Source organism: Piliocolobus tephrosceles, chromosome 12 (assembly GCF_002776525.5).
Source record: "Piliocolobus tephrosceles isolate RC106 chromosome 12, ASM277652v3, whole genome shotgun sequence".
NCBI lineage: Eukaryota > Metazoa > Chordata > Mammalia > Primates > Cercopithecidae > Piliocolobus > Piliocolobus tephrosceles.
The window spans coordinates 42,811,205-42,955,383 of NC_045445.1; the positions used below are offsets into that span (position 1 = coordinate 42,811,205).

The 144,179-nt window shown below is 38.7% G+C and overlaps 1 protein-coding gene across 1 annotated transcript; it reads right to left on the reverse strand.

The window, feature by feature from the left end:
* Positions 1 to 6,989: 6,989 nt before the first annotated feature.
* On the reverse strand, positions 6,990 to 111,525 carry PAK3 (p21 (RAC1) activated kinase 3). Its single transcript, XM_023203103.1, has 15 exons — positions 111,304 to 111,525; positions 104,568 to 104,769; positions 85,247 to 85,347; positions 79,565 to 79,718; positions 74,982 to 75,019; positions 65,893 to 66,024; positions 65,209 to 65,374; positions 55,791 to 55,854; positions 36,107 to 36,155; positions 35,671 to 35,783; positions 33,850 to 33,967; positions 32,336 to 32,435; positions 31,640 to 31,836; positions 11,347 to 11,484; positions 6,990 to 7,589 (listed from the first exon to the last, which is right to left on the reverse strand). The coding sequence occupies exons 2-15, from the start codon at positions 104,740 to 104,742 to the stop codon at positions 7,500 to 7,502; spliced, it is 1,635 nt and encodes a 544-aa protein (XP_023058871.1). The 5' UTR covers positions 104,743 to 104,769; positions 111,304 to 111,525; the 3' UTR covers positions 6,990 to 7,499.
* Between the last annotated feature and the right edge of the window lie 32,654 nt (positions 111,526 to 144,179).

The following is a 144,179-nucleotide window of genomic DNA, read 5'->3' on the forward strand; positions in this document are numbered from 1 at the left end:
TTACTGTCATTTAGTCACATTTACAGGTGATTTTTTGAATAAAAGTTACCTTTAATAGAAATATCTACAGTGTCTGATATGTAGCAGGAGCTCAATAAATGATTTTCAAATGTATGAGCAAATTAGTGAATGAAGGTTTTCAGTAATTTTGGTTGAAGTGCCTCCTATGACATCTGGACTTTGGTATCAGATATAAGACAAAACTAAACAGTGTGCAGATGGTTTTGCATGTTCAGGATTTTCCAAGCAGAAAGATGATCAAAAACAAAGTAGTTACTACATGTGATTTCTTTTGGTGGTTCTCCTTCATCTACATTTGTGATCTGCAAGGCTTTTGACCTGCATTGAGTATACACATGCGCCTCTCTGAGCTACTCCATGTAAACATCAGATGGAGACTCTGGGTCTGAGTTATTTAGTAGCAGAATTTGCAGAGCGTTTCCTCTATTGCTCACAAGGCTGGGCATTTCTGTAACTCCAGACCTGTGAGACAGTGATACCCTCTAACCTGTGAAGTAGGTAAAATGGTCAATGCCAAGGGGTGGATGGGAAGGTGACAGAAGCAATAGCTCATTGATGTTTGTCATTTTTATTTGCAATACTTTAGGTCCAAGTTTCAAACTGCAATATTTTTACACTCAAGACACAGTCATGCACAATCCATATTTCAATTTTCTATTGCTTCAACCACAATTTAAAACAACAATATTGAAAACAAAAACCCTTAAAAAGATTGGATGCTGAGGTCAGAAGGATGGAACCATACCATCAGCAGATCGACAAAAGAAATAACTTACTTAAAAATCAATCAAACAAAAAGACCATAAATACCTTTAATCCAAAGTTACAGAAGAATTTCACTACACATGGTTTACAGATAACACATTTTGACAAAAGTAATGCTCAGCCAATTGAGATACAATTCTGATAAACAATGAAAATGTGGATCCTTCTCAACTTGTTTTGTGTAGATGTTATGAGTATCAGCCCAGTAGATATCACTACCCTGTGATCTGGTTCCTCTTGGCTGATGTACTGAGATTAAAAACTCAATGCATTAGTAGTTACAGGATTCTGTGAAGATCTTATCATCAATAACGAATATAGTATTTGCAGGTCCATAAAGCACACCACACACAAGCACACACATTGAACTCGAATTTTGCACTCAGGGCTGGTTGGCACTCTGCTGTAGGCAGGGAATTGGGACCGTCCACTAACTAACTCCCAGTTTACCCTCTTTCCAGCAGTGTACTCATCATACAACTGGCCAATCACTGTGGGAGTTGTCATCAGAAATGCTATCTTTGGTTCCCAACAAATGAATTTGTCAACACTTCTGAATGCTAATAGCATGTAATTACTTTTTCATTTCTCTCTGCAACTTGTTAAATGTTTAGGTTCACTCTTAATAGTCTCAGCCATTAAAATGCATGGGCTCTGCTATCTTGTGCCACTTGAGAATTGAACTCTAGAAAGCCTAGCACTACTTCACAGGAAAGGAGAAGCCCAAGCACAGTTATATTCTAGCAAGTGTGACAGTGTGTTTCTGTTTTAGCAGCAAATACTGGTCACAGCTTAAGGAAAACCAGACTTTACATACAGACTGTATGGAAAATGAAAACTGGGAACAGTCAACAGAAAATGGACATTAGAACAAAAACAAAATGAAACAACTGTAAATGAATTGGAAGACTGCCACAAGTTTTATCAACATCCCCTATTATTATGAACTTCATTTGCTTGATTTTTTTTGTTGTTGTTGTTGAGACAGAGTTTCACTCTTGTTGCCCAGGCTGGAGTGCAATGGCATGATCTCAGCTCACTGCAACCTCCACCTCCCAGGTTCAAGCAATTCTCCCACCTCAGCCTCCCGAGTAGCTGAGATAACAGGCACCCGCCACCACACCCAGCTAATTTTGTATTTTTAGTAGAGATGGGGTGTCTCTATGTTGGTCAAGTTGGTCTCGAACTCCTGGCCTCAGATAATCCACCTGCCTTGGCCTCCCAAAATGCTGGGATTACAGGCATGAGCCACCACACCCAGCCCATTTGCTTGAATTTTAAAAATCATCTTACATACTTCTTTTATCTAACTGCAACATAAGAGACTCAGGCTTAAACATGTGATATTTGCCATCACTATAGCAGGCTGAATTTTCAAGGCAACCTATAATGCCGTAGAATGTTAGACTTTTGGAAAGACCCTAAGGATTATCTAGTCCAATACACTTATTTTACAGATAAGGAAACAGCCATGGAGAGGTTAAGTGACTTGTCGAAGGTCACATGGCAATTTAGTAATAAAGCTCATATTAGACTCCAGGGCTCCTTCTTCCTAGGCTAGTATTTATCCCACTACATATGACTCTTGGGTACTAAATCTGTTGAACATTGTGCCTGCCTTACTGCTGGTATTATGGGATAGCATTTGCCTGATGGCAGCTTCTAAAGGAGACTCTGATGGCACTAAGCAGTTTCTAAAAGTTTATCTTGCAAGTTCAACCCAATTAAGTGGCAGTACATGCTACAAGTTGTATAGAATACTTGTACACACAGGTGTACACATGGAGGTGATATCTCAGTTCCCGCACTTGCAGATTCAGTTAGACACTGTTTACTATTAAACACATTCCCAATGCATGTTGGGGTATATTCATTTGGTCACTTAAAGGAGTGTGGATCAGAAAAGGAATGAAAAAATTAAAAGCTAACCAACAGAAAGACTATATCAAAAACAAATCTTTTATGAAAAATTCTTTCATAGGAGAAATATTTCCATTATTTCCAAGTTCCCATTTATTTCCTTCCCAGTCCACATGCAAATATATGTTCAGAATTGTATGCTGAGTTCACTTCAAATCCCAGGCCCATCAAACTGTCAGTTTACAAATGCTGAATTTCAGTCCTCTTGTTCAGAGCTCAGAGACTGGGAGATACTTGCACTACTGGTCATACCTTTGTTTAACTGAATATTAACTGCAAGTAGCTTAGATAAAGACCAAGAGATTCAACCGGGGATGGCAGGGTTAAGACTCCCCTAAGTATTTTTGTATTGAGAATGACCAGTAAAAAGCCAATGAGTTCTCTAGGTATAGGGTCTGCTTTCAGTGAAACTAAGCAACATACCTGAGGCGACTACCTCATTATCAAAGTTCTCACCTAAAATGTCTTTGATGAGTTAGAAGGAAATTCTTCTCCTTTGGTTAGATGGTCTCCCTTACTCTTTAAAAATCACAACTACTGCATACAACCTATAAATAGGTAGAAAAAAGCACATGGAGACCATCCCAAGTCAAAATTAACAGAACTGTAACTGAATGCCAACAGGCAGACAGTCCCAATATTTTAATTTGAAATATTTAAACAAATTAAATATTTGTTTAATGATTTCAAAGTCGGTTTTTAATTACAAGTCATAACTTCTAATGAAATTAGTGGGACTTGCCCTATTGGTTATTAAAAGAAGAACCCTACCTGAATGATATACAGTAATATCCTGTTGGACAAGAACATGGTGGGAGCTGGAGATTTTATCCTTCTATTCCTCCAAAATTCAACCTGAGAGTCTGTTAAAACGTTCCAGAAAGGTAGTATCTGCAAAAGATGTTATCAAGGGGGCTAATATAATGGTCACCCCTCCAATCTAAAGCAACCACAAAACAGACACCCGAATGCCATACCAAAGCACAGGGCAGACAGCCTGTTTTAAAGCAGAAGAGTGTGTTTGGAGTTCTAATAGTGACATCTCCCTAGCTTTAACTTATAGATAATAGTCTCCTAAGAAAGCATGTGCCATACCCGAGCGTATGCCAACCTCAGCACCCAGGCAAGTATAAAGCCTATGGAATAATTGTAACTAGCAAATATCTGTGCCCTGCATGCTCTGGGCTCTGGCCAGAAGGCATCTGCTTCTGGCATCTTTTCTATGTGTCTATAGTTTCCCTTCTGCTGTTTATTTATTATAAAGCAATATTATAACAATATCAAATAAAATTTTAGAAAGAAAAAAAATTCACATAATTCCACCACCCTAATACAACTGATTTCAATTATCTGTGTTCCCAGTCTTTGCCCATATGCATTTCTTTTTATGCAGTCGTAATCCCTGTTTATGTTATTTAAAAGTGATATTATAGAATCTCTCAGAACTGGCAGCCTCATTAGAAATAAACAACCCATTGAGCAAAGGAATATAATTATTTACATGATCTTTGAGCTGAGAAATATCATTTATAGACAAACATCTCAAACTATCAAAACAGTTACACAGACAACAGGAAGCAATTTCATATTTCTTTTTCTTTTAGCAATGGAATGTGCTTCACCGGGGAGGGACAGATGTAAGGATCAGGTGGTTAAACTCAAACATTGGGGTGCACTTCACAAGCCTGAAAGAAATCTGAATAACATAAAGAATAAATACTTGAGTTAAATCTTCTTACATGGCTTGGCCATCCAGTAGCCAAAATGGAACATGGACGCACAAATATTTACAATGACACACACACGAGATCAGCAAGAACGAAGTCGTTACCCAGCATGGTGACTGATCTGAGGGATTGTGTCATCTGAAAATCCTCATGGGATTATGACAACGCACTGGATCCTTGCTAACAACATTAACGTTCTTTTCTTTTTTAAATAAATAATCTCTACTGTGCTTCTCACCCTTCCCTGACTTTCCCACTGCCCTATTCCTATCTCAGGATATTTTGGAATCAACATTGAAGGATGTGCCCTCGTTATTTCAGGGCACACTACCAACATTAAAGATTTGGATAGACTCACCTGTGTCAAGATGAGCTAAAAACAATCCAGGGAAAGAGAATAAACTGTTAACAATCTGGAGTTCAAGTTGCTCGATTGTACCAAATGTGAATCCTTCAGCATCATTGTGGCACGAGAAACAGCTTCTTTCTAATACTCATTAGAAATATACATAACTCTCCAATACAGGGAAGGGGCTTTAGAAGCTGTTCTCATTTGAAAATTTACATAAATACAAATTTATAAAAGTAATGCCTCCTGGGATATATTATTATCAAATTTTGGTACAAAGTGGTAGTAAAGAAGTACCTGGCTCCTCGTTGTTAATATGCTGAACTGAAAGCGTAAGAGAGAAGCCATTTCTCTGCCTACAGTGATCTGAAGGGTCACTGCTCCAAGGTCTCCAAAATAACAAAAAAGGCCTTCTCAACATGTAAGGGATGCTAACTGATGAATAGGGCTTCCTAACCAGGTTTTGGGCTCTCTCCACTGGCAGGACACAGTCACCAATGTACCAATGTACTGATTTTTATTTGCATCCCAGGATTTCATTGAATTTCCTGGCACTATGAATGAAATTTTTTTTAAGTACTTATTTTTAAATGAAATCAAAATTAAGGCCTCTCTCCCTCTCATTAGAGCAGTGTGGCATTAAAATTACAAGCCCAGATTTCTTTTTGCAAAGTATAACATAGTATGCTTCAAATTAATATTACCACTTTATTTTCTTTTCACAATTATTGTTTTATCCCACTGTGGTCTTTTTCAAGGGGAGGAGGTCAAGCCTCTCCCAAATTTTACAGTCAAAGAAAACAATAGGGAAAACAGGAAATACAACAGTGGGGTCATCTCCTAAACATAAACACATATACTATATAGTTTGCTGAAACTCGAAAGAAAGTGCTTTCATTTTAAGATGTGGATACATGGATAGTTAGATGGATGGATGTACCTTGGCAAAGAAGGAGAGAGGTCTATGTAACTGATCTCTTTCCCCTTCTTGCTGAATGTACATAGGTTCTGTTTAGATTCTTTGTATACTACAAATTAAGAAGCCTTCTATAACACAAATTGTTAGTTTTTCAAAGGCTTAGAGAAACAACTTTCTGTAATTTACAAAATTGTCAGTACACTCAAAAGAGAGGCATATCCTTTTCTACACAGACACCCTCCAGATAGATATTTTTCTACTCTCAGAAGATTCAGAAAGTGCCAACTGTTGAATTTTTAATAAATAGATATATGGTGAAATAATAGTCAAATTTTGTTATTTTCCCCAAGCCCTATATAAGGAATTCTGTTGGACTAACATTTCTTGGGATATGATTGTAAGTTAAAATTATTTTCTACTGGAGAGAATTTCAAGACCTTTATGACTATGCTTTTGATATTCAAAAGCCCAAAGGACTAAGTATGAACACACCATATTCTGAAACAGAAATAGGTGATACATAGGGAAAATGGGAACAAGTACTTAGAGCCAAATATTGATTGGGATGTAGCCTTCACTGACCTCCCACTTCTTGCAGATTTGACTGTTCACTATATCAGCTTTCTCCAGATCTTTAAAAAACTTTTTTAAACATTATAAATTGTCAAAATAAGTAATTTGTATCATAAGTAAATGATGGTTAATGAATCCATTTTCTCCTGGTATGCCTATTTTACAGTGCATATGTTTCATAAGCACAAGAGAGGATTAATTTAGGTATCATTATCTTTGTTTACTTAATATCAGACAAGGATGTCAGTATTCTACATTTATCTGGTTTTGGCTCTCAGAGAAAGTCCCATCTTTGTTTAAATGTGGTTTCTCCTATGAGGATTTCCTAGGTTCAGAACCAGAACTCACCTAGCAGGATGTCACAGTTTCAATGTGTCCTCTTTCAGGTATTAAGGAGATTAACAACCTGGTTTATTCAACTATCTTTTAAGCATCATTGTGAAAATGTGACAGGATTTCACCGTTTGAGCTTTATTTAGATATACACTTTTTTAAAAGCCCTTCCTGAACACACATATTCCTCTCCACTTTTGGAAAATGTCTTAAAAGAAAATTTTTCCAATACAAATGCAGAAAAATAGGTACACAAACCAAGCCACCACTATAGAAGAAGAATAAAAAATTGCAACTCTATTAGGGCATGGACTTCCACATGTTCACACAGTACTTGCTCTGGTATTTTTTTTTGTTTGTTTATTTTTGTTTTTGTTTTTTTGCCTTGCTTTTTTTGCTTTCTTTTTTTTTAGAAAAACATTTTGACATCTTTTTTTTTTTTTTTTTTTTCTGGACATCTAATGACAATGCAAGTGAAAAACATCACATTGGGTAAGGAGTTTTGAAGGAGGTTTGAATGCAAGAGGGACTACTCTCTAACTTAAAAACAAACACAACACTATGAAGAGGGAGTGTGCATCTTTGAGAAACCTTTTTCTTCAAAGTGACTGCACAAAATGAGGGGATTCACTACTGGCTCTTTCGCTTCACGGTGGAAGTGACCACTTTATGGTCACTTCAACATTGCTGCCCTGTTTGGGCTGCGATTCAGGCTTACAAATAAATTACATAATCTGAGGGAGTAGGAAAAAGGCTTATAAGAAGTTTCTATTCATTTGAAAGGTAAAGAACCCCCACCCCATTTGACTGTCTTTTCTTCCATCTTTCCTGCAGCAGAGTTTTATTTCAGTCTTACTCATGAGGGAGATGGTGAGGTGTAAGGCTTGCAGTCTTAGCGGCTGCTGTTCTTAATCGCTTCCTTTGCAGCGATAATCAGAGGAGTCAGGCTGGAGAGAGGCTTGGCTAATTTTAAAAATGGGTGCTGTAAAAGGAAGGAAAAAGAGGAATTATTGGAATTCTTTCCTCCAACAAGTACACTACTTTACATTTTCAAGCAGCCCTTTTTAATTAAGATATATTTTGAACACCCAATTAAATATCATTTAATTAAAAACAGTGCCAGCTTTTGTCCTTCAGATGCTTTTGTACTTCAATGTCATGAAATCCTCTGGAAGCTGACTGGCAGAGTGAGAAACTCTGAGGGATCTTGTAAAATCTCACTGTGTTTGCAACAGTCTGACTCTCTGATTTTCCTAAACTGATAAATTTATCTAGAGAAGCTGTCATGCTTGGAAAAAGTGTATTTAGTTAACTACTAAAGAACTTTATACAGAAATCAATGGCTTACTAACTGCTAAACTCAACAGCCGTGCCTCTACCATTTCTTTTTCGGCCCCTCTGCAGTACTTAATAAAAGTGAATATTCCTTCCTTCTTTGAATTTTTATTTTTTATTTTTTATTTTTTGCCTTAGAAGCCTGTGACATCCTACCATATTTGGTCTCTTCCATGCGCATGTGCACTGAATATTCCAACTCCATTTTCTTCCCCGGTTTCACTTCCTCCTCCTACCTCCCACTCATGAGAACTTGGCTGCCATCATCTTCTTTTTTTTAATTTAATTTCTTACAGATCTCATTCTCTTTCATGGTTTCAACCCACCATCAGCTTTATGCAGATGACTCCTAAATTCATAGTGTGTGACCTGATCTCTTTCCTGAACTCTGGTCCTAGTTTTCCTGCTGGATATTTCCTATGGGATGTTCTTCCGTCACCTTAAATTCAACATTTAAAAAGTTATGTTGCAGTCTCACAAGCAGGGCAATCTTGTGTAATGTAAGCTATAGGGGCTTTGGATTCAGAGCATTTAGGTTAAATCCTCATCTCTGTTTATTAAAATGGTTAAATGAGGTAAGTGGCAGTCCCTTGTAAGTTACATAGGGTCAAGAAATGTTAGCTATTATACTGTCTTCCATCACTTGCCTTCTTGCTGAATGCTACCATTGACTTGACAGCCTGAAGTCACTTTTGTCTTCCTCTTATGTTCTAAATGCAATAAGCTACCGGGTACTCTCTTCTCAACGTCTCTTACATTTATCTCTTGCTTAATATTATTATTATTATTATTGAGATGGAGTCTCGCTCTGTTGCCCAGGGTGGAGTGCAGTGGCACGGTCTCAGCTCACTGTAACCTCCGCCTCCCAGGTTCAAGTGATTCTCCTGCCTCAGCCTCCTGAGTAGCTAGGATCACAGGCGCATGCCACCACACCTGACTAATTTTTGTATTTTTAGTAGAAACAGTGTTTCACCATGTTGACCAGGCTGGTCTCGAACTCCTGACCTCAAGTGATCCACCTGCCTCGGCCTTCCAAAGTGTTAGGATTATAGACATGAGCAATCATGTCTGGCCATCTCTTGCTTTTTCTAATTCAGTCCTAATCATCTTAATCCCAAACCGTAACTCCTCTTTGGTCTCCCTGTCTCCATTTTTTTCCTGTTGCTAATTCTTACCACATACTACCAGATTAATCTTCCTAAACAAAGTTGTCATCATGCTGTCCCTCAGATATCTTCGGTGTTTCCCCACTGCCTACAGCCCTAACTCTTAAGCCTGGTGTTCAAGGCCCACCACAGGATTATCTCTTGCAGCTTCTTTACTTGAACTCTTTATTTCAGCCACACTTTCTAGGTTCTGTTCCTATAGACCTTGCCCATATGTCTTTGGTTAAACCCTAACACTTCCTTCCATTTGAAATCCCTTCCCTTATTTTCTTCAACTTATCTAAAACTGATCACTTCTTTAAGGCCCAGCAGACCTCTTTCCTGTTTGCAGACATTTTCTGATCACCCCTAGCTTACGGAAGTATTTCTCTAATCAACCATGTCATTTACTATTTCAACAGTTCTTTGGGTTGAATGAGTCTCTAAACAGCTTTGCATTATATTTTCGTGTACCCAAGAAGGTTGTGAACGTCTTAAATGGAGGAATCATGCCTTTTAATAGGTTTGTATACTGCACTTATGCTTTACAAACGGAAGTTGCTCAATAAATATCAATTGATGGACAGAGAATTGTCTTAGGTCATACAGAAAGAGACACAAATATTCAAGACCTGTGTCTTTTCTCCAGCCTTCCAGTGGGGTGAATGTCATGCATCTCTCCCCTTTCTAATCTTGGAAATGGCAATAATAGGCCAGAGTCAGAGAATGGAGTTGCATGGACTCAAAGAGAAATACGGGCTGTTGCTTACATGTATAAAATGAAAAGACGCAATAAACTATTCAATTTAGACTCAAAATACAGTTTTGTATCAGTTATCTGACTGGTTCATATAAAAGAATTGTTGGGGAATGAATTAACTAGATAATTGATTTAAGGATCTATTTAGCTGGATAGTCACATTTATCTGGATAGCCAATTGAAGATAACTTACATCTTCAATTATCTTTACAAGAAAACATAAGAGGAATGTGTATCAGAATGTGCATGTGGAGTGGTGGGAGGGCTAAAAAGATATAAAAGTGATATACTCAAAAGTTGAGTTTCATCTGTAATTTGAGGCTGGATTAATTAGAGGGTTAACAAAGGGCCATTGCAGATTTGACATTTTAGGGCCTTATGATAACCTGTGAAATGCTTGCAGGTAGCAGAAAAGAAAAGATGTAGTCTCTTCAGTTTCTCCAAAAAGGTCTATTCCAGGCATGATCTGAGTTAGGGTGGGATATTTTTTTGTCTGGGCGTGGCTCTGTCTCTGGAGGGAGTTCAGAAACAACAGGAACCGGTTTTTCTTTCAGGGGGTAGGCTAGAACAGACAATCTGTGGTTAACGTGCTGTATAACCAAGTGTTGCACCTTCTGTTTAATTGGCTTATGTGTTCAAAATCACAAAGAAAAATAGCAGTCATTGTTCTTAGATGTTAAATGTCTTCATACATGTCCCTGAGAAACACTCCCCAGCAGTGAAGCTATGTGTATCATCCTGGGCACGGACTGCTTTATCAAATAAAGACATATTTTTATCTAAATTGGTTTGTGCGTGATGTATAGTAGAAAGTCAGACAATTCAGGGCTCATATCCCAGCTCTGCCATTCAAGAGCTGTGAGCCTCAACTTTTACATCTATAAAATGGGATAATAATGCCTACCCTATAGAGTCGTTATAAAAATGAAATAATTTATTGAAAGAATTTGGTACATAGTAAGTATTATTTCTCATCATATATACTAATCCCTGAGAGCCATGAAAAGGACAAATGGTTACAGAGGCACTCACCACTGGATGGTACTCACCCAGGCAAGCAGGTGCCTGCCAATTGGCATCACAAGCAAAGGGGCTTTGACCAGTAAAGCATTAGAGTAGCAAATGCCATGGAAATAATTGCATAGTTATGTAGAGAATTACCTCCGGCCAAGAGCACCTGCATACAACATCCAGGGGCACAAGTAAAGTTTAGAACAAAACACCAACACCAGAGGGTCACATTGCTTTTTTTTCCTTGCAAAATAAGACTCCAGGAAGAACAAAAGAGATTACAGATTACACTGCCAACTTCTCAGAAGAAAGGCAACATGTCAATCAATCATGTATTAGATGCATGCCTATAGTTATGTGCCTGTGGTCTAAAATAAAATGGTAATAGCCTAACTCTAGACATCTCTTGACAGAGCTCTCTGTCACACATTGAGATGGAAAAGCTGAGTATAATGCCTCTCTTTGTAATTGTCCTATTTTATTTTCACCTGCAAAAGCTCCTTGGCAGATCCTCGCCTATCGACATCCATCTCAAGACAGCGATTTAAAAAGTCACGGAATACAGCCGACAGTCTCTCAGGATTCTGGAGCTCTGGGGTTCCATTAGTGGCTATCAGATACAATGCCTGTAGAAAAAAATAGAAAAATACATTCGGCACATACATATTAAAATCATGGGTTGGCACAGAAGGCAAAAATCCAGTTTCTTCTGGTTTACATTCTGGGTCTTAATAATTCCACTTTAGATAATGACACATATCTTTCAAAGCTTCTATAACATTTAGAAATGATTAATGTTGGCAGTAACTGAGGTGACAGTAAAGTGTCCTACCTCCAAAAACTTAAAAATAAGGTTATATTGTTGTCCTCCGAGAATTAAGCCAGTAAAAATCCACATATAATGAATATGTGATTAAGTACCTAGAAAATTAAACCAAAGGATTGCCTGTAAATCTATTTATCTAAAGACTTGGGGAATACACATACATCCATTCATTTTGACCTGAGTATAACTTTGGGGAAGTGCAATGGAAAGGTAATTGTGATTTACTAAGTGCTTATCTTGCTTGAAGAATGTTTGTGAATAGATGTGGAATGAAGAGAGTACATTACAGAATTAGGGAAGTACAAGGAACCAGAAGATGCCAGTGTCTGGATGAGAGAGGCAAGCTGTGGGGCCCAAGAACTCAAATACTTTTACCCTGTAGCAGCTGTATCCTTATTGATTTTAATTAGATTTCTCATGAAGGTACACCTACAATGAGAGGAAATATGAGAAAAATTGACAATAGTAGTCTTGACACCTGACAATTATCATGGTAAAATAAGTTGCTAATAATTGTATATTTCTCTGAGAGCTTTGTAGTATAAGGCCACCACTAAGAGACGTCAAGTCATGATGTCCTGAGAGAATCAAGGTCTCTAGTCTTCCAATCAGAGAGCTGAACTCAGGACTATGATTAATTCACAAAAGTAAACCCATATATATATATATATATATTTTTTTGAGACGGAGTCTTGCTCTGTTGCCCAGGCTGGAGTGCAGTGGCATGATTTCAGTTCACTGCAACCTCCACCTCCTGGGTTCAAGTGATTCTCCCACCTCAGCCTCTGCAGTAGCTGGGATTACAGTCATGCGTCACCATGTTAGTAGAGATGGGGGTTTCAGCATGTTGGCCAGGCTGGTCTTGAACTCCTGAACTTAAATAATCCACCCACCTTGGTCTCCCAAAGTGCTGGGATTACAGGTGCGAGCCACTGTGCCCAGCTGAAGGTTCTTGATACAAGAAAGCTGGCCATTACTATCGCCTCCTCTCAGCAAACAATTCAAGAGCATTTAGTATGTACCAGATAGTTTATTAGACACTGGAGAGCTAAGGATGAATAAGACAGTGATCTTGCTTTGAAGAATCATGCAATTTAGTGAGGGAGAGAGACATATATAGAGAGCTACTGTACAGCGGACCAAGAGCTAATTGAGGAAACTAGAAAGCACTAAGTAAATACAAGGATGAAGTAGTTCACACCAGAGCTCAGAGAAAGTGTCACGAAAGAGGCTGACATTTTAAAAGGATATTGAAGAATAAGTAGGAGTTTGCCTGCAGGTACTGCCAGGGTTTTACCAGCCCACGCAACAAACCCCCTAACTCTTATGAAGACATGTTCCCTCCTGAACTTTCCTGGCTTTTGCAGCAAATTATCATCCCCTTTCTCCTTTCTCTACTCTAGCTTCTGTTATTATTATTATAGGTATTTCTATAAAAGTCCTTTTGCAGGCCAGTTTTCATCAGCTCTTGAAGACATCTCTCCTTTTTAGTAACTCCCACAGATGTACTTTAGAAAGGGTCAGGAACAACCATTTAATCTAGTGGCTGTCAACTTTACAGCATGCATCAGAATCATCCAGAGGGTTTGTTAAAACACAGGTTTCTGAGCCACCCCAAGAGTTTCAGTAAATATGGGCAGGGGCCCAAGAATTTGCATTCGTATTAGTGTCCTGTTGATGTTGAAGCTGCTGGTTCCAGGACAACACTTTAAGAACAACTGGTTTAATCCACCCAAGTAATTAAGCAATGGGCTAAACTAGAGGGTCCCAGACTTGTCTGCACATTAGAATCACTTGGGGAGAGTTAGAAAATCTCCATGCTCAGTTCTCACTCCCAGAAAAATTAAGTAAAAACCTCTGGGAACAGAACCTAGGCGCCAAAATGTTTAAGCTCTCCAGGTGATTCCAATTTACAGCCAACAATGAGAATCCCTGGCTGAGAACCTGGAGCCCACTTCACACATAATAACTTAGAATCTCCGCATCATATGTACACCAAACATAAGAGCCACAGAATTCCATAGAAGATCGTCTTGCATAGCAATGTGTGAGAACTACAATGCCATATGCTTCTCTACAGTGCATGGAAACTTTTGGCTTTTCCTCCCAGTACTAAAAAACCCACATGTGAATACATCCCTCACCCCTAAGAAATGTACATCTTCCTTTCCCCCAACTCTCATCCCTTTGTAATTTTCAATACCTCCATTGATGAACAGGAAATGCAGGTGAGAGCTATTAGGACTCCCATGCCAAAATACAAGTCAGTGACAAATCCAGTTCTGACTAAAAGGAGATGGGATGCTTTCAGAACATCACTGATTGGGCTAAAATCGAATAGTGCACAATCATAGCAGATATAGTCAATTAAGCTCAAACTGTTTTTGTTCTTGGATAATTAGTGCTTGAAGCACCTGTCCTCCCAAACATCTTTATTCCTTTATTAAAAGAAAATCAGTTGCTACAAATTGCATTCCCTGCCTCCTCCTAAAACTCTTTTATTTCAGCTGGCTACAACTTTCCCAAAGTCACTGTTCTTGCTTTTTTTCTTGCTCTGTAGCCAAGCCCAGACCTAAACAAGCACATCTCTTTCTTCCTTTCCCAGATTTATTTTCACTCTCTGTAGATCTGTATTCATGCTATACTGTCTCATTTTCTCACTTTACTTTCACCATTCTTAGCTTAATACATTCTATTCCACATAATTTTCTTCCTTAAAAGTACATACACATCTTCTCTACCTGAGTCCTTCTCATCTCTCTTCAATCTATGCATAATTACCTAAGGAAATACTTGGCCCTTTTTCCATTCCATTTATGAATCCAAAAAAACGACCTTAATCATAGTTGTTAGACCTGAGTAGTGTTAGTGAAATAGTACATCAAGGGAGAAGAAAGCCCTGTAATTTGAAGGAAAATCTGAAGTAATGAAGAGCCAGTGCTACGAACCTCTACAGTACTTCAAAGAACCGTTATGTCCTCCTCAGAACTTCGACAAAAAGGTCTGGCTGTAGTTTTTGTTAGGGGGTGGGTCTGATAGGGGGTGGGTTTGTTAGGGGGTGGGTAGGAGGTTTTGATTGGTGGTCTAACAGCAGACTCCTGCCCTGGTTGATTAGTGTTGATCTGCTTATACTCCCTCATCCCTAAACAAGGTATCAAATGCAAGGCTGCCTTTTGCTCAGCACTATATCATAAATATTTTTTGATGTTTTAAAAATTCCTCATAAATATCATTTTAAGAGCTGCATAATAGTTCATCATGTCAATGCACCATAATTACTATTGGTGAACTGATTTAAAAATGCACGCAGTAGGGGCCGGGCACGGTGGCTCAAGCCTGTAATCCCAGCACTTTGGGAGGCCGAGATGGGCGGATCACGAGGTCAGGAGATCGAGACCATCCTGGCTAACACAGTGAAACCCCGTCTCTACTAAAATACAAAAAGCTAGCCGGACGAGGTGGCAGGCGCCTGTAGTCCCAGCTACTCGGGAGGCTGAGGCAGGGGAATGGCGTGAACCCGGGAGGCGGAGTTTGCAGTGAGCTGAGATCCGGCCACTGCACTCCAGCCTGGGCGACAGAGCGAGACTCCGTCTCAAAAAAAAAAAAAAAAAAAAAAAAAAAATGCATGCAGTAAGAAAAAGGCTGAAATGCACCAATTTGTGAACACTGGTCCTCTCTGGATGGTAGGATTGTTGGTGACTTAATTTTTGAAATACATTTTTTAATTTTCCAAATTTTCTACAATGAACACAGTTGCTTTTATTATTTTAAAAACTCCAAAACATTATTTAGAAATACAGTTAAAAAGCTGCAGTGTCCAATTTACACAAAAATCCCCATCTATTTCTCTTTGTCTTCCTAGGATTAAACCTGCTTTTCATCAAGCCCTACCCTTTGAGGGAAACAAAAACCCAGACTATTTCTTTTGCAACTATTGTTTTCATTTTAATTGCAACAATATTATTTCAAACTAATTTCCATTGCAAAAATCCACACTTTCAGTTACATATGGGCTAAACTGGCTTTTGTGGACTGCCCTGGGAACTTAATCACCATGTATAATGCCACTTCTATGGGAAAATGCACTCCAAGGTCCAAATAATTAACTTAAAAATGTGCTTTTGGAACACATCCTGTGAGTAAGCTGAGGACTCTCTTAGTAAAAAAAAGAAAATTGCTCTCCACTACCCTGCTAATGAGAGACAAATACAGTTGTAGCCAACACAACAATGACAACAAAAAGGGTTTTACTAGCAAAGTCAAGTATTAGATGGAGAAAGATTAAGGACAATTGTTCTAGGCATGAGTGATAACATGTTGGTTTTATCTGAGCTAATGAAAACTCAAAGAAAATAAAGTGGTTATCAGAAATTAGACTAGAGATTTCCCATATACTAGTTGGTTGCTTCTAATGTTAAGTAAGAAACCATATAATCATCTTTCCCCGCTTCTTCCTCACCCAGCAATCTTCCCCTCTCCCCACCCTTACTATAAATAGTCCACCAGGTTCTGTTATTGCAACCTTTAGAAATGTCTTTCATACCCATCCACTTCTCTCTATCCCTATTGTCTTTGCTTAAAGTCAAGCTTCTTTCAGATGGGGGTTATGATAACCTCCTAACCGTTTTTCCATTATTCAAGCCTTTTTATTCTTCCGTCCATCCTCCTTAACAATCTTATCTCATCACAGGTCTCCTCATGTCATTCACTTCCTGCTTTAAAATATTTTGTCACTCCCCATGGTCCACAGATGTGGTTTTCAAACTGTGCTCCCCAAAATTCCTAAGAGCAGTTAAGAGGGAAAAGAAGAGGGAGAAAGAGAGGAGGAGAGATTCTAAGACTCTCCCCAACATACATTTTCTTTTTCCTTTTCCTTTTTTTTTTTTTTTTTTGACAGAGTCTTGCTCTGTTGCCAGGCTGGAGTGTAGTGGTACGATCATGGCTCACTGCAATCTCCACCTCCTGAGTTCAAGCGATTCTCCTGCCTCAGCCTCCCGAGTAGCTGGGATTACAGGTGCCCACCACCACACCCAGCTAATTTTTGTATTTTTAGTAGAGATGTATTTTTAGTATTTTGTATAAATACAAAAAAAATTTTGTATTTTTAGTTTCACCTTGTTGGCCAGGATGGTCTTGATCTCCTGACTTTGTGATCCACCTGCCTTGGCATCCCAAAGTGCAGGTCATAAGCCACTGCTTCCAGCCCACAAACCCTTTTCAATCAGAAAATTTTTGTGTTTTTCTCCATTTATTTGTGCTTCCAAGCAAGGATTCACTGGAATCAGAGGATCATTATTGTTGTTTGAAAAACACCGATTCACAGGACATAATAAAAATTCCTTAGGCTGTCCTGTATGATTTGCCCCCTGCCCACCTTTCCAGTTCCAGTTTCCATCTGTACTCTTCTCACCCTAGGGTGCTTCTCCCAACTCCTCTCCTGCCCCGCCACACACATACACACTGGCTGAAGCTCACATGCTACTCACACCAATTTGTTCACCATTCCCTGAAAAGGAAATGCCTTTCATTGCTGCCTAAAATGCTATCCTCATTTCCCTTAAGTACCTGATAAACTTGCTTTTCAAGCACTGGTTAAAATGCCATCTCTTCTTTAAAGTCTTCTCCATCTCTCCCAGGTAGGTAAACATGGTGACCAACCACTCTGGTTTTCTGGGGACTATCCTGGGTTTTGGTATTTGAGGTTTTGTGTCCCTCAATCTCAAGCAAACCAGGATAGTTCCATGGTCACCCGGCAGATGGAGTTAGCCATTTCCTTCTTTGAACTCTAATAGCACACGTTTATATGTCTATTTTTACATTGTATTATGTATGAGCACTTGTTATTTGTTTACAGGTCTGTCTTCCTTCCTAGATTGTGAGCCCATGGAAGGTAGGAGCTGTGTTATAACCAACCATGGATTTTGTGACAACTTGCTCAAAATACGTGCTCAATAAATGTTTTTGTTGCTGAACGAAATAGCCAAAATGTATAAATTTAACTGAGCTGAGACTATAACAGACTTATATACATAAATATTAAAGCTCAGAACCTAAAAGTGACCTATTAAAGTCTAAGAAGATATGCAGAAAATGAAAAATGGCACCTTTTCTGAGCTGAACGTGCCTGGCATATAATAACTTCTGATGACCCCACTGTTCAGTGTGGGAGAAGGAAGACAGCTGTATGAATAGCATATGTAAGGGGATGTCATCATCAAAGGGAGGGAAAACTGGAAAAAGATGACTAAAACATGGCCAATGCAGAAAGACCTATAGAGAAAGGGAAGAAAACAAATGTTCTCTGGAACTTGAAACATAGTTCAGAAACTTATTTTCTCTGACTGTTCTTGAACAGAAAAGGTACTATTGATTAATCTGTTAGATCATTTAACAAGATCTGTTTTCTTCCTGAGGTGAGGCAATATAGGCCCCATAACCTACGGACCTTATTTATAATGTTAGAAATACAACCTTTGGCCAGAAAAATGGTGGATTTCTTCCTTGTGATATACATATTACCTAGAAGTTTCCGATGTTCTCTAATTCTTCATAATAACTCTAAATATCTTGGTAATAACACACAAACATCAAAGTTTTCACTGACACTGATGTGCAACTGAATTTACCTAAGTACTAAGAGAAAACTTTAAGTTTAAGTGATAATTCAGTTTACTATATTAACAGTTTCCTCAATTAAAAAAGATCAAAGCAGTCATCATAGAAGTTACCACATTTCTCCAAAGAAGTCCCCACACAATCCATATGTACTCAATAAACTGTTATTAAGGCAGTTTTGCAACAGGACTAACCACTTAATTAAAAAGCTTTAGTTTGTGACTTCATTATAACAGTTTATAAAGTTTAAGTTAAGAAATTAGAAAACAAACCAGGGGACTATGAAAACATGTTAGCAACCATGAGGAGCCCCAGTACCAATATAAAGACTCACTTTACAAAGAGGATAGGGTTCTGTACAAACATTTCTTTGTAGGCTGATTATTTGAGACGCAAAACACATTTTACCATGGAAATCATATTATGTATGGTGAGAGGGCTCCAGTCCAGCTCTAAAAGTCGACTTAACATACAATGCAACTGAACTATAAGAGTAAGAGGGCTATTCATTGATATCTTGATATCTGTATAAATATTATATCCATGGGAAGTATTAATAGATAACTTTTACTGAATGATTATTATTAGCTTGTGCAATTCACAAATAAACCCTGAAGTTTATTTTAGACTGTTTATAATAAATTCTATTTTGATCTCCAATTGAGAAGAAACTGAGGCTTGTGGAGATAAGAAGAAGAACTTGCCCAATGTCACAAAACTAGTATTTGAATCCAGGGAGTATGAATCCAGAGTTCATGCTCTTGACCACTGCACAATACCACGTCTCACTGTTCCCAGTCTCTGGGATGGGAGTGCTCCTAGAAAAAGCAGACAAGGGCTCTTCAAGGAGTGAAGCACACTGTGTATAAACTACTGGTTTAATTGATCCACCTCTGCCTCTACAGAAGAAATGGGTCCTTTTGAGGTCAATCATTCTCTACCTGTTTGGAAATGGGGAACAAAGGGCAGGTACCCACTCAGAGAGGTAGAGGGGCTTCATACAGTATTGTATATTGCCCACTGTCTGGTATACACACACACACACACACACACACACACACACACACACACACAAGTCATACCTCGGTATCTACGGGGGATTGGTTCCAGGAACCCCTTTAGATACCAACATCTATGGATGCTCAAATTCCTCATATAAAACCTAGGCACAGCCTCCCCTATACTTTAAATCATCTCTGGATTGTTTATGATACCTAATACAATGTAAATGCCACGTAAATACAGTCACGTATTGCTTAACAATGGGGAATACATTCTGAGAAATGCATCATTAGGCAATTTCGTCGTTTTGTGAACATCATAGAGTGTACTTACACAAACCTAGATTGAATAGCCTACTACACACCTAGGCTATATGGTACAACCTATTGCTCCTAGGTTGTACATCTGTACAGCATGTGATTGTACTGAATACTGTAGGTGACTAGTGCAGTGTGTTTGAGTAAGTCTTTGTGTATCGAAAAATACAAAAGGTACAGTAAAAATATGTTATAAAAGATAAAAATTGGTACACCTGTGTAGGGCACTCACTATGAATGGAACTTCCAGGACTAGAAGTTGCTCAGGGTGAGTCACTGAGTGACTAGTGAGTGAATGTGAAAGCCTAGGACATTACTATACACGGCTATAGGCTTTATAAATACTGTACACTTAGGCTATACTAAATTTATTTAAAATTTTTTTCTTTGATAATAAATTAACTTTAGCTTGCTGTAACTTTTTAAATTTATAAACTTATTTTTTCAACTTTTTGACTCCTTCGTAACAGTTTAAAACACATTGTACAGCTGTACAAAAATATTTTCTTTTAAATATCCTTATCCTATAAACTCTAAACATTTCCTATCTTAAAAATGTTTTCCTTTTTTCATTTTAAACTTTTTTGTTAAAAACTAAAACACAAACAGGCTGGGCATGGTGGTTCATGCCTGTCATCCCAGCACTTTGGGAGCTGAGGTGGGCGGATCACCTGAGGTCAGGAGTTCGAGACCAGCCTGGGCAACACTGTGAAACCTCGTCTTTACTATAAATACAAAAATTAGCTGAGTGTGGTGGCAGGCACCTGCAATCTCAGCTACTCGGGAGTCTGGGACATGAGAATCGCTTGAACCCGGGGGGCAGAGGTTGCAGTGAGCCGAGATGGCACAACTGCACTCCAGCCTGGGCAACAAAGTGAGACTCTGTCTCAAAACAAAACCTCCCCAAAAACTAAGAAACAAAGACACATTAGCCTAGGCCGAGACAGGGTCAGGATTATCAATACCACTGTTGTCCCCTCTCCATATCTTGTCCAAGTGGAATGGCTTTAGGGGCAATAACTTGCATGGAGCTGTCACCTCCTAGGATAACAATACCTTGCTTGCAAATTACCTCCTGAAGGACCTGCCTGAGGCTCTTCTTGAGGAGTAGGTTTGTTTATACCCTCATCACTACAAACACGTGAGTAATGCATTGAATTAGGACATTATGACATCACTAGATGACAGAAATTTTTCAGCTCCATTATAATCTTATGGGACCACCACTGTATATTCAGTCCATCATTAACCAAAACATTGTTAGCAGCCCATGACTGTAGTCATCATACTGCATTGTTTTGGGAATAACTACAAGAAAAAGTCTGTACATGTTTAGTACAATGAAACCATCATTTTAAAAAATACTTTTGATTTGTGGTTGGTTGAATCCATGGATTTCACACCCGTGGATCAGAGGGTCAACTGTGTGTGTGTATATATATATATATGTGTGTGTGTATGTGTATATGTATATGTGTATATATACACACATATATGTATACACACACAATATATATGTGTGTGTATGTGTATATATATGTGTATATATACACACACATATGTATATATACATGCATATATATGTAAATATGATATGTATATATACACACACATATATGTGTATATATATACACACACATATATGTATACATATATCTGTCTATCTATATTGAAGGTTATTATGCAGCTGGTTGTTGCCTGCAACTGACTCCTAATCTGATTTTTCTGTCATTTTAGAATTTCCAACTAACTTTGAGTGTTTTATGAGTGATATTTGCCAACAAGTGACTTAACACCTTATGACTTAGTTTACTCGTGACCTGGGATTTCAGTTTAAAAGCCAGAGGATATTGCTGCCTCTGATGTGTTTATGGATATCATGAAAGTGTCTGCCATGTCTTTCTTAGAAGAGAGTAATGGGGGCCAAATATGCAAAAAGAAATCATCACATTATAGTGAACATTGTATTCCATACTTGGGCTTACTCAACCCAACATTTCAGTGTGATAGCTGAATGAGCAATCTGGTCTAATTTAACTTCCTGCTTGTCTTACATAGAAGTTCTCATTGGTCACCAAATTATGAGGGACATTTGTTGTTGTTGTTTTGTTGTTTAATCCTTAAAAGGCTATTTAAAATGAACCGATTACAGATCTATCCCCTTATAGGTTTACAGTAAAAGATAATTAGGTAGGGCTGACTCACTGGGTGTTAGCCTAGCCTAAATGTGCTCCTTTGAAGCACAAAGGACTGACCAATGCCGTAAAATAAATTACAGGTAACTCCGACAATATGTGTGCTCATTCTCAGAACTAATAATGCTTGCTAAGAATTGCAGAGGAGGCTACTTGTGCTTATGAAGCAACCTTGGGCACTCAAAGCAGTACCCAAGGTTTGGAACTATAGGGCATTTGGAAGTAGGGATGTGGGTAGGTACAGAGCTAGGAAAGGAAGAAAAGCAAAATGGTGCAAAAGGTAGAGGCAAGAAACTGTGAGAAGCAGAGGAAGCAAAATGAAAAATGAGGGCAAAAACAGGGGCCAAAAGACAATGGGAGGAGAATATTGCTGGTGGAATGAGGACAAAGAGAAATGAAGATAGATAAGGGCTAGAAAATCTGGGAGACCAAGGGGACCTGAATCCTAGGTCCCATTCTGTGACTGCTCCATTGCTCCTGGTCCTTTTCCCATAAAAATTCTCAAAATAATGTGTATACTTGGTATGTCAACTTCCTCACCTCCCATTTTCTCTTTAACACACAACAAATTTCTAGTCCTAAGGTAATATTTAACATTCTACTTTTGTTCATATTTCATTTCAGAATATTAGTGCAAGAAGGGACTAGCACTCTAATTCTTTTGGGCTTTTCCAAATTACCATATTAGGATTAAAACAGGCTGACTGTGATATGATCTGTGAAACATGCATTACTACTCACATAAACTGATTTCAACTTCTATTTTTATATGCAGTTAATCAGCTGAACAGGTCCGTACATAATAATATACAATTCTTTTAATAATACTCCAGAGTGAGGAACCTTGTGTCCCTGCAATAGCTTTATTACTGTAGTGTTCTTCACTGGCTTCTTCCCAAGATTATTATCAGAATGAGGTTACCAAGTCTCATATAGAGTATGTTTCACATCATGATCAAGTGTCTTTGCTTGGTTGGAAAAGGAGGATTTTTCCATTCTGTGGGATACAGATTTAGTCCAGAGATGATGAAATAAATGTCTCCAAGCTGCTTTCTGAATACCACTCTTCTGAAAGTACTCATAGAGACTCATAGAGACAACACACAAACCATGGACCTTTTGGCAGAGTTGGGGAAGGCTGTAGCCTATGTACAGCTAAAGGACACAGAATCAGAGTAAGGGACTCATGAGTTTTTAGTCTTATTTAAGTAAATCTCATGTGATGGCGCAAGGCAGAAAAGTAATTAAAAACGAACTATTCTGGTGGAACCAAGAGCCCTACCCTGGTGACCTCCCTCTTGGCTCCTTCAATACCCGCAAGGAACTCTATGGTATTCTAGGGCATTGTGGAGCCTACTGGTAAACAATAATCTAGTGAAATTCCATTCTTTTGAAGCAACAAGGAAATGTAGGCTCAGCAAGAAGAAACCTGTACAAAGTTATGGAGTTCCTGACTGACAGACTTCAGAATACAATTCATTCTTTAACTTGCATAATGTAAAGAGTTGGTAGAGGCACTAGAAAGTTCCTTGTCTAGATCTCTCACAGTCACTGGCCCCTCTTAGATTTCAAAAAAAAAAAAAGTGCTGATGAACTTTGCCATCTGAGCATGAGGGTAATTCTTTACAAAAAAACAAAGCGAAGGAAAGAAGAAAAGAAAAATAAAGCAAAAGAAAGGAAAGAAAAGAGTTATAACAGAAAGGTCAGTTTGATTATTGGGATAATGTTAGAACTCTGGCTCTCCCAGCTACAATGCTTACGCTGCCTTAATTGATTTAACTTCTCTGCAGAACGTTTTATCTAAGACACCTCAGAGTACTTACTGTTTTATTAGAATGCAAAGGGTTTTCTACAATGATGTTGCAACCTGGTTGGAAAAGGTATCAATCAAAATGGCAATAAAGGTCAGAAATAATCTTAATTATTAAGAAAACTCCAACTTTCTTGGTAAAGTAATTCCTCATTGGCAAAAACACAGATTTCAAAAGCCATAGGATAAAACATGTGCATGGGCGTTTCAGTGTGCAAATGTCTATCATTACACTCCATGATTTGTCTCTTTAGCATTAACTTTGATCTGGAGGGACTTAGCTACTTAGTTATACGTATGGTACCTATTAGGGCAGTCAGCATATGCATCCTTGTTTTACTCCCAAGCCATGCTACAAGGATTCTGAGAAATTATAACATAATAGTAGCATAAACTTTCTTTCTCTAATTTTCTCTTGGTGGATTTTAGTTTGCTATGGAATCAGTTTCTCCTTTGGCTGTTTTCTGGGTCATAATTCACCAGTTTGAGCTTTCTGCTTCTGAGTTACATTCTAAATGAGACTTGCAGCTTTCCTATGGCTAAGTCCCATTTTCCTACACTGAATTCCTGACAACCAATGATTCTTAAGAGCTGTCTATCTTTTGACAGGCAATATTTTTTTTCTGATTAAAAAGAAACCCTGTTATTCTTCTGTAATTATTTTAGTTGTAGTGATCCCAACTTCCCCCTCCTTTTAGGCATAGATTTACACTCAAAATAGGAGGAGTGTCAACAAACCATCAATAAACCTTGTTGTTCCATCATGGCTTATGGAAAATGAAGGGAATGCTCCCAGCTCTTCCTGAAATACATTCAAAACAATATTGACTGAGTGCTAGCAAAGTATGCTTGCTTCTCTGGCACTCAGGAAGTTTATGTCTGACTTTAATTCCAAATGAGCACGCGCCATCAAACCCAGACATTCCGATCCACAGCAAAGTCCCAGTGCTTGGAGGGATCTAGAAACAGTTTAGCCTTTAGTTGCTTTTCAATTACTAGAGATTCTCTTATTCTGCTTAACTCTCTTCTCTAGCCATACAAGCCAACTATAATTTCCTTGTTCCTACAAGTAGAAATAAGAACAACTAACATTTCTGTAGTGCTTTAAGTGCAGGAAAAGGAAGTGGGAAGCCTACTAGTGTAGATAAGAGGTCTGAATTTAGATTTCTGTCCTCCTTTCTCCCTTGCCATATTGATAATGCACTCCTAATCATGAGTAGTCAGACTGATGGGTTTATTATGCACCAATATATGCTAGCTACTCAGTCAGCAGCTAGACCATTTTAATGATGAACTCCATTTTCAAAAGAAACAAAATTGCAAAAGAAAATAGCATATCATGGAGGCATATGCTGAACTAATGTCATTTCTTTTTGGATAGTGCTACTGGACTGGTAAATCAGAGAATGGCATAAAGCACATCAGGATTTCAATTAGGCTTTTATAGTATTACTCATAAATGTTTAGACAAAATGGATAAATATGAGTAGAATGATAGTGTTATTTTTTGGTTGGACAACCATGTTCAAAGAGGGGTGATGACGAATTGTTGTCCAGGTTTGACAGTGTTCTATAAAGGGCTTGCCACATTGATATTTGACCTTTTCCTGACTGCCATTTTTCCCTAAAGATGGGGTCCTAGAATCAATGATTTTTAAATCTCCACAGATAACTCCAATGTGCAACCAAGGAGATCCACTGATATAGCATCTGTGGTTCACATACTATACTACATATTGTTTTTAGCAGTAATATCAATAACTGTCTTCCAGAGATCCAATCTTTGATACAGCTTCACAGATGTTTAAAGTAAGGCGTAGAAAGAGAACACTTAAAATTTATTTTAACTTGGATAAAGATTTGGAACATTACCATAAAAGGTGTTTCAAAGTGTCTAGTAGGGACTTCAAGTGGATGTCATTTTTTTACATATCACAAATAACAAATTCCATCAAAACCTGTTGATAAGAATCACCCCATTATGTGTAAAAGCAAAGTTAATAAAGGGGTACACTCTGGGTGCTGAGAAAACAGACCAAAGTTTTGTTTGACAAAAATGATTGTGTCTCCTTACTTAGAATCAGGTTATTATAGTAACAGTTTTTTAAAGTCTTCAATTAACAAAAAAGCTGATGATATCAGCAGAACAGTAACATTTGATTTGTATATCCACAGGGAAAGTTAGATTTTTAACCCCGGTCACTTTGGCAAAGAGAAGGAACAAGGTACTTAATTATTGGAGGCTGCACTAAAACTGTCTATAGGTCACAGAACAACATGTCCAAGGCCAATTATGTTGAGTACAAAGACTTCAGGCAGTGGGGGACAGTAAGAAGCTTGTGTCCTCTCTCTCTGGAAGGATACCAACCTCATAGCATCAGTACAACTAATGACTCTCTGACCTTTAAAAGGCATTTTATGAACAAATTACGTCAATTAGTATAGCAAAATTTACATTAAAAAATCTCAGCTGCCTTCTAACTAAGGGGAAAAGTAGTTAATTCCTTGCATCGACAATATGTTAATAGGCAATATTCATGAAGGTTCTGCTCAACTGGAACTGATACAAAAGAGACAGAAAAACCCACAGTGAAACATAAATGACCTTGAAATATATAGCCCCAGATTTCACCTTGAATTTCTTCTGTTCAGTGTTACCTGTTCATGGTGATTGTACTGAACTGTGCAAAACCCTCCATTCCTTGAGTAGATGGGTGTACCACTCTCATGAAGGATATGTTCTTAGGAGAGTGCTGAATCCAACCTCCCTTCATGAATAGGTAAAAAAAAAAAAAAAACCTCTAAACATCCTTTCTCTGTTTTTCCTATCTTACTACTTTACTATCCATATATACATTTTCATATATATATATATATACACACACACACATACATATATATCTTACAATGAAGTGGACACTGTGCTAGGTGTTATTCATTTAGTTTCCATGCTAATGCTGTAAGATAGACATAGTTCTCATTTTACAGATAGGAAGCAGGCTTAGAAAGGTTTTAAGTAACTTGCAGACAGTCACAGAGCTTGCAGGTTATAGAGCCAGGACACACCCAGATCTGCCTGACTACAAGACCAAAATTTTTCACATCAACATGCTACCCTGTACTCTACTACTCTGTCTTTCTTCCACTTCCTTCCTTCTAACTCTTTCCACCTCAAAGCACACATTAGTGGATGGGTTGTAGTGTTGGGAGGATATTAAAGAAAGGACTAATCTGGCACTCTTTTATACTCCTCTTAAAGCTCTTGATTATTTTCTATTTCCCCACATATGGCCTGGGCACCAGGATCCAAGAAACTGCTGCTCCCTGTGGGCTCATGCTAGATCTTTTTTCTCTCCAATCTCCCCATGGTTTCAGCGACTACATTTTAAAGATTCCATATAAGGGCATATAGCCTGAGACATTGTGTTTCCTTCAAGAGAACATTAGGAAAACATATTTGAAATCGAAACCAAAAAAAGTACTGCTGATGCCTAGAAGAGACAAAATTGGAATAGGGCTAGCTCTATATGGGCTTGTTGATTGATTAATTGAAAGTTGATCACACATACAGAGAGTAATGAGCAAAGTTAGAGTAAATCCTTATCAGTGGAATTCAACAGGGTGGTCTTTCTGACAGGTCTTTTTGTTGCAGACTTAATGTAGGCTTCCTGAACCTTGTGGTTTGTTAATCTGCAAGTACTTGTTTAGATATCAAGCGGTGGAATCTAAGATACAAGCTGTTAATTATGAGTTCTAATCCCAGGCTAGAAGATGCCTATAAAGATCAAAACCTGTTTCCTTTTTTCTAATAATAAGCAGCCTAGCTAAAGAGAGATCAATTGTAATTGGGGAACTGAAGAAGGTAATAAATCCATTACCGAGACTAGTTGTTTTACAGAGCCATTTGTTTAATCCTTAAAATTTGCAGGTTGTAAATTACTCATTAGAAGGCAGAAAGCAAAATAGCCACAATCCATTTAGTGCCTCCAAACTCCAAAGACTTAGGGGAGGAAATCCATAGAAACAAGACGTCTGATGTGTTCTTTCACTGCGATTTCTTAATGGGCAAAGGTGGTTAAACAATAAGGAAAAGCCCATGTAATTATCCTGATGTGCTGGAACACAGGTCAGGGGTGGACTTGATTAAATCCATGGAGGGCTATCCCACAAATGGTGGGAAAATGCCCCTTCTTTTCCACTTAGCCCTGAAGGCAGCTAATCAATGTGCACATCTCATTTCCAGATTGTTTCATGAGATCAGAGAAATAGCCTATAGCATTCATTAGGGCATTCCCTCATATCTGTTGTTTTCTAATCAGCACAGGGAATAAAACAAGAGGCCAAGTATCAGAGAGGAGTTAGGAGACAGCCAGGAGCAAGCTGTCCTCCTCTCCATACATAGGGAATGCTGCTCCCAACTACAAAATGTTTAACTGCAAAAACAACTAGACAGTTAGTTTATAGGTCTCTTTACATGCATAGAAAGCCACATATATTTGGTTTGCATATGGATTTTACAAGCTTTATATGAAAACTCTTAACCATTTACTAAGAACAATGTTTTTTTTTTTCTTTTTGCATACCAAGGGTATGATTCAATTTTACACTCCTAGTGGTAATGATACAGGCAATATACAAGATGCCGATGATACTAGCACTGTGCATGAATTTTGAGAGTAGAATTTGAATCCGTGCATATTTTCTTTTTTAAACAATGTGATGCCTGTTATATATACAAAACACAACTTCTGTTAATAGCTCACTGCTGGGCTATATACAACAAAATATCTATGGCTCACTTCTGCACTGAGTAAGCATTTCTTTCATACCTCTTTCCCTTTCTCCAAATGATCAACAGCACATCTCCAAAATGAGATGATAGGGTTAGGTTGTGAAATGAAGTTTTTCTCTTTGCAGGGATAACAAGATCACGTGAAGATCAAATCTCTGATTTTGTGGTAGCAAAGTGAGTTAGCAAATGCAAACGTTCCTATCATTTTCTACTTGACAATCTAATTAAGTCTGTGATTTCACCAGGTTAGCACTATGTCTATCCCTGTGTTCCATTCAATACCCACCAAGCTGTTGTTAATCGATAAATCATTACTGATAATGAAGGAAAATCCAATTTAAAAACTACAGCTGTTCTGGAAATGCATTTATTTACTTTGTTAAAGTAATTATAAAGCAAGTGTTTTTTAGATTGATCATTTAACCATGCCATGTAATAAAAGTACTTTCTCCCCACATCTCACTTAAAAAAAAGCTACATATACTTTACATTAGAAAACTATACTAAAGACCCTTGTCATTAAAAATACAATCAAAGCATGTTAGAAAAATGTTAAAAGTCCTAGCCAGAATAATCAGGCAAGAGAAAGAAATAAAAGGCATCCAAACAGGAAGAGAAGAAATTAAACTATCTCTTTTCCCAGATGATATGATTCTATGCCTAGAAAACTCATAATCTCTGCCCAAAGGCTTCTAAATCTAATAAACAACTTCAGCAAAGTTTCAGGATACAAAATCAATGCTAAAAAACTTAATAGCATTTCTATACACCAACAACATCCAACTAAGAGCTAAATCAATAGCACAATCCCATTCACAACAGCCCTAAAAAATAAAATACCTAGGAATACAGCTAACCAGGAAGGTGAAAGATCTCTACAACAAAAATTACAAAACACTGATGAAAGAAACCAGAGATGACAAAAACAAATGGAAAAACTTTCCATGTTCTTGGATAGGAAGAATCAATATTTTTAACATGGCCATACTTCCCAAAGTAATGTACAGAATCAATACTGTTCATATCAAAATACCAATGACATTTTTCACAGAATTAGAATAAACTATCCTAAAATTCATGTGGAACCAAAAAAGCCCCAATAGCCAAAGCAATCCCAAGCAAAAACAACAAAGATGGAGGCATCACATTACCTGACTTTAAACTATACTACAAGCCTACAGTAACCAAAACAGCATGGTATTGGTACAAAAATAGACACATAGATGAATAGGACAGATGAGACAACCCAGAAATAAAGTCACACACCCACAACCACCTGATTTTTGACAAAGTCAACAATAATAAACAGTGGGGAAAGGACTACCTATTCAATAAACGGTGCTGGGATAACTGGCTAGCCATATGCAGAAGATTGAAATTGGATCCTTTCCTTTCATCATATGCAAAAATCAACTCAAGATGGATTAAATACTTAAATGCAAAACCTAAAGCTATAAAAACCCTAGAAGAAAATCTAGAAAATACCATTTTGGACATGGGCCCTGGCAAAGATTTCATGATGAAGACTCCATAAGCAATTTCAACAAAAATAAAAATTGACACATGGAACTTCATTTAAGTGAAGAGCTTCTGCACAGCAAAAGAAACTATCAATCGTGTAAACAGACAACCTACAGAAACGGAGAAAATATTTGCAAACTATGCATCTGATGAAGGTCCAATATCCAGCTTCTATAAGGAACTTAATAAGCAAAAATCAACCCCATTAAAGAATGGACAAAGGACATGAACAGACACTTCTCAAAAGAAGATATACATGTGCCCAACAAGCATATGAAAAAATGCTCCACATCACTAGAGTAATTCAAATCAAAACCACAATGAATACCATCTTACACCAGTCAGAACAGTTATTATTAAAAAGTCAAGAAGGGGCTAGGCACAGTGGCTCATGCCTGTAATCCCAGCACTTTGGGAGGCCGAGGCAAGTGGATCACTTGAGGCCAGGAGTTTGAGGCCAGCCTGGCCAACATAGTGAAGCCCGTCTTTACCAAAAATATAAAAAATTAACCAGGCATGGTGGTACATGCCTGTAATCCCATCTACTTGGGAGGCTGAGGCACTAATAACTTGAACCTAGCGGGCGGAGGTTGCAGTGAGCCAAGATCATGATCATGCCATTGCACTCCAGCCTAGGCAACAGAGCAAGACTCTGTCTCAAAAAAAAAAAAAAAAAAAAGTCAAAACATAACAGATGCTGGCGAGGTTCAGGAGAAAAGGGAATGCTTACATACTGCTGGAAGGAATGTAAATTAGTTCAGCCACTATAAAAAGCAGTTTGGAGACTTCTCAAAGAACTTAAAACTATCATTCAACTCAGCAATCCCATTACTGGGTATACACCCAAAGGAATATAAATCATTCAACTCAGCAATCCCATTACTGGGTATATAATCAAAGGAATATAAGTTGTCCTACAATAAAGACATACACACGTGTATGTTCATTGCAGCACTATTCACAGTAGCAAAGACATGGAGTTAATTTAGATGTCTATCAACAGTGGATTGGATAACAGAAATGTGGAACATATACACCATAGAATACTATGTAGTCATAAAAAAGAATGAAATCATGTCCTTTACAGCAACATGGATGCAGCTGGAGGCCATTATTCTAAGCAAATTAATGTAGAAACAGAAAACCAAATGTTGCATGTTCACTCATAAGTGGAAGCTAAACATTGATACACACAGACTCAAAGAAGTGAAAAATTGACACTGGGGCCTACTTGAGAGTGGAGGGTGGGAGAAGTCTGAGGATCTAAAAGCTACCTACTGGGTACTCCATTCATTACCTGGGAGATGAAATAATCTGTACACCAACCCTAACAGCATGGAATTTACCCTTGTAATAAACCTGCATATGTACCCCCCGCGAACCTAAAATAAAAGTTGGAAGGAAAAAAGAATTAAGTGAGAAAAAGAGAAAAAAAAAAGGTAGTTGCTCTTTCTAAAAAAAAAAAAAAAAGAAGAAGAAGAAGAAAGAAAGAAAGAAGAAAGAAAGAGAAAAGGAAAACTGTTGAGACAATGTAAGATAAACTTTAAAAAGTTTACAGTAAATTTGAAAAATATAACTTGGTGCTTTTATGTTACTGGTCTCAGAAAAGAGCCCATTCTGGTCACTTTCGGTGGAAGCTAGAAATGATATCTGGCCTTTCCCCTTTGCTGGGAATAAAGTACCTGACTTCTCTTCTGACTTACCCTGAGTGGATTTTCATTAAGGTAAGGGGGTTCACCTTCCACCATTTCAATTGCCATAATTCCCAGAGACCAGATATCAACTTTCGGACCATAAGCTTTTCGAGTCACCACCTCAGGTGCCATCCAATATGGGGTTCCCACCATAGTGCTTCGTTTACTTTGCTCAGGAGTGATCTGGGCACAGAACCCAAAGTCAGCTGCAGAGAAGAAAAGCCAGTTAAAATAAGCCCAAATTATTTTCCTTTTCACAATATATCACTTTCAGATATGGCTGTATCTTCCTTTGTTACACACTGAGTTTCCACAACTGCCTAGCTCATACCTTTTTGTTAACTGATGTCTCAGCTGGTCCTGATTTTAAGAAGGTCTGAAATAATTGACTAATGTGATGTCATTTTTACTAGACTTCCATCTAATTCCTCCTCATCACTGTTTTCTCAAACTTACAGAATTTTTCAGTTTCCTAATTAGGTAGTTGTCATTTATTCATTCCACAAGTCACTAGAAATTCTGAAATATTAAATCCAAAAAATGTGGTCACAATAATCAGGAAGTGTTAGAAAAATTCTTTACTTCAAACTGGGCTGTAACTTCTTTCAAATAAATCACTTTCAGTAACCATTATCTTCTTAAGATACACCATAAAAGAACAGAAATTCCCTGATACTCTAACACCACCTGAACCAAAATACCTACTCAATTTAACAGAGCCATCCATCCCGAGAAGAATATTGTCACTCTTTATATCTCTATGGATCACCTGGTTTGAGTGCAAGAAATCCAAAGCTTGCAGGCACTATTAAATCAGAAAAAAAAGTTCTAATTATATCACAAATAATTTTTTAATACTAAGTTTTGTTTCTAGATAAGTTTGGGGCAGGGATATAACTTTATTTTGTCCAGTGGAATCGATTACTGAATGCTTTAACAACACCACTTTAAAGTCACATTACCATTTACATCAATGATGCCACTTAGCATTATACATGCTAAGTATGATGGCTGACACATCAGACTAGGACATGAAGAATGATAATGTGATAAATAGCACCAATCCTTAATACAGCCAAACTAACCAATTAATATACTTTGGCCCAGTTACTTGGATGATTCAGCTTGGTCTTCTACAGCTGTGGTAAGCTTCATTGTACATGGTATGATTTGATTCAGAAGTTCTGGAGTGAAACCCAGGAATCTGCATTTAAAACAAGTGCCCCAAAGTATTTCTAATGGGTAGCCAGGTTTGGGAACCACTCCGAGGCTATGAAGTAATAGGCAATTGTTTGGAAATGCCTTTGCAGTGTAATGCTGGAAACCACAGGCTCAGGGTAGTAAGTTTGATTTATGGCATGAATAGAAAACATATATGTTTGGTGGATATGTGGGGTGGGGGAAATGATAATGAGAGGAGAGCAAGGAAGGAAGAAATTTAAGTGAACAACTTAAAAAAAAAAAACAAAGATTAGCTGATATCACTTAGTTTTGTTTTTCTATCATTGGTTTTCAAGTTTCAGTGAGTCAGAGTTCCTACTTTTGTTGACAGAAAACCTCACCAAAATAAATGGGATAGCTTATAATGCCTAAGATGAGACTCCAGTAAAAAGTGTGTGTGTGTTTTAATAGTCAACATAATAAATGTAATAACATATCTTTAATTTAGTTTGAAGCCCCTTAGGGGTATGACACTTACTGGAAAAGAGACAGATGGTCAGGCCCACTGGGGCGCTGTAAAGGAAGTTCAGATTGTACTGTGAAAGCAACCGCTTTCTGGGCTGAGGGAAGACCTTGTTTAAATTGCCTTCTAAAAATGATGAAAATATAACTTATTTTACATGGCTCATATTACACATGCAAGATAAAACAAGTATCATGTAAAAACTTCCCCAAATTAGAAAGAAGTGTTATGCCAATATCACTGTTTCCCATGTTCACCGAAACTACAGCATGTGGGTTTAGATATGGCACCTCACGAATGACATAATGGAACTAAAAGATTCACAAAAGGCAGCTAAAATAAACAAGGGGCTCAGGAGGGCGATGCTGGGGAGTGCTATTAGGACAGAATTTAAATTGAAGTTGGCCTCTCCAATTGTTTTCAGTGGAAAAGTTCTACTATTGTTACTTTAATGACATAAACATTCTGAATAATCACAAACGAAGAACTGCCAATTTTGGTGTTCTTCTCAGCTGGAAATGCTCTATTTGCTTACCTCTCTGCAGACAGCTGCTATCTGTCCTTCATCCATGCAGGTCTCTGTGACCACATCAGTCAGAGAGCCACCAGCCAAGTATTCCATGACTACCCATAGTTCATCACCCACCAAGTAGCTATAACAAGAAAAGAAAAGACTTTGCCTTACGACGCTAAAAAACTGGGGACTCTGATATTCTCAGGCCTCAGTTCTGATAGAAGTCAACTCTGAGTTGTGCCATGCCTGTTACCTTTCAGAAGGTACTGAGGGGCATACCCCAAGTGATCAAATATGGAGCCAAAGGTCATCAGAGCCCTATAATTCAGGCAAAGAGAGCATGAGGTTATTCAAATCACCTGACACCATCTGAAGGCACTTTAGCAGTATAATCAGGTCTCTCTGAAACCTTGCTTATCAAGAAAGATGAATTATAGGAAATGGAATGACCTCAATGTTCCCACCCTGCCCTAAGACCCATGTCAATGTGAAGCAAGATTTTCTATTCAGTATTGTTCAAACTGTGGTGTCCATAAAATTCACCTGGAAAACTTGTTAAAAATAAAACTTCACAGTCCAGTCCTCATCTTATTATTTATGGAAAGCAGCCTAGAATTCTGCATTTTTTATAAGTGCAAATGCATTTTTTTATTTTTTTATTTTTTATTTTTTGCAAAATTACAAACACAGAATGGCTTTAGGTTACTCTGTTGCAGGTGGTTCCTAAGTTACACTTTAGGAGACACTGATCAAGACTGTAAAATCTGTGGCCAGGTGGAGTGGCTCATGCCTGTAATCCCAGCACTCTGGGAGACCAAGGTGGGTGGGTCACCTGAGGCCAGGAGTTTTGAGACCAGCCTGGCCAACATGACAAAACCCCGTCTCTACTAAAATACAAAAAATTAGCCGGGTGTGGTGGCGCACACCTGTAATCCCAGTTACTTGGGAGGCTGAGGCAGGAGAATTGCTTGAACCTAGGAGGCAGAGGTTGCAGTGAGCTGAGATTGTGCCACTGCACTCCAGCTGGGGCGACAGAGCAAGACTCTGTTGGAAAAAAAAAAAAAAAGAAGACTGTAAAATTTGACCCTCTTTTCTCCCAGTTTTTCCTTCTTCTGTAACATTGGTCTACCTGGCCCAAAAAGCAGAAAACAGTATTTTAAGCTTACTGAGGTATTGAGGTTGAAGACCTAGATTTAATTTCTTTGTATCCCCTCCAGAGAACACAGCACAGTGGTACTAAACAAACTCTTTTTGAAATTGAATGAGACAGATGTTAACCACAAGTGAAGAGTTAGTGCTGCTTTTAAATACCTATTTATAACACACTGTTAATACCACTGATGAAAGAGACATTAATTACCTGGTTTAGGAAAAAGGTTTGAGATTAAAGTCTGAATTCCCTAGACCTCACTGTCAGTTAATCACAAAGCACCCATTAAAGCCATTATAGCGGGCCATGGTAGTCAGCCTTCTTCACTTAGACTCCCAGAAATTGTACTGGCTCCAAACAAACACTTGATGTAACGTTTAAAACACCACTACTCCTTCCTATATGCAATGGTCTATTTTCTGCCAAAATGGAGCTGTGATTCTCAAAATGAAATTATACAAACTTCTTTTATTTACAACCAAGACCATAAAATGTTTCTTCAAGTGTCTGATATGTGGACAAAGCTAAATGAGTGCAAGTTTAGCAATAGATCTAATACTCTACTACATTGTAGCATTTGAGAAATATTTGCAGAATGACTGTTAAATAAACAAATCCCAAATAAAGTAATTTGCCAAGAAAAAATGACATCCCACAAAGAATACAAGTACATAACGAGACAAAGCACTTACCTATCTAAATAATTAACAATATTAGGGTTCTTATTTTCCCTCATGACCAGAATTTCATTAATAATTAATTCCTTCTTGGGTTGCTGTTGAAGGTTCATCTGCTTTATGGCCACCTAAATGGCAATTAAAATACAAGAATTAATTACAATCATTATGATAAACATGAATATTCATATTTTGGGGGACACAGAGTGAAACATACACATCCTTTATTTACTAAGCTCTTTCCCTGTGCCACAAACTCATGCCCCCCACTTTTTTTTTTGGTTAATCATGGGTAAACCACTCACTTCAGAGGCTTTGGGCACCAATGAAGTAAACACCTATCTCAACCCAGTGCTACCCATTTTTTTTTAGGCAAAGTTGCTATCAAAGAAGATAAGTGATAAATACGAATAAAAGAAAATAAAAATCAGCATTGAACGTTAGCACTTACTTCTTGTCCTGTTGCAATGTCTAGTGCTGTATAAACAGTACCTGATGCCCTGTGAAGGTGAAAATTATCAAAAGAATAAGCAATCAAGCTGTTACCAATATATTTTACTTGAAATAAAATGTAATTATTTTGAGGGGAGGAAAATTAGCAAACTCAAAATTAAAGTATGAAGAAAAGGAACAACCTTTTAAAAAATATTATTGTGATAAAAAAAACACTTCACAGGAGATCTACCCTCTTAACAGATTTTTAAGTGCACAATATTGGAACAATCTTTTTATACAGCAAACACACCTGAAACAATCACAACGTATCCCTTGTGGTGGAGTAGGAACTCCAGTCAGACTTTCTGGCACCAGTCTGACTGTCATGCACTATGCAGTAATAAATTGAACAAAATGGCCTTGCTTCTTTTAGGAAACTCCTGGAATCCCCTAAATATTTCTTGAATCTTGTAATAACCAATATTGCAGGCCTCTGATTAAACTGAAGAATAGTGTAGGAAAGAAAATATCATCTTTTACTTAGGCAAGTATAAATTAACCTTCACTTTTACTATAGAAACAGAGTGGCTCTTTTAATATATTTCCAATTTTTAAGACTATCTTCATCTAAAGAATCAATCTCTCTGAGTGCTGTACTGTACTACGGCTACATGAAGCAATAGCAACATGAATTTACTATTGAGCCATTGTTTTCTTATTTTTACTAAATTTCTCAACAACTTCTATGAGGTGTCACTCCAGCCCAATATTCTTTTAAAATCTATCATTTCTGGGCCTGGTGCAGTGGCTTACACCTGTAACCCCAAAACTTTGGGAGGCTGAGGCAGCAGGATTGCTTGAGCCCAGCAGTTTGAGACTAGCCTGGGCACCATGTTGAGATCCAGTTTCTATGAAAAAATTTAAAAATTAGCCAGGTGTGGTGGCACATGCCTGTAGTCCCTGCTTTTCAGGAGGCTGAGATGGGAGGATCACTTGAGCCCAGGAGTTCGAGGTTGCAGTGAACTGTGATTGTGCCACTGCACTCCAGCCTGGGTGTCTCAAAAATAATAATAATGAGCCAGTCCGTGTCTCAAAAAAATTAATAATGTATCATTCTTTATATCTTAGCAGTACTCTTGGTTCCATTCTAACCTCGATTATGGTGTTCCCTTGTTTTGCAAATAGAAATTGTATAATAAGCTGCATTCACAGTAACTTTCTATGAATCACAAATGCATTCTAAACCACCTCCCACCACCACCCTCAAGAAAAAGAAATAAAAAGTCAATTTCGCTTTTAGTGAATAAAGGAGTTAGAATAGAGATCAGTCCTGTGATTGACTACGCATTGTAATGCTCCAACATTGCTCTGTAAACTTTCTGGAAATTATTTCTCTTATTCTCTATTTCATCCTTGCTGTTTCGTTTTCTGAGTCCAGGAATTATTTTCTTATGTCAGGCACTTCCTTGTCATTCTTTTCCCTTCTCCTTGGATTAGCCCAAATATTTCTCACAGGTCCAGGAAGTGGACCTGGCTCTCAGGGAGTAAACTCGGTATGTAGTATAAGGCATATCTGACTATTAGTAGAGATCTGAGTTCTAATATTTGTCCTAACATCATCAAGCTATGTGACTTTGGGCTAGTCACTTCCTTTCACTGAGTTTCCGTCCCGTCACATGGAAAACAGGTATCACAATAACAGTAAACATGTACTGAGTATGTTGTATATGTCAGACACTACACTAAGAACTTTAGATAATTTTTTGTTTGTTTGTTTGTTTGAGACGGAGTCTCGCTCTGTCGCCCAGGCTGGAGTGCAGTGGCCGGATCTCAGCTCACTGCAAGCTCCACCTCCCGGGTTTACGCCATTCTCCTGCCTCAGCCTCCGGAGTAGCTGGGACTACAGGCGCCCGCCACCTCGCCCGGCTAGTTTTTTGTATTTTTAGTAGAGACGGGGTTTCACCGTGTTAGCCAGGATGGTCTCGATCTCCTGACCTCGTGATCCGCCCGTCTCGGCCTCCCAAAGTGCTGGGATTACAGGCTTGAGCCACTGCGCCCGGCCTTAGATAATTTATGTTATGTAATCCTTACCATATTTTTATAAGGCAGATGCTATTATTCCCATGTTACATATGATGAACTGAGGCTCAGAGAGGTTACCTGCCCAAGGTTACACAGTTAACAGCCCATGTCTGTCTGACTCTCTCACTTTTAAGGTACAGGAAATGAGCTACTTTTTTTCTAAGGGTCTTTAATTCTATGATTTATAATCTACAACCCTACCACCCTCCTCACTCTGCTTGGGTTTCTAAACATCGATTGGAACTAGGCTGAAAAATCACACTTAATCAATAGGTGCCACCTAAATCAGGATTTGGTAATTCTAGAAATTTCTTAGGCTTGAGGCTTATATCAAACAAATCATTTCCTCACTTTTGTAAGTGTGAGATTCTAGGCTCAGAGCTCCCAGTTAGTGCCCAACAAATATTTGTTGAATAAACAAATCAATAAAAATCTTTAAAAACAAACATGCAATGCCAATACGACCTTTCCTTTCTGTGAAGAAAACATTTCTTCTACTTAAATCTAAATAAAGCACTTTGCTCCTGGAATAAGCAAACAGACATTCCTGACTTCAGAGCCCAGTGTGTGATTTGTCCTTCTGAACTTATTTGAGTTCAAAGGAATAGATCACCTCGACTTGGTGTACAGTTCAGCTGCAATAAGTCCTGAGAAACTAGTTAAATCTAATTGCAAAATATGATTTAAAAATGCTTTTTGACATACAGCTAGCAAACATATGAAAAAATGCTCCACATCAATAATCATCACAGAAATGCAAATCAAAACCACAAAGAGACACCATCTCTCACCAGTCAGAATGGCAATTATTAAAGAGTCAAAAAACAACAGATGTTGGCAAGGCTGCCAAGAAAAGAGAACACTTATACACTGCTGGAGGGAATGTAAATTAGGTCATCTGCTGTGGAAAGCAGTTTGGAGAGTTCTCAAAGAACTTAAAATGGAACTACCATTTGACCCAACAATCCTATTGCTGGATATATAACCAAAAGAAAATCACTTTATCAAAAAGATGCATGCACTTGCATGTTCATTGCAGCACTATTCGCGATAGCAAAGACATGGAATAAACCTATGGGCCCATCAATGCTGGATTGGATAAAGAAAAATGTGGTACATGTACACCATGGAATATTATGCAACCATAAAAAGAACAAGATCATGTCCTTTGCAGTAACATAGATGGAGCTGGAGGCCGTTATTCTAAGTGAACTAATGCAGGAATAGAAAACCAAATACAACTGTTCTCACTTCTAAGCTGGAGCTAAACATTGGGTACTCATGAACATAAAGCTGGCAACAATAAACACTGGGGACTACTAGAGTGAGGAGGGAGGGAGAAAGGTAAGAGTTGAAAAACTAACTGTTAGGTACTATGCTCACTTCTGGGTGATGGGATAATTTGTACCTCAAACCTCAGCATTATGCAATATACCCAGGTAACATACCTGCACATGTACTCCCTAAATCTAAACTAGAATTTAAAAATAAATAAATAAAAGTGACTCTGTTTGGTTTATTCACATGTATTTAGGCCACATGCACAATTACTTTAGTTGCAAAAGAGTGAGAGTATCTGCAAAATGGGATAATAGTTCCTATTTCACAGGGCTGTAGAGAATTGCATGGCACAATCTATGTAAGCATTTAGCCCTGTGCCAGATCAGAGTTGATGCCTATATGGTAACTGCTATTATCATCATTTGTTGTTGCCACTGTTGCTATTGGTTTCACAGTAGGGGATGACTGATACACTGAACTATTAGTTGGCCCATCCCAACCTCCCAGCCAAAGTATACTTGCTAACATCTGCCCCTATTTCCAAAAAGGACAGAGGCTGAGGTAAACTATCGGAACACGTTTTACAGGTTCCACATCCTTTCTTTCCCCCTAGGGAAGTGGTTTTACCCTTTTCTTTGGAAGTTGGAATGCCTTTATCAAATGAAACTGTATGAAAAAACTCTCAACATATTAAACAAATAAATTGGGAGTTGCCCCAGTTAAAGCTAGGGAGGGAGGCCCAAAATGAGTGCCCAGGTGACCTTTCTGTTATTCAACACTCCTGTCTCCCTAACCCGCAAGCCCATTTCCACTGTCCTAAGGGCTAAAATTGTGATTGACTTGGAGTGCAAGTGGGGATTCATGTTTAACATTTTGAGAGCTTTGCCTTTCAGATTCTTGGGTTTATTTTTCGTTGTTGTTGTTGTTGTTGTTGTCCTCCAGCACCCTCAGCATTTCATTGTATTAAAATTGCTAGAGTTCTAACCCTGGAATCTCAATATCCTGGGATTTATGGCATCCAGGGGTATAAAATTGATATAAATTACTAATCCACAGAGGTTAAAGATCCTGAAACTGTAGAGCACCAGCTGCTAACTAAAAATGAGTCTTTCTCCTCACCTCCCCTCCCCACTTACCGCACATGTGCAATCATGTAATGTGTGTATGTGTGTGTGTGTATATATATATGCATTTCCCTACCCTGTACCCTGGTTCTCTTGTCATAAAATGGTAATATACTCTCCTACCACACTTACCAACCTCCCAAACCAAATATGTTGTTAGGTGTTTGGAACTCCCTGCTCTGACAAATAAGTTACCGGTTTGTGCAACTTCTAGCCTTTGCACAACCTTCAACTCGAAGGCACAAATTCGGGTACTAACCTGCAAATTAAAATTTAGCACCTTTTCCCCAGCTCTGTCTTAGCACTCCCAACATATTTCTGCACCCCAGTTCTGATGCTTTTCCGTATTCTAACAATCTAAAATTCTATGGGTATAAATTTCAATCTCTCCTTCAAGAGATCTCAACTTCCTTCAAGATTCATCTATTAAAGCTCTCTTATTGCTCACTGCTGGGTTGAGAACAGTAGTCTTCACTCCCACTCATTCAAACCTCCCCTGGTTCAAGGCCTACTAGTTCCTAGTTCTCAGATGTTGGGTAAGTAATTTAGTTTCTTTGTCATTTAGGATTAAAGGAGGATTAAATGTATATAGTTCTGGCGTATAGTGATTTCCCAATAAATATTAGCAATAATGATAATTATTATTTAGTTGATCATATTCATTAAGTTCTCAAATGCTAGTATGTGAATCATAAGAAAGCTCTGTAAGTATCTGGGAGTTTTCAAGATATTTGATGTTTCAAAATTCATAACAAAAAAATGACAATTACCTGAGAACAGCTAACTCAAATATCACATATACTTCCTTTTAGCTAGAATTATATCAACTTGTAATTATATTGGATATCACATGACGATTAAAAGCTTTCATTAGCAGTTACATGTATTTTTGCTTAATAAAGTACAATAAATAAACAATAAATATAGTTCAATCATCAAAATTATTTATAATCTGGGGTTTACAAAGACAAATAATTGAAGGGATCTTGGTGAAGTTGGGAAGCACTCTCCTTGTAATAACTGAAGCACAGTAGTGTATACTCCCAAAGAAACAATCTTCATGCCAACCATATTGCACTGATTCCTAAAGATGAGCTTTGCAACAGCCTGGGGTATATCAAAATATCTCCATGTATATATTTACAAAATAAAACTTTAATTCACTTTAATTTTTAAAAGTTGGTGTCATTTTTGTTCCATATGAAATATAAAGTAGTTTTTTCTAATTCTGTGAAGAAAGTCAATGGTAGCTTGATGGAGATAGCATTGAATCTATAAATTACTTTGGGCTGTACGGCCATTTTCACAATATTGATTCTTCCTATCCATGAGCATTGAATGTTTTTCCATTTGTTTGTGTCCTCTCTTGTTTCCTTGAGCAGTGGTTTGTAGCTCTCCTTGAAGAGGTCCTTCACATCCCTTGTAAGTTGCATTCCTAGGTATTTTATTCTTTTTGTAGCAATTGTAAATAAGAGTTCACTCATGATTTGGCTCTCTGTCTATTATTGATATATAGGAATGCTTGTGATTTTTGCACACTGATTTTGTATCATGAGACTTTGCTGAAGTTGCTTATCAGCTTAAGGAGATTTTGGGCTGAGATGATGGGGTCTTCTAAATATATAATCATGTCATCTGCAAACAGAGACAATTTGACTTCCTCTCTTCCCATTTGAACACCCTTTATTTCTTTTTCTTGCCTGATTGCCCTGGCCAGAACTTCCAACACTATGTTGAATAGGAGTGGTTAGAGAGGGCAACCTTGTCTTATGCTGGTTTTCAAAGGGAACGCTTCCAGCTTTTGCCCATTCAGTATGATATTGGCTGTGGGTTTGTCATAAATAGCTCTTAATGTTTTGAGATATGTTCCAACAACACCTAGTTAATTGAGAGTTTTTAGGATGAAGGAGTGTTGAATTTTATGGAAGGCCTTTTCTGCATCTATTGAGATAATCAGGTTTTTGTCACTGGTTCCGTTTATGGGATGGATTACGTTTACTAATTTGTGTATGTTGAACCAGCCTTGCATCCCAGGGATGAAGCTGACTTGATGGTGGTGGATAAGCTTTTTGATGTGCTGCTAGATTCAGTTTGCCAGTATTTTATTGGGGATTTTCACATCAATATTCATTAGTGATATTGGCCTGAAATTTTCAATAACCAGGACAATCCTAAGTGAAAAGAACAAAGCTGGAGGCATCATGCTACTTAACTTCAAACTATACTACAAGGCTACAGTAACAAAAACAACATGGTACTGGCACCAAAACAGATATATAGACCAATGGAATAGAACAGATGCCTCAGAAATAATGCCACAGATCTACAACCATGTGATCTTTGACAAACCTGACAAAAACAAGCAATGGGGAAATGATTCCCTATTTAATAAATGGTGTTGGGAAAACTGGCTGGCCATGAGCAGAAAACTGAAACTGAACCTCTTCCTTACACCTTACACAAAAATTAAGTCAAGATGGATTAAAGACTTAAATGTAAAACCTAAAACCATAAAAACCCTAGAAGAAAACCTAGGCAATACCATTCAGGAGATAGACATGGGCAAAGACTTCACGATTAAAACACCAAAAGCAATGGAAGCGAAAGCCAAAATTGACAAATAGAATCTAAATAGAGCTTCCGCACAGCAAAAGAAACTATCATCAGAGTGAACAGGCAACCTACAGAATGGAAGAAAAGTTTTACAATCTACCCATCTGACAGAATCTACAAGGAACTTAAACAAAATTTACAAGAAAAAACAAACAATCCCATCAAAAAGTGAGCAAAAGATATGAACAGACACTTCTCAAAAGAAGACATTTATGCGGTCAACAAACATATGAAAAAAAGCTCATCATCACTGGTTGAGAAACGCAAATCAAAATCACAATGAGATACCATCTCACACCATTTAGAATGGCGATCATTAAAAAGTCAGGAAACAACAGATGCGCGAGGGGATGTGGAGAAATAGGAATGCTTTTACACCACTGGTGGGAGTGTAAATTAGTTCAACCATTGTGGAAGACAGAGTGGCTATTCCTCAAGGGTCTAGAACCAGAAATATCATTTGACCCAGCAATCCCATTGCTGGACATATACCCAAAGGGTTATAAATCATTCTACTATGAAGACATGTGCACACGTATGTTTATTGCAGCACTATTCACATTGGGTTGGAACCAACCCAAATGCCCATCGATGATAGACTGGATAAAGAAAATGTGGCACATATATACCATGGAATACTATGCAGCCATAAAAAGGATGAGCTAATGTCCTTTGCAGGGACATGGATGAAGCTGGAAACCATCATTCTTAGCAAACTAACACAGAAACAGAAAACCAAACAATGTATGTTCTCACTCATAAGTGGGAGTTGAACAATGAGAACACATGGACACAGGGAGGGGAACATCACACACCAGGGCCTGTTGAGGGGTGGGGTACTAGGGGAGGGATAGCATTAGGACAAATACCTAATGTAGATGGCGGGTTGATGGGTGCAGGAAACCACCATGGCATGTGTATACCTATGCAACAAACCTGCATGTTCTGCACATGTATCCTAGAACTTAAAGTATAATTAAAAAAAAAAAAAAGGAAAGTCAATGTCATGCAGCACTACAGGATGTAAGGATGCCAAAACTCAAACTAATAAAGATAGGGGTTAAAATTCCTAATTCTCTGGTGTATTGGGTCTGGTGTGCTAAAATGGGCAACACTGTCAATTTGATTTTTATGCTAAACATTTAATTACATTGATCCCTATTAACACTCCACTCCAGTTATATTAAAGCCAGATTCCTGAGGAAGAACATGTTTTTATGATAGGTATTGTTTTTATTCCAAATCTCAGTCCCTCAGATACCACAAAGTAATCATGCATTATCAGGACTCAAAGGAAAATAGAGAACATTCAGTTTAACTTCCTCATTACAAATGAGAATTCTGAAGCTCAGAAAGCAGGAAGGATAGACCTATGATAACATAGCAAGTAAGTAACAAAGGTCTCCTAACTTGAAGTTAGAAATCTTTCAGTTAACTATACTATGATTAAAGAATACTAAACCAACAGATTTGTCAACCATTGGGACCCATAATCAATTAAAATGTGATAAGTACTTCTGGGTTCCTGGCATCACATTAGATGCTTTATTAACAGTCTCTCCCTGACATGACCAAGCGCTTACTACTCAAATGGAAACACTGGCATCTAGCCTGAAGGGTCCAGAAAGAAACAAATAATTCACAGTTATCCCTTTTCCTCATAAAGTAAGTCAGTTTCATTATCAGGAATCTTGACGAGGTTTTGATGTTTCCCACCAAGTGCCAATGTCAAGCCATGACCATGAGTAGTTGCAAAAGCAGCAACGTGGTAGGACTAATAACTTAGATAAGTCACTTTGATTTCACCATGGAAATGGATTAGAGGAAAAGAAGGGCAAAGAAGTGAGCCTAGGAAAAAGCTCATATACTGGGAGAAAACAAAAAAGGCAAGAGGTCTAAAGCCTCAATTAAGTCCAAGAAGAGTCTGGTAGGAATAAGAATCAGGGAGCCAGAAAGATAGGCAAAATTCCCATTAAGGTTTTACAAATACAAATCTGGTGCTAATGAGGTCATAGTCAGGGATTAAACCCCAGATAGGATGGTTATTTTTTTACATGTACTCCTATTGCTGCTGCTGCTATAAAAAGGCTATTTCACTTACTGAGCAATATTCTCTGCAACTCTCTATAATGATCTCACTTAATGCCCACCCTGTACAACTCTATGAGGTAAATTAGATTCTCCTCACTTTGCAAATGAGGACACTGAAACAAAGAAATGTTAAGTAGGTTGCCTAAGGTTGCACAATCAGCAGCTGAGCTTAAAAATGCATTACTTTGTCTCCACAGCCCATGCTCTTAATCACCACTTCATGTTTTGCCATAGATCTTTAGCATTTTTACATCAGTGCTAAGGGCAATTGTGGTACTTCTCAAAACTCATGTTTGTACCTGTTATGCTAAGCGCCTCCCCAAAATGTTTATCTTGCCTTTAATTTTCTACTCACTTTGTCCACAAGCCATTTAGTTTGTCCCACGACATGGTATGTCTTATTTCTTTGGTATAACCACACACAGGTTGTTGTTCTGTTTGCCAACTCAATTAAGATTGGTCATGTGGCTGAAAATGAACTACTGTTTTTAGAAATAGACTTTATCTTTTGCTGAATATTAAAAAAGTTACTACTTGTAGGCTCCTATCTAGGTATTGTCTCACTATATTTGTGCACCTGACATAAAAACAGATTATATATCTATATTTGTATGTATATAGCTTGATACTACCATATAGTTACTTGTTTTGTTGAGAGATATGTTCTTTGGGGCTCAGGAATGGTGTTACCATCACATGTAATAACTTTTCCAAAGAGAGAGTTCTGGCGTTTTCCTTTGTGTAATTTACTTCTAAAAAAATGCATCTCTAAATTTAAAAAAGAAAATTATGTAAAAATCATGTTATCTCAGTACTGCTCTAAGTACACAGAATGTAGCTGGGGCCAGATGGTATAGTCTTTAATTACTAAGATTATAAATCACAACAGGGAATTTTCTGTTCTTTAGCTAGGGCATGACTTTTCTCAGAGTATTCATGGTCATCTAATTTTAAAGAGAGCTGTAACACATTATGGGTGTGGGGCCAGGGAGCTTGGTGGGTTATAGTCCAGTGATAATGAGGCCACAATTACAAGACTTAATCCCTGGAAAGGCCAGATAACTCTCAGCTACTCACTCCAACATTAAATCTAAGCAGCTGTTTCACAGTGTGTGCCATTGGATTCAAGAGGCCTGGACAGGAAAGGGGGCAGGTGGCTTAAAACAAGCTCATTACTGTGGCTGGAAAAAACAACTTAACGTGCAAACTCTGCTAATGGTGTTTGATTGAATGGCATCATCTTTCTTTACAAGGGACAGCACACAACACAGTGCATTTAAGAGCATTAAGTAGAACAAAGAGCACCTTCCATTGCTCCATAAACATTGTTCTTCACAAATGCTAATGTATTTCCAATCTCCTACATCACAAAGCCTTTTATAGAGCTCAGACTACATCTATTTAGTGCTTCATAGCAGTGTTCTACCTTGTGTGGCCCAAAATAGATCCGATAAAGAAGCAAATACTTTTGGGGTGGGTGGTCCTACCCAAAGAATCACTTCTATAAGCGCACTAGACACCACTCTTGCCCATAGTTTCCTGAACAACAAAAAAAAAAAAAAAAAAAAAAAAAAAAAAAAAATCAGAGGTTTTATTCTCAGCACTCTGAGCTCTATGGTACACACTGCTTTGTCAGGTTCTCTAAATGATACTGTTATTCATCAAGTCTTTTAAGAAATAAGTTTCAAAGCTATTCATCTTCAATATGAGACTTTCATGTTACAGTAAGAAGAAAGGGACTTCTCACTGAGTAGCAGAGATAAGTCTGAAAAATACCTAGTATTATATATTTAGTTTCTGAAGTCTTAAAACTAAAACTAATTTAGAGAGATGGGGACTGAGGCCTTGATTACACATGAGCTAGTAGCAAAATTTGTTTGCAATTATTGATGAAATGAACATATCATCATTCTATATAATGATATGATTGACAAAGATCCAGATGTTAGACAAAATTCCTTTGCTGAGATATATATCTACGTGTAAGAGAAAAATGATTTCAAGAAATGCTCCCATTGTCACTTTCTGTCAAACATAGCTGCATAGCTAATCTAACCTATGGAGATATATAACATGCAACAAAGATACTTTGGCATTATAGACATGGACTACATTGCCTAATTAATTCTTCAGGATACCCTTTTGTTTTGCCACATGCTTTCTTGTTATAGTTCCTTTCTTATTTATTTTCCTTTTTAAAAAAGTCAGTGTGGGAGTGTTTTTATTATAGTACTATAATCCCAAATAAGTGAATACAGCTGTGTTGGCAAAGGTGCAGGCAAACCGGCACTCTCATACATTGTTGATGGTGTGTTAAATAAACAAATCTCTAGGGACTGTAACTCAGAAAGAAAAATGCACGTGTCCTTTTACATAACAATTCCACTTTTAGGAATCTATTCTAATGGTAAGTTTGTATAAAATGGTTTACTTGTAAGGATCTTCACAGAAGCTGTGTTTATAATAGCAAAACATCAAAAACAAATTAAATATCTATGTCCATTTAGGGCCTAGTTCAACAAATTGTGGTACATTCAAATAACAAAACACTGTGCATCTGTTTAAAAAGTATGAGGTACAAACACAGAACCATCTCTAAAACACAGAAACACAATAAAAAAGGAGATATATAGTATGTTACCACTTGTGCTAAAAATATACCTACAACAAACATACATGCATGCACAGAAATGCACCACATACATCCAAATACAAGATAAGGATTTCTCCTCCCAATTTTTCCTCACAAAAATGGAGCTGCCTTATATGCAAGTTCTTATAAAAATCTTTCATGTAATTGGTACTTATCCATATTCATTTATTTTAAACTATAAAATACAGTTTGGAAAGGACATATTAGGTTGATATCTTCTCAGTTAATGATAGTTTTGGATGCTCATAGAGAATACCTGTCAGAATTACAAAGAAAGGATGTGAATAAGTTATTTTGGATGGTATGACTGCATAACTGCAAATGTTGGATGTCGTAAACAAGCTATTAAAAGACCTCTGTCATAACCAATGCAGTGAAAGGGGCTCCCATTAGCTAAAGATGAAATAGTTTGACCACCATAAACAGTAATGGATGCAACTCAGTGAAACATATTGACAATATAAAATTTTAAGACTTTATAAAGATATTTAATAAAATTCCCCTACTAAAAATATCAAAATACCCCTCATCGAACACTTTCGTATGTAACTCCATGCTAACTCTTTATAATGAAAGCTGGCAATTTAAAAAGCAAGCATTTGGCCAGGCATGGTGGCTCTCACATGGAATCTCAGCACTTTGGGAGGGTGAGGTGGGTGGATCACTTGAGGTCAGGAGTTCAAGACCAGCCTGGTCAACATGGTGAAACCCCGTTAGCTACTAAAAATACAAAATTAGCTGGGCATGGTGACACACACCTGTATTCCCAGTTACTCGAGAGGCTGAGGCAGGAGAATTTCCTGAATCCCGGAGGTGGAAGTTAGAGGAGCAAGTTAAATGACAACAAATGAAACTAACAGACAAATCCAGAAAGTGCCACATTTTACAAGACAATAACCAGTTTCTTCAACAAGATAATGGTAGTGGAAAAATAAAGGAGACTGCTTCAGGGTATATAGAGTTATGATACACAACATTTGCAACATGTAGATCTCCTTTGGATGTTGATTTGAACAAATCAATTATAAAAATAGCGTTTTGTTGCAAGTGGAGAATTCTGATTATAGACTGGGAGTTAAATGATATGAAGCAATTGTTAATTGTTTGTAGATGTTATGATGGCATTGTGATTTTATTAAAAATTGTTGATACAGGAGTTCCTGTGTTATTTTCCCTATTTTTGTGTAAGTATGACAATTTGTAATAGAAATTTTTAAAAGTCACATAGTAGATAGTAGATATATGTCATGAAGACCTAAATATACACCCACAGGACAAGTTCAAAAAACAATAATCTTAATGTTATATGAATGGGTAATTGTGACTAGGAATAAATATCCAGGAACAGAATTATATCTGGGTTCAATATCTCAAATATCCTAGATGGAAGCCAGGCAATATATTTGAATAACTGGTTGAAGACTCAAAAATAATCTCTAGTGATTACAAAAAGAATGATGTTAAAGACACATAAGAAGATTTTGAATTATACCATTCATGAAATATGAGTGTAGAAAAATCTCTACAAAATAATACTTTAGATAAGTGGTTTTAAATATGTAAATGAAAGTAAATTAACAAACATCATAAGTAGACTTCAACCATATATATATAGATATATCTACATACATATCTATCTATCTATCTATCTATCTATCTATCTATCTATCTATCTATATAAAACAGTTTATGTATTCAGGTGCATCAAAAAGCTTTTTAAAATTATCTTATTGTGTTACCTTATATTTGAGCATATATGCTGGGGCAGTGTTGCAGACCTTAGGGATACCAAAGTGAATGAAACCTACAGTCTGAAGTAAGTATTCATTCAAACAAAACTTCTCATAAACCCTACTCATTAAATTCCTATACCCTCTAATGTCACTCTCAAGTGTACCCTCCTCTAAGAATCCATCATACCCCCTCACTGGCTGTAAATAATTTGTTCTTCCTCTCTGTCCACAGAGCTCTTTGTAATTTCTTCACAATACTTATTATATTCTGTTCTATATAATAGCAACATATGAGTGTGTCTCTCATCCCTAATAATAACTAGCATTTACTGAGCAATTAACGATGTGCCATGTACTGTGCTGAGGACTTTAAATGGCTTCTCTTATTTATTTTTACAACCTTATGAGATACGTGCATTCTGCTTACAATGGATGAGAAAACTGATGCTTAAGGAAATTAAATAATTTATCTACAGCCCTGAGTTCAGAATCCTGTCTCTTTCTTTTTCTTCAAGTTTTTCAAAAATTCTCCCTTTATTTGTCTACATTCCTCAAAGTTTCAAGCAATTTTACATGTCTAGACAAGCTAAGGTATAAGTGGTGAATACATGCTGGCACAGATATAATCTGTAGGATTCAGAAAAACAAAAGACAGAACAGGTCAATTAGGACCATGCCAGCCAAAGAGGGATTCATATGAGAGATGACAGTGAAGATGAGTGTGTGAATAAAATATAGAGGAAAGGTACATTATTGGGGATAGGTGTTCATCTTATTTCTTGATACAACTCTTCTTTTCTCCCTGTCAAATATTCAGTGGGACCACAAGTATAGAGGTCACTGTGAACTCCCAGAACCTGATTCTTAACTGCCACTCTACATTACACATAGTAGGCACTCATTAAAAGTTCACTGATGTTAAAAAGATACATGTTAAATCAGATCCTCTGAGCTGCTTCCTCAAAAATATTTTTCTATTATAATGTTGAAGAGAAAAGACAATATGAACCTGAAAGAGAAAAAAGGCCTGTTTTTCAGTGCATTCTCATTTAAGGAAAGACCCTAACCTGAATTCAAATACATTAATGAGAAATCTGTGAGGACAGCTGTCAACGTTGTAAATTCAGCCCTCTGTTACATAGCTATTGCTTATTCAGGAATTACACAGGGTTGCCAATGATAGCCGTTGACTGAAATAAATATTTGATTTTGTTGTCTCATTCTACCTCATTTATTAAACAAGTGATTTTATATAACTATTCTAGAAAGTAAAGATTTTCAAGTCCGCACCAGATATATTTCTGACAAACTCATGTTGTTGAGTTAATGATAATTTTGGGGTACCTGACTTTTTTTTCTTTCCTTATTTTTTAACTTTGCATAAATTTGCTCAAAATGTCTGGATTTGGTGGCCAATTATAGAACACTTTTCACAGCAAACCCAGTGAAACAATGTCATTTTTAGCCTTCAACTCACAGCTATGGCCTCAAATGATTAGACATGTGATTCTGAACTTGATTTATGGAAGATGGAGCCCAATTCTCTGGCCCCAGGCCTGAATGCTGGGATGGCAGAAACCCATGCTGGAGAAAAATTTAGTTTTCCAAGTAAATGAGGGTGATTAATGGAGAGACTCTTCTCACATCCAGCTCCTGAGAGTGAGTGAACTGTTGTGCTCTCTGAAATTGAGAATAGGATACTGGGGCTGATTATCCCTAACACCAAATGATTATTGACAACAATTTTGAATGTCACTATAATGATAGGTAAGGCAAAAACAATTAAAAATACAGATTTAATTTAAAAAAAAACTCTATACATTGAGAGTAGAGACTAGTTTATATAACTTAGGCCAGTAATTAATGAAAACAAAATCAGTTGAAAGTCATTTAAGTAAAAAGAAAATTAATATAAGTGGGAGGTGTTTTTTTTTGTTGTTGTTGTTCCAGAAAGAAAAAAGTCAACTTTTTGTCAACTGAGGGAAAACAACCTATTAAGATCAAAAAAATAAAATTAGCAAATTAAATAAATGATAAAATCATAGTAAACAGATTTAAGCCAGTAGATTATATCTTAAATACATCTTGATTTTACATTATGACCATTTGGGTTGTGGGGTGTGTATAAAAATGGGCAGTAGAATGTGAAGCCAACATGCTTGAAGAAGACAGATATGCAGCACACACAAATACCCAGAGAATAAAGGAATCAGATGTGGTGAGGCCGACCAAGTCATTGTGAAAGACAAAAATATGAAGACACACTGAGGAAAAACAGGGAAAGACAGACAGACACAGGAGGAGCAAGATAGGCATGTATATACACACGTAAATACAGAGGACAGAGGAAAGGGATAGCTAGAAAGACAAACATTTTCTTTTTTCTTTTTCAAATTTTACTTTAAGTTCCGGGATACAAGTGCAGAACGTGTAGGTTTATTACATAGGTATACGTGTGCCATGGTGGTTTGCTGCACCTATGAACTCAACATCTAGGTTTTAAGACCCGCATGCATTAGCTATTCACCCTAAGGCTCTCACTCCCCTCGTCCCCCATCCCCTTTCCAGCCCCGGTGTGTGTTGTTCCCCTCCGTGTCCATATGTTCTCATCGTTCAACTCCCACTTACGAGAGAGAAGATGTGGTAGAAAGACAAACAATTTTCATTAGCTCAACAAATATTTATTGGGACAAAAACAGGCCCACAGAGATAAAGTTGGCAGACAGCTTTGCAGTTCTTTGAATCTGGCCAAAGTGAATCTAGCTGTTGATCATAACTGCACAAAATTGTTTTTGAGGGCCTACTAAGTGCAAAAGCACTGTGCTAAACACTAAAGAAGACAAAAGTAGAAATACAATAGACTCCATACCCTCTAAGGACATATTAAAAAGTTGTGTTGGGCCTATGAGTGAACTATCTGCTACTTTATCATTCTTTAAAATGATGAACTTGCTGGGAATTTAAAATAGACCTTTCTGCAGTGGCAAGCAGGATTTATGCTTCGATTTTTCATTTTATATTATGAAGACTGTACAAAGAGACTCAGAGATAGAGAACTTTCCTTTTCATCTTTAAAAGTCACAGGCATAAATAATAGCCAAGAGAGGAAATCTTTTGTTATACAAAGTTGCTTGGTGGCCTGATCTTTGTTCTTGGCAAAATTAGTCTTGTTTCATCACCTAGTATCTGGGAGATATCTGAAACCATCTTGTACTTTTTCCTTTTAAAATTTAATGCTATTTTTGGCTCAGTTGGCTTTTAGTTGGAACAATCAAGACAAAATTATAACATCTCCCACTCTCCAAAAAACAACCATGGAAAAACACTTTACGAATAAATAAACAACTCCCAGTTAAGGCTACAACTAGAGCATTACTGCCTAACAGAAATATAATATGAGCCATGAGCCATGAGCCCTATTTTAAATTTCTTAGAGCTACATATTTAAAAGTTTTTAAAAGGTGAAATTAATTTTCATAATATATTTTCTTTAATCCAATGTATGCAAAATATCTCAACATGTAATCAATAAAAATGTATTGAGATATTTTACATTCTTTTTTCATACTAAGGTTTTGTTTTTTTGTTTTTTTGTTTTCTTTTTTGAGACGGAGTCTCGCTCTGTCGCCCGGGCTGGAGTGCAGTGGCCGGATCTCAGCTCACTGCAAGCTCCGCCTCCCGGGTTCCCGCCATTCTCCTGCCTCAGCCTCCCGAGTAGCTGGGACCACAGGCGCCGGCCACCTCGCCCGGCTAGTTGTTTTGTATTTGTTAGTAGAGACGGGGTTTCACTGTGTTAGCCAGGATAGTCTCGATCTCCTGACTTCGTGATCCACCCGTCTCGGCCTCCCAAAGTGCTGGGATTACAGGCTTGAGCCACCGCGCCCGGCCATACTAAGGTTTTGAAATCAGGTGTGCCTTTTATACTTAATAGTACATCTCCTTTTGGACTAGCCACATTTCAAGTGCTCAATAGCCAAATGTGGTTACTGGCCACCATACTGGACAACAATGATTTGGAGTACTACTTCTAAGTGGATTGAATATCCTTTCCCTTCCTATTGTTAGCTCTACCAGAGACTCAACCAGATGAAAATAAAATCTAAAAGCCAACTTCTGTTTTCTAAGTCCCTTTAGTACATAGTACTGTCTTTTTGCAATCTGTCTGGTGGTATTTACCCTTTAGGCATGAAGAAGGAGAGTTGAGGTTTGTATATGAACTTGGGAAGGTATAGCTTTCTTACCTAAGTAAAACAACCAGTCCACCAGAAGTAGGCAGGGAAAATTCCTGGTGGGAGAAAATGGCTCTAGAAGCCGGCCCCGCTCTGCACTTGGTTGAATTGAGTAAGCTTGCCTCAAGGTTCTTCTGGTACCCTATATCCCTCTGTCAAGCACTTATCAGTGTAGACTGTAAGTTCCTTGAGGGCCCACACCATCATTACCCATCTCTGTCTTTCTAGCACCTAGCATAGTGCCTAGAACATAGTGCTCAAGAAATATCTGCTAAACAAATAAATGAGTTCACACAAATTCAGTTTCTTATGTGCGCTAGCCACATTCCAAGTGCCCCATAGCCACACACAGCCAGTGGCTATCATATTAGACAGCACAGATATAGAACATCTCTATCATCACAGTAAATTCTATTGTTTATCACTGTTTTAGAATGAGTAGAAATATTAATTTGACCCATTCGGTGACAGGGAGCTTCTAGAGACCACAAAACTCTTCTTTTTTGTGAGCAAATGAGAATACATTTTAGCCCCCTGGAAAGTTCAAATACAATGTCATTATGGTTTTGACTGGAAGAATAAACTTGGCCATGCATTTCTTCTTGAGTTTGTCTCCCTTAGGGTCTTCTCATCTTGATTCCCGCCAGGCACAGTTTCCACGAGTGCCTCTCCTATTCTCTAGCCCAAATGTCTAATGAATGCTTTCCCTTATTTCCTGAGATATACTGTCAATTTCAAAAGAAACTTTAGTACAAAAGCTAGGGGGAAAAACAAAGAAAATATAAAATCATGAAAAACAGTCAAGCTTATATATGATATATACTTTTTTGAACCTAAGTATGTCAGGAAAAGCAGTGTGGTTCTTGAAGAAATTCTACCTTCTCTTACCCTAAAATAATGAGATTGTAATGGCTGATGGGCTAGCACAATTTTGCAAGCATATTGGCTGTAACCTTTGTCTTCAGCCCCTTGCCTCAGCCAGGAAAAGTCTGAGGTGACATCTTCGTTTCTGACATACAGTAGTTGGTGTCCCTGAATATGCGTCTCACTCCTCATTTAACGGTGTCCGTTAAGAATATTCCATTTTCCTTTAAATAAAACTTTTCCCTGTTTCAAATGCTGTTGCCTGCTCAGATCCACCTGCCTAGTTTCACGTTGAGGCCTGAGAGACATGCATGAGTACAGCTGACTTGCAGAACTGGTGACTCCTGCCTTCAGCCTTAGTGAATAATCTAATGCAATAGTTCCCATGTCTTGCTGATTATCAGGATTATCTGAGGAACTTTTGCAAAGTTCAGATCACTGAACCCCACTCCAGACTTCTAAATCAAAGCTTTGGCAGTGGGGCCTGGGAATCTTTATCTTTAACAAGTATACTAAGTGAAAATGATGCACTAGGTCTCATTTAGGGATTATTGTTTGTTTCCTCCATACTCAGTCAACTCTGCCTACCTCTGGATCATTCCATAAGGACATTCCCCACCCTCACTTTGTCACTCTACATTTTGACAATAAAACAGGATCTTAATCATACCATCCATGGAGCTGTAGGGGGAACTGCGATAAAGGGGGTTTTTATGTAAGCTAGAAGTTTCCATAACCCTACTGCTTTTTCTAGAGAAATCTGTTTGTATCTTCTAACTACATAGGATCGAGATGTCCCCACAGAATTTACTGTCAGGCCAACAATAATGAAGATTTCAGCAGGATGTATTCCTAGGTTAATGAACAGTCAGCCCTCCCCCTGAAAGGCCAATACTGAGAATGCAAGACACAAATATAATCTAGGAAATGAGAAGCATAATTTATGTGAAACCCAAGCTCTTACTGAATTTTAATTTTAATGTATGTTGCTTGTACTCATCTTTTTATATTTCAAATAACAATCACTTACCCTTGACCAATTTTTTCAAATCTTGTGTATTTTTTCTTTGGGTCCCCAACACTCACAATGCTTCCTAAGAGACGGGTGGGGAGAGAAGAAAAGAGGAGGAGGTGGAAGAGAGAAAGAGAGAGAGAGAGAGAGAAATGGAAATTGATTGACTGTTTTTTAATTTAATAATGAAAAATAAGATGCCAGAGTCAGTGACAAATAAAACATTAGACAAATACTTCCATGTGATTTCTATAATTTATATAAAATGACACTTTCTACTTATTAAAATAACAAATAATTTTATAGTAATTAAAGTAGTAATAATAACTCATTTTGCTTATATTCAAAATTACTGATATTTGGAAAACAAAACTTGTCACAACCCAACATCTATAAAAAGTTCTCATGATACTATATATTAGGATATAAAAGCCATCTAAGAAAGGGATGGAGCTGGAGGTCATGATCCTAAGCAAACTAATGCAAGAAAAGAAAACCAAATACTGCATGTTGTCACTTAAAAGTGGCACTTATAAGAGCTAAACAATGAATATACATGAGTATAAAGATAGGAACAATAAACACTGGGGATCACTAGACAGGGGAGGAATGGGAGAAGGGCTGAAGAACTACCTATTGGGTAGTATGCTCACTGCCTGGCTGTAGGCATCATTAGAGTCCCAAGCCTCAGCCTCACACAATTTACCCATGTAACAAACCTGCATGTGTACCCTTTAATCTATAACAGAAGTTGAAGTTATAAAATACAAAAATGTGCTCAGTCTCATAAATATTCCGGAAAATACACATTAAAACCAGAATGAGTTAACACTACAGACTGATCAGAATGGCTAAAATTGAAAAGGTTGTCAATACCAAATGTTATCAATGATGTAGAGCAATTGGAACCCTTGTGCACTGATGCTGGGTACATAAATTGGTATAATCGCTAAAAAACAATCTAAGAACTTATCCACACTATTTAGTAAAATCACTATCCTCTCTGAATTGAAGTTAAGCACTATGCTATATCCAATTCTGCTGGACAAATATCTATTGAGTATTTACTACGTACCCAGTACAGTGCTAAGGGTGTGGGGATGGAAATGAGTCTAATGAAGAACAAAGTATGATCATAAAGTAATGAGACCCATGCATTTTCAAAACATACATTACTGAACCTAAGACACTGTTAGTGCTCCAAAGATTTGAACAGATTTACTGACATATGATTTACATACCATAAAGTTCAATGACCTAGAGTGTGCAATTGAATGTCTTTAACATATTTACTGAGTTGTGTAAATGTCATCATGATCTAATTTTAGAATTTTTCATTATTCCAGAAAGAAACTTTGTACCTGTTACTTGTTAGCAGTTACTCCCCATCCTCCCTCAGCTTGCCAAAACATACCTCGGCAACCACTAATCTACTTTCTGTTTCTATAGATTGCTCCAAATATTTTTAGTAAGTTTATAAGCTACATAAGAAAACTATTAATTGATCATATTTGGCTCTTTAAAAATACTAGTTTTGCTATTTCAAAAAAAATCCAATCCATCACTCAGAGGATGAATACTTGCTATCACTCAGAATAAATACCACAGAAGGGGCATTGACTCCTCAATGCAGTGTTCAAATAGGTCCAGAAAAAACTTGGGATTATAGAACCATCGTGGGAATAAGGGTGCAGCTTCTCAAGGGTACTACTTTGAAGGGCATCATTTATTTGGATGCCTCTGGCCCGCCTTTCTTTTTGGAAGCAAACATGTCAGTATTATTACCTTTGAGTTATATCTTACTAACACATAGTACAAATAAGTGTACAGTTGGTTGGTAAGACAAGATTTTCACATATGAACTAATCAAGAGAAGATCTGTAGATTCTATCTTCTAGTTGTCACTCATATCCATACTCTTCTCTGTATGCCCATGACCACTGTTATTGTTCGGGCCTTCAATACTTCTTATTCAAACAATTGTGCCAGTCATAACCTACTTATAGACTCTGCTTTCTCTAGTTCCTCTTACAGCACACCTTTGGAAAAGGGTGACCATATTATTCATAAAATGAGACTGTCCTGGACAGACTGAGATGTATAAAACTCTATATCAGAATGATTTTGCTCCACTGTTCATGATTCCTCAAAAGCTCCTGCCCACTGCAAGATCAAATCCAATTTCTGTAGTTAAACAGAGAGGGCCCTTCACCATTCAGCATCATCTGGCTCCTATCTAACCAGTCTAGCTTTATATTATTCTTTTTCTCCCCCCTTACTACTTTATATCCTAGTAATGCTATCACTATCTAGTGCTTAGGTCTTTCAATGTGCTCCCCCTTTTCCTTTCCTATCTAACCCATGAATTCTTGTCATTTAAATAAAATCTCAAATTATCCACCTCTATGAAGTCTTCTCTGATCATTTCACTGAGACTTACATGCTGCTTCTCGAGGGCAGGAACTTTGTCTTTTCATCCCTGTAACTTTGGAGCCTAGAGCAATGGCTGCTACTAAACAAATATTTGTTGATTAAATGAATAAGAACAAGAAAATATACATTTAAGTGCTCAATTATATGCTACAGATAATACTTCATGCTAATTTATACAACAGTCTATTCTCTGGCTGGTAGACAACTTAATTTAGACCTAACAGTAGACAGCATACCTTGAGAAAATCAGTTAAACATTTCACGCATGGATTACTCAACAAGTTGTTGGGGTTTTTTTTTTTTTTTTTTTTTTTAATGAAAGTTCACTTTTCAATTAAGTTAAATAACACTTAGCTAATATATGGGTTGTTATAATACTTTTTATTTTGTATTTCCACTATCAGTCAGTAGTACTGTCAGTCCATCTACTCAGTAGCCTGAGTTAGAAATCTGCGAGTCATCATTGACTCTTACTTTGTCTCTTACTATCACTTATCACATGTAGTTGTCCACCAAGGGCCTATATCTTGTTACCTCCTAGACATCTTTTGAATGTGTTCCTTCCTCATTACTACTGCTTTAGTTGGGCTCTCATTATCTTTTCCCTGGGTTATTCCAACAGCCTCCTAGCTAGACTCCTAGTCTAGCTGCTGCCCCCTCTAGTCAAGGCTCTACATCTCTATCAGGATCCTCTAAGTGCAGACCTGATGATGTGATTCTCTGGTTCAGGATTACTTGATAGCTCCCTAACACCTACAGATGAAAGCCAAAACTCCTTGGCAATGCAAGGTTCCTAATGTGGCTCCTGCTTCATTCTCTTCTCATCATTTACCACTTCCTCACTAGAACTTTATGCTCTGAGCATAACAAACTAATGGTAGCTCACCATCAGCTCCTGCTTAAAAGTTCAGTTTCCTCTCCTACAACGCCAGTGTCATCATATACCACCAATTCTTTATTCAAGTAACACCGAATAAGTCAGAGTTCCCAGACATATGCCTTCAAGTCTTCTTTACATGCCATTCGCTGCCTGAAATGTCCTTCCCATATTTTCTCTGTGGCAAGTTCCCAGTCATGCTTCAAAACTTTGTTTAGATGTTGCCTCTTCTAGAAAGCTTTCTCTGATCCCTTTGAATAATTAACAGCTTCACTTTTCTGTGCTACTACTGTATCTTCTCTCTCTCTCTGGCCCTTGCTCTCTCTCTCTCTGTACTTAATATATTAGATGTCTATATCTATCTATTTGGAACGTTGACTTGCAAAAATTAGAACTGAAGGGTTCCATAATCATCTGGCATCCATTCAATGTTGTATCTATGGCTAGAAATGTACCTGATATACATGATAGGAATTCCACAGTTCTTCCTGGTTCACTTAAGGTCTTGGTCACAATGTAACACTTGTGCTGAATTACTCTCTGCACTAAGCAGTCATCTGCATAGGTTCCTTTGTGTGTGCATGGTATTTAATATCGCCTTTTAGACTATGTCTTAAGGACAAGGAGCCATGTCTTATTTATCTCTGTATCTTCAGTGCCTCCTCATACAATGCCATGTGTAGAATATATTGAATACTCAATGAATATTTTCCAAATTACAGTAAAATACAATTAGTTATTTCTGTTTGTAAATGCTCCATGGGTTAAGGCAAGGGTTGGAGAATATATTTTACTTGAGCTATATCTATAGAATGCCACCAATTTAGCAATTTCTGAGTTGGCCTTTTATTTTTCAACTTGTCTAACAGGTTTCTATATAACTGAGAGCCATCCTTATTCAAATTAGCTATTAATGGGCAAGGGCCTGGACTTTTTTATTTTAATGAAATGATTTTAAAGTCACTTGAAGCCATAATTTTATTAAGCAATTTATAGTCTTCTAAAAGTTTTACTATTAAGTTGCTAAGCAAACTTTTTTCCATATAGAAAAAGCAAATAAGCTTCAGCTCAAGTCACTTTCTGAATTATGACCTATTCCAATTGGTGGGGTTCAGTTAATGTGGCTTTATGGTAATAAATTATTCAACCTTTATTTCCATGTTATGCAGGGGAAAAAAAAACTGGAAATAAATCCTTTCACGAGGATTACCAAAAGACAACCATTTTGATGAGATTCCGCTTCTGAACTTAACTACTATTCAAATAAAATGGTGTCTCCACACCCATTGCCCTTCACAGCAGAGTGTGTGCTGCCATCTACTGATGTCAGGTAAGTATACTAGAGGCCTGGTTTACCATTCTCAATCACAAAACAAGCTTTTAAAGAGATCTTTTCCATTAGTTATTATAATTTGCTTTTGTAAATTATGATAGAGAAAAAACACTGTGACACAATAGGGAGAAAGTTTTTTAAAATCAGCAAATCAAAATCAAAAGAAAAAAAAGCAATACCAGAACAATTTCCTACCAGAACTTCCTAAATAAGAAAGAAACTATTCATTTTAAAGTACAGGTTTTAAGAACACTAAATACTTATATTTGAAAATAGCATTTATGATATGAGCTCAGTGACAGAAAAGCCCATCAATATATTTTCTGACTAAGGTGAACTCCCACCATTAAAAGATTATCCTTTTAGCATGATGAAGATTTTGATTTCTGAGAAAAAGTAAAATAATTATCTAAACTGATATCAGTTCTATATGAGGGTGAATTAGGAAAAAGGCTTTGAGTGGGGAATACTGAGGGAGGCGCGAGGCAAGGAGTCAGTGATTGTGGGGCCCAGAGGAAGGAGGTTGAAGACAAATTTCCTGTATTACACAACTTTACTGACAGTCAATGGCTTTTGAAATTTGTCACTAAAATGTGGGCATTTCCTTTTTTATTATAATTTAAGTTTTGGGGTACATGTGCAGAACGTGCAGTTTTGTTATGTAAGTATACACGTGCTATGGTGGTTTGCTGCACCCATCAACTCGTCATCTATATTAGGTATTTCTCCTAATGCTATCCCTCCCCTAGCTCCCCATACCCCGATCCCAGTGTGTGATGTTCCCCTCCCTGTATCCATGTGTTCTCATTGCTCAACTCCCACTTATGAGTGAGAACATGCAGTGTTTGGTTTTCTGTTCTTGTTTCTTTATTTTTCAACAGATCGGGACAGACCACAATGAACAAGCCAGACCCAGGCTATTTGTCTGTGTAAAACCGAAAGATGACCTGTTCATTTCAGCCAATAATGATTCTTGGTCTGGCCACCACAATCAGTATCTGCATGGAAGATGAAGAATAGCTCTGTGGTCTGGGCTGCCCACCTCTTAGTAACCGGACCCCTGACCCTGAAGGTGAGGATGATTTAGTAGAGGCTGCCATCTACTCTTCATCATGCTTATGAGGTCCACTCTGGTATGGGATATTGACCATCTTTCTACTTCCCTGTTTCCCTTTTTCCTCTCTTTTTACCTCTCAGCACAGGCTGCTCTACTTTTTCCCCAAGCTCCAATGGGGCCCTTGAGTCCAAGATACTTGATGGCTTCTGTACAGTAATCATACATCTGGGATTATTCCTGGTTTCAATCATTCTGTCACACTGTAAGACCCCATAACCCCATTTTTATGCTGAAAAATATGATTGCTCTCACTCTAAAAATAGCATAATAACAATTTTATACTACTGTTTATTGTGCTAGATGTCTTATGTACTTTAACTCATTTAGTCCTCATACAACCCCTATTATGTATGTACAATTATTATCTCCATCTTTCAGATGAAGAAAATGATGTTCGGAGATGTTAAGTGACTTGACTAAGGACATACAGCTAGTATAAGTCTAAGACTCAAACCCAGTGATGACTTATTTCAAAGCTTGACCCATTGTATTATATTATTAAGGCTTTATACTTATGTAGTAATAATTACCACTTATTGAGCCCCTATGATGTGCCTGGTACTGTTGCTGAGGTTTTTATATTATCATTATCCCCACTTTTTAGATGAGAAAATGGAGGTCCAGAAAATTTAAATAACTGGCCCTAAGTGACACAGCTAATAGCAATGGTTCTGTGATTTAAATGTAGATCCTTCTGACTCCAATATCTGACCTCTTAACCAAGGATGAGCTCCTTAAAATGCATCCTATAGACAGAGTCTTGAAATGTAGTAATGGGCTAGGCTTGGTGGCTCCTGCCTGTAATCTCAGCACATTGGGAAGCTGAGGCAGAAGGACTACTTGAGCTCAGGAGTTCAAGACCAGCCTGGGCAACACAGCAAGACCCCATATGTACAAAAAATAAAAAAAAAATAGCCAGGCATGGTGGCGTATACTTAAAATTATAGCTACCTGGGAGGCTGAGGTGGATTGTTTGAGCCCACAAGGTCAAGGTTGCAGTGAGCTATGATTGTGCCAGTGTACTCCAGCCTGGATAACAGAGCCAGACCTTATCTCTTACAAAAATGTAATTTTGTAAACATGTAGTTATGATTCTTATCTCCATTTCACAGGTTAAAAATTGAGGCTCAGAGGAGTTAAGTCACTTGTCTGAAGTTATCCTTAGACAAAGGTTTAATGGCAAAGAGAAGGCACAGAGAGGGTAATGGTGGAGCAGGAAAGTCTGACTTTGTGGACTTTAGAGTATAGTTCACTGGATCTTCTTCATGAGAAACACTGCTCCATTTCTCAGCAGGTTCACTCTGACAAAATCTACAAATTCAATGTAAGGTTGGCAGTCACAGGTGGCCTGCTGGCTAGAGGGAAAATGACTATCTCTATGCCCAAGCATGAAGTCCAGTAGAGAAAAAAAAACCCACCTAATTCTTAATTAAACTGTAATCAAATTGGCTTCCCCTTCTTCACCAAGTTGCTCAGTGTAGAGCAGAATAAACAACAAATAATAAGGACACAGCTCTAGCACGATTAGAGTTTACAAGCAAAACAAGATTTTGGTCCAAGAAAATAATGCTTGTTTCTCTGTCAACTAACTTAACAAAACTATACAAGCATTTTTGTTGTAATACATCCATTGAGATTTGAAACAGATACCAAATAACAGTCATTTTATTAAAGCAAGGCTGTTGGATTTTTAAAATCTGATATAATCACATAGGTCATGTCTACATATGCAAAATAAAGAAAAACATTGTGGCAATTGTCTGAATAATTGAACTTAAATTATTCCAGGCAATTCTTTCATTTCGTTCTTCCTTTTTACAAAAATAGACAGTTGGGATATGCAGAAGCAAAGTAGTTAAGTAATGGAAAAGGTGTAAGCTTTGAAGGTAAACAGGTCTCAGTTCAAACTTTGGCTGCGCCACACATTAGTTTGGTGACTTGGTCAGTTAAGCTTTTTAAAGCTTACTTTCATTCACTGATCTGTAAAATGAGGGTATTAGGATCAGCTGAAAGGAACTACTGTGAAACTATGATAATGTATGTAAAGTGGCCCACCCAGAAGGTGCCCAATAAATGAGAATTACTACTGCTGTTATTACAGCAAATGGTTAGTATCAGTGCTAGTGGCATATTTAATCATAAATAGTAAAGTCAGCAAAAATCTAGCAATTGTAGTTCTGAGTGCTCACTGACAGCTGCAACTCCGACCTTTGCCTTTCCAAATGCATCTAACTCAAATGCCTCAATCTCAGTACTGTTGACATTTTGGACTGAATAATACTTTACTGTAAGGTGGATGGAGGGTAGCTGTCCTATGCACCGTAGGATGTTTAGAAGCATCCTCGGCCTCTACCCATTAGATGCTACTAGCAATCTCTGAATCAGGACAATAAAAACAGTCTTCAGACATTGCTAAATGTCCTTGGGAGGGCAAAATCATCCTACCACCACCTCTGCAGAGCCTCCCTGTGGCCTATAGTGGGAATTACTCTCTTCCTTTTCTGAGGTCTTTTAAATAAAAATATACATGAAACAAGATTCTCTTATGCTGTAATTGTATCATACTAGTAAATCATATTTTCCAAAAAAGATTAAATTTCTTGATGACAGGAAAGTTTCATTCTGTTGTGTCCTCCAAAGTTTCTTGTATAGAACAGACAAGTAGGAACTCAGTAAAGATGTATTTGTTTACTTATTTTTTTCATTCATTCACTCAACAAGCATTTGCCGTATGCCTTTACGTAATAGGCATGAACTAGGAGTTGGACATGTAGGGAAAAAAGGGCACAGTCCCTGCTCTTAAGAATCTCACAGTGTAGTGAAGAAGTCAGACTAACATGGTTTGATATTTGCTCCAATAAAAGTGGTAAGGAAGAGATGCCCTTAACTTGGACTGGGAGAGACAAGCAACATTTTTCTGAGGAGGCAACTTTTGAGCTGAGTTTTGAAGGATGAGTAGGAGTTAGTCAAACTGGGGTTGGAGGGGGAGGGCACTTATTGCTGGTATCTAGCAATTTGTTAGATGCTTTTACAGTATGTTTAATGAATATGCTTTACAAACCTTTGACTTTTCAGCAGATAATCCATTTTTTTTTTATCTTCTTGACCCAGAAAAGTAACTAGAAGGTAAGTGTTTTCTAAAACTGGGGCAACAAGTGTGTACACACAAGTATGTACACACTAATGACATTGTGGAAGGAAGCTACTAGCATTTGCTAGTTCTGTCTCTCCTGCCACATAGAAATGCTTCTGAATTAAGGGAAAAAGCTATATTATTTGTTGTTACAAGTTTTGATTGACTGTGTTGGGCTTTGAGGTTAACATATCTATCATCACTGATTAGTTGAGGGCCCTTGGGTTATGATCATAACATATTTTATCAGACTATTCTGTCTCTTTTGAAGATGTAATATTAAAACTTGCTACTTAATTTGTCTTATCAATTTTCACCTCAATTGATTCCTTCAAGTAAAAATATTCAGTTCCTGTCAAATTAGGAGTGGAAGGGAGAAAGTGTTCTGGCATATGCAGTGAGTCCCAAATTTTTCATCTCATGATTTTGGGAAGTCTGGAGTTCATATAAGCACATTAAAACTTTCAAAGGATCAATTCCCATTTTAAATGGCTTATGAGAAACACTCCCATGAAGAAAGTAATCATGGCAAAAAGTACTCACTTAGCTTCTCTAAGATCTCCTCATCTGTCATCTTGGATTTTTTTCTTTGCCGATCTGTGTTCCTATACAAAGTACTGGAATTGGCATTTTCAGCAGAGGGTGGTGTGACCTCTTTATTTGGTGCTGCTGGTGAAGCAATGGATTCAACCACAGAACGAGTGTAGATCTAAAAAAACAGAAAGTTCTGCAATTAAAACAGCAGGCCAAGGAAAGAGTGTGGAGTCAATGTATTGTAATATCAATGAATTTTTAAAGACAAGTGGTATTTTCTTAAAAACCAGAAAAAAAAAAGGACTTTGAGTAGCTGAAAGTACAACACCATTGAAAGATCATGGGAGCTAGACTTTGGATGTCCCTATACATGCCTTGCTAATTGTGGTCTGAGGACCTCTGTTTACATAATTCTTCCTACCTGGTTCACATGGATTTCCTTCCTTATCTTAACTTCTCCAACATTTTTATTACTTAGCAGTTATGTATTGTTTGGTATTATTCTCTAATTGTTTAATGTGCTAATCTTGTATCCTCAAACAGCATCCTCAAAACCTTGGTCATATTTTATACTCTAGCTCTTGGAACATAAAAGATGCTTAATAGGTAGCAGTAGATTAACTATATTCTAACTCTATGACTATTCCAAAGGGCATCTTTTGAATCATTTGGAAATAGTCCTTTGTGACTTACTGATTTTGTATGCTCTGGTCTTGGTGCGATAACTGGTGGTGGCTCATTGTCATCTTCTTCTTCTTCCTCCTCTTCATCTTCTTCTTCAGACACAGGAGGGGCCAATGGAGGCTCAGATGCTGTTTTTGTACTCTTGTGACAAAAACAAAGTTTATAGATCAGGTATTAACTCCTTTGTTTTGTTTTTCTTCAGAAATGAAACAAAGGAAATGAAAATATTTAAGCATGTAGGGATAGGGGGAAACTACATCTTTCACAAATGATCAGAATCATCAACAATTTGGTGGCCAGGACTTGCTCACCTGAATATAATCTCTGAACTTATTCAGAGATAAATTCATGTCATGGCTTAAACAACCATGAAGTGTATTTTTTTAAAAAAATTCTCATTGAGCTGAAAAACAGTGGACTATTATTCACTTAATATTTTAAAGTTCAATGTTTTTTTAAATACATTAAAAATCAAACTAATTGCTCTTAGAACCTTGAATCTATACTAGGAAGATTATCAATTTACTGATTGACAGTTTGTCCACTTGAAAAGAACTATTTTCTACCTAAGGATCAGAGCATGCATATGTATATTGTATTAATATAGCTCTGTAAATACTCTCTAAGAACAAGCAAGCCAATAAATGTCTCTTCCCTGTCCAGCCTCCTGGAAAGAAGCACTCAGAGAGTAATAGACATGAAGATCTAAAGAATACTCATCCACATGAATAATTGCTCAATATTAACCATGAGTTAAATGGAGATTTTCCATGTTTTATAAACTGCAATAATACGACAGTATTGTGGTACAATAGCGACAATCCCTAGGGACAGTTCTTGATCATTCATGTTAATACAGTGGTAAAATGGTTCCAAAGTTTGATTTTGAAAGACCTATGGCCATGGTTCTCAAAGCATGGTTCCCGGATCAGCATCATTAGCACCATTAAGGAACTTGTTAGAAATGCAAATTTTCAGGCTCCATCCAAACCTATGAATCAAAACTCTGGAAGTGGAGCCCAGTGATCTGTGTTATAACAAGCCTTCCAGGTGATCCTAATGCATGCTCAAGTTTAAAAACCATGAACTATGGCTCAGGTCTGCACTGTTTAATATGGCCACATAGCAACTAGCCACATAAGGCTACAGAACACTTAAAATGTGGCCAGCCTGAATTGAGATGTGTTTCAAGTGTAAATTACATCCCAGATATTGTATACTTAATATCAAAAAATTGTAAAATGTTAAATTAATATTTCTTATATTGATTATATGTTGAAATGCTGATATTTTGAATATATTGTCTTAATAAATATATTATTACAATTTATTTCACCTATTTTTTACTTTTTAATATGTGGTTACTAGAAAATTTAAAGTTATGAATATAGTTTATATTTCTGTTGGACAGCGCTATTATGGGTGTTTTTTGTTTGTTTTTGGTTTGTTTTTGTGTATTTATTTCGTTTTTGTTTATGCCACTGGGTACACTGGCCTAACATAATCTGACAATGAATTTTCATTCTTTGAGGACAAAGCTCCTAAGGCAGTAATAGGCAGCCTGTTAATAGACCATTACATCAAAGGACCTCAATCATGATTAAAAACTCAGTATGTCTTTTCTACAATCATGTATAAACATATGGTGAAGTAATAAGGTGTAATCATACATCTGAAAGGAGCCAGAAAGACTTATCAATTGTGAGAAGAAAGACAACCTAGAATTTATAAACAAGCATTTGAAAGAATATTTTATTGCCCTGATATAGATGCTAAGTGGTTTATAGATTGAAGTTTGTATGTTTACTGAACATTGGTTTTCTTGTTTATGCACCTATATTGATTCTTAATTTAGCCATAACAACTGGGTTATTACATTGTATAGTTATGTGGATAGCAACATCTGTTAAAGACATTAAGTTTCCAGGTTTTTAAAAAATCACTTTCTTCTTGCAAAACACTAATTCTTCAGGAGACTTCAGTGGGCACAGGGAGAAATGGGCTTTGGGTTATTGAAATTTGCTTTGATATTATGTTCCAGAAAGTTTTGCCCTATCTTATACCAGCTGGGTTCAGGAATGTACTTAATCACTGTTTCTTTGTAGAAGGGTGGAAGCTGAGTACTTTTTTATATGGCAAATGGTGCTATTTTATCCATTAGGCAATATGAACCTTGCCCAGGGTTGATAAGTTTTACGTGGGCCTATGAAAGTGTTTGCCATCAGAAATAAATCATCAGCTCCAAAAAGCCAGAAGAAAACTATGAAGTCATAATTATTAATGTCTAATTAAATGTCTGTTGAGTATAACAATATGCCACCTTAACTAGTCTCTTATGTCTAGCATTTATAGAAATTTCATTATATTAAATATAAATTGTAGGTTAGATTTTCATATTTAGCAATAATTCTTGAATATTTACAATGATTTAACAAGAAATTATACCTAATCATACATTTTAAAAGTTACTTGTAAGTAAATAATTTCAAAATTAATATTTCAAAAATAATTTCAAAAATTTATAGCAAAAATATAAAGTGAAGTATGGGGGCCCTTTAATATGTTTAAAGCAATGCATGATGTGACCTCTACAAGTGAGAGTATATACAGTCTATTAGGCTCTAAAAACAGCCCTAGAGGCAAAAAGAATGATTCAAGGTCTAGTCTTCTTGGTCCAAACCTTAAACTGGTACAAAGACCAGTCAATGCCTGCTGGGCAAGGGGCAAGCTTACACATTTCAAGTCTTAATACTTCACTAGATAAGATCCACCTGCAAGATTTCACTGACTGTTAACATTCATTACTATCTTCACAGCTAATTTCCAATGGAAGCCATTCCCCATCTCCAAGGATAGACTTAAGGGACTATTAGAAAACCTGAAGGTTTGTGGGAAAAGAAAAAGACAGATATTTCTGTTTACTTTGGACCAAACACTATCCTGCCATATTGGTTGGTTGACTTGGAAGAATGTATGGCATTGAGTGGACAGTATGTTTTGAATTACGGTTGGGCCAGAGAGCGTTAAAACCCCAGCAATCCACCAAGGATACCAATCTTCGGTACTGAGAACTGAAATTAACAATTTCTGCCCCTGTGTTAAAAAATACTGGGATCGGGCATACTTTACTGTCACCGTGTAAACAGTACTGGGACTGGGCATATTTTATTTTCCCTGTGTTAGGCAATATCCGGACAGACATACTTTAATGTTCTTATGTTAAACAATACTGAGAATAAGCAAAAATAACATAGCTTCTTACTTTAGGAAATACTTGTTTCTAGAAGATACCGTGAACCAACTAATTTGCTCATCGAGACTAACAGCTTGCTCACTAAAACTTGCTTCAAGCCCCTTCCTTTGCTATATTCACCAATACAAAGCTATTTTATCATAAACACTGCACAATGTTAACCCATTCCTCACCTTGCAAGACCTGCTTTAAAATCAAACAGTCTAAGCCCTAACACCCTATAAATAATCCCTTCTGACATCCCCTTCTTAAGACACTAAGACTTTATCAAAGTAATGCTTTTATGTCACTGTAATTTTAATAAACATAGCTTTACTTAGAGGTTTTCCTGGTGATCATTTTTGGAGTCAATGGTGCAATGTTTCCATACTCTTCATTCCAGGCTGAGAATTACTTTATCTAAAACTTCTAAACTTATAGAAATATAGATAGATGGATAACAAGTAAGGAATATTTTTGTCATCAAATTAGATATTTTTGACACTCTAATTTTGCCAGACATTGGGGCAGGGAATGTAGTTTTGTTTTGTTTTGTTTTACTTTTTGAGATGGAGTTTTGCCATTGTTGCCCAGGCTGGGGTGCAATGGCACGATCTCTGTTCACTGCAACCTCCACCTCCTGGGTTCAAGCAATTCTCCTGCCTCAGCCTCCCAAGGAGCTGGGATTACAGGCATGCGCCATTATGCCCAGCTAATTTTGTATTGTTAGTAGAGATGGGGTTTCTGCACGTTGGTCAGGCTGGTCTCGAACTCCTGACCTCAGGTGATCCACCCGCCTCAGCCTCCCAAAGTGCCCGGATTACAGATGTGAGCCACCACGCCTGGCCGGGAATGTAGTTCTTAACCTGAGTTGGGTCCCAGACTCTTAGGGTTTGGTCTATCTCCCCGGAAAAATACAGGTAGACACATGCTTTTACATATAACTTCAACAGTTCATAGATCTGAAGTCCACCCATCAACTCCAAGTTCTGAACATTGCTTTAGAGAATATACCAGCTAGAGTATGTACACACCAGTAGAGAACCTTAGGAAATTCCCTTTTCTCTGAGCTTAATTTTTCAAGGCCAAAAAACTTAGAGGTAAGGAACTTAGAGGCTTTAGACAATATAAAATGTTGTTTGGGGGCCACTTTTGGTGATTGTTTAGAATGTAGATTTTAGGTTTCTACTCCAGATCTACTCTGGAAGTGGAGCCCTGGAATCCTCAATTTAACAGAATCCCCAGGAAATTCTGATGCACACTGAAGTAAAGCAATTAAACTACGTTAAAAAAAAATTAACCAGTACTGCAAATCACAAAAGAGCAATCTGTCAACTGCACACCCAGTTGCTCTAAGCACAGATAATGGCACATTCAATATGACAACACAATAATGACATATTATTGCTGTTACTTTCCACTTGGAATACTAACTTAGGATTCTAAATATGTCATTTTATTTTCAACAGTACAATAAAAATATGAAATTTTAAAATTAGCCTCAAATTAAAGAGTAGGGGCCTGAACAGTATTTGAAATTGAATACACTAATATCAAAGAAGCTACCACAAATAAGCAGTAAAGCAGGTGTTATGAGATCTATCCCTGAGTTCAATATTAATTACAGAATCATGAGTTTAAAACATTTAGAGAATACAACATTGCTTCTGTTTTAATTCTCACCCGGGCTACTAAAGGATGCAAAACTTGTGATCAGTTCAGGCTATGTCTAAAAGGGTTTGTCAGACCCATTAAATTAGATTTTGTAGACAGCCAGATCTATTGGGAGTTTTTATGATGCAAAAAGACACACACATTGCGAAGTATACTCTCTTCTAAAACTATAAGGAAAACATAAGGTGCAGTTATCCATTCCTAAGGAACTGAGTCCCACTGAAGTGATTCAAATAGAATGTCGGGGTCCAATTCAGTTCATTCAATCAATAGAAACCTAGCCTTCATCAAGCCATCAATCCATTATCTTCACCTCAAAGTCCTGCCAGCCCTTCAAACTCAAACTGTCCAATAAGGAACTCAGCATCTTCCCACAGAAATCGGCTTCTCCTGAAAGACAGCATCATTATCTTTTTACCCACCAGCTATCAGTTTAAGCCTGTGTTCATCTTTGACCTCACTCTTTCCTCCAACATCCAATTAATAATCTAAATACCTCTAGAAATTGAATGTAATCTCCCCATTCCTGCTGTTACTACCTCATTTCTGGCTCTGATTACCTGGATGCTTGCAATATTCTCCCTACTAGTGTCCCTTCATCCAGTCTCACCATTTGTCTTTAATTCATTCTGGACATTTGCTGTCAGATTACTCTTCCCAAGGTCTAAGTGTTAATCACTTAACCTTCCTGCTCCAAAACACTTCAAAAGCTTCCCACTGAATACTGGAAAGCCAGATTCCTTGGAATACCATTTAAGGGCCTGTATGATTCGGTTCCACCTCAACCTTTAAGACATTTCCTGATTCCCTTTCTTGCATCTCAGTCTTCATTCAACCCCATATTCTTTGTTTCCTTGCTCTACTCACCAACATACCCTTTCTTATGCTTTTCTTTTTACTTAAAATGCCCTTCCCATCTTCACAGATTGAAATCTCATCTGACCTTTAAGATCTAGCTCAAATGCCAACTTTTATATGAAGCATTTCCTAACATAACATTCAAAAAATACATACCAAGTATCTATTTGGTACCAGACACTGAGCTTCAGCCCTTGGAGAAAAGGGCCTGCTTCCCTTTCCCTCCCCAGTTAAAGCAATCTACTTTCTTTGAAATCTCATAGCATGTCGACATATTTTATGACATGTAATACTATCCATATTGTTGGGGTTTTTTTTGAGACAGGGTTTTGCTCTGTCACTCAGGCTGGAGTCCAGTGACAGAATCAAGGCTCACTGCAGCCTCCACCTCCAAGGCTCAAGTGATCCTCCCACCTCAGCCTCCAAAGTAGTTGGGACTACAGATGCGCACCAACATGCCCAGCTAATTTTTGTATTATTTGTAGAGACAGGGTTTTACCATGTTACCCAGTTTGCTCTTGAAATCCTAGGCTCAAGCAATCTGTCCACCTCAACCTCCCACAGTGCTGGGATTACAGGCATGAGCCACTGTACTCGGCCACTATCCATATTGTATTGTACTTCTTTATGTCCATGTTTACCTTCCCCTACCAGCCTGATAGCCAAACTTCCTAGAGCTTATAAGGAGGCAGTTGGTAAATATATGTTAAATAGGTAAATATCTATTTGTTTTATCTCCAGTGAGATCATCATTTTTTTCTAACTTAATGGAATATTTTAGCCATAATATAGACTTCCTTTTAATTCTACAAGCAAAATCAATAGAATCAATTTCAAAGGAAACAGTTAATATCTTAGGAGAAAACAAAAACCAATACACAGGCTATCCTAGAAAGTTGGTGTTTCAAATAACGGACCAACCTAAAAAAAAAAAGTATTTTTTTTTTTTTTGCCAGAATACCCAGTCAAGATTGCATAAGCATGATATTAATGAAATCAAAGGAGGTAAAGTATGTGTTATCATGGAGGGTTGTCATTTTTGTCCTTCCCATTTTCCTATTGCCTCCCTTCACACATTGTTTTCATTGTGGCCCAGGAAGCTATCATGGCAAAGATGGAAGAAAAGGGGAAATGGCCAGTCAGATGAGAAGGCCATACTCTGTTCTGTTTTGGGGAATCTGAGCAAAACGCAAGTACAAGTTTCATGTGTGAAAAGAGTGAGTTTTTCCTCTTTTGTCATGTAAAAATAATAGTAGTTTACATTTAATAAATACATATTATGTGCTAGGTCCTATACTAAGTACTTTATATGCATTATCACATTTAATATTCACATAAAACCTAGGAGGTAAGTACTATTATTATTCCCTCTTAAAGCTGAGGAAAGAAGCTCACAGAAGCTAAGCTACTTTCCCAATGTCACATACTTAGTAAATAGCAAAATCAGATTAAATACCTACATCCAGAGCCTACACGCTTTCTTTTTTCATTTTATTCTTAATTGTAGTAAAATATATATAACATAAAATTTATCATCTTAACCATTTTTAGGTATACATTTCAGTACTGCTGAGGATATTGTTGTATAATGATCAAAGCCATTCATCTCCATAACTCTTTTCATCTTGTAAAACTGAAACTCTGTACCCATTAAACAACTCCCCACTCCCCCTGCTCCCAGCTCCTGGCAACTAGTATTCTACTTTCTGTCTCTGTGAATTTGACTCCTCTAGGTACCTCGTATATGTGGAATCATACAGTATATACCCTTTTGTGACTGGCTTATTTCACTTAGCATAATGTTCTCCTGGTTCATCCATGTTGTAACATATGTCAGAATTGTCTTCTTTTTAAGGCTTAATAATATTCTACTGTTTATACATACCATCTTTTGTTTACCCCTTCATCTGTTGATGGACACTTGGGTTGCTTCCACCATTTGCCTACGGTGAATATTGCTGCAATGAACGTGGGTGTATAAATATCTCTTGGAGATCCTCCGTTCAATTATGGGTATATACCCAGAAATGGAATAGCTAGATCATATGGTTAATACCATTTTTAATTTTTGAGAAGCTGGCATAACATTTCAGAACCTTTACTCTTTACAACTAAAGAAGATCTACTGGTGTCATACTGGCTATCCAGGGAGATGTCAAGCAGACATCTGTCCACTATCAAAGGCATTTGTCTGCTATAAAAGGAAGAAGAATCAGCTTGGCCAACCATGACTGTTTGAATAAATGGTTAGGAGATTTTCAGTAATGCAAATTATTTCACCCCTAAAAAAGCAAATGAGGCAGGAAGTAATTTCTATCAGAATATCTGAGATCATTTTCTGTCTAATGTGTTCAAATACTCTTTCAGATACTATAGCACTTTCAACAACTAGGTTACTTATTTTCTAGTCACTTCTCTGATAAAAATTATCTATGTGACTTTGGACAAAGTCACTTCCCTCACTGTACCTCAGTTTTGGAACAAGTGACATACAAAACTTATACTGTTATAACCTTAGAGAAGCTATTTAATTTCTCAAAACCTCAGTTTTCTCATCTGTAAAATGGGGACAATGGTGAGACTTACTTAATTGGGCTGTAGGAAAGATTAAGTACTTATAAAAATAAAATTATCTTACAGTTTATATTGTAAGTGTACGCTGTAGGTGCTCAGAGAAATTTTTATTAACATGATTATTATTCTCAAAGTTCTACACGTAAGAGAAACAGAAACATTGTTCACATAAAAACCCTGTACAAGAATGTTCCCAGTAGCTTTATTTGTAATAGCTAGCAACTGAAAATTTTCTAGAGAGCCTTCAATGTATGAATGGTTAAACAAACAGTGGTACAATCATACCATGGAATACTCAGAGATAAAAAGGAACACAAATTATTGATATACACAATAACTTGGATTAATCTTAAAAGAATTAAACTGAGTAAAAAAAGCCAATCCCCAAAAGTCACATGCTGTATTATTTCATTTACATGAAATGTCCAAAAAGCCAAATCCATAAAGGCAGAATCTATATTAGTTCTTGTCTGTGACTAGGGTGGGGTGAGTGGAGTTAACTGTAAGCCAGTACGAAGGATTTTACTAGGGTGATGAACATGTTCTAAAACTCAATTGTGGTGATGGTAGCACAGGTATATATATTTACCAAAACTCATTGAACTGTTTACCTGAAAATAGGTGAATTTTATATAACTGAATTATACCTTAAAATTGTTTTAAAAAGACTCTATATCTAAAACCTGGATCTATGCAGTTATATTCTCTTGAATCTTTGGAAACACCCAACATGTGACATAGTTTTCAATTTTTCACTTACCGAAGGATGGGCTGCTATGTATCCATGTGCACTTTTATCTGCAAAGTGAGAATAGAGAGGTCACTTTTGTTTCACAAAGACTGTTTCATTCAGAGACCACACCAGAAAAATAAAAATGAAAAAACTGCATGATTACAACTAGAAGGAAATGTTCCAATTTAGTATTAACTAGATATTATGACTAATGACATAGCTTTCCTTAAAATAGCTCACACCATTACATCCTCACCATATTCTTACTAGGTCATTTTACAGACATTAATGAAGGCCTCTGGTGAATCTCATTTATGTGGAAGAATGACAAGATTACCTACTCTTAACTGATATGATTCTATACGTCTATAGTAGTTCCCCTTATCTGAAGTTTCACTTTTTGTGGTTTCACCTACCTGTGGTCAACTGTGATTCAAAAATATTAAATCAAAAATTGCAGAAATAACCAATTCATGAGTTTCAAACTGCATGCCATTCTGAGTATGATAAAATATCATGCTGTCCTGCTCCATTCCACCTGAAACGTGAATCATCCCTTTGTCCAGTGTACCCACTCTGTTTACACTACCAGCCTACTAGTCACTTAATAGCCAGTTTGGTTATCAGAACAACTGTGGAGCTATCACAGTGCCTGTAGTCATGTACCCCTTATTTTACTTCATAATGGCCCCAAAGAGCAAAAGTAGTGATGCTGGCATATTGTTATAATTGTTCTATTTTATTATTAGTTATTGTTGTTTATCTCTTACTGTGCTTAATTTATAACTTTATCATAGGTAAGCAGGTATAGAAAAAAAACATGGTATACATAAGGTTCAGTACTATCCATGGATCCAGGCATCCACTGGAGGTCTTAGAGCATATTCCACATGAGTAAGTGGGGAACTACTCTATATCTAGGATTTTTCCCACTTTCCTCTCTCCCTACCTCCTTTCCATTCCTTCTTTCCACCTTCCTGTGCTATCTTCATCTTCTCCTCCTCTTCTACTCCTGTGCAATTAGTCAGTCCCAATACCAAAGCATTCAGAAAACCTATGATGAGGTACACTCAGCCCTCAGTACAGTACAACTGTACAGTTTTAATATAGTTGTCAGGATTTCACCTTTGTAAGTTGAGAGAAATTTGGCATATAAAACTAAGTGTTAAACAGCAACGGCTATTTGGAGTAAAGAACAAACTCTGATACTCTAAAGTGTATTCATGGTTACAGTGAAATGATTTCTTGAATACATTTTCAGTTCTGGTTGCCTATGGGTCTAACTTGGAGCACAGCTCTTGATTTTCTCACATGAAACATTTTTTGATATGTCACCAGGATCTCTTAGATATTTTATTCTATGTAGAAGCTTAAATACAGTAAAAAGTTTTCCTTGATGGCTTTCTTTTTAGGTTTTCAACACTGAATAACAGCAGTTAAGCAATCTTCTCATTTTAAGAAAGTCCAGTTTAGCAGTTTGGGCTTTGATATTTGATATGGCCAAATCAGACACTCTTCCCCTTCCAAGGGTATCCTTGGATCATTCTCAAAGAAACTTAAAGCCTGCTTATACTAAATCCCGTGCCAAGAGGTAGGGGCTCTTTATAGCTGGAGTACTAATGATTTACCTTCATTCTTTAGATGTTAAATAATAAGTTAATAAATTATTGTAGAGAGAGAACTCAAATCATCTATCTCAAAATGTGAAAGTATTATTTGGTATATATATTTCAGTTGCTGATATGGCTTGCCTGTGTTCCCACCCAAATCTCAACTTGAATTCTATCTCCCAGAATTCCCAAGTGTTGTGGGAGGGACCCAGTGGGAGGTAATTGAATCATGGGGGCCGGTCTTTCCCATGCTACTCTCGTGATAGTGAATAAGTCTCACAAGATCTGATGGGTTTATCACGGGTTTCTGCTTTTGATTCTTTCTCATTTTCTCTTGCTGCTGCCATGTAAGAAATGCCTTTTGCCTCCCACCATGATTCTGAGGCCTTCCCAGCCATGTGGAACTGTAAGTCCAATTAAACCTCTTTTTATTCCCAGTCTTAGGTATGTCTTTATCAGCAGCATGAAAATGGACTAATACAGTAAATTGGTACCAGTAGAGTGGGGCGTTGCTAAAAAGATACCCAATAATGTGGAAGTGACTTTGGAACTGGGTAACAGGCAGAGATTGGAACAGTTTGAAAGGGCTCAGAAGAAGACAGAAAAATGTGGGGAATTTGGAACTTCATAGAGATTTGTTGAATGACTGTCCAAAATGCTGATAGTAATATGAACAATAAAATTCAGGCTGAGGTAGTCTCAGATGGAGATGAGGAACTTTTGGGAACTGGAGCAAAGGTGACTCTTGTTATGTTTTAGCAAAGACACTGGAGGCATTTTGCCCCTGCCCTAGAGATTTGTGGAACTTTGAACTTGAGAGAGATGATTTAGGGTATCCGGTGGAATAAATTTCTAAGTAGCAAAGCATTCAAGAAGTAACTTGGGTACTGTTAAAGGCATTCAGTTTTATAAGGGAAACAGAGCATAAAAGTTTGGAAAATGTGCAGCCCGACTATGTGATAGAAAATAAAAACTCATTTTCTGGGAAGAAATTCAAGCCGGCTGCAGAAATTTGCATAAGTAGCAAGGAGCCTAATGTTAATCCCCAAGACCATGGGGAAAATGTCTCCAGGCCATGTCAGAGAACTTCACGGCAGCCCCTCCCATTACAGGCCCATAGGCCCAGGAGGAAAAAGTGGTTTGTGGGCCAGCTCCAGGGTCCCTGTACTGTGTACAGCTTAGGGGCTTGGTGCCCTGTGTCCCAGCTAATCCAGCTTTATCTGAAAGGGGCCAACATACAGCTCAGGCTGTGATTTCAGAGGGTGAAATCCCCAAGCCTTAGCAGCTTCCACGTGATGTTGAGCCTGCACATGCACAGAAGTCAAGAATTGAGGTTTGGGAACACACACCTAGATTTCAGAAGATGTATGGAAATGCCTGGATGCTCAGGCAAAAGTTTACTGCAGGGTTGGGGCCCTCATGGAGAACCTCTGCTAGGGCAGTGCAAAAGGGAAATATGGGGTCAGAGCCCACACAGAGAGTCCCTACTAGGGCACTGCCTAGTGGAGCTGTGAGAAGAGGGCCACCATCTTCCAGACCCCAGAATGGTAGATTCACTGACAGCTTACACCATGCACCTGGAAAAGCTGCAGACACTCAACAGCACCCTGTGAAAGCAGCTGGGAGGGAGGCTGGAACCTGCAAAGTCACAGGGGTGGAGCTGCCCAAGACCATGGGAATCTACCACTTGCATCAGCATGACCTAGATGTCAGACCTGGAGTCAAAGGAGATCGTTTTGGAGCTTTAAGATTTGACTGCCCCGCTGGATTTTGGACTTGCATGGGCCCTGTAATCCCTTTGTTTTCACCAATTTCTCCCATTTGGAATGGCTGTATTCACCAAATGCCTGTACCCCTATTGTATCTAGGAAGTAACGAGCTTGCTTTTGATTTTACAGGCTCATAGGCAAAAGGGACTTGCTTTGTCTAAGATGAGACTTTGGACTGTGGACTTTTGGGTTAATGCTGAAATGAGTTAAGACTTTGGGGGACTGTTGGGAAGGCATGATTGGTTTTGAAATGTGAGGGCATGAGATTTGGAGGGGCCAGGGGCGAAATGATATGGTTTGGCTGTGTCCCCACCCAAATCTCAACTTGAATTGTATATCCCAGAATTCCCACATGTTGTGGGAGGGACCCAGGGAGAGGTAATTGAATCATGAGGGCTGGTCTTTCCCATGATATTTTCATGAAACTGAATAAGTCTCATGAGATCTGATGGGTTTATCGGGGTTCTTCACTTTTTTTTCCTTCTCATATTCTCTTGCTGCTGTCATGTAAGAAGTGTCTTTCACTTTCCACCATGATTCTGAGGTCTCCCCAGTCATGTGGAACTGTAAGTCCAATTAAACCTCTTTTTCTTCCCAGTCTTGGACATGTCTTTACCAGCAGCATGAAAATGGACCAGTACAGTTGCTTATAGTGCAAATTTGAACATCAAAGCTCCAAACAAAGACTAAATCTACACACTAGCAAATGAGGTCAAGATTTGGCAATAACATGGATATTTCAATTTCTAAACATAGTGAGATATAGTTTTCTCTTTTCGGTCTGATTTGGGGGTCTTATCAAAATAACCTGACACCAAACAAAACGTGTGCTGTGTCATCATGCTGCAAATCAACGAATCTAAGGGACAAAATAAATTTCCAGAGACCATGGCTTCATGCATACAACTCTTACTTAATGAACATATCACAAAGCCCGATAAATGACTGAGTGTCTTTATGACAGTAAAGAGACAACAATTGTCACTACCAATTCAAGCTCACAACTACTACTTCACTAAATAATTACCTTATTTTGATCCTAAAAATACTTGAGTTATATAACTTAACATCAACCTCAAATTCCGACTCATTTTTTGGTTTCCTTATGTTGATGCCATTTGAAGAAGGTACTAGAACTGACTTCAAATGTCCCACAGACATTTTGTTCTCAACATGACGCTCTGAGATTGAAATTACTTTTTCACCTTTGATACCACAGACTTCCTCTTACCTCCTGATGTAAAGCTCATGTATTTCTGGTTGTTGACTGTTTCTTTGGAATCATAGAATTTGAGAACATCTAGAACAGCTTGGGGGTTCTTCTTCTGTTCCAATTTTGTTATGTTGGAAGTTTGGAGTAATCGTGCCCATTGCTCGGGAATTCCCTGTGGACAACCAAAGGGAAAGAATGGTGGCTCAGAACATTCTGCAGCAGCACTTTTATGTTCCAGTAAAGTTCTTCACCAAGAAGCCCATGCTACCTGTAGGATTACACTTGGGAAACTGAAGTTACATTCTAGATTTAAAGTTAGTAACTTAATAATGCAATCATTCTCTTCTCTAATTAAAACACATAGGTAAAACTAGGATCCAACTTAAAAAGGGTGGGTGGGAGTATGACTGTGATAGAAAAAAAAAAGCGCATGAAAATCACCTCCATATTGACTCTGCTCATCCATGAAATGATGTTTACGGCTTAGCTTATTTTTTTTTCTGGCGACTCAGGGCAGACATAGCAAGACTTCTCTAAATTTGTGCACAGCATAGTAAAGTGCAGATCAATGGGTTTTATGACTGGAATAACATAAGCTGTTTCTGGTCATGTTGTAATCAGAATATATTTTAGAATAAAAGGAAAGGATCACCCTTGGTCAGGTTATACTTCGTGATTACAAAATGTAATTTTTTGGGTCTAGAGCTTTACTGTAAAGTCAGGTCGGTAGGAGAAAAAAATAGAATTGTGGAGGAGCAAGAACCACTGAGATGCTAAACAGTAACATTAATGCTGCTTTGGGCATTTTCCCTGCAGCTTTCTCCAGGGCATGCTCTCCTTCTCCTCTCCTCTCTCTCTCCCTTCCTCCTCACTTCATTTTTAGGCCACATAGAACCTGGGGACTATGAAAACCACGCCAAAGCCTTGTGAGAATTTATAATAATCTGAAGCATTTAGAGCAGAGAGGAGGGAGTATTTGGAAATATAACCAAGGAGAATTGCAAAAATTAGAGGTTAGCTTTGCATTGAGCATTCAACATTCTTTCCTACATGTTCAGCCTACAGAAGTCTCAATTTCATAATTATCCAACCTCCAAGAGAAACTTGGAGAGAGAAACAGACACACTATTCCTGAAGTGCATCCAGACACAATTTATGTGGCTTTGTCCTATGAAGTCTCGGCAAAACAATGTGTGACGTGGGCCTCCAGAGTTTGGGAATGACAACAAAAAAAGTGAGATAAGCCAAGCAACAACTCTACTGCACACACATGAACCTGCTGCTGCAGTGCTATGACATCTCAAAGAAGCACTTTGATGCAAGCTTCTTTTGGGCCTGTGACGCACCTCTGGGAGCTTCCCTGGGCACATCTGTGAGCCATAGAGATCTGGCTGTAATGGACGTAAATAAAGAAAGAAAAGAAAGTTAAAACAGAATGTGGGACAACTTAGAAGGTGGGAGGAGATGAAATCAATGGGTCTGAATGGGGGGAGTCCCTTCTAAAGTGGGGCGGTTATGAAAATAGGGAGGTTTTAACTAAATCAGGGACAGGACAGGCTACAGGACAACAGATTTAAGAGAACAGAGAAAATGACAATGTTCCAAAGTTTGGATGTATAATCCCACTTTTGGCAAGATGCTTCCTCCATAAATATGTATTAATAAGAATTACCATTAAATGATTGGATAAATTATTAAAAGGCAGAAATATGAATTTGGAGGCAAGAAGGATGGCATCATGAAAAGCTTTGACAATAGTTTGTAAATTGTTTTTATAATTGGGTGATCACAGGTAGCCAATGGCCATGTGATAAACTTACAAATTTCAGTTCCCAATTCTGGTTAACCAATTTTAGTTTCAAAAGTGTGTATGTGGCTAAAATTCAAAGGATGGCTGTATGGAAACACTGAATTTTACTCTCATTGATGTGATTTTTTTTCACTTTGTAGCTAAAGTCATGGCTGGCTTAGAGAAAACTAGATAAAGAACATTCCCACACAGCCAGACTCTACATTTTAAGTTTCTTAGATATTTAGACTAGGGAAAGGGAAACCATTCCATTTCAAACCATATATATATAATTTCCATTTTAGTACTGCAGTTCTAAAATCCCACTTCCCACAAAATAAGACAAGATATAAGGTAACAACTTTGCCTAAATAAAGATCTCTCAAATGCTACAGAAACATGCTTGACCCAACTGGCTTGATTTTGGATATATGTCCTTGATTCCTGGTATTTGGGGTTACTCCAAGCACAGTGAAATGACACTTTTACATGCATTTTTCACGCGGCTAGATGCTAAAGCCTTAAGCCAAAAATTTGAACTCAGGAGCCCATGCATTATCCCAGTTCTGATTCTAAGTGCAATTAATAGCATTTGGTTAATACCATAATGGCCGAAGGAGTTATTAAGTGTTACAAATTGTGGTATGCATTGCACATAAGCACTAGAGCAGACGTTACTGGCATAATCATTACTATAGTCATTAGAATATTTGCAGTTATTATACATTCCCATGGCACTTCTAAGCTTTTGTGGTAGTCTTATGATCACTAGACAGCAGGAAAAAGTGCTGTCAATAGCAAAAAATCCTCCAGACAACTATACTTACCACATGACTACACTGCTGACATAATTTTGACTACACTGCTGACATTTCTTTTTTCTAAGTTGAGACAAACCCAATTATCAATAAAACCTGACATTCAAGTTTGAATGTATGTCACAAAGGCACATAGTCATAAAGCCATCTCATTATGCCACATTGAGAAACTAATCCCAAAAGTCAGACAGCTAATGAAGACCTAGGAGTTTGAGCATCAGAAGCAGGAGCACATATCAATGCCTGACTGTGTATATGATACCAACTAGAAGTACATCAAGCTGGGGGTTGTCCAGTGTAGCCCAGGAGAATGGCAGCATGATATAACAGGCCAAGCATTTATCTTACCATAAGAAATGATAATTTATATCACTCATACCATTTTTCCCTCTGATTGACTTGAAGCGACCATCACAGGTCTAGAGGTCTGGAAAGGGGAGTTCTGAAGTATTTGGGACAAAAATGGCAATATAAAGGGTAAGGACCTGTAATCATTGAATACCAAAAGTCTCACCTCCCAACCTATGTTTAGCTTCACGGTCCAAGTGTATGACCAGGTACACAAACAAGGTCGTATGGGCCAATTAGCCAGAGAGCAATCACCAAGCAACACAGCAAATCAGTGTCCAAATATTCAAAATAACAAGCCCTTGTAAGACAACTGGATTAGATAGTTCAGCAAATTGCACAAAATTCAACCTAAACAACCACGATAATCAAACTTAACAATATGATCCCCTCCCAACACGCAATAAATTAGTGGTGCATTGACAATTAGGACCCAATTCTAAACTCTACCAATAAAAACACTTTTTAAAAAGCTTTTCATAATTTGGCATGTTTAAATTTAATAAACATAATAATATAGTAAATGTAAATCACAGGTTAAAAAAATACCAAAAAGGGCAGAATTTGGCATCTTTAAAAATAATGTATGAACAAGTAGTTACAAAAGATCATCAAGATGACAATAAAGTACTTCCGTTTACCAAATTTAGCCTATGTCTATCTATATATTCAATGGATTCATAACAATGGAATATTTCCAAACAGCTATCTTATTTCAAATTGGGGATATTTTTAGTGGGGAGAGGGGTATTTGTTTCATATGGTTTGGCTGTATCCAACTGTTTTTCATCATTGGAAAGATAGCCTATCACTTTGGGTTCTTTGGGTTCTAATTGACAGCAAAATGAAAATGACTGGTGCTGCAGTTAGCAAGATGGTGGTGATTTACTTTCTTTCATTTCCATTCAGAATCCAGAAAGATAAATGAAAGAGCTAGAGAGAGAGATACTGTATAATAAGATGACAAGTAAGTTTGAAAAGTGGAAAGAATAAAATATTGGAAAGCAACTAGAATGTCACATGGGATAACTGGATGAGAACATTTTCACATCAGAAAACAAAAAGGAAGAAAAAAAAATAGTGAATTATAACAATAAAACACAAAAGTAGTTTAAATGAGGAAATGCACAGAGAACATTAAAATGTCAAAGCCGGAAAAATTAATAAAAAAGGGAAGAGTTATTAGGCAAAATCTTTATAAAGTTTAAGGGATTTTCTTGTTTCAAGTGTCAGCAAAAATAGTTAAAATATTTGTATAATTTTTAAAAATATAAGGTTTTTCGGGTTATACAAATTACTTTTTTTCTGGTGGTGATGATGGTGGTGGTAGTGGTAATAGCAAGGCTGGAGTATCTAAGTGTGGCTAAGAGAATATTCTGCAAATATAGCAAAGACTAGATTCAAACTCAAAGCCATTTGAGTAATGTCTCTGACTTTAATGATGAAATTGGTTAAATCTTACCTATCTCCACTTTATGTGTAAATATTTCTTAACGTTCTCCTCTGCTTGCTACCGAGAACGCAGAAATAATCAGCTCACACCACTTTACGAGGCCAAGGTGTTTACTGTTTCCATTTCCATTCTCATATCACTTACTTCCAGAATTGAAAAAATAAGATAATTTGACTGTCAATTCAGCAATATTGTTTGCTTCTCCACATAGATTAATTTGTTCCTTCTTTTTTTTCCACTTAATCATATAACACAGTCTATTCACTACTATGTTATGAAACAAAAAACTCAACTACTTAATATGTAAATTTCTCTCTGGTTTAACAGCACAGGAATTGGTGGTGATGGCTCTATCAAAGATTTTTCTTGAAGTGCCCTCAAAATTACTCCTTATTTTAGAATGTACATTTTGATGGAGTTCATTAATAGCATGGAAAAAGGTAGTTGACCTTCCTGGGGACATATTTCTAGCCATAGCCACATCTTTTCTCTCATTGATCTAAAAAAAAAAAAAAAGTTACCAGTTCTTTTTTTAAAAAAAGTATAAAATTTCATAGATCTGAGATCTTGTGCTGTTTGAGCACTACAAATATTCAGCAAAAGTCTTGATCTATAGCTATGGTCTATCTAGAGAATTCTCATCGGTATTTACTATGGATTGCATAACATCTCTAGAGAGAGATATCTAGAGAGAGAGGAGAGAGATGCACATAACTACTAGAACATACATGATATATCCATCAAAATTTCTTCTTGAAATATAAGGTTTCTTTTTGGAATATCTGCAAAATGTACCTACTAAAAATTATAAAATAATCTATGTTCTTGAAATCAAAGGGAAAAGCAGGTCAGTTCCATAGAGATTCTTGGTTAGTGTAGTTAACTGAGCTGGGTATTCTAGGTTTTAATGTAAAGCTTGAAATATTTTTATGGATTATTTTCACTGGCCAAGGTGAGTAGATGATTCTCTGATTCAGTTCACTTGATAAAGAAAAAGCCCAGGCAGTGTCTCTCTGCCAGGAGTACAATTTCTGTGCCATGGTTAGTTAATATTTTCAACCAAGTTGAGACTATACAGTGATCAAACTTTTTAAAAGATGGACAAAATAATTCGATCAATGCTGTTGCCATCCTCTATTTCCATCTATGATTGCCTAGGCAATGTCCATCTTATTTGGAACCATCAAAAATATTAAGTCTGACATTTTGGGACATGGCAATTATTGCTTGAAACCTATTTTCACAAGGGAATTCTTTCGTGGCTTACAAAACAAAACAAGGAGCTTACTTACAGTGAATTCCCCGGTGACTGCATCAAACCCCACATGAATCGTATGCTCAAAGTCTGAAGGAAGAGAGATCTCTGGGCGCTCTTTCTCCTTCTTCTTATTGGCTAAAGGCAAAATGTTAACATGTATTTATTTGGGGTATAGTTTTGGCATCCACAAGTTGTACAATTAGGTTCATCAAAAGAATTACAAAGTTGAAAGACAATTGATTCCAACACAATTTTAACAACACTTAACTCCAGAAAATCTAATTATTTGCAGAAGTAGCTAAGAGTATGATGACAAATGTTATGTCCAAATAATTCAAAATTTCCAAAACTCATTTGAAACAATTCTCTCATTCAAACTGATTTCTGCCTTTTACCAGTATAACCAGGGGGTATCTAGGGATATTGTGCTTAACTGGCTTTGCTGAATCAAAAACCACTTACTAAGGAAGAAATTCATCATACACAAGTCAAGCTAAGGCATACTATTAGAAAGAACGAATAGAAAAGAAAACCACTTTAGCTTTTGATAAAGATATTGTGAATTGTTTCTATGTTAACAATAGCTAATAATCAAGTGGTTGGTACTTATTTAATTTAACATGTTTATATTATTAACCATATCTTAATAGACTCGTCTATTAACAAGAATATCACTGCAAATCAATTCTGTTACAAACCTTTTTTATTATCAAAAATATTTCAATCATTTCCTACCCAGCACTTTGCTAGTAAAAAGCTACAAATTGCTGCTTTTTTTTTTTTTTACTGAATTAATTTTATTTAGTTTTCAGAAAACTTAAAGCCATTCCTTGGTTTAGTTTTTCTAGTTTGTAGTTATTTTTCCATGTTTCTATTATATTTTATCGTATCAGTCATTCAAAAATTACTGTCTTTTTCAAGTAGCAGATTTTTCATAGTTACATAATTATAAATAAATGTATCAGTAGCTCATAATTTAAAAGCCTAAAAAGATATAATCACTGAATAAACTAAGTTGAGAACTATAGTCTATCTGGAAATAGTTCCCAGGAGGAAGTCACTGCGGAAACACTCTAAAATGGCATCTAGCAGCTTCCATAACACACTTATTTGCAGATCTGAGCATGTATCTCTGGTGAGGCTACATTTCACACTGAAAACAATTAGTACTCACCCTCCTAATACAGGGCAAGTCAGCATGAACCAGGTTTACTCAGTTAAAACCAATCAGCTTCAGAATTGCCAAGGTGGTCAACTTAGAACATTCTGGTTCAAATAGATGTTGCCTTGGCCTGAATTACAGACAACACTCAACCATATATGGATTAGTGGTTTTGTGGGTTACCCGTGATAAATTTTAAATTCAAAACTTTTCATGTTCAAAGGCTATTCTTATGACTTCTTGTCTCATTCCACTCTCTCTCACTGTTCCTTATCTCCAGCCACAAGACAGAGATATGGGGCAGAAATATGAAAACTGAAGTAGTGTGAGGAAATATACAGGATCAGGAAATAAAGGTTGGGAGCAGGGGAACAAGAGTCACCCAAGGTCTTTGCCTGGCCATGGAGCACATTTAGGACTCATTTTGAAAAAATACATAAATGCCATATAACTTACCCTCAGTACAGATTCCATTTTTATAGTGAGCCTACATTATTCATGAATATTATTCTAACTCAATAGTGAAGTTTAGAGCTTTCTGTTGGTACTCCTACTTCCCTTGCATGTTTGTGAACTATAGCTAACATTTATACTTGTTCAACTACCATTTTTTACTTGTTCAGAAAGGCACTCTGGTCTCATCACTCCATTGAAGGTGTCCTCGCCACTCCTGTAATCATTTTCTTACTTTTTCTCTTTCATGATGTCCCATCCATGCTGGCCATGGCTAGCTACTTCTCTTTCTACTTCCTTGACAATGTGGCCTGGCATTCCTCCTTTCTCAGTGACCATTCTTTCTTTGATTGTCATTGCTTTTGACTTTGTTAGTTCAGTTTTTGGCCTTCTGCATTTCTTTCTCTATTGGATTGCCTCCACTCCCAAATACTAACTCAGGTAATTCCCTAATCTGTGGTTGGCAGGGGTGGATCCACATGTTGGGGGACCAAATACTTTATGTAACTTCAGAGGAAGGTTCCCTTTAAGTAAAAAACATTGTAAAATTACAAATACAAATGTACCGGGGCCCCTCCCAAGGCCCTGGAAGGGTTCCAGGCAAGTCAGGAACTCTGAAGGAGCAGTTTCATTCACTTCACAGTAACTAGCTCTTGGTAAGCTTTTTGGGGTCAATCTTCTGAAAAATCTGAAGAAAGCTATGGAACTTCTGCCCATAAAAATGTACTATATACATATACTTTCACAGATTCATAATTCCCCTGGACTCCAAGCTAAGAGCTCCTACCTTAATCTGTACCTCCAAACCTTATATCAACTTGAATTCATGACCCCTCTTGTCAGCAAATAAACTTTCCCAACTTTTCTATTAGTAGCAAATTGACTAAACACTCCACTTGGGCCGAGTTATATGCAGAATTGGCTTAATGGTGTTTTCCTAGAAGGCCACCTGACTGCCAATCCCTTATCAGCCTAGCTATGCAATTTTCTTCACTCAGGGCTAAACATAACAAAGGCAGGAAGCCCAAGTTTGCTCCTCTTCTGGTGTTCCCTATCTCAGTGAAATGATACCACTAACCACACAGATTAAAGAAGAAGCAAGGCCTTAGGCTCCTCCTCCTTTAGGCAGCTCTGAGCAATGAAAAAAAAAATTATGATCCTCCCCTCCAATATGCAATTCAAATAAAAACAATACTAAGGCATAAACAATTAAGGAAGTGAAAAAGTTCTGATGTTCCTATGGTGATTCAGTCTTTTTTTAAGCTATATATTCAAAATTAAACTGTTTCCACATTTTGGGTACTTCTGATGTACTAGATGCCATATACAAATGCTTTCTCTGGCTCCTGAGTAATCCAGCAGTGGCCCAGCTGCCCAAACCAAGAATCTGGGAGTCGTCTTTCACTCCTTCTTTATTTCTATGCTAATTGATCATCAAGTTTTAGATATTCTATCTCCTAAACTGGTCTTGAATCTTGAATCTTCATCCCCACAAATAATTATCTTAGTCCAAGGCATCAGCACTTCTCACTTAGCATCACTGCCTCCAATTTTATCCACTTCCATTCATTTCTCTACTCTGTGGCTAGATCACATTCTTGTATTTCGTGTGTGTGTGTGTTGTTGTTGTTGTTGTTTATTTGTTTGTTTGACAGAGTCTCGCTCTGTTGCCCAGGCTGGAGTGCAGTGGCGTGATCTCGGCTCACTGCAAACTCTGCCTCCTGGGTTCAAGTGATTCTCCTGCCTCAGCCTCCTGAGTAACATTCTTGCCTTTAAGATGCTTAAATGCTGTCCCCTATTACCCATAAGTTAAAAGTTCATGTTTCTTAGCATGATATCCAAGGGCCTGCATGATATGTTCTTAGTTTACCACTCCAGCCTCTCTATTCTTGCCATGGGCCCTACTACTTATACACATTCAATGCTTCCTAAGCTGCCAGGCTTTCTCATACCTCCAAGCTTTTATACATGCCATACCTAGGCCTGGAAAGTCTTACTTCTTACCCTTTCCCCCAAATTTATGTGGATCACTCCTATTAGTCCTTACTTTTAAAGACTCACTCTTGGGCTTTTTCTCCTTTGGCAAGTCTTTTCCTATCTCCTCTTTGCAGACAAAGTTAAATGCCTGTCCTTTCATGCTCCCATAGAACTACTCAGTGTATACTTTGAGCTTGGTACCATCAGCATAGGATTATTTTTTACATATCTACCTCTCTATCTAAAATTTGAGATAATTGACAGTAAAGGGTGTAATTTATTTATTCTCACATTCCCCTGCAACTAGTTTGTACCTGCACACTTAATAGCTATCATGAATGGACATTCACCATGTGCCAAGTGTCTGAAGCTATCTCATTTAATCTCCACAACAGTCTTATGAGGTAGGTCTTATTCTTGTTTTATAGATGAGAAAAGTGAGACTTGATGGGGTTAAATCATATATCCAGGGTTACACAGGTGGCAAACATCAGAGCCAGGATTTGAATCTACGTCCCCACATTGTCTCCAGAACCAAAGTTTTCAACAGTTGAACTATTTATTAACCAGTGGCATCAAAAAAAAAAAAAAAAAAAAAAAAAAAAAAAAAAAAAAAGCTCTAGCTTTCAGTAAGTGTTTAGCAATAAACTAGACCCTAGATGAGAACCGGTTTTTGTTTTGTTTTTTTAGATACACTAAAATGTCTGTATCACCCTGCAAAATTCTGTGAGCATTTGTCATTTATCTTAAGGCTCAACCTGGTCAGCTCTCTGGGTTGACATTTGCAGAGAGCAGAAGTCCAAAAAAGTATCACTTTCTAAGTGTATCTCCCATATTCTATTGGAACTCAGAACAAGGCTACAAATTGCTGCCTGGACCACAAACTGCAAACAGCATTTGGCCTTGAGATCTACTGGGAGTTCCAGTAGTAATTCTTAGGGCCACCTAATTTCTCCAGAATTTCTCATCCCGACATCTTTCTCTATTCTGCTACTTCATAAAGAATGAGAAGCCCCTCTAGTCAGCTATCATCTTTTATATGCCCACCCCAGTGTTCTGCAGTTCTTTTACTAGCAAGAGTTTGTCCTATCAGAAACATTTTTTTTTCTACATTTTCTACCTCTTCCTTCACCTCTTGCCTTAGGTTTTCATACTTCACTGTACATCATTTTCATCTGAGAACTTAAAAAAAGAGAGAGAGATGCCATCTCCAGAGATTCACATTCAGTTAGTCTGGGGTAGCCCTAGGCATCTTTGTTTTTTAAAATTCCTCAGGTATTTCTGTTACATAGCTGGGATTGAGAACAACGACTTTAGACACTACTATCCAATGAGGGTGCCGCTTCCTTAGATAAGACTGATGGAGGCTGCTCACCCTTTCTCATCCCAAGCCTGTAGGCCTGAGAGAACGGAGAAGGCAGACTTCCTCTTTTTTTACTCAAAACGATTCGAGATCCGTACTTCTACACTTGCCTACAAAATCCTCTCTTTTGAGATTATCACCACCTAGTTCTCCTGGCCAAGTGCATTGTTTGCCGTTGAGGACTTTGGCTCCCAGTTTTCCTTCCTACATTCTGTGCTGCCACCACTGTGTAAAACAGGATATTAATGGATACCTCCTTCATACCCTTTCCTTATGGATCCTTGATCTGTCTCAACTGTAATGAATTTTACCTCCCTTCCACTTCTGCAATCATTCCCACGGCCATCTTTTAAACCATTGGTTCTCAAGCAGGGTTGTACATCAGAATAACCTGTAGAGTTCCATAAAATACCAATGTCTAGAGCCCACCAATAACGTACTATATCAGGATTTCTGGGGATGAAACCTGGGCAAATGAATTTTTAAAACTCCAGAGATAATATGCAGCCAGAGTGGAGAACCATAGTTGCCCCAAATCTTTTTATTATCCAGAATAACCCTTTCTCTGCAATATTCAACCTTGTTACCTCATTCTCTGAGCTCAGCTTCCCATCTGGCTAACCCGCTAATTGTTTCAAGTGCTTACTCCTATTTTACTTGTTCTTTGATCTCAACAAGACCTCAGTTTCTAGAAGGTAATGGGGAATATTGAAACAGGACAATAATAGCAGATTTGTGTTCCAAATATCATTCTAGTCACTTCCATTTTTAGCCAATTTCTCAGCTCCCTTCTGGCTGAGACTCTATGGTCCAGCATGTAAATTGCTCTTATGCTTCTGTCCTGGAAAGTTTCACTCTTTGACTTCTTGTTATAATTGTCCTATGAAACCCTACCTTAATAGAATCCAACTATGAAAGCTCTCCACTTCTATTTCAAGGCTGCCAAGAGTTGCTGGAGGGAAATCATACAGCCATGCAGATTGGTTGGTGCTTATAATAGTTGGGTGCTTGACAATAGTTTCCTCACCCCTTGCCAACTTCCTTTTCCAGTCACCACACCTAATATTCCAGAAATTCAGAACTCCACTCTAACTTCGGCTCTACCCCCTCCTCCCTTACTTTCAGCATGTGACCTTCCTTCTACCTCACTGAGATAAATGGAGGGACTCCTTTATTTCAGTTGAAAATTCCTTTGATTTCACTTTCTCTCCTACCCCTGTGAATTTATCTCCATCAGTAGCATCTTCTTCTTTTCTCCTGCCTCACTCCTGTCACCTTCTACCTAAAGTGAATCCACCAATTATGCTCTATTTCTTCTTGTATCCTCAATCTCTCCGTCTCTACTGGCACTTCTCTTTTGGCTTAAAAAACATGCTGAGATCACTGTTGTCCTTAAAAATTAAAATGCTTCTGCTTCTTCACTTACTTCTCCAGCTGTTATAGTCTCAGCTTTTCCTTCTTTAGGTTAAACTTTTTGAAAAGGCAATCTAGATTTATTTAGCTCTCACTCCTCAAACCAGTATAATGGCTCCTCTAAAGTCACAAATTAGCCTCCTCCTTGACCAGTGGCTACTTTTCTGTCCTTATAAGTGTGGACCTTTAGTCAAAACTGACATTTGTGACCACGAACTTCTTGAAGCTAACATTTCCCCCACCTTCTTTCATACAACTCTTTCCTAGAGTCTATTTCTGCATTTCTCAGTTTTCTTTCTCAGCCTCATTTGCAGGTGCTTCTTTCTGTTAGTTCTTTAAATACTATGGGGAATATTAGGAGCTGTCCTAGGTCCTCATCTCTTCTCATCAATACACTTCTCCCTTGGGTCATCTCATCCACATGCATGATTTCAATCCCCATTGACACTAGTGATTCTCCATATATACCTCCAGCCCTGACATCTGTGTTGCACCCCAACCCCAGGTAGTTAACTGGCTACTGAACACCTCTCTTTAGGTACCTCACAGACCCCTCACACTAAATATTTTCAAAATCAAGCCTAATTATTTAATTAACTAATTATCTAACTAATTAACTGCTTTTCCCCATCTAAAACAAGAAATAATAACTCTTCTTTTGGTTCCTAACTCAACCTTCTCCAGCTCTTCCTCTCACCATCTGATTAGTTGTCTAGTTCTATGAATTCTCCTCCCTAAATAGTCCCTCTGCATTATCCTCTCTTATTGCTGTTACTGGCCCTTAAGCCAGGCCACTCTCATTTCTCACCTGTATGACTCCAACAGCCTGACTGGTCTCTTTCCCTCTCTTCCCGATTCCTCTTGTGGCTAGAGTGATATTTTAAAACACAAATCTGATATCATTGCCCTGCTTCAATGTTCCCCCATTGCCTTCAGAATTAAATTTAAACCCCTTAGCATGGCATAGATAAGCCCTCCAGGATCTGGTCCTCACTTACGTCCACAGCTTCTTCTCCTACCCCTCTCCCACTCTCAGAGCACCAGTTTTTCTGAACTACTTGTAGTTGTATTCATAGAAGCCCAACTAACAGCGTGTCATGCCTACTGCCTTCAAAATGATGGTCTTTCTACCTGGGATGCCATTCACTCCTTAATGGCTAGCTCTATGCTAGCCATTTAAGACTCACCTCAGTTCAATAATCATCTCCGCCAGGAAGCCTTCCCTAACCACCCCTTCCTTCAGTCTTGAATAATTGCCTCTCCTCAGTTCTCACTCCTACATATTACACTTACCACGCTAAACTCTAATCGTTGAATAACTTATCTGTGTCCCTGACTAGACCTTTGGTTCTTCAAAGCCAGGGACTGGGACTTTTTCACCTTTGTACCCCAACACCTACCTAGCACAGCATCTGACTCAATGTTTAATGAATAAGCAAATGAACAAAAAAATGAATGGATGAATGAAAGACCTTCATTATATGAAATGAGGTCCAGTAAATGGGGACAGGTCATGCCTATTTGCTGTTATGTGTTCATAGAAGAGGAGAAGATGACTGATGTCTGCCAAGAAGGCCTAAGGGTGAGGAGTACATTTTAGAGTTGTTTTTGTAGTTAAAGTTGTTATTGGTGGTGTTGCTAGTTTTACCCCAACAGTGGGAATGACTCTGTATTCATTCAGGCACACCTCTTGCCAGGTACCACTTTGGAGCCAAAGGCATATATGGCAACATAGATGGGCATGGTTCAAGGTTGAGCAAAGCAACCAATTCTCCCCCCAGATGAAATCCCTAGATGGTGCTATGGCTGCCTTCTGAAAACAATTTAGAAAGCTGTCGCCTGAGTCTTCCTTGTTGTAGGAGTTCCATTTGCTATCTTCCCCTAAAATTCCTGGAAGTTTTGTTGGGCCTATTCACTGAATGTCATATGGTCATTTTCAGATTTATTTTTTAGAACACTTTCTAGCTTCTTGGAAACAGAGCATGCAGGAAAAGAAAAAGGATGACAGAGGACAGACATAGGAAAATGCTTTCCTACATAAATTTAGCCTAAAAGCACAAAACAATCATCTTCTTTTTAAAAGCAATGAAAAGCATGCAAAATATTATGGTACATGTCATAATTTTAAAAGCAACATTTAAAGCCTTGTTAATACAGAAAGCTAAAAGCAAAATATTGTATAAAGCATTTTTGATGCAGAAATAATTTTTCTAAAGAAAAATAAACACATAGTCCAGCTAGTTCTATGAGGCAAGCATTTTACAACCCTGGCTCTAAAACACAACTTCCTCCTGCTACTGTCCCAGCTTCTTTTCCTTTGAATCAGTGAGCCAGTTAGCAACTACACTGAATTGTGGATCAACGTAGTGACAGGTTATTCTGGGTGATTCATTAGAAACTTAAGTAATATTCTGAACTTGCAATCTAACTGGGAAAATAACCTTAATAAACAAAAAATAGCAACAGATACTGCCAAAGAAAATTAGGTGCTAAGTTGGGCAGAATAGAGTATAGTAGCATGTCAAAGAAAAGATCACAGAAATCTGTGGTAGACAGTCAGGGCCTACTGGAGGAGGCATGTCTTGAGAAATGGGCCTTAAAGACTGGATACCTCGATGCAAGGGTAAGTCATCTCAACTAGGAAGAACAGTAAAAGTAAAAGCTTGGAAGTAGGGATGTATATTGCATGTTGATGAGGAAATGAGAAGACACAATAAATAAGCAGGGTGTAGCCTTGGAAATCAGGAAGGGAAGAAAGATGAAATCGGAGGTAGTAATACAAAATGTGCTGAGAAAGGTTTTTGAATAGTTGAATGACACAATAAAAAAAAAGGTGTGAGAAAACAAGCTAGATAACTGTGTGCTGCTAAGGTACACATGCCATGGTGGGGGCAGGCTTCCAGATGGTTGCTGTTTCACTCAGGTGGAAGAGGAGAATGAATGGTGGGAGTGGAATGGGGAGGACTTCCCTACCACTGTATCTGTTGTCTCTAAGATCACCTACTGGAATTTCTGACAAACTCGTGTGTGTGTGTGTGTGTGTGTGTGTGTGTGTGTGTGTGTGTATGATTTCTGCAACTATGTTGAAAATTACCTGAGGATAGGGAACTTTGTCTCATACGTAGTATCCCTCACAATATTCAGCACAGAGCTAGGCACATAAAAAGTAGGCAAAACTCTTTTCTGAGTGGTATATAAGCAGTTAAAAACATGCTCCAGATTCTAATTTTTAAACTAAGATAGCTAATAAATTAAATCTGTGCTCAAAGTCAGAATGCAGCCCAGATTTGTGCATTGGCTGGATACCCATGTCTCTATCCTGTGGTCTTCCATTAAGTCCTTTGAGATAAAGGAAGCCTAATAAAACATTCCACTGGGAGGCTTGTAGTGAAGTTGCTGACACTGAGGCCCTCCTGGGAGGTGCACTTATCTCATAATCCCTAGCTTGACACCAGAAGCCCTTGTCCTTCTTTCCACCCTTTGTCCCCCTCACCCTACCCAGATGCAATCTGTATTCATTCAGTGTTATATATTCCTAAAGCTAAACAACTTCTGTAGACACAGGGACCACTTCTGGCAGAAACAGTGGAGATGGCTAGGTTAGAGATCTGTCATATTTAAAGGCCTATTTTTCATCTCAATATTCCTGAGCATTGATTTGGGAAATCCATGTTGAAAGGATATAGAAGTCTTATTAAAGGGCCGTCCACCTCCTATGGGTGACATCCTTCATTTTCCTAAGAAATGATCCTTAGTGACTTGGTTACTCTTTAGCTGGATGATAGACGCTTTTGGTGTTTCACTGATTTACCTGTTACTAAGAGGCTGTCAGTTAGCGCCCCAAACAGGTCATTTACAAAATGTTGCCTTTGGTCTGTAAGAAATGAAATGCCTTACTGTCTACTTAGCTACCAGGAAAGTGAATTAAGTACTGTAGTTGTTCCTTTTTTACTTTAAAAAAATGCCATTTTGCTCTATCCTCTGATTTGTGGGTCACAGAGCACACTGTGCCATAACCCTCCTTAGGGAAGCCTTCTGAAGCCTTCCTTATACTTAGGTAACAGTAAGTATCTCAGAATAGTTCTTCCTATGACAACAGCAGCCCTGCAGGTTTCAAAGAGGCAGGCGCTCATTTGTGAGAGTAATAGTTCCAGAGGGACTGATTTCTGCAAAGCATGTTCTAATCCCTGAGATATCTGCTCTGTAAACAAATATCCTGTTTGGGGGCACATTACAAGAGGGGACCCACAGGAATTTCTCAACTTCTGAATTTACAAGAATTACATTTCCCTGTACACAAGGAGAGATCCGTTCTTTTGTTTACACCTAATTTTTTTTTTTTTTTTTGGTATAAAGAGTATCATTGTGTGGGCCTACAAATTTATTTATTTATTGCATTGGAAATACGTGAAAGTACTATGTGGTGACTACAATAGAAAGATAGGCATAAAAATAGATTTTATTGTTGGTGATACGTATTTAAAGCAACTGACAGTACATGGTGAATAAAAATTTAAAAAGAAATTCCACATAACATCCATATTTCTGGCTTACACTTAGCATCTTGGGCAAGTACATATTGATTCTGAGCAGAAAAGGAAGGTGTTCATTAAATGCGTAAGAGGGCCCAAATATCTTTTACATACTGGATCATGAATGAATCTAAGGGGAGAGATGATAGGTGACTCTTGTGTTCTATTTTAATATTCCATATTTTTCTTTTTTACAAAAGCTAGTTACTTCCTGTTAGCAAATTAGGCCCTCAGGAGGAATAACTTGTCAGGATAAAGGTATGACTACTGTTGTAACCACTGAGGCACCTAGGTTCTACTTGCTTCTGTAAAAATTGAATTTTTGCATATTCCATTGGCTGAAACCTGTTTACAATTAAGCTACTCTCATTTTATGCAAGCAGTACAGTCTTCAACTACCACTGGACTAGGAGTTGGGGGATCCAAATTCTAGGTCTGCCTTGCTTTGCTTTTAAGTAGTGGAGCAAATTTGTGGAAGTCATTTAACCTCTCTGAACTTCTGCCTTCCTCTGTAAAATGGGAATAATCCCTGCCTTATCTCCATCATAGGGAGTTTGAAGAAGGTAACTGCTATGAGAGGTTTTGAACATTATAATACACCTATAACGGCCTTCCAAAATACATCATCTTATAAGCAATATACTAAGTAACAGGGTGACTATGTTTAGACTTAGCATTTTCATCTTATGAGTGATATCCTTGGAAGTATATCTACCGAGAAAAGAGGATTAAACTGGGCCATTTTAAACATTCACTGCTCTTATTATCTTTTATTATATTAGCAAATCTCAGAAGCATATAGTTGGGAAGGCCCATGGTGGAAGGTCCATTCTCCTGCCTTCATGTAGAAATTGCTAAAGCCATGAGATATCCAATGAAGATTCTAGAAAATGTCACTCTTAGTAACCTGTAGCATCCAATTAGCCTATCTGGAATTTATGTCTAGTTCCATTCTCTCTGGTGGAATATTAAGCCCATTTTCTCCTGCTAGGTCTTCAGTGGCTATGGAAAACAATATATGTCCTCCTCAAATTAGCAGGCTTTAATGTATAGATAAAAACTCAATGTGGTACCTGATTCTGCAAGAGTGGCCACAAGCCCAATTCACAGGTCAGATGTTCCATGAGGATGATGGGATAGGAGAAGTAAAATGATAGTCACACGTGAGCCCTTCAAGTCGCCCCCACTCACACATGCAAACAGCTAGCACCTTCAGTGGTATCATCTTCAAAAACATTCAGCAACAGTGATTATTCTGGGAAATCATTAGGAAGTTACCTCTTACTCATCTCCTTCTAGGCAACACATACTGGTTCCACTTTCATTTGCATTCAATTGACATATGCAACAACTTTGATGGGAAACATTTGAAAACAAAAAGCAAAGATGAGGCAATGTCTTAATGAGACCCTTCTGATCATGTGGATAATTATATAGGGTAAAAGTTTGAGGAGAAAAAAGAGGCCTCATTTGCCTTAACAGGGAAAGCAACTTCATATCCCTTAGCCTTTGTCAATGTTCCTCTTCTCGCAACACTTCATTTTTTAAAACGTATCTAACTTCATGTTTGATACAGCACTCTTCTGTCTTCCCCTCTTATTCCATCCATCCTCTGTACCTTCTCCACCTCCTAATCTCCCTTTCAGTCATTACTTCCTCTCAATTTATTTCTCCCTGTGGCTTCTTTACCTTAGTGTAAACATCTCCCAATCCTACATTCCATACTTATCTTGGATTTGACTGTCTGGTGGTTTTAGGGGGCTACCATATTTTTGCCCAGTTTCCCTGTTCATTGGCCTTAAAGTGGAAGCACAGACCCTGGTAGATAGGGAGTGTGTGTCCTTATTCCACCTTCTTCCCATTTTAACATGGGTTGCCTAGGAGTAAAGGAGTAGTACAAGATACTCTTCCATTGGGGCATAGCACTGACCCTAGAGGACAATCAAGATGCCATGTCCTTCAGGTTTCCAAAAGGGCAGGGCAGTGATTTCCAAAGAGCACTCTTTGCTAAGCTGGATGGGCTACGTTTGCAGAACCAAGAATGTAAGCACCATTCAGGATGTAGCAGTCTCTGATACCTGGCTTTCTGATAACAGAACCCTGAATTAATTGACACTCTTACACATTATTGGTGCAGTGATAATAACTTTGAGCTACTGCAAGATCCCAAAGGGTCTTCAGTATCACCAAAGAAAGACTGCATACTGTTATCACACTAAGTATATTTTATTGTGCATTAATTAGATGAAAGTTAGTAATATGCATTGACCAAAACATTTGATTAACAAGACCATAAAGGATAACTGAGAATTTTCTTTAATATAATTGTTGTGCAGCAAGGATTCCTGCTGTATAGAGTATATAGAAGATGACATACTCTAGGAATTAGAACAATATATATTCAATACAATAACAAAACTATATAGTACTTTAAGGACTCTTTCACATATATGAACATACTTATTTAGAACTTCAGCTTTTTAAAGTAAGCAATATGCAAGCCTATAAAGTACACACCAAAAAAACCCTACAAAACACCCAAAGCAAATGTCAGCATATCTACATTATCAAGAATATCTTCTCATCATCATGTCTTTCAAAAACATGTGAAAAAGGGCCGGGCGCGGTGGCTCAAGCCTGTAATCCCAGCACTTTGGGAGGCCGAGACGGGCGGATCACGAGGTCAGGAGATCGAGACCATCCTGGCTAACACTGTGAAACCCCGTCTCTACTAAAAAATATAAAAAAACTAGCCGGGCGAGGTGGCGGGCGCCTGTAGTCCCAGCTACTCGGGAGGCTGAGGCAGGAGAATGGCGTAAACCCGGGAGGCGGAGCTAGCAGTGAGCTGAGATCCGGCCACTGCACTCCAGCCCGGGTGACAGAGCGAGACTCCGTCTCAAAAAAAAAATAAATAAATAAATAAAAAATATGTGAAAAAGTTCTTTCTTTCCTTTCGAGTGGCAATTTTTAAAAGTCCCGTCTTCTGAAATTCAGATATGTTTCAAAGCACACTATCATTTTCTTACAGAAAAATGAAAGCCACTGCTGGCTTTTAGATGCTGGGAACATAGTTTACCACATATTCCCTTTGTCCCATTTCAAGGTAGTGTGATATAGTAAAGTAAGCATAGGGTTTGGAGTTAGAGAGACTTGGGAGGCTTCTGGCTTCTGTCATTTGCTATGTGATTCTACGTTGTCTACTTAAATGCTTTGGGCCTAAATTGCCTCATCTGTAAAAAGGGAATAATATAGAGTGGCTGTAAGTATTAAATCAATACATTTAAAGTGCCTGGCATATAGGTTGGCACCCAGTGACTAGTCAGTAAATGGTAGAACACTTCCTATTTGTCTTGATTTGATTTATATACAATGATTCCCTCCTATGCCTCCAAGAAGAAGGATCATCACATCATTCCCAGGCTCACCAGCTCCCAAATCTCTCTCGATTCCCCACAAATAAAATGCACATGAACTGTGCCCTTTAAAGACACAGTCCTTTACACAGCATTGCATATCCTCTGAAACACACCTAATGCTCAAGTGCAGCAGAAGACACAAAACATATAAGCATGCTTCAGTAGACACAGACGTCACACAGAACATGTCACCTCTAAATGCAGCCTCGCAGCCTCACCTGCTTCTTCCCAATATGTTCTTCCAAGCTTCAAGTCCTTAACATTGATTATTTTTGGAGGCAATATGCAATTTTCAGAGTCCTGGCTGCATTCACTTGCCTCATTGTTTTTTCCTTATTGGTTGATTTATTCATGTATTTATTAATGTATTTATTTATTCATTCATGTGTTTATTCCCCACCGTGTTCCAAGATGGATGTCAGGTGGCTTACAAGAATACACAAAATACAACATGATAGCATAAATTCAAAGCAGATATAAAAGTAAAAGGAAAAAACAAAAACAATAAAAATAGGAACATGAAATGGAGCCTGGCAGAAAGCTAATACAAAGTGCATACATACCGTAGAGTCCCATTACAAGTGCTATGCATTGACCACACATTTGGCTCCAAGCTTTCTAGTAGCCAACAAAAGAGAAACCTGATCGGTCCCAGATTTCACAGGGCCCATAAAATAAAATCAATGTATATGGTTAGGATGTCTCTTTCCTGGTCTAAATCCTGAAAACTTTTCTACAGTAAAGTATCATAAAATGGTGGCAAACTGTCCTTCCTAAATTGCTCTAACACCAAAATTCAGCTTCTGGAATAGTCACCAACAAAATAAATCCTCAATCTTAAAATTACATCTACTATTTCTTTTTTTTCCTTCTACCTGTCTCTTGAAGTTCCACTTAGTCAATGAAATGTAGCTATTAAAAGGACTTCTTCAAAAACAAACAAACAAACAAACAACAAAAAATCCTCTGCTGTCACCAAAGCAAATATTTTCAGTTAGGTAATGAAATAGACATCATGAAATTACAATGGCCAAATTTGGAAAAATCCTCAAATATCCAACAAAAGAAAATGGTTAACTAAACCATGATGTCATCCTATGATGAAACATTATATAACATTGAAAATGATATTTACAAATACTTCACATAAATGTAGGAAAATATTCATGATAAAAATGCTAAGTATAAAAGCAACAAAACTGTATGCATTATGACTTTTTCTATGTAAAAATTATATATGTGCATACATAGCCATAGAAAAAGTCTGGAAATAAATCCATCAAAATATTAACATTGCTTCTGGGATTTGTGATTATGGGTGATTTTATTTTTTTCTATATGCTTATCGTTATTTTCCAAGTTTTTGACATTGATGAACAATTTATGATGAGACCAAGAGGTACTAAAAAGAAAAATAGCAACTTAGTTACCTCTGGCTTGTAAAATTATAGGCACATTTAATTTTCTTTTTAAAATTTTCTATAATTGACATAAAAAATGGGAGGAAGTTACTTTTAAAAAATAAAAGATTTCGAAAACCTAGTTTTCTCAGTTGTTCATCGATAAGGTCCAAAATGCTACAAATATAATGATATTATGGTTATTCAGCACTTCCTAATTTTACTTTTAATAGCCATCTGGTACTTATAATTATATTCAATTATCACTAAAATTGTGATATTTGTGCCAGGTATTACTATCCTCACTTAACAGGTGATGAAACTGAGGCTCAGAGAAACCAAGTGACTGGCCCAATGTCACAATAATCAGTGGCAGAGCTGAACATGAACCCAGGTCTCAAGAACCCAGGTCCAGTGCTCCTTCCATTAGTTCAAGACTGACTGTGATTAAGCAGTTACCAAGAGATAGGAACACAGAAATAGTAATCCCTCTTTCCCCATGAGAGTCAGGTTCCTGAACAACCCCCAAGGTAAGAGAGTTCAGCTGAGGAGATCATGATATCGGGAAGGAAAAAAATGGGCAAAAATGAGGTCTCAAGTAAACTGTTGAAAACCCTCATAAATATTTGTATGCAGGCAAACAATAACAACAGCACATTACATAAAAAGAATAATGAGTTTACACAGTTTAAATCAGTAAAAATGATAGGCTTTATACAGTTTCCATTTAGATCCTGAGATGACTTCCAGTGGTGATGAGGATGTATCTATCACTCATTATGGTAGTGGCAAATGGGGGTGACAGAGAAGCAATGAACAGAAGTGGACTATTCATTTAGTTCAAATTATGGATATCTATACTCTTAGAGTCAGTGAAGTCGAATCCTGAAGTCATAACAACTTGCTTGAGGCTTTATTTCTATCAAGCAAGTGAATTTAAGTGGCCCTTCTACAGATGCTTTTGTCTTCTCAAGTCCTTTTTGAAGACACCTTAGCAGTTCTGTATGGAGCTCAATTTAATCATTCAATCTTTATCTGAAGGTAGCTTATTAGCTGTCCAGTAAGAGTATTTAAATGGTACTACTTGATAATTTAGGCTTTTCTGAGGTTTCTTTCTTCCCAATGTAGTCTTTTTAAAAGTCTCATAGGACCTTTTAATAGAGTCTAATTAAATCAAACTTTGTCTGAAAGTAGTTTTATCAGCTGTCCAGCAACAGTATTGAATGGCACATGATTTAAGTTCTATTGAAGATTGTTTCTGTCCAATATGATTATGTTTGAAGGCATCATAGCACCTCTTTATAGAATTTTAAGTCACTCAAGCTTTGAACAGGTAATATTTGACACATGTACAGATGTCAATTTAATTACCTTCTTAGGGAGGTTTTAATCTTGTTCTAAAAATTTTACTCCTGTTTCTTATAGCTGTATTTGTTTCCAGTCCCACAGCCTCCTAATTGTCTTCATCTTCAGTTATGATAATAATCTCTGGAGTCAACAAAGCTTCCTGAGGATCAGCCTCTAGCAGCATTAACTTGAATTAGTGTCAACAGGCTCAGATTCAACTTCTGCCAATGATTGCTCTTGTGCCAAATTTTCATCCTCATCCATAGGTTTTTCTTGTCTTTGGGAGGGATAGAGGAAAGATATTTCACCACCTCTAGCCAAGTCTTCTCACAGGTCACATTAATGACAGGCTCTGTTAAACTATCTAATGCCTCTTGGGGAAGTTACCTCCTGAAAACCCATTAAAAATCAACAGCCAAACCTTTATTAAGGATATGCCATTAGTAATGATGTAGGAGTCTCATGCACTAGGATTTTCAGACAGTAGAAACTTCGCGAGATTGTGAAGAAAGTTATACATTAGTTTATAATAAGCCTTCCTGAACAGCCAGATCAAACACTGACTGAAAGGCTCAAGAATCTGAGACATGTGGCTAGTTATAAAGACAACCTTACCATTAGGATGCATATTGGCAAATGTACATGAAACACCAAATAGACTGAAGAATTAGCAGGACTTTGAATTCAAGGTATTTTTCTTTTCTTTTAAGTAGTCTTGAACATCCCCAAGAAAGTACTGTTCAAACCATCCCTTAAGGAGAGGAGGATTCATCCAGGCTTTTCTATTTGCTTGCCAGTACACTGGAAACTTGGCTCATTTATTTCCCCTGAGAGGGTTTAGGCACAGTTTTCTGTAGAGCAGCAAGGGTTTCATTACGAGGTCACCTGAAGTATTGGCAAAAAATGGAAATGTCAGCCTCTCTGATTTTGCTGACCTCAGCATCAGTGGGCTCTTGCTCTTCAGAAGTATTCAAAGGGTTCCAAAGCTTGAGCGTCTTGATAGCACTAAAGATTTGTGTAGGCACGTAATCCCCTTCTTCAGCCACTTCCTGAATTTGTGGTGAATACAACATGAGAGCTGCAGGAACGGTTTGTTCTTTGGCACAACCGTCAAATAAGACCTGGTCTCCACATTATGGTGCACCTTAAATTCCTCAAACCATCCCTTACTCCCAACAAAAATTTTTCTGGATTCATTTCAGTGTCTAAAAACATGTCTTTGAAAACTCCTCTTGCATGGTCACAGATCTCTTGCATTGAATGTGTTTCATTATTCTTTGGTTTATCTTCAATCCAGAGGTTTAACTTCATTTCCATCATTTCCATCCTTGGGTCATGAAGAACAAAGCATCTTTTAAGTTATGTAGGTGTACAAGTGGCAGTACTGGCCATACTAATAGTTTCAGCTTTCTTTATGGTAAGAATTGTAGATTGATTAACAGTGTATGTGACCTACAAAGCTATTTATTTTACCTTGAAGAAGCAGATTGAGAAAGTCCTGTTTCTCTTCTAAAGACATCACCCTTCTTGCCCTCTGACAACTTTCTATGGTGTCAGTGCCCTTGTACTTGCTTCATATCTGTAGAAGCCATGTTTCAGCTTTATGCTAATTAATGCAACGTGAAAGTTACTTACTAGAGATTTCATATCCCCGCTCATCACAAAGCGTTAGCATATGATATTTAAGCACCAAATGGTATTCTAAACACCAGAAGGATAAATAATAATATATTGGTGTGCTACTCAGTGCACATGGGGCTATCTAGGGGACAATAGCTTGAAGAAAGAGAATGGAAACAAATGACTCAGAAATGCCTTCCCACTTACAATATAGTCAGAGAGACAATATTGTGGCAACGTGGACTGATTCCCATATACTGAATTCAAAATTTTCAGTTACCAAAAAGGTATACAGAAGTAAACCTATACCCAAATTTCCAAAAAGAACAACTTACAGTTAGGGAGGGATTATTGTAAATTCTACTCTACATTATCAGAAAGAAAGTCACTGTTGATATATTCAAGACAGTACTGTTGCTATGATTACCCTTGGCTTAACACTACGAATTTAATTTTATGTGAAAGGAAAACACAGTGTAAATGTATTTTCTGCCAGCCCACAGTAAATCAATCAAACATTATTCTCCGACAAAATGCAACCTCTGAAGATGTAGATGTAAAGGTCAGGCAGGCCCTGAACAGTCAATCCTCAAGAAACAACTACCTAAGAAAGAAAGTAAAAATGAAAGAATAAACTAGCCCATTTTCAATGCCCGGCCACTGATACTTTACTTTTATCCCCTCCTCCTGGGAAGATAGAGCGAAGCCTGGCTTTCTTATTCTTCTCTTCAGGGGCCATGGGAAGTGGTTTGGAGCTGTGGTTGAGTGCTGAAGAATCCCGGTTGTTACTATTCATCCTCAGTGGGGGAGCTGGGGGTTTCTCTTCATTATCCAGACTGTCAGACATTTTCAGTTACAACCAATTTCACAGCTCCTAAAGAAAAGGAGGGAAAAAACAGGAGTTGAGGGAGAAGAGGTCTAAAAACAACCTAATAAATATGGGGATTCTAACATATTAGAAACAAAAGCACTGTTCTCATGTTTTCTCAGGTTTTGTGTGAGGATCGTTTTTAGGGGTTTCTCTTCTGGAGGGAAGGAAGTTACCTCCCAAAAACCCTGATGCAATTTTCAAAAAAGGAAAGTGAAGGCAGTGATTAATGACTTTCCAAATATCATAAAAACACATAAGTCCCTTTGCTTTTCCCGCATTGAAACTCTATTTTCTCCTCTCCACTACCAGTGTTTTAGTGAACAATTTACAATCTTACTTTAAAATTCTATCCTGATGATTGTAATGGTCAGGTGATCAGCCTCCTCAGAGTTTGGAATTGACACAGGTTTGGCTGTTGATTTTTAATGGCCCATAACAATGACTTGTTAGCTGCTTTAACAGCGAGATGTCCTTGGTGTTTATTTCTTACATGTGTGTATCTCAGTTACAAAATGCACTCTCCTGTTTTTAATGATAATTAACTGAGAACCCATCCCATAGATCTGGCAGTTTCAGCAGTTGGAGTGGCTGTTAGGGTAAACAATGTTCCATATTCTCCCAAGCAGGCAGAAGATAAAGGTGGGCAAATGTCAGAGGGCCAGTTCCCGAGGAGACACCATAACCTTACTCCCTGCCATATTTTACGTCTTGGGAGAAGGGACAAGGGAGGTGACAGAGGTAGCTAGCTGTAAGATCCAGTCTGGGTTTTAGGAGCTTATTTGCTCTTAATTTCATTATTATTATTATTATTATTTTTTGAGACGGAGTCTCACTCTGTCGCCCAGGCTGGAGTGCAGTGGCACGATCTCAGTTCACTGCAAGCTCTGCCTCTCGGGTTCATACCATTCTCCTGCCTCAGTCTCCTGAGTAGCTGGGACTACAGGCGCCCGCCACCATGCCCAGCTATTTTTTTTTTTTTGTATTTTTAGTAGAGACAGGGTTTCACCGTGTTAGCCAGGATGGTCTTGATCTCCTGACCTCGTGATCCACCTGCCTCAGCCTCCCAAAGTGCTGGGATTACAGGCGTGAGCCACTGTGCCCGGCCAAGTTCATTGTTCTTTAGTATCTTGTGTCTACGTCTGAGTATATTCGGTTTTCATTCCCCCGGGAGGATAAGGTAAACTGGAAAAGCATGGACTCCCCCAAGGAAATGTTTCTGTCTCCAGGTATTTTCCTACTCTAATTAAAGTCCTTCCATAAGGTCCTGACCCCAGCATAAGTCAGGTACTAACAGTACCTTCCAAATGAACCCCCAGTTTGAATTCAAGGAAAATCAAGTCCCTTTAAAACTACATCTCTGTAAGTTTATCAAGTATTACCTGGTACTAACTTAGGAACATAACAACTCTCCAAATATGACTTAGCATATCACTTCGTTTCAACAACATTTACTATGAACAAACCTAAGAACAATAAAAACAAGACAGGGGTCTACTCATTAACTGCTGTGCTGAAAAATTATCTATCAATCCTTTCTGGCCCTTTAGTGGTTACAATGTGTTTATTACTCTCAGTAATGCACTCTAATTTACATCATGTTATGTAGAGAATTTTAAAATTTTTATTTTGCTCTAAATTCTCTCAAATATATACAGTCTGTAACTACTCAAGAATAGGTTACTATCAATTAATAGCTTCTCCATCTGTACAGGTGATTGACAACTAACAATTGGCTTGATCATGATTTGAACGGAAGATCTCTCTGGTTTTGCTAAGTGTCATGTCTTGCATTATCTTAATGAATTAAGACCAATTCTATATTTTTTCAGTAATAATGATAGTGAAAATACTAAGTAATAAATGGTTTGTCACTATCACCAACAATTTCATAAACCTCACATACTCCTATTTAGGTCAAACTACAGAACAAGGTATAATGAAAAAGTAATTGGGATGTCAAGGATAAAGCATATTCATAGATACTATTGGTACTAGAGTAAATATTTTAATTGGAATATGAGACCAGTGCTAATGTGTCTGCATTATCTTTTGCATTTTGACTGTTGGTCCTTCTAAATTCCTAGTTTCTCTAGAATTAAAGTGAATTTAAGACTGACTTCACCAGCGGCATTATTCTGTACTGGACAGGTTCATGGTTTTAATTTAGTCACAGAGAACATTTGCCACCAGAAACAAGGCACTAGTTTTCTCTTTAACTTTTCTGAGTTCAAAAACTATGCACAAATATGAAGGGATTATTACGTAAATATGTATACAGATATACAAAATCTAGCTTGGTAAAAATAATGAAATTTGAAAGTTATTGCAGAGAAACTGAACATTTGAAAATAGAAATACCTAGAAGACAAATTTCTAAAAAGAGTGTCTCACAGGGAGAGACAGCCACCATTTTCTGGATAATATATATTTTCTGATGACATATTTAACTTGAGATGACAGAAGTCAGGAAAACATGCCATATGACCTCTTTAAAATGATATACAAAGCTGATCTTGCAAGATAAGACAAGAATCTGAGCCAGCCAGGGTTTCCGCTCAACTACAGAATTTAAAATACTATGCTCCTTTGTTCTTGATAAATAGGGGTGGCTAACAACAGAGTAACCTTTTTTGTTCCTAATTACTCCATCTGACCAGAGAGGCAGGTAGATGCCCTGCTTCTTTTCAGGCTGCCTGATTACCCTGACCTTATTTGACCACGTATAATATAGGTTGGGAAGAAAGGAATACTTGGGATCTAAAACTCAAACTACTTCTATATTGCACTAAAAATCCCTGACCAAAAATTCAATAACACACATTTGCCATGGTCAGTATCACAGACATTCTGCAAAGGACTCAGCCTATGTGACATACATGCCTATTGCTCATGAAACTGAAAGTGTTTCAATGTCATTCAACTCATCAAGGTATCATAAGAGGAGTTGGAATACACCTTTTACAAAGACAGAAGTGAAACTGAAGAACCTATGTCCAGTTCCATACTAGGAAATTAATAAAGCATGAACCAAACCGTTTTCCTAGACAGTTCAGATATGGTTTTGTTTTAATTATCTTGATATTACTTTGGTTCTTTACTACCCGTTACAAGGCACAACCAATCATCCTCTGCTAATGATTCCAGATAATTCTGATTTGGTGTTGAAAGAATAGTACAGGAGGTCCTTGATATTTTAACTCACCTTCAAATCAAGGGCCTCTAAGCACACTTTTAGAAGACCAATGGAGAAAGGGTAGGGACCTGCAAGGAATCCTTGAGGTTAAAGTATTTGTTTCCCAAGTGGGAGGTATCTCCTACTATTCCACAAACATATTTAAAAAGTGATTTTATTATGTTATGTTTATAAACAATGCCAGTCTACTTAGCCATGTGTTCCCCTGAGACAGCTTTCTATAAAGGATACTATTAATGGATTGCTGGTTCAATCTGCCTATGATGTCATTATTTCCAAGATCTTGAAAGAGACTATTTTATTTTGGGCGGCTGTAGGCTCTATTTCAAGAATTGTACAAAAGCACCATTATTCTCTAGGAACCCAATCAGAAAACTGTTTATTTTTAAAGTTCAACTGTTGTTGTTCATTTCTATAACAGTACAGAAACTTGTGAGTAGCACATTAGATACAGCCATGGGCCATTTATTTTACTTTTAGAGGTTGGCCCTTAGCATTGTGGAGCTAATTTTAATGGATAACCAGCAATGGTTTATATCTGCTCACAGTCTGATTTCATACTTGACTACAGGTTTTTCAGAGATAATTTAAATGGCTTTTGTAGATGGTGTATATTTTTGATTCGGCCCTTGGGACTTAATGTGGTTTAGCAATGCTCTATAATTACACTTGCAATTCATCAGCAATAAGACATAAGCCTCTTGTTTCACGATAGGCAAGGAGTCTAAATACCCCTTTTCTTCAGAGTACTAAAAGAGATTACTTCTCTCTTTCTCTGTATCTTTCTCTCTCCCTTTCTCCCCACTCCCCACACAAGTTTGAAGGCATGTACACACAGGAGCACACATGAACACATACAGAGGGACCTTCATTAACTTGCCTTGACACAGAGCTTTATTGCAAAGCATTTTAGAGAAAAAAACTATTACCAAGATGCATGGTTACTATAGATTAAATGATCATAAATTAGAAACAATTGTCATTAGTCTCTCATTCCTCCAAAATGCATTCTCTTAACAAGTGAGGTGCCACAACTGGACACTCAGGGAATGCTGAGTAGGTTAAAAAAGAAAGCCACCACCAACTTGTGTAGATCCAGAAGTCAAGGGGAAAAATAGGTCATCAACTATACTCTAGCTAATGTGACCAAAATTCACACTATGACCTATGTGTTAGTTTGAATACAACCAAAAATGCCAATTGTGTCTATTTGCTACAAGCACTCTACCCAAATGTGTGAAGGATGAGAATCCAGAAATACTAATTCTACAGTTTGAGGACCATCTATTAAGCCATGAGCAATTGAAATAAATATTTTTTATCAGATATCATACCATCGGAGAAAAAGAAACAACTATATGTCTATATTATTTTGTCTGCTTTCAAAATAGACATAACTATGTATTTTCATATTTTCCCAATGAAAACTAAATTAACACTGCTCTTCTTTTTAAAACAAAACCCCAGGTTAGCATATGTACAGTCATGATCTAACGAACCCAAAAGTAAATATCCAAAACCACCAGGCACGCAAGGCTATTATCACAAATCTGAGTACACACCAAGTTTGTTTAACACCCTTTTCATAGCAAATGAGAGGATCAAACATAGGACTGAGCTGTTCATTAAGGGAAATTTCCAAGGTGAATTTCCTAATATTTCTGAGCTATATATATATATGGGGGGTGACAAGTAACCTTGACTTGATGAGCTGACAACCCTATAATAATGAACTGACAGCAGCACATTTAAAAGAGGATGGATTTTAGGATTTCAAAGGTCAAGAACCTTTGAATTCGTCAAAGAACCTTCACTACATTAAAATGTAAGAATATTTCCAATCTCTGGAATTGGGGAATTCTTTAGAGATAACACGAATTATAGAGATAACACGAATTATCTCTATAGATAAAAAGGAATTGATTTTTTCGTAATAGTATTCAGACTTCAAGTTATTAAGTAAACACAGACACAAAGTTAGCTAATGACTCCTTAAACAATGATATCAACACAGGCTTGTTCTTTGTATTGATGATGAGGTTGCTGCATTTACTATCAGAATGATGTGTACACTGAATTGTACTTTGGTGGTGGGCAAAAAAATCCAAGAGTTACAACTGCTGGCTCTTTCTTGGGCTCTCTTTTAACCAAAGGCATACATTTTTGAGATGCCTAGTTGAGCTTTCAGGCATAGACTTGACTGGGAAACAAACCATGCTTTGCTAACTAGCCTATGCTGATACTAAATCCACTTTATCTTGGATGCATTATTTACAAAAGAACCAAACAGCTCACTTGTGACTGATAATGTAAGAAGATGTAGTGAACATTTACCTGCCAGAAAAAGAAAAAATCATCTAGCCTTCCACAAAGGAGACAATGTCTTAGGATTTGAAAGAAATATTATACGTTGCCTTGCATCTCTATAGCAACTAGCATCTGAAGATTTCTAGTGACTTTTCAGACATTAATGCCCACAACATGCTAAGATGCCAAAATGGGCATTTTACAGGGAGAAGAATGAACCAGATCTGGGTCTCCCAGCAGCTGAGAACCCACACTACCATTCCCAAACTAGGTGGAAAAAGGGCAGCCCAACCACAAACCATAGCCAGCTAGATGGGCCCAAATTGCCATTTTTATCATCTTGTCTCAAATTGCACAGTCATTATCCAAGTCACTCCCTTCATTAGATCATAAGTTCCTTGAGGGTAAGAGCCCCTCAGTCATAATTATATACTTTCATACTACTAGTACAGTCTCTTGTTCCCAATAGGCATTAAATACATGTGTGAAGTAATGAAATGGAACTCTATACATTCTATGTATTTGTTACAGCTCTGTGTAAGCTTTTCATAATGTTGCATAAGCCTATAGACCTAATTGTAGCAGGTCAGAGACAAGAAAGCATATTTGGAAATATCAGCACTAGTCTAACTGCCAAGTAGTTGGGCATCATTTCAAAGCCAGCTACCATCTGATTACCAACATCTCATTTTAAAAACATATGAGTTTGTAATGTCCAAAGGGCTTCCATGTCTTGCTCTTCTTTGAGCCTGACATCAACATTGTGAAGAAGAAAGTACCATCTCCATTTCTTACATGAGGAATTTACAAGCATTGAGTTTATTTTGCCCAAGGTCAGAAATGAAAAAACTGAGAAGAGTATCCAATCCCTCAGCTCCTAAACTCGTTAATTCCCTTTCCAGTACACCAATACAATGCATATCCAAGTAAACCCACAAACACACACAGACTCTTCATATACACATTTTTATCCTCCTAAAAGATTCATACAACAGGTCTACCCTTTTCATTTCAACCCACTTCATGCTGGTACTTACTATTTCAAATGGCTTTTCCCATTTAAAGACACAAGGCTAGGTGATTTACTGACAAAACTCCAACAGGTTTCGTTGGCTAGTTGTACCAATTCTTAGATGGCCTTGTTTTGGAGCTTGCCTCTTCTGGAGCACTCACCAAGGGAACTCTGCTATCAGAGACAGGGGTATGCTGTTTCAGAGAGCCTCACTAGGGAGATATCATTACAGCGTGTAATGGAGGGAAGCCAGTTCTAAGATCATTTGATCACAAGGAGCTGAGCTACTTGCTAGGCAGGAGATCTGCAAAAGCAGCCGGACAAGCAAGAGAGGCACTAGCTCTTTTTACAGCCGCCTAGTTTCAATCTTAGATCATGTAAGAGATAGCTCACTGCTGACATACATACAAGCACACTCACACAGCATACATTCATGTTCACTCTCATACAAACAAGCAAACGAGGTCAGTTCTGCTGTAGTATTGTTGTCTGCTAACATTTTCATGAGTGACTTCCATTGTTTTCAGCAGGAACTTGACATTAATTGAGTCCAAGAAGCCAGTATATTATAGTTGCAAATTTCAATGTCAAGTTGCAAATAGGAAGTCAATAGGTATAATCCAGCATCCACACTCCATATACTGCATATAAGGAACAAATCATTCTTTTTCTTTTTTTAAATACAGTTCTTTTTCAAATGACTTCTTAAGCCTCTAAACATATGCAGCACCATACTTTGTTATTCATTGTGTGTGCTGCATGAGCTAATGCCCAGAAGATGCTAATGATTATCTTACATGTACTTATATTCGCAAACCAATGCATTATTACAGGTTTCAGCTTTTTGTTTCCAATATTGGTGCTTCCAAAAAGAGAAAATAAGATCCATAAAGAATAGAGGTAGAAATATTTTAAGTACAAAAAAACAAAAGTAATTACCCTAAAAGATGCCTCAGAGAAATTGGTAGAAAAAGAAAAGGGAAGCAAAACCTAGCAAGAAAACATTTCCTAGTTCTTAGAGAACATAACATCCTTGGAAGCATTTAGATGGAACAAATTAGATAGACCAACATCCCAAGCAAGCAGGATATGGCAAACCAATGTCTTGAGTCTCTGGAGGTCTCGCTGCTCTCTGTTACTATCCATGGATAATAATTATCCCCTTTATTGTTCCACCTCAGTGAAATATCAACAAATGTCCTCAAATTTAAGCTTGGAAATTCAATTTCTGAATTTCCTAGAGATTTCTGCATGCCACAGAGGTGGCTGAATGTTGCTTTTCAACCTGTGCATCATGGCTCATCATCCTAGGTCCTTGCGCTATTCCCAATTTCTCTGTACCCAAATCGGCTTTCTACAGGGAAGGTGCCCATTTCACATCTGAAGAGAAGAGCTACCTGGGGCAATGGAGATTTGGTATTATTCCTAAAGTAGGAACTTAGATCACTTTAGCAAAGCTCATAGTTCACCAAAAAAGTGACTTCTTGCCAGAATTGGAGGTTAAAGAATTTGAACTGGTGTAAAATGCAACACTTCCTCAAGTTTTTGCCCCTTGCCCTATGTTTACATGCCCGTATTTTATTTTATTTTATTTATTTATTTATTTATTTATTTATTTTTTGAGACGGAGTCTTGCTCTGTTGCCCAGGCTGGAGTGCAGTGGCCGGATCTCAGCTCACTGCAAGCTCCGCCTCCGGGGTTTATGCCATTCTCCTGCCTCAGCCTCCCGAGTAGCTGGGACTACAGGCGCCCGCCACCTCGCCCAGCTAGTTTTTTGTATTTTTTAGTAGAGACGGGGTTTCACCGTGTTAGCCAGGATGGTCTCGATCTCCTGACCTCGTGATCTGCCCGTCTCGGCCTCCCAATGTGCTGGGATTACAGGCTTGAGCCACCGCGCCCGGCCATGCCCGTATTTTAAAAGAGCTCAGCATGCATTTAAACATCTCATTTGGGAGCTATGGTTAAGGAAGAGGAAATAACATCTATTAAAAACAGCCTTTCTTAAATAGTGAAGGAAGAATGAAACATGACAAAACCTACTTTCTGCCCATCCCCCTTCACAATGGTAGGGGATAATCATTTAGCTGACAAGGGCCTTACTTGTAGGAATTCCCCCATCTTTGAGCCCACCAGACAAATGTTTTGCATTAAAGAAAACTGGCATGGGTATTTTTTAAAATATCGTAATACACCCAAAGCAGTCTCTTTAGAAATTAAAAGCCTGATCTGAAGGACAAACTCATAATTGAGTATGCTGGTTTTCCCATGGCCTTTCCATGCCCAGCTTATACAAGCTCATAATTTGCAAGTGGCTGAATGTTTATTACTTTACTACCTGGTTGCAGCTGCTGCTGTCCACTTATAGAATATATGGCTTATCATTAGTCCATGCTAGAGTAGATGTCTACCCCAGCACAAGATCAGCTTTACTTCCCTAGTGCTCATATACATACAAAGCAAAGACTGCTATGTGCCTAAGTCTTTCTGTGGACCTGGAAAGCCCCCAAGCTGAGATCACAGGGCCCAGCCCTTACCACACAGGAAGGAAGATAGGGTATTATGGGAGGAAAACTGCAGATAAAACGGAAGCAGGGCTTGGTGGAAGGAGCTGTAATCAGCAGGCCTGAGGGTAAATCGGTCAGTAGTTCTTGAGTCATTCCTGTGGAGACTTCAGTGTAGCTTACAGCACATTCTGACAAAAGCACTGGGCAGAGAGAAAGGGGAGGAAACTTGGGTGTTCGTAATAAATGTACATAACCCTGTATCAAATGATGCTTGTCTTAGAGTGTTCTTTTTTCTTCAAGATCGAGCCTGATAAATCCCCTGTGTCATAGTACTCCCAATTATGCCAGTCAATCACCAGCTGGTTTTATGGCCTTTAGCAGATCACCTAGCATGCCCTATACTCTTCTGCACAGCTTAATAATGAAGGTCTATAGGTCACATAGCTGCATAAAGAGAGGAAAAGAAAAGATCTTATGTCAGCCCAACATTCCTTTTTACAGGAAAATATACCAACTAATGCTTTATTCTTGTTGATTTCTGGTTGACTTTCATTTCAAAAAATCCTGAGCCCAAAAAAGATGTACTACTCTTTGAGGTGTCAGATAGTAACTGAGAATATATTATTGAGGCCCCTCAAGTAACCCATCTGTACATGAATCCACTTACTCGAACCACAAATATTTACCAGTGCCTATGTGCTAGGCATCATACTAAGTGATGGGTGTAAGCAGATAAATAAGTGTCTAGCTCTGAGTGAGGTTATAGGCTCCAGCAGTGGGTTTCATTACTGGCCACACATTATATGTAAAATGTGTGTCATACAGTGTGGCAATTCCTCAAGGATCTAGAACTGGAAATACCATTTGGCCCAGCCATCCCATTACTGGGTACATATCCAAAAGATTATAAATCATGCTGTTATAAAGATACATGCACACGTATGTTTACTGTGGCACTATTCACAATAGCAAAGACTTAGGACCAACCCAAATGTCCATCAATGATAGACTGGATTAAGAAAATGTGGAACATATACACCATGGAATACCATGCAGCCATAAAAAAGGATGAGTTCATGTCCTTTGTGGGGACATGGATGAAGCTAGAAACGATCATTCTGAGCAAACTATCACAAGGACAGAAAACCAAACACCGCATGTTCTCACTCATAGGTGGGAATTGAACAATGAGAACACTTGGACACAGGGTGGGGAACATCACACACCGGGGCCTGTCATGGGGTGGGGAGAGAGGGGAAGGATAGCATTAGGAGATATACCTAATGTAAATGACGAGTTAATGGGTGCAGCACACCAACATGGCACATGTATACATATGTAAACCTGCACGCTGTACACATGTACCCTAGAACTTAAAATATAATAAAAAAGTATGTCATATACAGACAAAAATAGAACTACAAAACAAGGATATGTGCATTGCAAAATGAGAAGTAAAATTTTAAAAAGAGGAGCTATAGCACTTCAGAAAAGGTCAAGACTCTCTTCACCTTATTGCTATATGAGAAATCATACTACCACACACAAGGAATATGTTTGATATTATTCCAGGGAACATAGCTGCCTGGCCTTACATCCTCCCACCACCAACATTCATATGTACCAGGTATTATGTCAGGTACAGGAAATATACAAAGAGAGAAGAATAAAGACAAATCTCGATCTTCAAAGAGCTTCTAGTCTAGTGAGGAAGGCAGACATGCATATATACAATAAGAATACAGTATGATACAATCTAGGTAGGCACAAGATGCTTTGGAAGGACAGAGCAGGAAGGATAGCTAATATTCCCAGAGGAGTCAGAGGATATAGCACTTGAGCAGGGTATGGAAGGATGAGCAGGAATTAAATAGGATTTGAAAGGTAGGAAGTACTAGGTTGGCGTAAGGTATTATTATTCAACAGTATATTTCAACCAATGAATACTTCAAGCATGCTAGATTAGATTTCTTAGCCTTGGGCCCGTTTCTGCTGGACTGAATAATACTGGTGCTGTACAAGTAAAAGAACAGATCTCAAAACTCTGGAAGAAAATAATATGTGTAAGACTTAAAAGCATTTTTAGAACTGTATCCATATACAAGCAGGACAGATCTCTTTGGGGGAAATTTATTAGGCACATAACACTAGGAAAAAGAAACTTACCTTCCATGCTACATTTAAGAACTAAGTTGCATGTTGTTGGGCAGACTTAATTCGGAGGGTTGATTTTTATTTAGTAGGTTTTTTATAAACCCAAAAGAATTGTTGCTAACAGAAGGAATGAATGACTAACTCTAGCTCTACTTCTGGATTTTTCTGTGATCCTGAAGAAATAATTACACCTTCTTAAATGTATTCATTTATTCATCATTTAAATAGTGTGTATTATGTCCTAAGGTAGGCATTGGATGCTTCGAAAGGACAGTGGAAGAAGGGTAGCTAATGCTGCCCGGAGGGTTCAGAGGACATAGCACTTGAACAGGGTATAAAGGAAAGCAGGAGTTCACCATGTTCCAGGGTGAGAGATGAACAAAGCTGACCCTGCCCTTGAGGAGATTTAACATGTAATGGATGTCAGCCATGACATCTCAGTGCAAAGATGAGAAAAGGTTGCTATAGAAGGCCAGAGAGAGAGACTCCCAGGAGCCTGATGAAGGAGGCTTCACAGCAGACGTACAGTTGAGTTGAATTAAGAAGAACAATTAACCACACCATTTTTCAGGACAAGCAACAATGTGTATTAAGGAGATAGAGACAAATTAAGATGGGTTTAATATGCCTTTCTACAAGGTTTGGACTCCTCTTGTGTATATGGAGAGGTTTCAAGTAGTGAGATAGCATGATTAACTCTGAATTTCAGAACTATTACTCAGGTGACAATGTAGCAGATGTCTAGGGTTGAAGACTCAGAAAGGTTTTTCCTATGGAGTCAGATGTTCCAGGTAGGAACATGGGAATCATTTTGAAAAGTGACAATACTAAGATAATCAGTCAGGAGACAGGAAACACAAGCAGCATGGCACTAGGAAGACAGGAGAAGAGAGATGTCGAGAGAGAGGCCTCTACAGTGGACATTGGCCAAAGATGGTAGAGATGCTAGGCTTGATAGGATTAACTGTTCTCAGGACCCCAAATGGAAATCAGGGTAGAAATATATTTCTATGCCAAGAGGCCCAAAGGAGTATGGGAGATCTAATGGTTTTTGCAGGCTTTAGTTTGCATTTGGGATTCCAAACAGAACCGTGCCTCAGTTTCCATATTTGTGAAATGAAAATAACCAAATAGCTTACAATGGGGATGAAAAACAACTAATGAAGTTAGTGTGCTGATAAAAAATATGAATATGTTGGAAGTCCCTTGTATTAGCAACTATTAGACCACCTGTAATAATTGTACTCTAAAGAGAATAAGAATTATTATAATATTTTTGGCCAATAGAACAGCCCTTATAATGAGTTTTCTAAAAATTCATCTGAATTTTTATCCAGACTTTACCAACAAACATAATAATTCTACCAAGACTGCAATATACAAAGATGAGAGGATAAAGCCAGTGACACAATAGAAATATCAGTAAAAACTTAACTAGAAATACCTAGTGGGAAGCAAGACACATATCTAAGCATCTTGTCTTTGAAAAGTATAATCTACATGGCAAGTAATAAAATATTTGAAGGAAATGTCAATTCACATGTGGTGGAAAAACTGTATCTCTAGCTATATCTATTCCTCATAAGAGATAGCAATAGTAAGACAAATACAATTGTAGCAGTGGTTCTAACACATTCATTTGGCATTATGAAACTGTTCAATGGAGAGCTGGACATGTGGGATGAAGATATTTGTTTGGAGGCCATCAGCATGGAAATATGCACAATTGCTCAGGAAGAACACAGAATGAGAAAGATGACTTGATCAGATCTCTGTGGAACACCAACATTTAGAGGTTGGAAGAGGAAGAGCGACTAATGATCCCCGAGAAAGATGGTCAAAGAGGTGGGAGAACTGATATGTTGTCACAGAAACTAAGAGAAGAGTGCTTCAAGATGAATGTTTGGCTATGAGAAAAATGTTAGAGAGAGGCCAAAAGTGCTGCTATCTTTTTGTCCTCCCATCCTCTCCCTAACGTTTACTAAGCTTGATGTCTTGTAATTCTCATGTCAGAAGAGAAATGGCCGAGTGGAGCCACAGGTCTGTTGAAGTGTTTCTGTATGTTTTAAGAATTCCCAGACTCTGAACATTTGGCGTTACTGAAGCAACATGAGCAGAACTACACAGTATTTATGCCTCAAGAAAGATTTTCCTCTTGGTGGTGAATGGTACTACTGTGGCCATATATCACTCAGCTGTGTTTGGAAAGGTACTACTATGATGTCACATTTGTTTCACTCTTGCAACATTCTGGGGATTGCACAAGATACAAAGAGAAACACCTATGGTTCGGTTTGTAAATAAACTGTAGCTCACATTTAGATATTTTTGTCACAAGAAGGATTACGCTCAGTTCAAATTGCTCTTATTTGCTAACTGTAGCCCCCAAAGGCTTTACCAAGTGAAGGTGCAAATATTCAATCATCTGGACTGGTGCTTTCTCAGCCTAGCACTGCCACTCACAAGCTGCATGACATTAGGTACATCTCTTCACCCCTCTGAAGCTATTTCTTCATCTAGTAATGGTGATCACTTCACCAGTAGATTGTGAGGATCACATGATCCACATTTGGGAACTGCTTTGAAGTAATTCAAGACATTCTACCAATAGATGTTTACAGTTTATCGTCACAGATTTCACAAGCCATAAACAAAATCGCTATCATTCGCTGAAATCTTATCATGACCCAGGCACTCTGCTAAAAGTTACTTAGGTACAAGTTCACATAACTTTCATAACCTCTGAGGTGTTATTATTACAGTATTTCCACTCCACATATGAAGAAGCACATTCATTAAGTCACTTGAACAAGGTCACAGAACTAGTAAATGTAATAGTAAGATTATACCATCCCATGTCTATGTAACATCAATGCCCATGCTCTTATTTCTGTTTCCTAAGTCACAGAAAGTTTCATATTAAATTGTGCAGTTACTTACAGCTTTTGCATCAATGTGAATGTTCTTAGGGCTTTGTCATAAGTAAACTGTGCTTCCACTGTGGTGTTTGGGAGCAAAGCCTGAAAATGAGCAGATCTTCCACCCACAAAACAGACATTTCAACAATCAGAATCAAGGGCAGAAGAATGCCTATAGTAAGAGAACCAATTGCTGGTTCCACCTACGTTAGGAATCTCTTCTACTCACCATCCCCTCATGTCTGTGTACCAGCAAATAAAGGTGGCATCACTGATGGCTTTACTGATTTCAAGCGGGGGAAATCAGTAAAGTGTTTAGCAAAATGTCTAGCTTATAGTAAATGTTATGAGGACTAGAGGGGATAGCTAAATGAACAGGACACATTGCTGCAAGATAAACATGTCCTAAAGAGAAACAGGAATTGAGGAAACTCCGTGGACTAGTCCTATTTTTCACTCATCGTCTTGAGTGGGAATGAGCACTGATACCTAGCTTGTGGCCAGGCAGACATAAAGACTTAAAGGAAAACAGGCAACAAGTCCTGTGAAAATCGATCTTTGGCTGCAAAGAACCATACTGTTTCTCTACTATGTCAAGGATCTGTCCCTTTGAAGGTGTCTACCCCAAAGGGCTATGGTAAAGATAATAAGCTCTATACTGTGTCAAACATTTACTATAAGCTAGACATTTTGCTAAACACTTTCATATATTATCTCATTTCATCCTCTTAACAACTCCACGAGATAGATGATATTAGTGTCACTCCCATTTTACACATAAGGAAACTGAGGCTTAAGGGGGATAAGTAACTTCTCTTCACTTGATCTTAGCCAAAAGGCCTAAGAAGCAATGGGGATAATTTCTCAAACAAGGTTACACAGTTAGGAAGTGGCCAAACTGGGATTCAAATGGTGATCTGGCTGACGCCAGAGTTGGTGCTCCTAACACCTCTATTGAAATGGACGAATGGGTTATTAAACATTTTGAAAAGTATAAAATATCATATAAATGCATGATAGTTTGGGAATGGATTTTCTCAGTGCTTCTCACTGAATTCAAACACATTCAGGCAGGTGCATTTTTCTCTTCCTAATATTCAGCCAGTCCTGCAAATTATATAAATTACCTTTGGTGAATCTTGATGTAACAGCCAAAAATTTCCAAATGTAAAATTGCCCAGCTGTTTCTCTTAAGCCAGCAGTCCTCAAACTTTTTTGGCACCAGGTACCAGTTTTGTGGAAGACAATTTTTCCATGGACATGGGGCAATGGGGTGGTTTTGGAATGAAACGGTTCCACCTCAGATCATCAGGCATCAGATTCTCATAAGGAGCACACAACCTTGCATATGCAGTTCACAATAGGGCTCACACTCCCATAAGAATCTAATGCTGCTGCTGATCTGACAGGAGGTGGAGCTCAGGCAGTAATGCTTGCTCACCCACCTCTCACCTCCTGTTGTGCTGCCCAGTTCCTTAAGACAGTGACTGGGAACCCCTGTCTTAAGCTGTCTCTTGGAGGAGGTGGTGGTTAGATCTTAATAAGTACAATATTCTCACTAAGGTCTGCAGATCACTCGCATTACTCCACTTTAGGCCCAGTAACAGAGTACTCTGTTATACAGAATATGGCACAGCCCTGTGCTAAGCAAGCTATCTACGAGGAAGTTTACTTTGGAAAGTGACTTCTCTAAATTCTGACTGCTGTCCCCAAGTACTTATGAACCGTCAAGGCCTTTGGAGCCTACAGACCACTGGATTTCATGATAAAGATCCCTCCATGCCCAAGCTTCCAGACTGTTACCTCATACTACTGTTTCATGGCAACTTGACCTTTCCCACACAAATGAAAGCACCTTAAAGGGCAATAGGTGTGTCTTTCACCCCTTTGAATCTCTGGGCCTAGCTCTATGTGGGGCCCACATACAATCCTCAATCTGAGCTGGTAATGTCACTGCAAATCTGGGATTGAGGAAGAGAAGAAGATAGACACTGGGTCTGTACTGATAACATGTTGCTGCTCAGGTATCCCCTTTAGGTTCTTAATTGAGTTTCACAAGTAGCTTTTCTGGACCTAGCATTGTGCTAGGCATCAAGAATTCAAAATGAGTAAGATAATATAGTTCTTGCTATCAAAGAAGTTCTCAATCTAATGGCAGGGAGTCAGGTTATATTCCAGAGAATAAACTCTTCTCTAAGGCATGCTAGAACCCATACCAAATGGCAGCTTGGGCATATTCTGAACTCATTTTTTGTTCCAGGGCGACTCCAGCAGGAGAAGCCATGTACTAGAGATACTCCTGCAAGATGCTCTTGTGTTTTCAAACCTCTGGTGGCACATGACTCTTGCACCAGGCTCCTGATCCATTAGTTCACTCCTGGGTTTGTGCTGCTTTTCATCCACTTGCGGGGAAATCTACAGTCTTTCTGAAGTGCAAGAAACTTCCTTCAGCTTGTCTTTATCCACGCCTACTGAAAAATCTCCTCTTGTAACTTGTTAGTAACAGCTGTTGAAATTTCAGTGGGGTCTACTATCGCACACGAACACTTACAGTACAAATTTACCTTATCATCCAGCTAGTTCATTAACCTTCACTTTCCTTTCCTTGAGTGCCATGTTCCAGGGTTAACAGGGTATTAAGCATACCTGGCTAGATTAGAGGTGCCTGGTGGAAGCAGGCCTGCCCTTTCCATGTGTGTAATCAGCAGGCAATTTCAGATCATAAATATAAAACCAGAGACATGCACTTTTTTGCATAAGAAACCATTAAGAGCACATAAAGAAACACATCCTTCACCTTCCTTTCACCATAGGAAAGAAATGAGGTAGCAAGTTAAGCCATAAGCTTCCAGAAAATAAACATACCATCTAAACTCCAACCTGTGTTGGACAGGACTGGCTAAGGCTGTATTAGAGATGATTTCTGAAAAAAGAAAAAGTATGGGGAAAGGATAAGAAAAACTTGATTATGGGTTTGAGCCTTTTCTTTTTTAATCCTAGACATAAATTCTACTCTTTTCTGCTCTGAAAGGATCTATTTCTCATTGACCTCCTGGATGAGACCAACATTTTTCCTCTGGCGATTGGTTGCCAACATAAACTTTCAGCAGGGGTGAGGAGAGCACTAGCGGCAAACAAAGAAAAAAGAGAGTGACAACTGTGAATATAACCTATTTCTTGCAATTAGATGTATCGAAGTGTATGTGTGTCAATGAGAAAGTATATAAATGCAGGGTTACTGGTATGGAGGGGGACGTGTAAGAGTTTGGGAATGTATGTATGAGACAGGGAGAGTGTGGGTCACTAGCAATATGTGTGAATCAATGTGAATAGGTGTGGGTCAATGTGATTATCTCAGTGGTAGTTCGGTGTCAATGTGTTCGTGTGACAGTCTGAGTCAGAGTACATGGTGGATTACAGGAGAGTGTATGACTTCCTGAACAGGTGTGTCAGTGTAAGTGTATCAATGTAAGTGAGAATGTGGCATGGCAAGTGTGAGTGTGAGTCTATGTTGTCATATGGTATCAGTAATTTCCTGTGTGAAGCACAGTCAACTGACTATTGCAATGTGAACTGTGTATGTCGGTATGATATGTGCTAGTGTGAATGCAAGTCAGTGACCGTGCATGTCATATGTTCACTGGTGCAAATGTGTGTAGCAATGTGAGGGTGTGTCACTATGAGAGTAGAAGAGTGGGAATGTATAAGAATGTGAGTGTGCAGTAAGTGTGATTGTGCCAGTGTGAAAAGGTGTGATGTATGAGTGGGGGATGGTTTGTGAGAGGGTACACATGTGCATGTACACGAATGTGGAGGAGTGCTTGTGTGTCTGTGGGAATAAGGAAATGTATAATTTTGAGTGTGCAGTTCTGACTGTGAAAGTGAGTGAATATGTGAGTGTTAAGTACATGTGCAGTATGTATGTTTATGTGAATTTGTATGAGTACTGAATGTGAATGAACCTATGTATGTGTCAGTCAACGTGAATATACCTGTGTGTGTACGTGATTGTGCTTGAGTTTGAGAGGGTAGAGTGATGTTTGTCAGTGAAAATGGCTGAGTTTAGAAAAATATGTGTATATGGTTGTATTTTAGAGTACGTGCCTACAAGTTTGGTATAGAGTGTGATGATGTCTCAGTGTGAAGAAAGTGAGTGTGTGAGTGTGAATGTGTGTCAAAATGTGTGTTTCTATGTATGAATATGATTATGTGTGAATGTGTCAGGAGTAGGGAGATTGTTTTAGTTCTGTGTATATGAATGCAAGAGTGTGTAACTCTAAGTGTAAAAGTGCGAGTGGGTGAGATGGTGCTTATGGTGTGAGAATATATAAACGTGGATATATGAGCATGTATGCATGTTTGTGTCCCTGTGATGAGTTTGTGACTATGAGAAAGAAACAGTGATGATATCAATGCAAGTACACTAGAGAGTATGAAATTGAGTATATGAAGGGCTGTGAGTATAAGAAACAGTTGGAGTGTGTGCAGGGGGAATGTCAATGTATTATTTGTGTATAGAGTATATATGACTATATAGGAATTTGGGCAGGCAAAGGCGATTGTATCCTCTGTGTGAATAAAAGTGTAAAAGTGTATGACTGTGAGTGTGTGAGAATGTAATATTAATAGCATAAAGGTGTGAGTGGCTATGAACATGAGGGTGGGGTGTATGGTGTGTTGTGTGCATCAATATGAAAATGTGAATATGTGAATGTGAGTTTGTGGCAGTGTGAATGTACCTGAATGTAGCATGTATGTGAATATGATTGTGTGTGAGGGTGAGGGGTAAGAGTGATCATCATTTTGAATGACTCCAGTATGAAAAGTGAGTGAGCCCAGGGGATAATGTGACTGTGTGAATGTACAAGAGTACAAGAATGTGCTTGTGAGTATGTATGTGTGTGTGCATGAACTAAAGATACCAAAATAACTTTGGATGCTGGGTAACTCTCTCCAGGAAGTCTCTTTCTTCCCAAAGCCACAGCACGTCTTCTGTTACAGGCAAGTTACTTAGCTTCTCTCAACCTCTGTCTCCTCCTTGGTAATACAGTGATGATGATAATACCTAACTTCAGCTAGTATCACTTGTATAATCAGAAACAGCAATAACTATTAGAAAAAAAAAACCTACTTTGCAAGATTACCATAGGAACAAATGGTATCATGCCAGTAAAGTGCCTAGCACAGAGCTGGCAACAGTAGACAATAAATAAAAGTTATTATTGCATCTGTCACAGAACACCAAAGAGCAATTTAGGGGCTTCTCATTTTAGTCAGTCCTAGTTACCTTCTGTCCGTCAAGGTCTAAAGAGGATCCCCTACCAGAACATCGCTAGAAAGTTGAATGCATCAGTATCAACAAGGCTGTAATTTCATACCTTCAATTCCATGGCTGAAACTCTGGAGCTTCCCTTTCATAAGAAGGCATCACAGAAACACCTGCCACTGAGCTGCAGTTTTACCTTGTCTATAGGCCTATTGTATGTTCAGTGTGAAAGGGAACTGCATTGCTTATTCCTTGCTTGTTTTTTTAGTTTGTTTTTCTGGTTGTTTTTTTAAAAATATTTGGTTGGTTGTTTTTTTGATTTGGGTAGTAGGAGAGATGCTTCAGCAACTGATAGACAGACAGAAGACCAGACGGAGGGACAGCAAGCTACAAGCAGGTAGCTGGACTGCAGGGAACAGCAACAGAGGCCAGATGGAGAAGCTGACAGAAGAAGTTATAATGCCTGCCTGAAAGGCAGACAAAGAGACAGATAGATTATCGGAGAGACAGGCCATGAAACCTGAAAGAAATGCAGAGGAAGAGAGAGAGGCCCAACTTGCAAAGCTGCTGGGCTGCTGGGGAACTGTTGAGCCCTTTTAAGGGAGTCTAGAGATCTGTAAGATCTAGTCCCTGCCCTCGAAGAGCTTACAATCTAGTTTTCTTGGTAAGATGAATACTCCAGAAACCATGCAAGAATTATTGAAGGCAGTAGGGCAGCAAGTGCTACACTGCACGCTACAGACTCAAATGCTGTTGGAGACCTGGTGGAGGAAGTGCATCCTGGTTGGGTGGGAAAGCAGAGGGAAGGTTCGGGAAGGTTTAAGCTAAGCCTGACAGGCCCAGAAGCAGGGACGGAAGGGGTGGGGGTACACTTCAAATAGGAAGGTAAAATTAAGTTCAGGGAGCAGTAGAAATCATAGGAACTTATTGGCAAATTTGCAGCATGTGGCTCAAAAGCTACCCAGGCACCAGGAAAGGAGAAAAGAAAATGACAGCTTGATGGGAAGCATGTCTGTGTTACACTGAAGCTCTCAGATGGTGCTTCACATCTGCAGAGGACTTGGCAATGATTGTTATGTTGTTTCTCCTCCTCACCCCAAAATGTAGGTCAAGGCTGTCATTCCCATATTAGAGATGGGAGGGAGGCAAGAGACTAAAGGCAGCTGTACTGGGCAAAATTCGCCAGAACATAGGGGTCATGCCCTGAAGCCTAGCTCACGAGGTCCAGACAGAGTCTTTGATATTGGGAGATTTGGTGGAAAAGCAGCATTTGCCTGGATTTGGAGATCCCTAACTCCCTGCCCTGGACTCCATTACTCACCTCACACCGCCACCGCTGCAGGACTTCAGCACAGGTGGGCACTGCCCATGAGAAGGGTCCGGGCTGGCTTCAGCTCCTACAGACTCAGTGCTGGGCACACCAGCTGCCACAAGATGCAAGGACTCAGCTGCTCTTTCTTGGGGGAAACCTGCTGAGAGAAGCATTGTAGGGGAGAGGGAACCTCTTTCCCCAACTGCTACTGCTCCCTCATCCAACCCCCACCAAACACCACACACACACACACACACACAAACACACACACACACACACACACACACACACTCTCTCTCTCTCTGTCTCTCTCTCTCTCTCTCTTTCTCAATCTCTCTGGTGAATTTCAGAAAATCCCTTAAGAAAGCTAGAAAATCAGAGCGCTAAGAAGTGTAAAAAGGCATTGTTACATAGGATTACAGAAAGGGCACAGAAGTGGGAGTCAGGAGATGGGAGTTACAAGCTGAGAATTGCTGTTAGTCACCTCATCATTCTGGGCCTGCTTGGTATCAAGTGAAAAGGCCTGCCTTAGTTGCCTTGGATAAGTGTTGGGAGAACTAAATCAAATAAAACAGATGTGAAATATTTACATAATTTGCATAATTATGGAGCAATATGTATAATCACAGGAGGTGGTAGAGCCCAGTGGACAAAAGGAAACAGAGACAATGGCCAATGCAGGTTGGCTCCATGAATATGTGAGCTTCCTGATGTTGTGGCACTGAATTCAGTTCAGTTCAGTTCATCCCTCAACTCTAAGTCTCCACCTCCATTTCCATTCCCCTTCTCACTAACCTTTCACTGGGGAAGGGTAAAAAAAGTCTGTCTGCCACGCAACAACATTCTGAGGTCTCCTAATTTGCTACCATCTCACAGGTGCTGAAGGTCACAGCCTCTGATCCTAATTGGAGCTCCCCTCTACCGTCTCCTATCTCCACCAGGTAAGTCTTCCACTCTCCTCCCCAGGTTTCTTAGGGTGAATATACACTGTTTACTGTTGTTGTTTGGGGATAATTTACCCTATTTTTCCCACAGAGGTTTCCATGTCTAACCATGAAGGAGACTGAGTCTCTTTGAATGCCTTTTCCCATAATCATTTGAGCCTCTCAAGAGAGAGGCTGATCTTCTCTGTAGAACCTCAAGCTCTGCAATCCTTCCTACTCTGCTTTCCTTTCCCCTTCCCCCAGTGGTGTTTGTCCTCAAAGAAAAGCAGAAAGTACTTGCTGATACTCAAGGAGGCATGATTCAGGCTAGCACCTATTTATTAGAGACCAGAATGAACAGGGTCTTAATCCAAAGAGATAGCTAGATGGTTATCTAAACACGGAGATAGCAAAATTGAAGCCTTAGGGAGCCAAGAAAAGCCCCCATGATCTCCAATTCCCCCTTCTGGAAAAAAAAGTCCAAGCCATACTCTTGGTCTGCCTCTTGCTCTTGGGCAAGACTCCAGAGCATATCTGTCCCCCAGCATCCCTGGCATTCCATGTGTGCTTCCCACATGCACACTCCAAGCAGCCTTTCCAAATCCCACCCACTGCACCACTGAATGGTGTACTCGCCCCCTCCCTCCCTACGTGAGCTCACCCTGCAAGATCTCACCCTGCAAGAGGGTGGGGTGAGGGGGAGAGGAGTGAGAGCTGCCAAAGCTCCAGAGAGAGGTAGGGCTCAAGGAGGGCACAGGAAGAATGGCCTCAAGAAGCCCCCTGCCCATCTCTGGGGATGAGGGCTGACAGCAGAGGCAGCATCCACCCATTGGGGTGGGAAACAATACTAGAGGATGTAAGAGGAGGAGGACACACCCCCAACCTGTACTACCAAGAATCTCCATGTTTTTGAGCAAGATCAAGACTTTCCTGAAGCCTACCTCCACCTCTCCCCAGCCCCAATTGTAGCACCACTTTTTAACTCTATGGTGGCCTGCCTTTATTTCACCACTTGCTCAAGTCAGTGCAGAATCAACTGACAGGACACAGTATTCCACCTGGTAGCCACACTCCTCTCACCTGCCTGGGGGTGTGTTGTGTTGAGAGCAGGGCAAGGGGAGATGTGTGAGCACATGTGCATACTTGGTCATGTATATCTGTGCAGTTCCCTGTACCATGTTGTATGTCTGTGTATGTGTGCTGTGTCATATCTACCATGATAGGTATGTATTGAGTCTGCATAATACTGTGTGTGTGTACAGCGTCCTTTAATATCACGTTGTATACATGATCGTGTCAATAAGCTACTGTGTGAGTGCTATGTGTCTGTACTGTGTTGCATGTGAATTGCATCTCTTCCATCCTTTGTGTATGTGCAATGTGTCTAATTCGTATTGTGTCATATCTCTATGTCATGCTGTGTGTCTGCATAGTGTTGTGGGCATTGTGTGCCTCTATTATGTTGTATGTCTATACTGCCTTGTTGTGCACCTATGACTCAGCCTCCTGTTGGAGACTAAGGTAGAAATCAGTGCATGCATCTTGCACGTACCCAACACCCATCACCAACCCAGCTCCACCCCCAGCCACCTTGCTGCATTCCAACTTCCTGCCAGAATCCCTGTCTGGGGACTAGGGCTGCCATCTTGGTTGTGGGGGTAGGTGGATGGAAGCTACGGACAACTACTCTCTCTACCATAGAGCCTTCCCATGCCAAGTGTCTTGCTTAGCACCAAAGATGTCTAGGAAAGGAGGTTTGGAATCTTTTTCAGGCCCAAAGGAAACAGCACTGGGGAGGAAGTTATGGGGAGCTGACTCCCTCTGTAAACCCCCAGCCCCATCCATATATGCAAGGAGAAGGACTTGCAGGAAATGGTGGCTGGCTAAGTTTCTCTGTCAGGCTGGTTGGAAGGACTGGGAGCCTTCTCCACAGGGAGTAACCACTGCACAAGGGCACTGGCGATCAGGCTGGGCCCTGAGATGCAGGGGGAGCTCTTAAAATTGTTCCCATTGAGGTCACCAGAGGGCACTATTGTGCTGATTGCTAAGGATAGTGTTTCTTTTAGGGTGCTGAATTCCACAAAGTGCCTGGGGCTCAGAGGGAGATACAGGAAGGAAAAGGATATATGCCCTAAGCCAGGCCTTTCCTTCACCTTCATACCAAGACTTTCTGTTTTGAGATTGAGTTAGGGAGTAAGGGCCATTAGTGAATATATGCCACCCACCCATCCCCTCAGGTCTGTGAGACCCCCACACACAGAACCTTTCAGGGGCTTGGTTATAGGGTCCCTAGCAGATTATTAACTTGGACTTCTCTTTTCCCTCCTGTTCCCCATTCACATGAAGTAAAAGCCAAGCCACACTGTTGAAAGAGATGAAATATATGTGGTTGTGGGGTTGTTTTGTATTGTTTTCCCCAAAACTGGAGGGCATACAAAAAAGAAGGGGTAATTTTTCTGACAAGGAAAGAAGAGGGCTATACTTTAGTGGACCTGTCTTCATTACCAAGAATAAATGGACCACCCTATAGAACAACTAGTGCCAACTTCATCGTTTGAAAGACAAGGAAACTGAGGCCTAGAGGGGGCAAATACACTGTCTGGGACCCCTAAACACAACAGGGGTCCCAAACTGTCACTGTCTGGGACAGTGTGTTTGGGAGTCCCAGACCAGACCCTACCCCTCCAGAACACTTGACTTCTGACTCCCAGGGTTCATTCCACCCCAGTTCCTGGTCCTTTGGCCCCTAAAAATCTTCACTCTCCAAATTCAGCCCCTTCCAACCTCAGAGAAAAACTCTGGCCTCCCTCTCCACCGTGTAGGTTCCAAGGTCATCCTATTCCATCTCAGCAATCAGGCCTCTCTGTGACCACACCTTTCTAATGATTTCCTCTTCCCACCAGTAAATTGTTACTCTCTTTCCAGTTTTCAAAGTCCATCTCCCCATTATGTTTCCCAGACTCAGACCCAGCTGTAGCTGCACCGTTTTGCTCCTCATTGCATCCCCTGGGTTTAGCACAGATTGCTCCAACCTGCAGATAATTGACCGAATGTGGAACTCAGACACAGATCTATTGCACTGATTAACATTTCCAATTAAACTCCTGGCTAGGCTGTGTGTATTAGTGACTCAAATAATCACCGCACATGTAAATGCAAATGCCTTCCAAAGCCACGGAGCGCGGTAGGAAGCGACGCATATCTGGGAGGAAATGTCAACAGACTGCCAGACCCGGAGGTTCATTTGGTTCTCCGGTAACCCTAAATGAGATTTTAAATGTGTGGCTGTTAGTTGATCCGAGGCTTAATTAAGCATCACACCTGAAATGGAGGATTCGGGTTCTGCGCGTCGCTGCAGGCCCTTTTCCGCCCCCTGCTGGAGAAGCTGTGTAGTGCCGAGTTGGCAGACGAGTCCACCCCAGGCCCTGCAGAGGGAAACGCCTAGACCCCGGCAGGTGGGGGTGGGGGTGGGGGACGCATAGCGGAGGCTTAAGTTATGCCCCAGATGCCTAGACTGCTGCACTTACCTTCCGAAGTAAAGGTTTTACACAGTTCCCTGCGCTCACAGGGTCCCCAGGGATCCTGAGAAGGAGGGCTTTTTTTTTTTTTTTTTTGGAGCAAGGGTCCCAGACCAGGCCCCAGCCCACCTATGTAAAAGCAGTCAACCTACCTGTCTAGGCCAGATTGATAGCGCCTCCACTTCCCTTTGGGACACTGTCTTTCCTGACTTCCCTCTCCTTACCCAGGAAGAAAGAGCCAGTTGTTGAGGCTGCTGCTCATTGAGTTTCTTGTTCTCTTGGTTAAAGCTACTGGTTCCTGAAGGTGAGTTGCATGGGTGGGGATGCTGTTGATTTTAAATATCTAGAATCATCCTTCTAATTCTTGGCTGAGCTACAGCTGCCTCAGCCACCAAAGTTTCCTATCCCACCAGAGAATTCAGGGCTTTTGGGTTCTTGGTAAGACCATGACTTTTCTTCTCTCTCTCTTTAGTTTGCTCCTGCCTTCCTGCCTCCTCCATCTGATCTGTAGATCTGATTTTTCTTTTTCTTTTTTTTTTTTTTTTTTGGCCTTGGCCACCTTCTTTAACCTTAATTTAGTAGCTTAGTCTCTGAACACAAATAGCAAAGTCTCTGATGTCAGCACCTCCCCATCCCTGCAGTTCTTATTTCTCGTTTCCCTCACCTGGTATATCCACTACTCACCCTCTCCCAAGACCTCAGCAAACTTGTTTGCTCTATATACCATTTCCACCTCTGACCAGAAAAATCTACAACCTGTGGGAATCGTTAACTAGTCAGAATGTCCCTAGAGTCCTGTGTCCCTTAGCTTATAACCCTATTGCATGTGAACCTCCTTTTCCTGTCAGGTCTCTCCTACAAGGCCCACGTGCCTGTCCGGAGGCTTGCAGGGTCAGCTCCTTGACATTCTAAGGTCTCTCTGACCTCAGGATTCTCAGCTGTCAGCTCTTGACCAGGCTACCTCCTAGTCTCTTCCCATTTTGCTTGTTGCATGAGCTGGGGGATATGACACTTGTATCCAGAAACAGAGGTTTACAAATGGCTCTCTTTCCAAGCCTCCGCCTGTTAGTCATTCATTACCATATCAAGCCTCTTTGCCCAAAGTTGCCCCTGATTGGAGGTCTCAAGTACCAAATCACACATCTTGCCCAATTAAAATTTTGCAAATGGCCCAGTGAAAACCGCACTGACCTTTACACCTCGCTCATCCCAGAACAGGGCCACGGTGTTGTCACCAACAGGAATGGACCTCCTTCTGTTCCAATACCTCAGACAGCCATACACTTGGCCTGGATTTGAGTCTGCAAAACCATGAGGGGAGCAAGACTAACATGGCTAAAGGCTTCCCTGCTGAAAGCAGTTTTTTAAAAATAGCACTGCAACCGCCCCCATCATGCTTCCCAAAGCCAAGCCACTCACCCTTCTCTCCTTCGCTTCTACAGACCGACAGCCCAGAACCCTCAAGTCTAGAATGTGGAACTGGATTCTGAAAGGTGGGACCAAAAAAAAAAAAAAAAAAAAACAAGTGGGGCCTCTATCTCTCTCCTTGCCTGAATCCCCCTCTTCCCACCATCCCCCACCCCACCCCACGCCTTAACCACCACCTAGGGAAGGGAAACTTGCCAGAGCAAGAATCTAAACTGTTCGGTTCACCCAAAAGTGCGGCAATAATCTTGCCAGAGCCAGTTCACAAACTGAGGGCAATGTCCCCCAGCGAGCTAAGGGGAACAGGGGAGAAGGACAGGCAGTGGACCCAATGACACTGCTCCCCAGACAAAGACAGGGCCAATCCAGGGACCCCGAGCTTTCTGGGGACGTTATTGCATCATTCCAATCCCCACAGGAGAAGAAAAGAGTGCCCCTGTTATTACCATCTCCCCACCAAAAAAGGGGAGGGGGATAAAGAAAAATAAAAGAAAGAGGGGAAGGCACCCATTTAAGAAAATCGTCACTTTTTCTCTTTTCTCGTGTGTGTGTGTGTGTGTGTGTGTGTGTGTGTGTGTGTGTGTGTGTGTAGGGGGGGTTCTGCCCTGGATTTGGCCAGACCATGGCCACACCCCCTCCCCTTCTCTAGGGAACTGCTGTCACAGCTACCGGGGCTGGGTAGGGGGGCGGGGGGCGAAAGGGAAGACTTACAGGCTGACGTAGCTTTCAAGGCGGGTTTTGCCTCAAGTGGCCCAGGCCCCAGTAAACGAGTCTAGGGTTTGACCAAGCGAAGGAGCCCCGGCCCTCTGGGAACGGCCCTGACACACCCACTTGTCCGCGAACCGGGATTAAGCAAACTGCTCGCTTGGTCTCAGGGCTCCGGGGAGCCCCGTAGGAGACTCGAGGCTGGGGCACAAACAAGACAGGAGGGGGGTCCAGAAAGGCAGAACATCTGCCCAGCAGCCTTAAAGCATCATTCAACAGCCACCCCCTCCCCCGCGCTAGCCCGGGTGCAGTTAGTCGCGGGATTTACCTGCCACGGATCCAGCCACCCCGTCAAGACCTTTCCTCTACCTCCGAGAGCTCCAGCTGGCGGGGCTGGGGAGCCGCAGCCCCGCGGCCGAAGCCGCAGCCCCGGGCCCAGCCCGCTCCCCCTGGCTCTTCTCCCGCCCCCGCACACTGGCTCGAGGCGGGGAAAAACTGCAGCCCCCAGTGTGAGATCCCAGACGGTTAGCTGGCACAGCTGCCCGCCCGCGGTAGAGCCCCTGCTCGGCAACCGCTCCCTAGCCGTTCTCTGCTATGACGTCACCCGAGCTCTGCACCTTACCTAGGCCAATCAGATGGTGAGCATAAAACTAAAATCGCCCTGAGTGGGCTACTGGGGACCAATCTTTTGTTTCCAGGCAGGAAGCGCCTGGGAGGGGGAAAAAACTGAAGGGGAGGGAACATGGAGAGGGAAAGGGAGAGGAGATGGAAACTTCTACACTGTCAGGGTTGTCTAGACAGAGGTGGGGCCATCCAAAAAGAGGGGCACCTGACAGGATGGAGAGGAGGGGAGAGTTCATTTATCTTCCTTAATTGCTCCCCTCAGGAAAATTGAGATTGCAGATGAATTTTCAGGGGACGAAATCTGTCCAGCTACACGGGCACGCTTTATTCGGGGGAAAAAATTGTTTCGATTTGGGACACCACCTGTCAGCCAGGCAGATTAAACTGACGGAATCTCTAAAATACACAGAAAACTAAGAGAGGCAGATGTGGCAGTGGAATTCAAAGAGATGGCAATCTAGATCGGGAAACTACTTTTTTGCATACGAAGTACGCACATTCCAAAAAGCACGGAATTATACAAAAAATAAAAATAACTCTACTTCAAATGGAGTTTAAATGTGATTCTCTCTGTCCATCCTTTCCCTTAAACCTTCAAAGCTTTCTCTTGTCTTTAGGATACGGTTCAAATTTCTGCAGATGTCCAAAGCTTTCTAAAATCTAACTCCAAAAATAATCTCTTGCTACTCCAAAATCCATACTCCCCATGATTTGGCTAGGTTATGTAAATTATGGTGAATTCCAGCAAGGAGACAGTAAGCTGCCATAAAAAGTCAAATAATACAAAACAATAAGGACATTCAAATTGTAATGATGTAAAATATGCCTACAGAAAACGATCAGAAGAGGACATAAAATTGTAATAGTTGGGTTAAACTAGTAGTATTATAAGTAACTTTTTCTTTCTACTTTCAAATTTATTTTTATAAAGATAAATATATCCTCACATACTTAAATGACCAAAATAGATCGTGACCCTTCCAAGTGAGCTTTTATTCAATTTTCTCTACACTGTGTAACATCCAGCAATAATTTCTCCATAATGCCAACAAAATAGGTTCCAAGAACAAGAGTGAACTAATATATCTGCCCAGGTCCTTTTAGTAAAAGTCGTACAAAAGAGCTACAGATGACCAGACGCGGTGCCTCACGCCTATAATCCCAGCACTTTGGGAAGCCCAGGCGGGTGGATCACCTGAGGTCAGGAGTTCAAGACCAGTCTGACCAATATGATGAAACCCTGTCTCTACTAAAAATACAAAAATTAATGGGGCGTGGTGGCATGCGCCTGTAATCCCAGCTACTCAGGAGGCTGAGACAGGAGAATCGCTTGAACCCAGGAGGCGGAGGTTGCAGCGAGCCGAGATCCCGCCACTGCACTCCAGTCTGAACAAGAGCAAAAAGAGCTACAGATTCGCCAGACATAACATCTCAGCATCTCAGGCAGTTGAAGAATGGGATGCCTCTTTTGGACTAATTCATTTTAAATTGTGATGATATAGGGAATTGAGAAAAACAACAATGATCCACTCTATGGCAAAACAAGAAAGAGGGAGGCAAAGACTAAGTAAACTATGTAATCCAGACTATTTTAAGGGTCACTTTGCGTTTTATTTTCCTAAATTCAAAATATATGTATTAATGCATATATGAGTATTACATTAACATTGTAGAAAGTGGTAGAGCTGGGATTTATATCCAAATGAGTCCAATGTCCATGCTTTTTCTAATATGATACAGTTTACTACTGCTAAGAATTAAATGTGGTATTACTGGTTTTGTTAAAATACATACTTGCTGTAAAAGAAAAAGACTATGTAAGACTGGCATTTTAAAAAAATCAGGCATTTTTAAAAATAGCTTTTTTGGTGTGGTGGTTGTCTTTAATGCAAAAATATCCAACACCCTCACACTCAAATCCTTGATTAATAGGTTGGAATCAGGATGGTTCTGACTCCAGTGATTTTACAGATATCTTTTTAATTAACTTTGGAGTTAAAAAAATAAGCAACCACATCCCATTTGTTTTTTTTTTTTTTTTTTGCACCATGGTAAAAATAATCTAAAACAATCACAAATCAAAATGAATGTAATTTATTCAATGTTAACATTAACATCTCTGATTTGTAAAATGCATTTATTTGGGTCAAACAAGACCCTTTTTTAAGAAATAGAAAAATATAACTGGATTTTCCTGGCTAATGATTTAACTTGGGTCTTCTAGGCTATTGATTTAAATTGTAATTAGAAGGTATTCGATTTCACTCTAATCCTCCCATATACCTCAGCTATAACTCAGAGCTATTTATGCAGTCACCACACATGGTTATTTAAACGTTTCATGGGTGTATTTCTTCTCTCCCTAGTGATTATAGAAAGTAGTATGTGGACAAAATCCTATTAGGTGATTGACAAATTAAAGCATAGTAATGTCATAGAAGGAGGACTGGACTTAAGACCCAAGCCTAGGGTCTTCCTGTGAAAGGGTGATAACCTATATTATTCTTGATACAAGAAAGCAGTCTTTACTGTCAACATGGTTTGTTCTCCAAGAATATAGGGCAACTGCATGAGAGATCTCAGGGAAGGGATTCTAATCTGAAATATCTTAAAGATTTCATCTGTGTAATTTTTCCCACTCAACTCACCATTTTTACCACCCAACTCACTGTTCTCTTGCTTGGGAGTTCTTTGATTTAAGGGTATTACAACACTACCATCATAACCACTTGGCATGTGTATCCTACTTCTCAGGTTACAAACCACTTTTGTATCTTCCCATTTGATCCTCACAACAACCATAACAGTTTACTATGGCAATTATTATGATCTGCATTTCATAGATGAGAGAATGGAGACTCGGGGGTTTGAAGTTACCTGTCCAATGCTTCACAGAGATGGTCCTGGAAACCAGGTCTCCAACTCTCAGTTCTATGTTTGTTCTGCCACCCTATATGGCCACTTGAGTTGTATTTCTTCTCTGGGTCTCACCAATCCAACTAGCCCCTTGATTCACATGAGAAGTGAGAAGCGCTGGGATGGGGCTTGTAACAACAGAAGTAAACTGAAATGAATATCTTCAAACGTTTCAGCCCAATCCTGCATAAAAGGAACATTGCTCACTCTCATATACAATTGATGGGAGTGTAAATGGCACAACCTTTTGGGAGCACAAGTGGGTAATACTTATGAAATTTTAAAATGCATATGCCACTTGACCCAGCAATTCCAACTCAAGGAATTTGATTATGAATATATTCATAAAAGCATGTCAAGAAATGTTGAAATATGTTATGCTGAATATTATGTAAGAATGAAAAATAATACATAAAAGGTAGCCTAAATGTCTCTCAGTAAGGGAATTGTTGTTTTTTTAGCCACTTTGTCAAATATGATTGCCGTGTAAAAAGCTATACATATTTAATGTATATAACTCTAAGAGTTTGGGAATAAGTATACACCTGTGAAACTATCACCACCATCCAAGCCATGGACATATCTATCAACTCCCAAAGTTTTCTCCTGCCCAAGTAAGGGAATCATTAAATAAATTATGTGGTAGATACATATTTTGAACTGTTATGCATCAGCTTAAAAAATCAAGTATATAAACCCCTATGTACTGAAATAGTAACACTCCTTGACCCATTCTTGAGTGAAAAAATGCAGAACAACATGTGTATTTTGATTTTATTTTTGTTTAAAAAATTGGGTGTACATGTGTGTTTTAACTGCTAAAGGGGACACTCTGGGAATAAAAGAGGGTAGGAAAGACACGTGGATATGTGTATATGATGGGGGATATTAACTCTTTTCTTTAAATACTTCTGTGTTGTTTGTATGTTTTTACAATAAGCATATACTATATTTTACTTGTAAGAAACATCATTAAAAGGGGAAATAGGAAATACAGTCTTATTTTGGTTAAGACGAAAGCAAGCAAACTACGCCTGCTATCCTGAAAGAGGTCTGAATGCCAGGTCAATGATTCAGGTGTAGCAATCAAGGCTATGGTGTGCCAGACTGAGCTGAGCCATACCTGGGCAGGCACTGAATGCAAGGCAGTAATGAATAACCCACTGGGCAAAAGCAACCCAGATTTCCTTGCTCCCTTCCCATCCTTGCCTCAAGTCCTACAACCAGAAGTTGCTCCCAGTAGTGGACTCTGGGTCTGTGTGGATCTCAGTCTTCACATCTTTTGCTACAGCAGCTGCACTAAAGAAAAAAAAAAAAGTCCCCACTCTTTCTCTGAATACAAAAGAACCTGGGGTTTGGCAGATGATGCACAGCATTGGCTAGGAGCACAGTGCCTACTCCTCCTTCACTCAGGGCCGCTCACTACAGCCTGTTGCCATTACTGCAGTCTGGTACAATGGAGCCCCTTCCTGCCTGCCTCCCCATGTCCATCACTGGGGTCTCAAGCTCTTCTGTGGCAGGCAGCATTGTAGGTTGCCTGATGGGCAAAGAGCAAGGAGCATCAGAGATGCCAAGAGGTCTTGTCCTAGGTCTCTGAAAAATCAGAGGTGAAGGAAAGAGGAAAGCCCATGGCTGGGAAATTATCATTCTCTTGGGTCTTCAGAGTTCTTTCCTGGAAATCAGGAAACCTAGGTTCTATTCCAGCCTCTGGAGAGGAAATCCTGAACAAGACTCAAATTTTGCTGGGTACTAGTTTTCTCCTTCGTCGAACCCGCCTTGCCTATCTCCTTGGATTGTTGTATGGATACAAGCAGCTAATGGAACAAAAGCAGATTTAGCAGATTTTTGAGCTATACATCTCCTTAACAGACTTGATGAGTCTCATTTACATATGCTCCCTAAATGGTGGCAGCTTGGGAATGAAGGATTTCTCCTGACCTTCTTTCACTACAATTATCCCCTGTTAGAGACCTGCCCTGTAGAACTTAGGAGCTTTCTGAAGCCCCCAGCTTTTGCCCTCTTGCCTTCCACCAGGGAGTTAGTGAAGGAAAAACAGAAGACAATTAAATCCAGGTGGCTCTGGGTGAATTAATATGAGAATTAGAAAGTTCCTCTCCTCTGACTTGGTTTTAATTAGCCCTGCTTCCACCGTGGTCCTACATATCAAACCACATTGTTTAACTGAGCTGATGCTCTGTTTGATTTTTCTCCCAAGTGGATCACATTATATATTCCTTCCTTACGTGATCCCAATCACTGCACTACTGGAACCTAAGTCCAACCTGCAGAGTGAACTGAATTTGGAAAGTTGGTTTCATTGCTCTCCCCATTTTACCAAGAAGAAAGAAGGAGAAAGTAGAGAACAAAATCTAGGGGATAAAGAATGAAGGAGGTAAATAGAAAACCAAATCTTATTTATTTTTATTTTTTTTGGACCGGCTGGACTATGATGTCATGTTTTACCAGCTCACCTGTGATTGGCTGCTCAGTTCAGCATCTGCTGACAGCTAAAGGCTGATTATTTGCCGGAGATACAGACCTTTCAGGGAAGCTTTGAATCATTGCTGGTTGTCGTGACAACCTGGGCAGTGTCTGCTCCTGATAACCACATAATGAGGTTGTCAGGAACAGAAGTACCCCCATCCCCACTCCCAACCATCTGAAATGGTGAGCAATAGAACATTTCTCTCAGGAGGCGAAGGGAAAACAAATCACCAAAAGGCAAATGGTGGAAATCCTCTCAGAAAATTTATGTCAGCCAAATCCTGGAAACAATCTTGAAGAGTTCCATACCTACCCTCTCCAGGTCCCTCTTGAACCCATGTATCCACTATAATTCAGAGACGTGAGGAACAGGTGGTGAAGGGGTGAGGAACCTCTGCAACTCTCCAGTAAAGCTGAATAGAGGGAGGTGTGAGTAGAATGCCAAATTGACTAAGGCAAGGCACATTACCTCTCTTCAAAGGGCATCATCATGGGCATAGTCCGGGGAAAGGAGGGCTATGTGTCAAAGATGGCAGGGCATGGCCAAACCCAGTCACCAAAGCCCTACAAAAAGAGAGACCGAAGGAGATTGCTTGTGGGCTTTTCTGCTTCCAACTTTCATTTCCCTGGAGGTAAAAACATCACTCTATATTCTCGTGGGCTCCAGATGTTCTTGAGAGGGAATATCAGTGGCGTCTTTGCGATACATTAGAAATTCCTAGGACAGACTTATTCAGCTCCTACTAAGTGCAAAACACATATCTAGGTGCTACAGATGCTACATAGGTGAGCCAAACTTGGACCATCTCCTCAAGAAACTTGGAGTCTAGTTGGGAAGAGAAAATATACACTCAGGAAACTGTGACACAAGACAGATGTAGTAAGTACTACAAAAGAAGTCTAAATTCTTTAATTTCAGAGAGAGGAGAATCATATCCAGATGGTCACACTCCAGCTGTAACTCATCTTTCCAGGGTTTTCTCCCACCATTCCTGCCTTATACCCCAAGGGTCAGCCGTATCAAACTTCCTCTCTTTCCTTGATGTGCCTTGACTTTCATATCTCTGTGTCTTTCCTCCTCCTCTTCCCTCTGCCTACCACAACTTTCTCCCTCCTTTCCCTACCTGGTGATATTTAACACATATTTCGAGATTTTACTCAAATGGCATCTTGTTGATGAACAAACTGGTCTTTTATTTCTAATCCCAAAGGGATCTGTACCTGATGGATATGGATGTTGACTAATCCACTGATATCACTACTCTACCCAATATTCAAATCTAGAAGCATAAAAGAGAACACTGGGACAACCAATTTTGGGTTATTCATGGAAAAGCATAAAGTCAGACTAATTTAGAAAAGTCTTATTTAGATAATCCACACAAATCGGTTCTCCCATTAAACATCTTTTATAGCTTTCTTATTTTAAAGTAGTTTAAGACTTACACGAAGTTACAAAAATAGTACAGAGAGTTCCCATTATCCTTCACCAAGTTCCCCCAATATTTTGATATATTATATTGATTTTATTTTGCACAGCCACAGTACATTGACAAATCCCTGGAAACTGACATTAGTAATATGACTACTAACTCAAATACTGACTTTAGTCAGACTTGCCTGGTTTTTACATACATTTTTCCATTAACTATTTTACCAACTTGTTTGAAGAGGAGCAACATTATTGATAGTTGATCTGAATGTCAGTATTTTTCTCAGGCTCATCCCTTTCTGAAAAGGACCAAAACCTGAAAGAGTCAAAAGTTGCCCAGAACTGAAAGAGTGAAAGTCAGTTTGAGCTAAGAAAAGGCAGCCCTGCCACTAATCAGGCTGGGAGAATGCACAGATAAAGCCAGTTGCAAAGTTAACAGAAAACACTTTCTCCCAAGGTCACACAGCAGTTGTAAAAGGCCATAGCTATCCCGCCTCCTTTGAGTGACTACTCTTTTCTTACCAGTGATGCCTTAAACCCGCTTTGCTACTTGCATTTATTACTGAGGATACTCAGTTGTTAAACTACACAATAAATTTGAGTTTGTGGGACTGTAGTCTTCTCTCTGATAGTCTTTGACTAATTAAGCTTTACCATAACAAATGGTAACCAAGCCAGGGTTACCTAGAAAGCTCCTTGAATGATCAGAAGTTAGCCATATTTCCTGGAATCTACCTAGAGGCTCACAGTGTGACTAAAACGGGTGTGATATACATAACAGATGTCTAATAAATTCTCACCACATTGATGTGGGATTGTTCTATATCAAATTTAGTGTAACGATACTGGATACAACGACAAAAGCCAGGAGGGGCATTATTACATAGACGTTCAGCATGCAATCTCTGTAATTAAATTGCTGGCCTTCAAATCCCAGATTCACTACTTGATAGTTTGATAACCTTGGACAACTTATTTAGTCCCTCTGAACCTCAGTTTCCTCATCTGTGAAATGAGGGATCCAACAGCACCTTCTTCTTAGGGTAATTGAGGAGGTTAAATATAAATTAAATGCATGTAAAGTGGGAAAGCATTAGAGTAGTGGTTCTCGATTTGGCTGCACAGGGAACCACCTGGTGATTTTTATAAAATGCTAGTGCTTGGCCCCTACCCCTAGACATTCTAACTTAATTGGATAGCATGAATCTGGACACTAGGATTTTTAAAAATCTCCTCAGGTTCTAATCTCCTCAGATTCTGATGTGCAGCAAAGTTTGGGAACCACTGTATTAGGGATTTCATTACTTAAGGACTATTTTTCTTCCACAGGCTTGTGGTTATTCTCTCCTGATCTCTCTCAGTGTCTGATGTCTCTGAGTGTCTGAAGAAGGCCAGGAAGTGGAATGGGGTGGGGTGGGGGGAATTTCTCAAGGAGAAAGCATTAAATTTGATCTTTTTGGAGGCTTTACCCAGGTTTTTTTTTTTTTTTTTTTTTTTTTTTTTTTTTTGCAAGCCCTGTCCTGATTACCAGACGGTTGATAATCAACATCCCCTTTTTCTTCCATGTCCACAGCAAAATAATGAAGACACTGAATATTTGGGTAAAACTGAAGCTGTATTAGTCTTCTCTTCTGTTTTCTCCTCCCAAACATAACTCAGTCACACTTCAAATTAAGTGGTCTCAAGTGTGAATTTACAAACAAAGTTAATATGTGCACACAGGATTGGCTGACCATGGAAGATATGTTTGATAGATGCAGATCTTAATGTGCTGTTGTTTCATATAATTAAGCACCTGTTGCACTTCATAATCAATCCTTTTTGTTGTGATGATGCAAGAACTTCTTACAGTCAATGTTATCTCATATTCACTTAATATGATCACTTGTAGGGGAAGGGCATTTGAAACAGCTTGCCCCTCCTACCCTTTTTAATCATCTGAGAGAATACATTCCCTACTCAATAAATAAATATCAATTAACTGATGAATTTTAAAGGTCAGCAGAACAGAAGTTTACAATATGTTCATAATTATTTTAAAAAGTGGTTCACCACCTCTCTCGCACAGCAAACCCCGCCACACACACACAAACACGCACACAGACACACACTTACTTATTCATTCCGGCTGCTAATATGGAAAATTTAACGAATTCTGACATGTGAGGCTAAAGTTTACTGCCAAAAAGGAAAGGGGGCAGGTTGCTAGGCAAATTAATACTATAAACATAGAAAAGTGACAGCCTGCTTAGAGAGTACGCTAACACACATTTTTAAAGCTCCACTCTAAGTGCACTTTGCATTCAAATGACCAATATGCTAATTATAGTCCTTATCTGTTTGTTTGAGGCCTTAAGAGTCTAGCCAGCTCAGAGCACAGACCCCAGCCAGCAATTTGACTGCAGGTTTTTAGAAATAATAACATGGCATTTCTTTAAACATATTTTCAAATTCAAGCTTCTTACAAATCAAGATTGGCCTTTCCCTCATTCAGGGAATTAGCGAGGCTTAACTGTGTTCACTATGGTGCCATCCCCCACAAACCCCTGCTAACAAAGGCTCTGACTTCTACTTGAGCACAGTCTGTTGGGGAAGATTTTCATGGTAATTTGCGGGCTCTGTTTTGAAAGACACGGGGCGTCTTTGTAAATGGGATTCATAGATGGCAGGGGGTGGGAAGGGTGTATTTTCTCACTAATCGTGAGATTGTCTTTGACCCTTTTTAATTTTCACCACCATGTAAGGCCAGCAAGAACTCTTAACTCAGGTTTTTGTAATTTAAAGCAAACATCCCCTAATTCTGTTCTTAAGAGAGAGGTAAAGAGACAGAACACCATTCTCCCTACACTAGGGTTGAAATTATCAGACATCTATCACAACTATATTGGCGGGTAGGGACTGAGGATTTATCATTCTTCCCCCAACCTTAGGTTCTATTTGGATTTGCTTGGGGAGGGTGGTGAGTGTATCCTGTTTTATTTATGTGACACAATCTTCAAATTTCTTACTTTCTCTTATAGATTTGTGGTAAAATCTAAACTGTCTAGAATCCCACAAACAGCAGCCTCAAAGAGTAATATTTTTTGCTATATTGCACTTTGAAAAAAGTGCCCGCCCCCCACCGCCCCCTGCCCAGTGCACACGCATGTGCACAGGCGCACACACACACAAGCTGACATCACAGTCTTCTCTCTACAGTTTAAGTTAATGATCCACGGACATAACAGGCTTATTCTTAAAAATATTATGAAATTAGTTTTATTGTGTTCTTTCCCTTCCTGTGTTCCAATCTTCCTTTTAAGGACTTCTCCCAGATACCCCAAAGCCCAATGAGCTATAGTCACTGCCCGGTTCCTTCCTGTATCCAGAAAGGAGACAATCTGATTGACTTCTTTGCTGTATGGTCTTATCAATTTCATTTATTGCTTCTTTTAGATTCTGTGTATATTAGGAGAACCTTTCTGGAATGGGCAACAATGCTTGAATCAAAGGAATGAGTTGCAGAGGTGAAAATGTAGACAGCACTGCAGGCGTTTGGGGAGTAGATGAAAGAGGAATATTTTGGAGAAGAAAAATTGCAAATCACACTGCTAAAGAGTCCTTCCCCCAACAAGGTTGATTCTGATACCCATGACCTCCAGGTTCTCAGTCATTCATACTATCTTTTCAGTAATCCACACCATGTTTTCAAAGGCAGACTTCTGCATTCATACTTTAAAGCAAGACTTAACTCCAAGAAGCTTCAAACAAAAATAAGGCTTTGGAGTTAAACAAAAATTTAAAATGCCTAACAGGGCCCCTGATCCTCTGGTTAATTGCAATCTGGCCATATTAGGAGTCAAGGCCAGTCCATGCCTCAGAGCATCTTTCTTTGCTGCCATACATTTTTATGCTTTTTGATTTAAAAGGCTGGAGGTGACAGTGGGGTTGGGGAACAATCTCATGGCTAGTTGAGCCAAGCCCCTGGGATATCCTACATTTAAAGCAGGCTGGCTAAATTGAAGAACCATTTTTTTCTGGCTTGGGAATTTTGATTGGCTATGATGCATTACTTTAAAAAAAAAAACTGTCGTGTTTAAACAATCAAATTATCTTATTTTTAAAATGACATCTAAAACCAACTCAGTACTTTAAGATAAGTTCCATGCTTTCTGCCACCTTTGGAAAGCCTGCTTGTACTAAAAAAATTAAAATACATTTTTATCTTAGGAGATTCTCTCCCCAGACCATTTTGGGTGGACTGAGAGCCCAAAGCTGTTTCTATATCGGCCCAGAGACATGGACTAGGCCATTTACTCAGTAGGTCATTTGTAAAGCTCCTATAAAAAGGAGTAGTCATTTTTCAAATAATTTACCGTACCAAGTCACACGCAAAAAAGGAAGGCACTAAAACGAAACATAAAGCCCCACACATTCCCCTGAGATGGTGAAGAGATAGTTTCAAAGTTTCTGAATAAGAAAGAAAAATGCATTATAGAAAGACTTGATGGCTGGATGACTCAGCTGTCAGACAAAGTAGTTTAAAACTTCTCTGGTTGTGAAGCATCAACAAACTTGACACCAGAACTTATCAGTTAATCTGCTTAACTAGAAAAAAAAAATGGGTGTCATCCATCCACTTCACAGCAAGGGAGGCAGGCCCCAAACTAGCAATGAAGAGAAGTCAACAATATCAAATGCATAGCTTGAGCTAAGGGTGGAATATGAAAATCAATAAGGA

Excerpts from the sequence above, each read along its gene's own strand:
- PAK3 (XM_023203103.1), bottom strand. The coding sequence starts at position 104,742 with ATGTCTGACAGTCTGGATAATGAAGAGAAACCCCCAGCTCCCCCACTG. Across the intron at positions 85,348-104,567 it reads CCCAGGAGGAGGGGATAAAA|CCAATAAGAAGAAGGAGAAA; the intron begins GTAAAGTATCAG and ends TTTTGCCTTTAG. Across the intron at positions 35,784-36,106 it reads ACATTGCAACAGGACAAGAA|GTGGCCATAAAGCAGATGAA; the intron begins GTAAGTGCTAAC and ends ATTGCCATTTAG.